The sequence below is a fragment of the Argentina anserina genome, chromosome 2 (assembly GCF_933775445.1).
Source record: "Argentina anserina chromosome 2, drPotAnse1.1, whole genome shotgun sequence".
Lineage (NCBI taxonomy): Eukaryota > Viridiplantae > Streptophyta > Magnoliopsida > Rosales > Rosaceae > Argentina > Argentina anserina.
Window position 1 is genome coordinate 15,082,993 of NC_065873.1, and position 105,852 is coordinate 15,188,844.

At 39.4% G+C, this 105,852-nt stretch overlaps 9 protein-coding genes, 4 non-coding genes and 1 pseudogene across 15 annotated transcripts; 2 read left to right on the plus strand and 12 right to left on the minus strand.

Annotated features, from left to right (window-relative positions):
- Positions 1-5,755: 5,755 nt before the first annotated feature.
- LOC126782673 (F-box/LRR-repeat protein 10) lies at positions 5,756-8,922 on the minus strand. Its single transcript, XM_050507969.1, has 4 exons — positions 8,713-8,922; positions 8,435-8,640; positions 8,228-8,321; positions 5,756-7,493 (listed from the first exon to the last, which is right to left on the minus strand). The coding sequence occupies exons 1-4, from the start codon at positions 8,863-8,865 to the stop codon at positions 6,045-6,047; spliced, it is 1,902 nt and encodes a 633-aa protein (XP_050363926.1). The 5' UTR covers positions 8,866-8,922; the 3' UTR covers positions 5,756-6,044.
- A 17,858-nt stretch (positions 8,923-26,780) lies between these two features.
- Positions 26,781-38,208, minus strand: LOC126784017 (aspartate--tRNA ligase 2, cytoplasmic-like; annotated as a pseudogene).
- An 854-nt stretch (positions 38,209-39,062) lies between these two features.
- Positions 39,063-40,432, minus strand: LOC126782701 (heterodimeric geranylgeranyl pyrophosphate synthase small subunit, chloroplastic). The gene is made up of 2 exons (XM_050507999.1): positions 40,038-40,432; positions 39,063-39,792 (listed from the first exon to the last, which is right to left on the minus strand). Exons 1-2 carry the CDS (start codon positions 40,371-40,373, stop codon positions 39,139-39,141), a joined length of 990 nt encoding a protein of 329 aa, XP_050363956.1. The 5' UTR covers positions 40,374-40,432; the 3' UTR covers positions 39,063-39,138.
- Positions 40,433-41,225: 793 nt separating this feature from the next.
- On the plus strand, positions 41,226-44,422 carry LOC126782690 (GPI mannosyltransferase 1). Its single transcript, XM_050507988.1, has 4 exons — positions 41,226-41,522; positions 41,611-41,793; positions 43,130-43,674; positions 44,003-44,422. The coding sequence occupies exons 1-4, from the start codon at positions 41,249-41,251 to the stop codon at positions 44,312-44,314; spliced, it is 1,314 nt and encodes a 437-aa protein (XP_050363945.1). The 5' UTR covers positions 41,226-41,248; the 3' UTR covers positions 44,315-44,422.
- Positions 44,423-44,738: 316 nt separating this feature from the next.
- LOC126782681 (tRNA(His) guanylyltransferase 1-like) lies at positions 44,739-46,748 on the minus strand. The gene has a single exon (XM_050507978.1). The coding sequence runs from the start codon at positions 46,365-46,367 to the stop codon at positions 44,799-44,801; it is 1,569 nt and encodes a 522-aa protein (XP_050363935.1). The 5' UTR covers positions 46,368-46,748; the 3' UTR covers positions 44,739-44,798.
- Positions 46,749-47,627: 879 nt separating this feature from the next.
- LOC126782693 (acetylserotonin O-methyltransferase-like) lies at positions 47,628-49,256 on the minus strand. Its single transcript, XM_050507992.1, is given in 3 exon segments — positions 47,628-48,151; positions 48,404-49,219; positions 49,221-49,256. Coding segments are annotated over 3 exon segments (1,155 nt in total). The 3' UTR covers positions 47,628-47,848.
- Positions 49,257-53,324: 4,068 nt separating this feature from the next.
- On the minus strand, positions 53,325-54,101 carry LOC126784018 (acetylserotonin O-methyltransferase-like). Its single transcript, XM_050509529.1, has one exon. It carries the CDS (start codon positions 54,060-54,062, stop codon positions 53,325-53,327), a length of 738 nt encoding a protein of 245 aa, XP_050365486.1. The 5' UTR covers positions 54,063-54,101.
- An 8,420-nt stretch (positions 54,102-62,521) lies between these two features.
- LOC126785546 (U2 spliceosomal RNA) lies at positions 62,522-62,713 on the minus strand. The gene has a single exon (XR_007671076.1). It is a non-coding gene; the product is annotated as a U2 spliceosomal RNA (small nuclear RNA).
- A 1,817-nt stretch (positions 62,714-64,530) lies between these two features.
- On the minus strand, positions 64,531-64,648 carry LOC126785579 (U5 spliceosomal RNA). Its single transcript, XR_007671109.1, has one exon. It is a non-coding gene; the product is annotated as a U5 spliceosomal RNA (small nuclear RNA).
- Positions 64,649-67,275: 2,627 nt separating this feature from the next.
- On the minus strand, positions 67,276-67,473 carry LOC126785557 (U2 spliceosomal RNA). Its single transcript, XR_007671087.1, has one exon. It is a non-coding gene; the product is annotated as a U2 spliceosomal RNA (small nuclear RNA).
- Positions 67,474-78,763: 11,290 nt separating this feature from the next.
- On the minus strand, positions 78,764-78,915 carry LOC126785568 (U4 spliceosomal RNA). The gene has a single exon (XR_007671098.1). It is a non-coding gene; the product is annotated as a U4 spliceosomal RNA (small nuclear RNA).
- A 6-nt stretch (positions 78,916-78,921) lies between these two features.
- LOC126782668 (transcriptional elongation regulator MINIYO) lies at positions 78,922-86,208 on the minus strand. 2 transcript variants are annotated; one of them, XM_050507965.1, is made up of 10 exons: positions 85,961-86,208; positions 85,088-85,859; positions 84,423-84,505; positions 84,018-84,205; positions 83,543-83,648; positions 83,184-83,444; positions 82,434-82,622; positions 80,083-82,326; positions 79,789-79,998; positions 78,922-79,557 (listed from the first exon to the last, which is right to left on the minus strand). In XM_050507965.1, exons 1-10 carry the CDS (start codon positions 86,159-86,161, stop codon positions 79,366-79,368), a joined length of 4,446 nt encoding a protein of 1,481 aa, XP_050363922.1. In that variant the 5' UTR covers positions 86,162-86,208; the 3' UTR covers positions 78,922-79,365. The 2 variants fall into 2 exon arrangements, with proteins under 2 accessions (XP_050363922.1, XP_050363921.1); XM_050507964.1 differs by having other exon boundaries at positions 78,923-79,557; positions 84,423-84,517.
- A 3,527-nt stretch (positions 86,209-89,735) lies between these two features.
- On the plus strand, positions 89,736-92,378 carry LOC126782691 (F-box protein SKIP23). Of its 2 annotated transcripts, none has more exons than XM_050507990.1 (2): positions 89,736-90,952; positions 91,971-92,378. In XM_050507990.1, the coding sequence occupies exons 1-2, from the start codon at positions 89,780-89,782 to the stop codon at positions 91,971-91,973; spliced, it is 1,176 nt and encodes a 391-aa protein (XP_050363947.1). In that variant the 5' UTR covers positions 89,736-89,779; the 3' UTR covers positions 91,974-92,378. The 2 variants fall into 2 exon arrangements, with proteins under 2 accessions (XP_050363947.1, XP_050363946.1); XM_050507989.1 differs by having other exon boundaries at positions 91,974-92,378.
- A 173-nt stretch (positions 92,379-92,551) lies between these two features.
- LOC126782677 (rop guanine nucleotide exchange factor 1) lies at positions 92,552-95,489 on the minus strand. Its single transcript, XM_050507975.1, has 5 exons — positions 94,980-95,489; positions 94,613-94,729; positions 93,967-94,496; positions 93,405-93,758; positions 92,552-93,230 (listed from the first exon to the last, which is right to left on the minus strand). Exons 1-5 carry the CDS (start codon positions 95,254-95,256, stop codon positions 92,796-92,798), a joined length of 1,713 nt encoding a protein of 570 aa, XP_050363932.1. The 5' UTR covers positions 95,257-95,489; the 3' UTR covers positions 92,552-92,795.
- Between the last annotated feature and the right edge of the window lie 10,363 nt (positions 95,490-105,852).

Below are 105,852 nucleotides of genomic sequence, written 5' to 3' on the forward strand. Positions count from 1 at the left end.
GAATTCATGTTTTTGATCTCTACGTAAAATATAAAAAGATAAATTTGTTTGTCTTTTTTTTTATACAGGTTGACAAAGTTAAATTAAAATAGAAAAATCTTTGAGATACATATACAAATTTTGGAGATTCAAATAGAGCCCTCTTTTAAATTATTTGTTACTTCCCCTAAACTCGTGGCATTTCCTAAGTTCTCATATATTCCACATTGACGTATGATTTTGTACAAAAAATCATTTCAATCTTGTACCTCTAAAAAAATTTATTTATTGATCTATTTTTGCTTGAGAGTTTGTACATGTATTAATCCATATGAATCCGTGATGTCGATGCCACCTCGTTGTAGGCCAATAAGACCACCTAGTCTCCACTCACATGATGCCACAGTTTACAAAGCAGCACAAAAGTGGCATATTCCGGGTGCCCACAGCTTTGGATAAGCTTGTTCCAGATAGACGAATCTACCCCCACTCCCAGTCCTATGATCATCGACCTGACTGGTGTGTTACCGCCAACCACCTCAGGGGAAGGCCCAACATTTTGGCTCCTATTTGCTTGGAGAAGGGGACCATCTTTGTTAGAAATAGATATAACCCGCCACCTAGTGTGAGGGAAGAAAGGTAATTCATGAGTTTTTGAGATCGACTCATATGAAAAACGTGAGGGGCAGAGGAATTAAGGGTGAGATTGTTTTGGTTTGATGCAGGGCTCCTGAGGTGGAGAATGAACAGAACGGAGTATATAGCTAGGAACTGTGATAAGAAGCGTGACACTTCAATTACGTGCCTCCACTTTTGCCTTGTTTACTTTACTTACGACATGGACTGAAGTTAGGACGGTGACATTTCTATAGCTTTGTTCATCATCTCTTGCTTTGAAGTAAGAATCTGAGTCCCCATCATCGATGGTTGGTTTTTGGGGGATCATCCTACCACTCGGTGCAGGCTGTTTCACCTGATTGTGTTTGTGTTGGATCATACATTTTTTGTCTGTGTGGTAGTTTGGTTTAACGTACACTATATGTATTGAAATGAACGACTTATTAGGTGTTAGTGGTTTGTATCACGGTGGTTGGATTGATATAATTTTAGTTTGTATCGAGTTTTGTTTAGACATAATCTATATATACATAATATTTTAGTAATTTTTTAAAATTTTATTTTATTGTAATCATGAACAGCTCATTAAATTTTTAATATGTATAAGATAAAACGTCATTGTCCATTCTCAGTAGATACAAAGTGAAACTAAACGCGGTACTTCTCATGGTTTTGAGAGGAAAATGTAGTTGTACTATACATATGGTGTTGATTTTTTTGGGGAGGATACACTTGATCGATGTAACAAGTTGATAATATCTGCGTCCCATAAGCTAAACATGCAAATCGTGGATAGAGATAGATTAGTGTTAAATATAATAGTCAATTTCAAAGACCATAAACGTTGTTAGGTGCATGGTAGCTTCATTGAACCAATGAAACAAAACCCAATCACAACACAATGTCCTCATTTAGCCTAATTAATTTGGATTAGAATTTGAATTAAATCACGTGGAATATGAGGAAACCCGGCCTCGCACTCCCACGTGGCGAGCGAGAGGCAACACGAGGCCGCTGTTGACCAGAGGATCCGCATCCACAGAGGAATAAAACCGGGTTAGGGTTAGCACGGAACCTGATCTGAAGCGAAAGACGTGGAAACCAAAACTGGAAAACTGACCCTTGGAGTTGCCGAAGGGTCAGAAAATGAAGAAAAGGAAGAAGATGAGGATTGGGAAATGGCGAGCAGTCCGCGCGCAACGAAGACTGGGGATCGAAGATTTGATTAAGAAATGTGGGATGAGAGGAAGATCAAAGTCCAACCCATGCTTATGGTGAAGTGTTTATAAAAGCTTATCCGATCTGAGCAACTGTTGGGTGAGTTTGGCTATATGTAAAAGACATTGAGTTCGATCATCGGAATATAAACTGAGGAAGAAGAAGACGATAGGGTTTGGTCAGGGTCATGGTCATGGTGTGGGTCCAAATGTTTGAGCTTGGAGTTGGGAACTGTCTGTATAAAACCCATGGGATATCCTTCTTGTCTAGGTGGGAGATAAGATTGAAAATGGAAACCCTAGCTAGGTTACAGCAATGCAGCATGCATATTTAAGCTGACAGCCTAACCCCAATGCCCTACAAATCATTTCTTATATATAATGCAGGAAATAAAAGCAGATTCGGGTACCTTAAGAGCATCTTCTACGGATGTGTATGTGTTATTTTTATAATTTCGACGACTTATTAGATGAGATTTTTAGTTATTTTTTGACTCAATTGTCTCATATGTGTTTAATAAATATTGATAAATCTTCTATCTATCTTTAATTTTAACGATTTGTTGAACGAATTTTTGAAGTTATTTTTAATTCGTTTCACTCATAATGATAATTTTTTTTAAAATAATTTCAACGACTTACGGACTTAGTTTAGTTAATTTTAACTCGTCTCATATATATATATATTGATAAAATAACCTATTTACTTTCCAGCTAGCATATAAGAACATACGATTTATCAAAGCATAAATGGATCACAATATATATTGACATATCTGTTGGAGCTAATAAATGTTCCGAATGTTTATTATTGATCGAGCACTTGACCACAGAGGCACAGACTGCTAGCTAGCTAGCGTGCTGGAAATAATACCACCTGCTGATCGAATTTTTTTTAGTTTATCTTCGTACGTAGTAATTAAGAAGCTAGATCTGCAACGGTTTAAATAAAATAGCATGTAAACTTGGATTGTAAAGTGAATAATAGTCGTAAAGAGCCAAAAGTTTTGCAAATTGATATTTGGAACAAAATATTTGACTTGAGCAGATGTAATAAGCGACATCAATATTGGCCTACTGACTCACATATGATCGAGCATAAGTGCATAACAACCATATGCATCTTTAGGTACAGAATGTGATCTCGATCTTACGTAAAGAGTCAAATTATGTTAGTGTTGATCATAAAATGTTATAGCTTCTATACAGCATACTAGAAAAGTATATATTGTAACAGACTTGTAACATTACGCATTACTCATTTATGACACACACACATATTTCATATTTGTGCGAGGTTATTATAAACTAACTTTATGCCACACACAAAATGCACGGCTTGCACACTGCAAAATCCCTTGACACTAGCTGTTATGACAGATACAACACACAAATTTTTTCATAAATGACAGTCTTTTAAAACACACAGTAAATGTGTCCCGTACGTAAGATATACATATGTCATGAAAGAACAACTTTAATTTCTTGTACTGATTTAGTCATTGTATATGTAGATGTATGCATGTATTTGATTAAAATTAAGGAGCCCTTCAGAACTAACAAAAAAAAAATACAAACAATGAGATTGTATTTGAACAAAAGAAAAAACAATGAGATTGTATTAATATGTAATCCGTCATTAGTTATATTAAACACATTTTTTTACGAATAGTAGCTATAATTAAGAGGGTTGCGAGATTCAATGAACCTAGACATACAACTTCTAGATTATTCATTGAATCAGGACAACATCTTTAGCTCTGCAGAAAACCGTGTTCGTCACCTTCCCGTGATTTCATCGTTTATCTCTTTAGTTACGTTGCCTAACTCTGGGATTTGCCCGTTCATTTTGTTTAGTGATCGAGTTGAAGACCTACTGAAGCTAACGTGTTTATAGTGCAAGTTGGAATTGTGACATATCGATCATGTTCAATCATGTTAATGTAGATTTATGATCGATCATGAAGATACATCTCAACTTTGTGCCAAACTATATTATCTTCTCTTCATTGTCCTAGCCGGTAGCCGGCCACCATTTGAGTTTAGATTTGTGATCACTCAATTAGTAAATTTCGAATTTAATTTTAATTTCGGGATGTAATTTGAGGGCTATATAACGTTATTAAGTTATATTACGGGTAGCTGATCAATGTACACCTGTAGTAGTGATTGATTTGCATATGCATATGCATCGGTCGACATTTTTACGAACCATAAACCCCAATTTAAGCCCAAATTTGTGCTTTGCATGGGGAATTAATATAAGGGATCGAAGGAGTTGGTAACTGGTACGGTACCCCTTCCAGTTCAGCTATATGGACTGAATGACTGATAGCCCTACCTTCTAGGAAGAGCCCTCCTGGTTGTTCCTCTAAGAAATAGGAAGTGAGAATAGCGTCGTCGGCAGTTAGATAAGGGAAAGGAGGAGAAGCCGTTTGCCAAAAAGCTCACCAAGCTTCCTCATGGTTTCTGAAACGTAGGAAAAATAGGCTACAAAAGAAGTAGCTAGCTGTTGCAATTAGCTTGCAGCCATTTTCATTCGTACCATCCAGCAATGCTATAATAACTATGTTTACAAATGCACGTCTAAAGATGTAGATGAATCATCTCAAATTCTCACCTATGATTCTATGAATGACCTTGGAATATGCCATTTTCATTATCTGAATATGCTGGTGGCATGGGATATATACTTCTTCTCCCTCCATTATATTTTCTTTCTATATTTTCACCATCCTCTTCCAGTCATGAAACTCCCGTGATTAGTTGCTTAATATGTGAAAGATTAAGATGCGATGTGGAATTCCAACAACCTTGTTGTGTGCCTTAAAGTAGCAACTGATTAAACAACTATATATGAGCAGTGAATATGATCATCATCTCATAGTGATATACTAGCTTTTGAAACATGTTTCCTCTAACACTATAGCAGCATTACCAGGTATTGTAACTATTTGTTTATGCGAGTGCAAGAAAAGCGAGATAGTGGGAACTTTTTGAACCGAAAAATTGATCAACCGAAGTCACCGAACTGAACTGAGTCGTCGCCTGTAGCACGGTTCTCAGCTAGAACTGAAAACATAATTAAGCAATTTATATTTAACAAATATGGTTGATTTTTACTGTTGAAGGCCGTCATGTACTTGAATTGTCTTTGAAATTGACTCCTTGATGTTAGCACAAGCATTGGAGCATCTAGATGCAGACCTTTCAAAGCTGGGGGTTTTGATTGATGAGGTTCGAGAGCTGCTTCATAGGCATATGGAGTTTTCGGTGATTTATGTAAGTAATTAGGGCGCCGCGGCTAATATGGTTGTCATTCTCTAGCTAATTAACAAAGTTGTAGGATTGATAACAAGCCAAAGTTGATTTATTATGTCCTTCCATTTGCATTTAGTGGTATAATGACTATAATCGACGTTTCGTGGGAGATTATGAGTTCACGAAATAATAATTGTTAGCATTTGAGTTGCTTATCTTATAGAAAAAATAAAGATGGATGATAGTTGCCGTCTAAAACTGCTCAGCGATGTTCCAAAGGTACACTATGAAATTCCTCTCAAACACCATTCAACTTACATTACTTCAAGTATGTGCTTTGCTGACTCACCCGACTGCTCCAGATTGAATGAATCAATAGGTATCATTATGCACAGATAGCATTTCCAGAATTTTCAAAGAAGTGGTCACCGAATATTTGGAGCCATGATGACATGATCATCCACGTTTTAAAAGCATGACAATGTCACTTTCCTTCAGCACTCAAGGTATCAAATCTCAACTCATTGGGATATTACCCGTGAGAATGAGAACACAAGCAAAACTTGAACTCCTGAAGAGTATAAGTTACTGATATCATAGAGAAACAAGTACAAATGGTGTATCAGAATCTATTTATAGTGATATATAACAATGCCTCCAAATCCAACTTACCCAAATAATCACATGAATTACTTGCCCAAATAACAGATGGAGTTTAGTACAAGTTTTCAGGACACCTTGCTCTACTTTATTACAGATATGCATGTAGTAGTAGTCACTAATTACAGTTACATTTATACAAAACCAAATAAACAATCACAATCATTTAGCATCATACAAAAGTTTTAAATTTTACATTGATTTTATGGAGTACCCATGTATCATGCATCCACCATCTCCATTTCCACTGTTGTAACACATCCATCTCATCATGGTTGTGCGTGCAGAAATCTCATTTTCTGTAGCAAACTAATCCCTTGCTTCTGCAAGGTTCTCTGCCTCCACCATCTCTTCATCACCACTCTCATACTCACCTTCTTGAAGCCACTGCTCCAGCTCGTCCATCTCATCATAGTCGTGCATATAGAAGTCGTCCCCAGTATCCCACTGCTCAGCTCCCAGCTCCTCACCATGGCATGACACATGCAAGAACGGTCTACTACGAGCTAAAGCATCTACTATATCTCTATTTACAGAACCTGTAACTCCCAACCACTTTAGCCTTGGAAAATATGGTTTCTTCAGCCACCGGAATGAAAGTTGGGTAATGCCACCACAGTTAAACAGATCCAACAACCGCAAGCTGTTACCATGCCATCTTTCCTCGTCTACCAGCATTGAAGCTAATACCACTACTGAAGTGTCACCAATGAGTGGGCATTGTCGCATTCGTAGTTCCAATAACGAAATCCTACTTCTTGCGAGTAATAAAACTCCATTGTCAGAGAGATTCGGAAGATTTGATAGGTCCAACTCTTGCAATGCCAATTTAGAGGAGCCATCGAATAGATTAGAGATGCATTTATCAGTCAATTTCTTGCAACCTCTAACAGACAATGTAATTAGTGAACTTATAACCCCTGGTCTTAAATATGACAATCCCAGATCACTGATATCAGAGCCATCCAATAATAAAGTCTTCAACTTACGAAGATTGCCTATGGCTCGGAGGGCTTCATCCCCAAGGTTTCTGCAATCTCTCAAATCAAGAACTTTTAGATCCTTGTTAAGAGTCAGATTAGTGATTGCATGATTGGTTAAAAGAGTACACCGTCTCAAGCTAACGTGTGTTAAAGACAGGGAAGTTGCTGAGATGTCATGAAAAACCAGATCGGTTAACTGAGTCCCATGAGACACCCTAAGCTTGTAAAGCGTGGAGCAAGAATGCAAGATTGTTTTGAAACCTGTGTCTGTAACACGACAGAAGCCACCAAGAAATATGCTTTCCAAGTTTGCACACTTATCTGCCAATAAAAGGAGCCCAAGATCATTGACTCGTTTGAAATAGGTGAAGAGAAACTCCTGGCTCCGAACCAATGATAGATGCTTCAACTTTCCATGCTGATTTATCAGTTGAAGGCCAAAATTGGTGAGATCGAATGTAACTGTTGGTTCAATGAGGGGTGCATCTCGAAGATCCAAATGGGTCAAGGAGGTGAGACCTTTAGATATGGTACCAACCATTGTATCAGTGATGTAGTCAACAGAAAGGCACAATTTATGAATGCTGGGCAATATGGAAGGCCGAATACGATTTGTTGACTGTGGGAACTCGAAATTTGGGCTAAGTAGTTCAGTAACCATTACAGATGAAATGTAGCCGATCTCAAGAGAAGTGAGTTTCTCTGAGGCCAAAGCCCATACTCGAGCAGAGTCAGGACGTGTTGAAAAGGAGACATCAAACATCAAGACCAAAGCCTAATAAGATAATCCAGACACACATTAGATGAAAGACATCAACAGATCATGAGATACCATACACATACGATATTGAGACATTGTAAAAGAAAAAACATGAATAAAGCATGTAATGCTATTCCGTTAAAGATGCATGCCAGATTGTAGACCACACACTAATGTATCTAGATGACTATGGAGGAACCAAACCACATTAATAAACTCAACCATTTTGATAACCCCATTAGTTCTTATAAAAACCAACTGCTCAAGACAATTTAAGTAACAATTTGTATATGCAAAAGATAGTTATATTCTTAATGAATTTGAATAGAAAGATTAAAACTTTGCCTTTCATTTCAGAAAAACCTATTCGAAATAAGGAACCATTATAATATAACCACAATGCCAGGCTAAACTAAATAGGTCACCAAGATCAACCAAGCACAACCAGTTTTTAAGTAACCTCTGCTACTCAACATTTTTCTTAATAGGTTATGTTCCCACTTCTCAGTGAAGTTGAATAGAAAGATTATAAAATTCACCACAACCATATTCTTTGCATAGTTCAGCATAATTGCCAAGTTTAGAAGAAACTTCACCTTTCATTTAAGAACTATCAAAATATAACCAATTTCGAATCACAATGCGAGGCTAAACAAAGAGAGGGTTACGAAAATCAACCATATTTTATGTAAACCTCTGTTACTCAACATTTTTCTTAAATGGATTATTATGATTCAATTAATCCTTACTTCTAAATGAGGGCAACCACTGAGCAACTCCTCCAAATCAGAAATATGAATAGCTCGCCCTCTTTTCTCAGCCACAGATCCCAAGCACAGAGACCTGAATAATACCCCAAAAAAACCAATAACAACAAAAAACTCTTCACCTTTTCACCTTTCACAATCACAACCCACAACAACATAACCAGAATTAAACAAAAAAAAAACACCAACCTTAAATCCCTGCACCGCGCTCCGATCTCCGACAGCAATTTGCCGCTAAAATCCGCGCAATTGAGCAGAGAAAGCTCCTCCAGAGAAGGCTGCAGCAGAATCTCAATTGCCGAATCGTCGAGGCGGCCGCAGTTCACCTTCATCGTCTTCATCCATGGGTTTGGCGGCAACAGCGGCCTCAGCAATTCCATAGTGTGAGCTGTTTCCTGAACCCAACAAAACGAAAAGGGTCAATTCGAGAAGGGCGAAACTGGAAAGAAGAAATGAAGAAAGCGTACGAGGAGGTGGAAGGAGGGGAGGAAGGAGAGGCAGTGGTGGGCGCAGGCGTTGAAGACGGTGCAGGTGGAAGCGACGGAGCAGATGGAGGAGACGTCGAGCTTGGTGAGGATTGTGGCGAGTAGGGCCGGCGGGAGATGGTCGAGGGTCTCCATTGCTCTGGAAATAGGGGAGATCTGGACCCGGAACTGCTGCAGACGCTTTGCGTCTCAGATTAGACAAACGACACGAGGGTCGAGGTAGTTTTTCTAGTTATTACGAGCCGTTTAGAAGAAGAAGAAGAAGAAAGCAAATTACGGCACGTGTGTGTGCCATGGATAAACCACAGGTGACATGAATTTTTACAACGCCCTACACCTTGAAATTACTCTACTTAGTCATTTTTACCTCTACATGAATTAAACGAATGTTTTGTTGGTAAACAAATATGCCTTTCGTTCTCTATCAACTAGTAATAATGCAAGAGAAAAGCTGTGACACTGGCACCCTATTGATATTAATCTGATGAAAATATTCAAAGCAAGAACAAGTATAAAACCAGTTAAAACTTCAAAGTAGATAACATCACCCTAAATGTGAAAATATCAGCATCTTTACTGAATTGTAATTCCAGGAAATTAGAGGCAGCAGAAATCCCATGTAAATAAGAAAACATGGTGATGGTAAGATTTTTAATGGAGAAAAGCAGGTTCTGCTACGTGCATAGACTCTGAAATATAAGTGATAAACTCTCTGCTATGCTGATTTTATCAGAGAAAATGCTGCATCGAATACTCTTATGGAAAAGATACAAGTAGTGACAGATTCTTCAGATAATAATTAGTATATGCTCATAAAGTGTAGATGTAAGAAGTAATTGGATACTGCATGAGTTTGCTATTTGCTAGAAATTTTTTATATCTATGGTTTTGCATGGGTGAGTGTACACATGCTGGATTGAGTTTTTGTTTATCCTTTTTGTGAAATTTATCAGACATAGAAGGTTAGGTTATTTTGTCTCCCTCTTTTGTTAGTTTGATTTCAATAAATTAGGGACAGCTTGCCCTATTAAAAAAAGAAAAAGATATTGCAGACCAAGTAATACACTTACACTTTAGAGTTCAGAGTATGCATGCAGAAAAACAAACTTACACAACAAAGCCCCCTCCTTCCCAATAAATCAATCAGCTCCTGTGCATTAGAAGCATGGCATAATAAAGCAGCATACCCGAATACACCAAGAATTGGCAATCCTTTTTGGTCGGAAATACTTCTCTTCATCAAGAGAACAGCTCCAGCACCATCACTAACTTGACTAGAATTACCTGAAAGCAATACACCCAATGACAATATTAAAACGGATATTACAGAGATAATCCTATATATTACTTAACTTGATTTAATCATGCATGCTCGGTCAGAAAGATACCAGCAGTGCTGCAGTGGTGGTACCATCTTTCTTAAACATAGGCTTCAGCTTTGCTAGGTCCGCCGGGCCAATGTTGTGTTTCGAATCCCATCATCAACAGAGATTGTAACGGGTTTCTCATCACCAGATTTTTGATCAACAATCTATTCGAATTGTAGACACATGAAATTTAATGAAGTAAATTATCTTCGTTAAATAATTAAATCGACCAAGAGCCTGACAAAATTGCACACGTGACCAAAAGTCAACAAAGTTAGTGCGGATCCGAATAAAACTCGTGTCAGCACATAAACGGATGATCGTAATCAAAGCTACGGGATTTCGAAAATTGAATGTCATTGACGATTCGAAATGGTAATCGGACATTTGATTAAATTAATACATTCTTTAACAACAATAATTAAGTCAATTATTTTCTGTTTAATTTAGTTATGAGAATAACTAATTTTAAATTAATCGGAAAATACATATTGATTTAATTATACAATTAAGGAATTTATTATTTTAGTGTCATTAAAATATTCTACAAAATAGAAACCTTGACACTATAAATACACTCCTTTAACATGAGAAGAGGAGGATTTTTTAGACTTGGAGAAGAAGGAGAGAAATCACTTGAGCAAGAATCACTCTCGACAAATCCCGAAATCTCTCAAGTCCACGAAGATAATCAAATCCACGAAGAATCATCAAGCGGCCAAATCGCTCGTTCTTCATCAAATCCAAATCCAACCTCAAATCCACGAAGAATCATCAAGCGGTCAAATCGCTCGTTCTTCATCAAATCCAAATCAAACCTCAAGTCCACGAAGAATCATCAAGCGGCTAAATCGCTCGTTCTTCATCAAATCCAAATCCAACCTCAAGTCCACGAAGAATCATCAAGCGGCCAAATCGCTCGTTCTTCATCAAATCCAAATCCAATCCAAACTCAAGTCCACGAAGAATCATCAAGCGGCCAAATCGCTCGTTCTTCATCAAATCAAATCCAAATCAAACTCAAATCCTCAAGATCAAGTGCATGTCACCCTTGAGCCAAATCACATACGGAGATAGAATCAGAGGAGTTCACCAAAGATTGTAACCCCGCGCTTGATATTCAATAAATTACATTTATTTGTATACGTGTCTGCATTCTTGTTTGGTTTTCAGATTCTCATTCTACAAATTGGCACGCCCAGTGGGACCTTTTTGGCCTCTCATCTCCTTCTCCGAAGAAATCAAATCCGTTTGTGCGATGGCTTCCAAGAACAACCAAGTCGTTCAAACGAAGAAATCCAAGTCCACAACCGCGAGGTTAAGCAGAGAGGCCGAGCTGATCAAGAAGTCCAAGCAAACATCCTCCAAATCAAAGAGTGAACCGATTGCCCTTGTCACCCGGAGTGTGGCTAGAGCTCAACCCACGACGTTCATGGCACTTGCTAGTAAGCCTCGTCAACCAGTCATCACCTTGGAGAGCTTGGGAGCAATAGAGCATGCCTCTCAAAGCGGGAAGAAGCAAGTGTCAAAGGAGAAGGAGCCAAGTGAGCAATTTCTTCTACCCGTTCATGGTGATGGCCCCATCTCAGAAGACGTTTTCTTTGATGACAAATCAAGCACGGCATCATACCATAGAAGTCCCAAAGAAGATGGCCCTATCCTAGAAGACGTTTTCTCTGATGACGAATCAAGTACGGCATCATACCATGGAAGTCCCAAAGAAGATGGTGATAAATTTCATTCCATGACACATGAATCCTCTTCTGACAATGCGCAGGTCTTGGTGACGGGGGCATCCACAGTCGAGGAGCAACTCTCCAATCTGTTGGAGATGGTTAAAAAACTCACCCGAATGGTTGAAGAAAAGGATGTGCAAATCGCTGAGCTCTATAGCAAGTTGGAAGATCAAAATGATGAGAACTCCACCAAGGGGTCACTTGGCAGGAGCAAAGTAAATGAAAAGGGAGAAACATCCAAGAACGATGGCGACTCGCTTGGTTCCTTATCACTCCAGCAATTGCAAGACATCATCACCAACTCAATTCGGGCTCAATATGGAGGTCTTTCTCGTGACTCAATCACTTACTCTAAACCTTACACGAAGAGGATGGACAGCTTAAGGATGCCGCGGGGGTATCAGCCACCAAATTTCCAACAATTTGAAGGTAAAGGAAACCCAAAGCAACATGTTGCCCACTTCGTGGAGACTTGCAGTAACGCCGGGACAGAAGGCGATCACCTTGTCAAGCAGTTCGTTCGCTCGTTGAAGGGAAATGCCTTCGAGTGGTATACAGACTTAGAGCCGGAGTATGTTGACAGTTGGGACCAAATGGAGCGCGAGTTCCTTAATCGATTCTATAGTACAAGGCGAACGGTGAGCATGATGGAGCTAACTAACACGAAGCAACGGAAGGATGAACCCGCGATCGGCTACATCAATAGATGGCGCTCACTTAACCTTGATTGCAAGGATCGACTGTCAGAGGTGTTAGCCGTTGAAATGTGCATCCAAGGCATGCACTTTGATTTGTTATACATCTTGCAAGGAATCAAGCCTCGTTCTTTCGAAGAGTTGGCTACTCGAGCCCATGACATGGAGCTAAGCTTGGCAAGCCATAAGGGAAAGAATGAAACCCTGGTCGACCAACGAAAAGACAAAGTCTTCGGAAGCAGATTTGACAAGGTTGTGAAGAAGCCTTCCAAAGAATCAATGGTCATCAATACTGCACCAGTTAAGATCTCTACGCGGGATAAGAAAGAGTTTAATAAGGTGGAACCTCCTCGAACCTACGATAGGAGTAAACGCACGTTAAAAGAGATGGAGCGAAAGACGTACCCGTTCCCAGACTCTGATGTGGCGGGCATGTTAGAGGATCTGCTCGAAAACAAGATAATAGAGCTTCCAGAGTGCAAACGTCCAGAAGAAATGCATCGAGTCAATGATCCGAAGTATTGCAAATATCATAGGCTCGTTAGTCACCCTATTGAGTTGGACGTTGACGACATTGCTGAAGTCAATTACACTACCGTAACATTCGGGTCGTTCGAGCCAGTTTCACTTCATTTTCACCCGATGAAAGCACCGTTTTGTTTCATAAAGGAGGCGCGTGAACATAAGAAGACCAAAGAAGTTAAAGAATGTCCTGCTTCCACGCCTACCCTCCAAGTTGCCTCTAATGCCGATGATGAAGGATGGATATTGGTCACCCGAAGAAGAACTCGCAAAGGTATGATGTTAAATTCACCGATTGCCCAACCAAGCCATAAGAAGTCACCTCCACGACGGGTGGAGAACGGACGAGGACGTTTTTGCCGGAACTTGTCAAAAGAACACTTGCCGACAAAACAACCGAATGTCACTTCAATGGCCACAAGTTGTGAAGTTAGCTCCAAAGAAGACGAGAACCCTGAAGCAAGAGAAATAGGTGCAAGTCAAGTGTTAAAGAAGAATGAGGTGCTGAAACAATTAGAGAGTCTACCTTTCCAACTTAGCCTCTCTGACTTGATGCAATTGCCAAAATCAACGAGATGCGCACTTGTGGAGTTGCTTATCGACGTCGGAAAACACTCAACAAGCATGAAGGAATGTGGCGTGTGTGATGCATATTGTGATACCATTCACTTCACAGATGATGACCTCCAATTGGGCTCTAAGCCACATAATCGGCCTCTTTTTGTGACAGGGTACATGCGAGAGCGGAAGTTGAATCGCATGCTCATAGACGGAGGGTCAGCAGTAAATATCATGCCCAAGTCAACCATGTCTCAACTCGGCATCAACGTTGATGAGTTGTCAAGGAGTCGTCTCATGATCCAAGGTTTCAACCAAGGAGGACAAAGAGCGATAGGGATGATCAGACTAGACATGGACATTGGAGAGCTAAAATCAAACACCTTGTTCCATGTCATCGATGCCAAGACATCATACAACTTGTTGTTGGGACGACCATGGGTACATGAAAATGGCATCGTGCCATCCACTTTGCACAAATGCTTCAAGTTCTATCGCGGAGGTGTGAAAACAGTGGTTAGAGATACCAAACCTTTCACAGAAGCCGAATTATACTTTGCGGATTCTAAATTCTACACAGATGAGGAGTCGATGAAAGAAGTCCTTCCGGTCGGAGTACTCTCCACGGGGAAAGGTGCTAAAGTTAGGGAGAATGATGTCAGATCAAAAGACATTGAGCTTCATGGTGAAGTGTCGCAAAAAGTCTCATCTGAAGTGGCAACATCGTCTGCAGAAAGAAAAGTCAGCAATGCCTTTCCGATCCTTCGTTATGTTCCGAAGTCTAGACGAAGAGAGGGGGAATTTCCATTTGCGGGGACAAAGCCACAAGAGTGCCCAAGAAAATTAGAAGAGGATGATGTGAAATTGTTGAAGGAGGAGTCCACATTGCCATTAATAAAGGTGAGCAACCAAAATCCCACAAAGCAGCCACTAGAGGGGTTTGTCAAACCGATTCAATGTAAGACGGAATATGGATCGCGGCCCAAGAAAAGAACAAGTGAAGGGTTCGATCCTAACGCATACAAGCTGTTAGAAAAGGCTGGATACGACTTTGGTTCATCAAGCAAAAATGACGACCAGGCTGCAGCAAGGATGGCGCATGAGCTCGATGAGTCACAAAAGAAGTTAAGAGAGCAAGGGGCAATAGTTGATTCTTCTAAAGCTGGTCTCGGTTTCACTTCAAGCAAGCCAATCAGAATTTCAGGAAGGAGGAGGGCGGAGCGAGCCAATGTGCAACATATCAGTGTCGACGTAGTTGAAGAGAAGAGTCAAGAGGTTCAGTCAACCCCTCGCATTCGTCCAGGTTCCCGAAGAGCAACATCTGAACGCATTGAAGGATCAATCACAAGGGTGTCGGTTATTGACTGTGTGAACATGACAGCAAGTAGAGGTTCAGTCTTCAATCGCATCGGTAGTACAACCACTCGGCCTTCCGTATTCAAAAGGATGTCAAGTTCAGACAAAGATAAGAAAAAGTCAAACCTCATTCCGCGAAAACCCGCATTGGAAAGTATCCCAGCACCTAAGGAACGACAAATATGCAAGAGGAAAATGACTTGTTGTCAAGCGGAGAGCAAAGAAATCCGAAGTCTTGTCCCGTCACGCATGAAGAGGCATTGTGTGTTGGAAGTGGATTCCACGGATCAACTCAAAGTGAAGCAACATACCATCATATTCACTGGCCAAAAAGGAGATAGCAACGTCGATACTGACGGTGATGATGACATTGTACAAACCTCTTATCATGTCACGGTGGCAGAAGCAGATGCCGTAGAGGAAGACGATCCTGAAGATTTTGAAATTGAAGTAGACGAAGCTCCTCCAGAACTTGAAGACGAGGGGCAAGCCACTATGGACGAACTTAAGGAGATTAACTTGGGAACAGAGGAAGACCCAAGACCTATTTTCGTGAGTGCGTCTTTAAGTTCTGAAGAAGAAAAAGAACATCTTGATCTATTGCTTGAGTACAAAGATGTATTCGCTTGGACGTACAAAGAAATGCCCGGCCTAGATCCAAAAGTAGCAGTTCATCGACTTGCTGTCAAACCAGAGGCTCGGCCAACGAAACAAACATAAAGACGCTTTCGAACAGAACTTATTCCTCAAATTGAAGCAGAAGTTGATAAGTTGATTGCCGCAGGCTTCATTAGAGAGGTTCAGTATCCCAAGTGGATCGCAAACATTGTTCCTGTCAAGAAGAAGAACGGACAAATCCGCGTTTGTGTAGATTTTCGTGATTTAAACGAGGCATGTCCAAAAGATGATTTCCCTCTACCAATCATAAAGCTCATGGTGGATGCGACAACCGGGCATGAGGTTTTGTCATTCATGGACGGATCATCAGGATACAACCAGATAAGGATGGCCTTAGAGGATGAGGAACTCACTGCATTTCGAACTCCCAAAGGAATTTATTGCTATAAGGTCATGTCATTCGGGTTAAAAAATGCCGGTGCAACGTACCAACGCGCTATGCAGAAAATTTTCGGTGACATGCTGCACAAGTATGTAGAATGCTATGTTGATGATTTGGTTGTCAAAACTAAGAAAAGAAGTGATCACCTGCAAAATCTACGAAGAGTGTTCGACAGGTTACGCAAGTACCAGTTAAAAATGAATCCTTTGAAATGTGCATTCGGCGTCAGTTCTGGAAAATTTCTTGGATTCATCGTGAAGCACCGAGGCATCGAGGTAGACCAATCCAAAATTAAAGCCATCCAGGAAATGCCAGAGCCAAGAAATTTGCGAGAGTTGAAAAGCCTCCAAGGACGACTTGCCTTCATCAGACGGTTCATATCGAACCTGGCGGGCCACTGCCAACCATTCAGTCGACTCATGAAGAAAGATGTTCCATTTGTGTGGGATGAAGCTTGTCGCAATGCCTTTGAGAGCATAAAGAAATACCTGGCGAATCCTCCGGTGCTGGGTGCACCTATCACCGGGAAACCTCTTATCCTTTACATCGCAGCTCAAGAGAGATCGCTTGGGGCCCTTCTTGCCCAAGAAAATGAAGCCAAAAAAGAGAAAGCCTTGTACTACTTAAGTCGGACCCTCACCGGACCTGAGCTGAATTATCCGCCGATAGAGAAGATGTGTCTTGCACTCGTCTTCGCCATTCAAAAGTTGAGGCATTACATGCAAGCTTACACGATGCACTTGGTGGCGCAAGCCGATCCAGTTAAGTTCATATTATCTAAACCAGTTCTAACCGGACACATGGCTAAGTGGGCGTTACTATTGAACCAATACGACATCGTATATGTGCCCGCTAAAGCAGTGAAAGGACAGGCGTTGGCCGACTTCTTGGCGGACCACCCTATTCCAGTGGATTGGGAGATCTCAGATGAATTTCCGTATGAGGAAGTCTTCCTTGCAGAGGTCCTCCCTACTTGGAAGATGTTTTTCGATGGCTCATCCAAGGCAGACGGAGCAGGGGCTGGAGTTATCTTTGTCTCTCCACAAAAACAGATATTGCCTTATTCTTTCACTCTTGGGGAATTGTGCTCCAACAATGTCGCAGAGTACCAAGCCTTGATCATGGGATTGCAAACAGCGTTAGAAATTGAAATCCAAAGTCTCGAAGTGTATGGAGACTCGAAGTTGGTGATTGATCAACTGCTCACTAATTACGAGGTCAAGAAAGAAGATTTGGTACCTTATTTCCAACTCGCCACACAACTCTTGAAGGGCTTTGATAATGTTACACTCATACATGTGCCACGGAAAGAAAATCAAATGGCAGACGCATTGGCAAACTTGGCGGCGACCTTGGCATTGTCTGGAGACGAAATTTTGGACATCCCAATTTGCCAAAGGTGGGTCGTGACAACAAAACCTTCACTCCAGTGTGCCAGTTCTCATGTAGTGTCAGTTCACATCATTGATGTTGAAGACTGGAGGCATCCTTTTATCGACTATCTTGAGCACAACAAGCTTCCCGAAGATTCGAAGCAAAGGTGGAGCATCAAGCGACGAGCACCGCGCTTCCTCTACTACAAAGAAACTTTATATCGAAGGTCGTTTGACGGAGTACTCCTTCGATGCTTGGGAAAGGATGAAGCGGTAAAAGCCATGGAAGAAGTTCATTCTGGAGTGTGTGGAGCACATCAGTCAGGGCCAAAGTTACATTTCCAAGTAAGACGACTAGGGTATTATTGGCCTGCCATGGTCAAGGATTGTATGGAGTATGCACAAAAATGCCAAGCTTGTCAGTTTCATGCCAACTTCATTCATCAACCACCTGAGCTATTGCATCCGACAATTGCTTCGCACCCGTTCGATGTCTGGGGAATGGATGCAATCGGACCCATCACTCCGAAATCATCGGCTGGTCATATGTACATTCTGGCAGCTACAGATTCCTTCTCAAAGTGGGCAGAAGCGATACCGCTGAAAGAAATAAAGAAAGAAAATGTTGTGGACTTCATTACTGGAAGCATCATACAACGCTATGGTATACCGCGATGCATCATCACGGACAACGCCAAGTACTTCTCGAATACCGCAACAGAAAATTTGAGCAAGAAATTTCACTTCAGGCTTCACTTCTCTTCGATGTATAACGCTCCGGCAAATGGATTGGCAGAAGCATTCAATAAAACGCTATGTAACATTTTGAAGAAAACTGTCAGCAAGAAGCAAAGGGATTGACATGAGAAATTAGGCGAAGCTCTCTGGGCCTACAGAACGACGTATCGGACAACCACAAATGCTACACCTTATTCTCTCGTCTATGGTGTCGAAGCCGTGTTACCATTAGAGAAAGAAATCCCATCATTGAGAATCGCTTTGCAAGAAGGTCTCAGAAATGAAGAAAATGTCAAGTTGCGTATGCAAGAGTTAGAAGCTTTGGACGAGAAGAGGCTTGACGCACAACAACACCTGGAATGCTACCAAGCTCGGATGTCACACGCCTTCAACAAAGGTGTTCGACCACGGTCATTTCAAGTTGATGATTTAGTCCTTGTTGTTCGAAGTCCCATCATTATGACGCACAAGTCTGGCTCCAAATTCAAGCCAAAGTGGGATGGTCCTTACGTCGTCAGAGAAGTTTACACCAATGGAGCTTACAAAATTGTGGCGGAAGACGGTTTGAGGATCGGTCCCATCAAAGGCAAGTTCTTGAAGAAGTATTATGCTTGAAAACAAAAAAAATGCTCCAAGTCTGCACGAGCTTAAATTGCGCAAGACACACAAAAAAAACAAAAAAAAAACCCTTGAACTACGTGATGACTTGATTCCTTCTTTAAAAGGATACGTAGGCAGCTTGAGAATAACATTCTTAAGTTCAGTCACATCAAAATAAAAAATAAAAAAGGGAGTTTTGTCTGCCAATCATAAATCAAATTCTTATTTCACCGACAATAAGTTGAATTGCAAAATCGATTGATTACAAAATGATTGAAAAAAAGGTGCAAGTTCTGATCATTCAAGTCAGTTATCATATCCAGGTCAAACCCTTGAAGCTCCTACGATGTTCTTCAAAATTGGCTCGCAACTTCTTTGCCTCTTCAATCTCTGCTGCAGTCAGTTCTGGAATCTCTCGGATTTGACTCTTCTTCTGTTTTAGATCAGCAAGTCTTGCATCATAAAGAAAAATGTCTGCATCTTGCGAGTCCAGCGTCTGCTCCAGCTTCTGTTGTTCTTTCTTTAAGTTCTCAAGTGTAGACTGACGCTGATCAAAACTATTTTGTCGAATTTCTTGGGCTGTCGTGATTTCAGATTCTGTCTCCACCAATTTTTGGGCGCTCATGGCACATTTGTGAGCACATGCAAGCCTTACCGAGTCATATAGGGTAGCGCTTGTCATCAACTGCTCCAATTTGTTTTTTATTGCTGATGGGTCGACTCCATATTTTCCAAGTTCATTCGTCAACATATCAAGCTCATTCCTCCCCTCAATAATCATTTTCAGAGAATACGTCGCTATCACGCCTTCTATCTTTGCACAAACTTCCGCAGCTGCTCACATGCGGATATCGCGGAGCCATTGACTTGTGTCCACTACCTCAACATCGCACACAGAAGCTTCAGGAAATATTGCTTTTTCTGAAGGCTTTGTACTTCCCGCCGCCATAGAAAAATCTGTGTATATGAGTGTGAAAATAAGCATAAATTATTAAAGAAATATGGGAAAATAATATATGAATAAATTCGCGTGCACCTCTTTGTTCAACTGGTTGTGGTTCACTCTCCTTTCGGCGTACGTCCTTTTTTGGCAAAATGTTAACTGCACACTCCTCAAAAGGAAATCGAACGTCGTCACCGGAGCAGACTTCATCGAAAAAACCGATATCTTCGAGCTGGGAGGAACAAAATTGGATCGAGTTAGCAATAAGTGAACTGTTGAATATGATACATAGCTAAAAAGGACGAGCACAAAAGCAAATATAACAAATTGAATACCTCAACATGCGCAGGCACGAGTTTTGAAGGACCAGGAACATCCCCAAGAAAGTTACCGCCAAGATCAAAGTCGGCATTAGGATTGAAGTAAATAGGTCCGAGATCATCGTCACCCCTCTTTCGACGTTTGAAGTGCACGTCACTATGGGCACTACTGCTACTTCTACTATGCCTTCTGGATGTAGCAACCTTCTCCTTCGACTTGGGACGGAAATCTGCTGAATCTCCGATTCCTTCCAAAACTGGAGGAGGTGGAACTGATAGTTATCAACTGGGGGCAAAGCTTCGGCGGAAACCAAAATTTGGAGAGGAGTTGTCGCACGGTTATCTCCTTTAGCTTTTGGAGGCTCTTGTTGTGGCAAATTTACAATGGTTATCTTCGTAGGTCTCTTCGATGCAGAGTGATGAACTTTGGACCACCATTCGATGTAGTCTTGAGTAACCATAAACTTGGTGATGTCACTTTTCATAGGCAAAATTGCCTCACCTTTTGTGCCAAGCTTCGTCAAGCTATCCCAAAGCGAGTATGTCTGAGTCAAAGGTATGGGTCGACTATCTCTTTGGAAATCTCCGGGGACACCCTGAACATATCCGAATTGTCGACTGAATCGCTGAGGGTTATAGGGTTCGACTACTCGCCAACTATCTTGCCGTAGAGACACAAATCCGGAGCGAAGGCTAATGAGATAGATGGAATCTGAAGGAAGGGCTCCGTGGGTGTCAACGATCAGTTTGCGCACACTTGAAACTTTGGCAAATCGTCCCATTCGAACATTATCACAAGCGGTAAACAAGGCACGGGCCCGTTCGTCATCAAAATTTTTTGCCGACAATTCCCCTGAAATATGAACCATTAAAGGCCTGAAGTTTTCTGGATGTCGAGAGAAGAAATGAGTGCTGAAATACTCCCCCAACCACCCATATAAGTAATGAAAAGGGAGTACAGTTGGACAGCTTCACGGATCACTCGACGCGGATATGACATTTAAACCCTGGTATATATTCGCCAATACGGGAACTGCTAGACAGTAGCGTTGACCTCGCGCCATTCTGTGAGCAATCTTGAAAACTCCCGGACGAATAAGACCTGGATCACTCTTCGGGAATACGAATAAACAAAGCCAGCACACATAAAAGGTAGAGAGATAAACAGATTCTATGCTTGCTTCTTCTACGCCTAAGTCCTCGAATGGTAAAAGATCTTCCGGAGCTCGCCGGCGAATCCCCGGAATGACGCACGATGGATCATGAGTATTAGTAGGCGCGTCCCTCTTATTTCGGGTACTCTTGGTAACAGGCCTCTTTTATCTCATCTCGCCTTTGTACCAATACCGTATCCACGTAGCTATCTTCACATTTCCACGCTCCCTCTTGCGCAACCTATGGTAAGCAAGAAACAAATAACGATAGCTCTCGGGGATGAGAAGCTCCCCTTATTTACTCTTTGCAGAAAACTCGCCAATGGGTGGAACAACTTCGTCATAAAACCTCACAAGGATAGGCAAGCCTGCAATATGCTCAAGGTCCAAAAGAGATATAGACATCTCCCCTTGCGATGTGTGCAGAGTATTTGTAGCAGGGCACCAATACTCACAAAAAGCTCGCACAACAGGAGGAAAACGATCGTAGCTGAACAATGGCGCAAAGACTGCTCGATAGAGGCCTGTTTTCTTGTTGAGGTCTTTGTTTCGGCTTAAAACGTCATCCACCCACTCCCAGTAGCACTCTGTGTAGGTAAAACCGCCGGTAGTTCGAAAGGTACCCCATCGCGCAGAGTTGTTGGATATAGAGTCGTTGAGAAGTTTGAATGACATCGTGGGAGCCTCTTCGTCACAGCGTGCAGACTTCAACATTAAAACGTCTGAACTTAACTCCTCATTGCCTGACTTAGACGGTCGAAAGCTGGCTACTTGACAGTTCACCGCGTGAGTCCACTGCAAGATGGGAGTGGAACTGCCATAGAATAGAGGTTTAAGAGCGAATGGCCCAGTAAGAGAGGGATATACGGTTATAGTGGTGCCTTCTTGTTGCTCATCTTCAACATCGTCAAGGATAGTGATCGTCCCGTCCTTGAAACTCTTGAAAGCCACCATGGTGAATATGATGCGTAAAGCCTAAACCACTTTTGTTGACTGCCATCAAGTCTATGAAATGAGAGCAGTCAAGCAATTAGGTCGTTTACGTTCTTCAAATCAGTCGGTTGGTTAGATCGGCCGCGACTCTCAAATTTGTTGTCAAAATCTTACAAAAAAAAAAGTCAATATCAGTTCATGAAAAAAAAAATTCAAAAATCAAAATCAGTCCAAAAAAAATTCAAAATCGGTCAAAAAACAAAATCAGACAAAAAAAAAAATTTTGTTGCTATGACACTACTGCCTGATTATGCTTATTGATGATGGGCTGTACAGGGTAATTGATATATACCTGAAGGGCAGTTGATATATACTTGAAGGTACATGCAATGCCAAAAAGCTCTGCAAGTTCATAGACTGTCAGAAGCTCTCTTGTTTGCCCTCTCCACTCTTCTACACATGTCTCCGTCAAAAATATTTTGAAGATTGTTGCATCAGACCAAATTATCCTTGCGCTCGGGAATGAAGAAGCTACTGGTCCTAACTTGGGAAAGAAGGAAGTACCCCGGTTCCTTGATCCAAGCAGTGAATGTAGCACTAGAAATGGAATGGCGTTAGCGATTGCTAGTACTCTTCATGGAACAGAAGAAAATGAGATGACGAGGCCAATCCTGGTCGCAATCAGGAAGAGTCAAGCTACAGACCTGAATATATCTCTAACATTAATGAGTTCCAATGCCAATCCAACTCATTGGCAAATCAAAGGGAGGGGCTGGAAATTCAAGTGCATCCACAAATCTCATCATCCATAATTTGTATTGAGAAAGGTAGTCCAAGTAGTAACGTTGAAGGCTGCGTCACCAAGAATTTCCTCCATAGCGAACCATCTACGACCACATTGCAAAGTATGGATGATGCATGTGCAGACAAGTCACCAACTATTTCTGAAACAAGACAGCAGAAAGTTAAGGAAGTGGAGTACAAAGAACCGATGACTCGAAGTTTGAAGTTGGAAGTATAGAAGAGCAGCAGTTTATTGCTTACAGTCAGAGGAAAAGCACAAGAAACCGATCACTTGCAAAAAAAAAGCATGGGAAGCCCTTGAAATGAATTCAGCAGTACAAAGAGGTCGAGAAGGTGCTTCAAGTCAAAAGGGCAAAAGCTGGCGCTGAGGCTGAGTACCTTGGAGGAGTTGGTGTTGCATGGCAGAAGCAGGCAATCACAGATGGCTTGTTCTTGCAATTCTTGGTTTTGATCTTAACTTACTACATCCTTATAAACCCCTAGTCTCTACTCAATATTTTATTGGCATACATATTATATGACACTGCTATCATTACCTAACGTGAAGAACCACCGAGCCTAACAAGAAAGCATGCCAAGAAAAAAATGAGGTTATGAGCAAACCTATGCCGAGATGTCAAAAAAAGAGAGAGAAACAAAAGTTATCATCGCACTGGTGAAATTCTTTTTGTGCTGAAGCTGCATATTGAAACTTTTGAGACGACTTGTCTACCTAGAAGTGAGTGTCTTCATCATCTTGTCCCTGCATAGACCTCCATAATATGCATGCTTTTCCTTTGACCAACAAGAATGCAGGCTATAACAAAACCAACATACACTTTAATTGTTCAACGTGCCAAGAATGAAAAAAACCACTGAAAGGTATTTTTGTGTACGGATGTCATAGCAGTGTGAAGGCCACGATTCACACCCCATATCTAATTCAATTTGTTTACTATGGCTACTTTATGAAGTCCAAAATTTTTATGAGAGCTCCACGTTTATCACTCGCTATGATCGTCCTTAGCGAAATTTAGAGCAAGGATAAAATAACCAATGACTGGTCCTGGGAATATTTTCCAGCGCTGAGAGGTTTTCTCAAAGAATTTGATCGTTGTAGAGATACAAGCCTCTTTACTTGTGATTTGGAGGCTCTCACTTTTCCAGAAGATTTCAGAAGGACCTTCTCTTGTACAAAACCACTGCCTAGTCGAACGAAAGTGCAAGTTGTGCACTAACAAATTATGTTCTCACGTCTCATGTTCGTGATTATTTTGGTATTAGATTAATGCAGTCCGTGTACCATTTAAAAATCCATGTGCAGCCAGAACTTTCGATGGAAGAACAATTATACAACTTCAGCATTCCATGTGCAGCCCTCCAGCCAATTTTCAAGTTCCCATAAAGCATCGCATCGATTCTCCATTTATTGGTAGATGGGTAACAATGTCAGTGGGGAACAATACATTGTGCTTAATGTCTGTGACTGTCAGTGGGGAACAAAAAATAAATAAATAAATAAATGCTAAAGATGAAATATTAACACTCAATTCCAAGTTAAATGCTACCAACGAGGAGTTGTCTGGAACTAATGGAAGCACCGGCAAGACCTTGAATTCAACACCTTCCTTTTTTCTTGCTCCAGTACTGATCTCAAGGACAAATGGTGAAATATAATGTTGTGAGCTCATGTGCGTGTATCAACATTCAGTCAAAGAAAAAATTGATTTAACAAGTGGGGGACAACATAAAGCATAAGGGAAACCAAAGTAACTTACGTGCTACCAAAAGTTATAATTGAGGAGATGGTGGAGGTGAACATAAAATAAGAGTTATGATTGCTATCACACTTTGCAAGCATCTATTATTCCAAGCAGAGAAACCGGTATAGCAAACCAATGTTGTCCCTCATACTTTACCATTTCTTTGATATCTAAATTGGTGGAATTCTATTTAGAATTCAAGCGTGCAGTTCAAAATGGAGGTTGCCCCGACCGAGGTAGGGATGAAGCCGAAGAGTTACTCGATGAATATGTCGAAAGACTTTGTCCCTATGTGTGTTTTCTCTGAGGCAAATCACGGCAAGATTGTTGTGGAAGGAAAAGCTGAGCACAAGTTTAACATGAACCCCGTGGTACAAACTTTGAGGAGTATGGGAAGATGTGTCGTGAAAGGACAAATAAGTCCATGATAAAGAATAGACACATACAGGTGATCACAATGGACAAGAGTACATATGAGGCCCATGCCTGATATGATCGGCTTGTTCCTACCAATGCCAAGGATAAGAAGACGCATGTTCCCGTTAAACAATCAGAACCAGAAAATTGTGAAATTGCAATCTTTAAGTCTTTTAAAGCAAAGTCATCTAATAATGGAGTCAAGAAAAATGATTATTGCTACAAAATTTACGTAGCTAGTTTCACAAATTCTCCAATTTAAAGTGCATACTTCAAGCTGCGCTTCCGGCATGTGACGACAATATATCTGCAGCACGACTTGAAGTGGGGGCATTTGTAGACACATGAAATTTAATGAAGTAAATTATCTTCGTTAAATAATTAAATCGACCAAGAGCCTGACAAAATTGCACACGTGGCCAAAAGTCAACAAAGTTAGTGCGGATCCGAATAAAACTCGTGTCAGCACATAAACAGATGATCGTAATCAAAGCTACGAGATTTCGAAAATTGAATGTCATTGACGATTCGAAATGGTAATCGGACATTTGATTAAATTAATACATTCTTTAACGACAATAATTAAGTCAATTATTTTCTGTTTAATTTAGTTATGAGAATAACTAATTTTAAATTAATCGGAAAATACATATTGATTTAATTATACAATTAAGGAATTTATTATTTTAGTATCATTAAAATATTCTACAAAATAGAAACCTTGACACTATAAATACACTCCTTCAACATGAGAAGAGGAGGATTTTTTAGACTTGGAGAAGAAGGAGAGAAATCACTTGAGCAAGAATCACTCTCGACAAATCCCGAAGTCTCTCAAGTCCACGAAGATAATCAAATCCACGAAGAATCATCAAGCGGCCAAATCGCTCGTTCTTCATCAAATCCAAATCCAATCCAAACTCAAGTCCACGAAGAATCATCAAGCGGCCAAATCGCTCGTTTTTCATCAAATCAAATCCAAATCAAACTCAAATCCTCAAGATCAAGTGCATGTCACCCTTGAGCCAAATCACATACGGAGATAGAATCAGAGGAGTTCACCAAAGATTGTAACCCCGCGCTTGATATTCAATAAATTACATTTATTTGTATACGTGTCTGCATTCTTGTTTGGTTTTCAGATTCTCGTTCTACACGAATTCAATGAAATCAGTATTTTAACAATTTTTGATAAACATCACATATTTTGTTCCACAGAATAATTCAAACATTATCTGCAAACAAAATGAAGTGGAATCGATAACTATCTTGGTTACCACAGGGATGATCTCATCTTTGAACCTACCAGCAGCAGTAGCAGCAGCATCTGCCTTTCTATGAGAATCAACCTAACACTTGCAACGGAAAAAAAGAAGTAAATAAGTAAACAAAAGCAAACGAGGCTATAACACCAGGCTAGCAGATTAATCAACTTACTGCAGCCTGATCTTGCTCCTGCCTGGAAACACCAAAACGATGAGCAACATTTTCTGAGGTGATTCCCATAGGAATTAGGAAGAAGGCAGTTCTAGGCTTGTTCAAAGATCTTTACCTGAATACAACACATGTTAGACTGCTAGAATATCATCAAAGTAATCAGTAAGAAAGAGTAGTCACATATACACACACACACGAAAAAAATTATATAAAAGCAGAGGGAGAGAGATTACTTTAGGATTAACATCCCCTTTCCGGACAATTTAAAGACTTTATCAGTGGGAAAGATCATGGTTTATCCCTTAACTGGTTTATCCCTTAACCGGATGTTGTCCAAACTACAGAAGAGCATCACAACACGCTCCAGCCCTGCCCCAAACCCACCATGGCGAGGTACACCATTTCTGAAGGAATCAATGTATGTTTTCAATGTCTTGACATCAATTCCACAGGCTTCAGGACGTTCAACCAAAAGTTCTGGAACATGGATGCGCTGTGCACATGATATAATCTCCTCACCTCGAAGGAAAACATCAAACGAGTTACTGTATTCTGGAGCATCATAGCAAGGCATGGTATAGAAAGGCCTGACAGTCAATGGAAAGCAGTGAAGTATGTAGAACTCAGTGCCATATTTCTCCAAAACTATTTGGCCCAACCTCCTCTCGTTTTCTGTATTCAGATGCCCCATTGGATCAACTTCGACGCCAGCTTCTTTTAGCATCTGAACACCTTCTGCAAAAGTGAGATGTAGAGTCTCAGGCAAGTACTTTAATGGTTCAAAGGGATACTGCCTCCCTACAGCTTCGAGTTCCTTCTCACGGTTTTTGTTCAAATACTCAAACATATTAACAAACAACCTGCTCGCCATATCCATAATCTCAAAATAGCTCCACTCAATCTCCATCTCAACATCGCGGACAGTGAACTCACATAGATTACTATGAGTATGTTGGCATAGGCTTATGTCCGTCATAATCAGCACAACTATCAGCGCACTAAGGTTAATAAATAGCCCAGTCTCGCAATACTAACAATGAGCCAGCTGCACTAGCTATGCAATGGGCCGCCTCGCGACCCAAACCGACTACGGACGCGCCCTCACGCGCATCCGAAGAAAGACTCCAGAGAACCACCCTAATTGGACATTATCCCACACTGGAAAAGGAGTAAATGATCTACATCGACTCAACAATAAAAAGTCAAATCCTTGACCTCATAAGGTAAGTACACTACACCTTCTACTGTTACTCTGCATAAATTACCATCAGCCTAACTTAAGCGTCGGAGAGTTGAAGACCACGCCACCGTAGTCTCCACTTTGACGAGTTGTGCCATTGTGACAGGAAAGGGACAAGGAGTACGACGTACTGCACCCGCAAAGAATGCAACGTATCACATCGGTATAATTCACCACGTTAACATTGGCGCCGTCTGTGGGAAACCGCGACAAAAAGTTACAAAAAATCACATGCAACACTTAGCAAAGCAACTACACTTCGACATGAGTACTGTCAATCCTTTCCCCCCACTCCGGTAGACGGTCATATAGAAGACGTAACAAACTTTAGCCTCAACCATCCCCTACCTTCCGCCAACGACCCTATCATCCTCACCCCTACACCCGGAACGGTCGTCAGCACTAACGCGACTTCGGATCCGGCAACCGCCGCAAAGAATGGAAAACATGGCCAAAGACCTAGCCGAGTGCCAGCAGCGCGAAGAACTTGAGCGCGAGAAGACAGCAGCTCTGCAAGCCGAGCTCAACAGGATGCGAGCGCAGCTCGAGCGGGCTGAACACAATCATCAACACGGCGAATCACAACGCGAAGGCAGTGCGCCAACGAAAGGACGAGAGCAAGTTCACTTGAGCATCAGCTTGACTCATTCCGAACTCGCTAAGAAGCGGCCACTATCACCACGGTATATTCGCAACCGTGAGGAGGGAAGCACGAGCGTCATCTCCCGCTATAGACCCCACACAACTGGTCACAGCACGGATCTCACACTAGCTCTGATATTGCAGCGGCTAACCGCAATAGAGCAATGAGACACTAATCCGCGGTACCAACCAATGTTCGCAGCCAGGCCAGGCCCCTTCACCACGCAAATAATGAACACAGTGCGCCCTTCTCAATCCAAAAGCCCAAAAATTACGCCATACACAGGCGAAGGCGACCCATTCCGGCACATCGATAACTTTAAAAAGGTTACTGGCAGTAGAGAATTCGACGACACCACACTCTGCCACCTATTTAGCGAGACGCTAGACGGGCATGCTATGAATTGGTTCTTCGAACAGCCGGCGAACTCCATAGATTCTTTCGCGCAGTTAACAACGAAATTTCTCAATCGGTTCATCCTCATGGCCGGGGCCACACACACAACTGACAGTCTATTTCAAGTGAAGCAAGAAAGCAGGGAAACGTTGGGAGTCTTTGTCATGCGATGACAGACGGCAGCATCCAAATGCCGAAACCTGAACAAAACGCTTGCATTGGCTGCATTCAAGGAAGGAATGCGGTCAGAGAACTTCTTTTTCCATATCAACGTGGACCCTCGAATGCGCGATGCCACATATGATGACATCATGACTGAGACAGTACGGTATGCTCAGGCAGAATACGTCACATACGGTGAAAAGCGAACCCCGATACCATCAGACAAAAGCACTGTACCGCAGACATCCGTACACACAAACACCATCCTCCTCCAGCGCGAGCTCTTCCCTGGCACATAAGACCATATCAAAGGAATGAAAAGAGAGTGACATCAGACAAATCACTGTGACGTACGCACCCACGATCGACACAGAGGCCGGGATAAGAACATGAGACTTGGCGGCGAGCGTTGTGACAACAGAGATCCTCGCCAAGTTAACGCGATGAGACGCCATAGTGACCATACACCACCGAGGGAAGAAACCCTAAAGGACTTTTTTCACAAACATCAGGGGACGTTGAGAAAGCCAACAAGGCCACTACGCCCTCAAACCGAAGCAGAGACCGGTAAGTGGTGCAGCTTTCATGAAAATGGAAGCTACAACACGAATGATTGCCGAACCCTCTGCACACTAAGAGCCAACGACGACACAGGGATTCGAGCGGCGCAGCCAAAGGCACAGCAGAACGTGGTTACCGTAGTAGAAAACCTGCGCCGAATCAACGTAATAGAGGGAGGAGCCCCAATGACAAACATGTCCAACCGGGCAAAAAAGCGCTTTAGCTGCAGTAACTACTCAAGGCAAGTGTACGCTATCACAGGGGGAAACGCCAAGAGACAGAAGGAAGGATGGAAGCATATCACCTTCACCGAGGAGGAGGAAATCGGCATTTCCTTACCCAATGACGACGCCTTCCTCATTGACGTAGTCTTGAGCGGACAGTGGGACGTAGGGAAGATGATGATCGATACGGGATCCGCGGTCAACGTCTTATTCAAAGGATGCTACGAGAAGATGGAGTGTAGTGGCAAAAAGTTAGTGTAAGACCACGAACCGTTGATCAGCTTCTCTGGCGACGTAACCCAACCTCTAGGCTCAGACTATATGACAGTACGCATTGGGACCGCAACATGCACAATTTGCGTAGTTGACGCCTACAGTTCCTACAACGGGATCATCAGTCGGCCTACACTCAACCGAATGCGAACTTTCATTGCTGGATACATGATGCTCATCAAATTCCCAACTCCGCACGGGACATGACAGGTCTGGGGTTCATAGTTTGTAGCAAAGGATTGCCAAACACGCGCGATCAGGCCCATGCGTAATCGACACGAAATCTTGGAAGTACATGCCACAACAAATTTGACCGACAAGGTTGTCGACGCGCGAGACGGCGAAACACCAAAATGTAAGAACAAGCAAAAAGGCTACGCCTTACGAAGCCAAAACTCCGGCAAATCCCGAATCTTCCTTGAAAAGCATCACACCGTTCCCGCACCACCCAGAGCGAAAGTTCAATGTTGGCACAACTCTTAGCCCCGCAGTTGAGAGGGACTTAACAAGCTTCTTGGGTGACAACATAGAAGTCTTTGCATAGTCCTACGAGGATATGCCCGACATTTCGCCTGACATCATCATGCATAAGCTACACATCAAACCTTCCACACACCCTAGTTAAACAAAAGCGCCAGAGCTTTGATGTTGAAAAAAGTGTGGCAATACGCCAGGAGGTCGACAAACTGACAGGCATGAAGTTCATTCGGGAAGTCCATTACCCTGAGTGGATTTCAAACTGTGTCATGGTCTGAAAAGCGAATGGAAAATGGCGAATGTGTGTGGATTACAAGAACGTAAACAAGGCATGCCCTAAAGACAGTTTCCCCTACCTAGAATCGACCAGTTAATCAATGCAACAGTGGGTCATGAGTTACTAAGCATGATGGACGCCTACTCCGGGTACAATCAGATACGCATGAACCCCGCGAATCAGGAAGCTACGACTTTCGTTACCGACAAAGGCCTTTACTGTTATAATGTCATGCCCTTCGGGTTAAAGAACGCATGAGCTACGTACGTGCGTTGCGTCACACAGATGTTTGACAAACACATCGGTCGCGAGATTGAGGTATACGTGGATGACATGTTAGCCAAGAGTGTCAAGGCCGAAGACCACATAGCCAATCTCCAAACCATCTTCAATGTACTCAAAAAATACAAGATGCGGTTAAATCCGGAAAAATGTTTTTTCGGCGTAACGACAAGTAAGTTCTTGGGCTACATCGTCAATCAGCGCGGCATAGAGGCAAACCCGGAAAAGGTACAAGCCATCCTGGATATGGCGCAGCCGATATTTAAGATGGATGTGGAAGCCCTTCAAGGCAGACTCGTGGCCTTATCTCGATTCATCTCGAGACTGACCGACAAATGTGAGTCATTCTTCAAACTGTTAAGACGCTCTAAGAGCAAACTGATCGAATAGACACCTGACTACCAAGAAGCCTTTTAGGGGTTAAAAGACTATCTAGCCGCGGTACCATTACTGTCAACCTCGCAACCAGAAGAACCTATGTACCTTTACCTCGCAGTATCTACAACCGCGGTCAGCAGCGCCTTAGTTCGCCGCGATGGGACAAAGGAATTGCCAGTCTTCTACGCGGGCAGAGCCATGAACGGCCCGGAAACAAGATACCCAACATTGGAACAGTTAGCCCTCGCGCTTATTGTGGCAGCTAGATGACTGCGCCACTATTTTCAAGCTCACAGTATCCACGTACTTACAAACCAGCCTCTCAAACAAGTACTACAGAATCCAGAACACTCCGGGCGACTCAGCAAGTGGGCTATTGAGCTGACGGAATTCGACATCGAATACAAGCCACGACCCGCCATAAAGGGCTAAGACGTAGCCGATTTTATTGCATAAATGATTCCCCGAGACACGGCGGAAGTAGCCCCAAACGATGCCATAACCCCCACCACAATTTCTCCGTAGAACTTACATGTAGACGGTTTCAGTTGCGCCAAATCTAGTGGAGTGGGAATCATCTTGAGCGGACCGGGGGGACTCGAGCTCGAGTATGCTCTCAAATTCAACTTTGCTGCCTCCAACAATGTGGCGGAGTACGAAGCATTGATTGCAAGACTGCAGTTGGCCCTCAGCACTGGTGCAACTAGTATCAACGTATTTAGCGACTCTCAGCTCGTAGTTAATCAAATCACCGGATCTTTCACTGCCAAAGACGAGCAATTAGCAGCCTATCTGGAATACGCCACGACGCTGTTAAAACGATTCGAATTCTACCACATCACTCAAATCCCGAGGGCCAGTAACGCAAGGGCGGACTCCTTAGCAAGACTCGCCACAGCGCAACCACATCAATGCCATAAGGATACCCGGGTTGAAATTCTCCACAATCCCTCCATCTCCCAGACTTTACAGCAGATATACCAGATAGAGCGAGATCAAGTCTCATGGATGAATGAGATTATAGCACTCAAGCGTGACGACAAGCTACCCGAAGACAAGAATGCCGCAAGGCAACTAAAGAGATGTGCGGTGAGATACCATTTTCGGAACGGCACACTCTACCGCCAAGGTCTACTAAACGCCAGTCTAAAATGCGTTACAACCGAAGAAGGCAAGAAGATCTTGCACGAAATCCACAGCGGCGATTGCGGCAACAACTACGGCAGCCGCACACTAGCTGGTAAAATACTCCGAACGGGATATTATTGGCCCACACTAGCGACCGACGCGCAAGAGCTAGCCAGATCTTGTCATCAATGTTAAATTCACGGGCCCATACCACGCCAACCCTAAGAACCGCTATCCTACATAGTCAGCCCGTGGATCAACTGCCTCTGGGGAATGGATCTGATAGGCCCGCTCTCCGTCGGGAAGTGCCAATTTAAGTGGGTTATTGTGTGCATCGATTATCACTCCAAATGGATCGAGGCTGCGCCCATGACCGCCGTAACAACCGAGAAGGTCCAAAACTTTCTGCAATGCAACATCTTCTACAGCAACGGTACGCCGAAATCTATCATCACAGATAACGGCACACAATTCAACAACGACCACCTCATCACATGGTTTAGAGTAAGAGGGACTACCCTCAAATTCGCATCCGTGGCGCATCCAAAAACTAACGGGCAAGTGGAAGCCGCCAACAAGTTGATCAAGGGTCTCCTTAGAAAAAAACTGGATGAAGCCAAAAGACTTTGGCCCGAGAAACTCGACGAGGTACTATGGGCAATCCGTACCACACCAACAGAAGCTACGGGTGAGACTCCTTTCTGCCTCATGTATGGCACAAAAGCAGTACTTCTCATCGAAGTAATCCAGCCAACACAACGGGTTTCGCTGTTTGACCCCGAGACCAATTCGGAAAATATGCAACTTGATAAAGATCTCTTGTAAGAGAAAAGCATCACAGCGCACCGTCACAACATTCTAAATAAACAGCGCGTGTCACGCTTATATAACTCCAGAGTAAAGAGCAAGACTCTTCAACTCGGCGACTGGGTCCTAAAGAAGGTCCAAACAAAGGTCACTGGGTTACGCCCAAGATGGGACAGACCATACAAAGTCGTCCAAATCGTGGCACCAAACACGTACTGCCTAGAGGACAAGTACAGAGAAAGACTAGTCCACCCTTGGAACATGGAACAGCTTAAGTACTACTATAAGTAAGGGTCCGTGCGTAGTGCAACACATGAGGACTTGGATTGTTTTAAGTACTTATGGCACACTGCCAAAGCTATCTTTGTACAAAATGGCTACGGCCAAGCTATAAATCAAATGAGGAATTTTTCAAACCATTGATCCTTACTACGCCGGTTTGCTAGCATACCACGGCAATTAAGTTCTTTCGACAGACTATTTTTTTTGTGCGCACAACAAAGATAGTAATAAGCATGTAGCCAAAAGTATAAAATAACAATCACATAACGTTGCTACGGCAATAACATAGAAGAAATCACTTGAAGGACCCGAAATGGCTTCTATTCATTAAAGATAAACAAGTTTGGCACAACGCCCATTACAAAAAAGAAAATTGGAAATATACAACGAAATGAAAGGCAGATGATAAAACACTACGGGGACGAGGGATGTCCTTCAGTTACGCTAAGTCTTTATAAACCCCATCCTACTCCTCCCTCGCAGCTTAATACGCTGGCATTCCTTAGGCCACATCACTGGTTCCTGCAACATCTAGTTCCGCCGCTTGCCCCGGTTCGCCTTGCTACGGTTGTGCATCCTGATGCTCTGTGAAGGAGGAGTAGGAGAATGGGTCTCCAGATTAGAATCAGACATGTCATTATCACAAGATAAACCAGAAGAAGAAAAGTCAGAAATTTTCTTTCCATCTTCCCTCCGCAGCAGAAGAATGCTGTGAGAAAGGCGGGATCACTTCGTGCCGCATCGGCGGCGCTTCTAAACCTCTCTCACTTCGCCGAACCTCGTAGTCGGCGGGATCCAGCATCTCTAGCTCCTGGAACTGCGCAATCATATCACCCACGGTCGTGACGTAGTACCCTTCCAGGTATTCAGTCATTTCCGCGGATGCTTTGAAGGCAGCCATTGCACTGGCTGCAGCCTCCTCCGCTACGCGCGCCTTCTAAACCTCCGCCTCTTCTTTCGCTGGCCTCGCAAGCTCCTCGGCCTCAACTAGGGCCGATTGCGCCACATCTCTCTCCATGGCCATTTCTTCGCCAACGACTCGGCCACTTCCTGACGGGCAACCTCATGCCGAAGATCTTCCTGCAGGTTTTCCGCGTTCTCTAACTTGGCCTTGGCGTTGGCCAAGTCGTTTTCCAGAAACAATACCCTTGCTTCGCGGTTGCTATCCCGCTCAGTTACTTCGGCGAGAAGACGCTCAGCTTCAAGGGCATCCCGCACCACGTCAAGCAAGTTGAAAACCATCTTCGCTGCTCTCGTCGCACCAAGGCCGAGCGGGCTACGCAATTCCAGGCCAGACCTCTCAGGCCGCCGTAGCCCTCCGAGCCCGGCACGATGGCTGAGCAAGACCAGCTTCTCGAACTCCGCCGCTCCTAGTTGGCTAAATGGACTACGGTCCAGCGCCGATAGATCCTCATAGACCCGAGTGTCTATGAATGTGATGGGCCCCTTATGCGTAGTCTTCAGCCTTTTAGGCGGCAGAGCTTCTACCATAATATCCTCTGCGTCTTCAGGAGCAACAGAGGACTTCGCTTTCCGCGAAGAGGCACCCGTCTTCTGCACCTTCTTCCTCTTCCTGGCCTCTTGGGACTCCACCGCATCACTCTGGCGAGGCAAGCCCTGCTCATTCGGCATATGGGAGGGAACAAACAGATCCACGACCTGCGGGGAATCCTTAACCCGCTTCGCGGTTGAATTCACAGTCTTAGTGGACGCCGCCACCTCCTTTGACATCACGCGCCGCCGCATGGTTACAACTAGCCCTTCGGTGTCCGGAGATACGTTGGGGTCTTCTTGCTGTAGGAACCTCGCGTAGCTGATACGCTCCGACTTCTCGAAGTTCCTATTCACCGAGAGCGTCGTCGTTGTACATACAATAACAGATCAATACGCTATAAAACAAAGAAAATATACAGAAACTAAAAGCGTAGCGCTTTTACTCACGATGACGGCGAAGTAGTCCTTGCTCGAACAAAAGGTACGGGTTCGTCAACACCTGCAAATCGTGGACTAAATTCTCACCTTGACACATCCAAAGGTATGTCACAAGATTCACGTGATCGACCTCCCACTCCGACAACACCAACCTACTTCCCGCTGCGCAACAAAAAAAACAGTCAGCAAGCAGTTATTTCTTCGCAAACAATTTTAGTAAGACATTAAGACATACAGTTAATGGCTTGAAATCGCAAGGGAATATGCTTATCCGGGAGATACTCTACCCCGTTGATACGCCTGTATTCCCATCCCCCCTCTACTATGAAGCTATTCTTCCTCCAGTTAGCTTATGAGGAGGGCCAGTTCTCCAAGACTTGAAACTCACTACGCTCGTCTCGCCTAACGAACCGCGCCGTTCCTCCGTTACCATTCCGTTGGTTATAATCCAACTTGAAGAAATGGAGCACATCCGCCGCAGTGGGAAACCAACATCCTGACAAGTGGAAGAGCGAACATAGGCCGAGAATAACTCGCCACATGTTGTAGTTGACTTGACCAAAGGCCAAGCCTAACTCAGCCACCAAACACTGCAGACGTGGATCTAATGGCAATTCCAGCCCAAGCCGCAATACAGAGGGACTGACCAACGCGTGTCCATCAGGTAATATCGAACCATACTCATCCAGCCCGATCGACCGCGCAACGATCGTAGCAAGAAGCTTGAATTCTTCGACATAACCAAGCACTGCAGCGGAGTCAGCTCCCTGCGGTTCCTCCACCTCCGACGTTTGCACTCCGCCGTCTAGCCAACGCCTTACAGGCGCTGAACTCAATGTTGGGCCCGAAGTACTAGTCCCCAAAGCGCTCACAATACGCTCACGTACGCCTTGCTCTTGGCTCAGAGTGAGACTCACTTCACTTTCTCCAACCTCCTCATGTCTTGACTCCATGGTGCCTGATGATTCACTAGTTTCCCAATTCGCTAGCACCCTCGCAAAGACAGAAGCACGATCTTCACAACGCGAGTCGTTTCCACCGCTTCGCCGCACCAAGTTCAAATAGTTGGCCTCCAATTCACTCGTCCACGACTCAGAGGATGACAATGCGAACCAACTTCCCTATGCAGGTGCGGAATCGCTGTCAGTTAGTATATTTATCCTAGGCATTACGCCGCAGCAAGCAACACCAAAGTCAAATATGAACAACCTAAAACTAGAAGTCAGTGTGAAGATAAACAAGAGTCCTCAGCTCTGAAAACAGGAACAATCTCATAAACACGACCCATGTCACCACAGATGGCCATTTGCTTGTGGAGCTGCGGTAGCTGGGCAAGGCATGTCGGCTGTCCCTTGTCGTCCAGCTTAAACACTGAAGCTCCACCTTCACTCGAACCAGCGTTCAGTTTTGGCGTGTGGATTTCATAAAACTCTTCGGACGACAAGAACTGCCGGAAGAAATTTCTGAAGTGGTGCTGGATTACGAAAATCGCCCGGTTGGCCTGAGTTCGCAAGTCAATCACTCGGTTGTTCAAGCGACTATCCTGTTCTACACGACCAGCTACACAATCCTCAAGGAGGGGATTGGTAAAACAGTTGCCCTACTATTACAGTACAACTTTCTGACATGCACTTCTACTTTCTGTGAAGTGCCTGTGATTTCCTTACGAGGAATAGAAACGATCCCTTCGATATCAACAAATGACTCCCTCGTCAACTCCTGCACATACTCGACCATCTGAGGGCTCACAATCTTCGGCTTAACCTGCACAACGCACTGAACCGTGAATCCCTTCTTTCTGGCGACAATAAAGACTTGCCTTTTCCCCATAGGTCTAATTGTCTGCATGCGACCGCTTGTCAGAACCTTCTGGCCATTCAACGCCTCAGTTAGAGCTCTAACGTCAGTGTGATTGTTGGCAGGGCCTTCTGGTTTCTCACGAAGTGGTACGTAGCCGTAATTGGCGGCGAGTGGGTCCTCCGGCGGGTAGCGGCGGCCGCTGCTGCTTCTCGCTCCAGGCGGCGTTGGAGCTTCTCGCACTTGAGAGCATCTTTCTTCGCTGCCTTTTTGCTCAGAGGGGTTGGATCCTTGTTCTCTGGCTTGGTGGCTAAGGCTGAGCTCGGTGGCTGCAGGCCGAGCTTCTTCCTTCTCTGACTCTTTGTTCTCAGACCTTGTTGATTCGATCTTCCTGATCGAGCAAGCTCAACCCATGGTAAATTCTGAGAAAACTTTCGTGCTATTCTATTCCCTATTTTACAGTATTTACAGAGATGTCGAGTCCTATACAAAATAGTAAAAAGAAAAAGAAAAAAGAGTCCCATACAAAATAGAATTTTACATTAATTTTGGTATAAATTTTAGAGGCTACATACAGCTTTCTTGGAGATCAAGCAATCCTATGGAAAATATTGATGCAGTCCTAAATATTTTTCTTCGACTTGAAAGAAAAGAAACTGTGACACATATCTGGGAAAAAAGATCGAGGCGTGCATTATTACATTAGGACGGCAAGCATTCTTTACAAAATGATGGCAAACCATGTAAAACTGTAAGCTTAGCAAATACATTCAGCCAATGCCTTTCGGCTATTAAAATGCTTTTCAGTTTGTTATTACTCCTCACAGCTACGTTGATAAATGCCTTTCGGGTTACCTTACTCATGTCCTTAAGCTAAGGGACATGTATTGATCTTCAGTTCGAATAAGCACTTTTGTGAGTCTGTCAAGTGTATGAGACAAATGTATGCATTTCGATTAGGGTCGTATTCTATAGTTACGATTCTACCATATATGTCTTTTTCATTCCGTCGAAAATCGATTTTACGGTATAGACGCTTATGACCTCCCCCTCTATGCCCTGCGGTAATGATTCCTCTGGCAGTCATGGAATAGATGAAATAAATCACAAAATGGATTTTTGTTCAAGAATAAAATTTTATTGGAACTGTCCACTTCATCCTTTGGAACCATATCACATCCCGGATCTGATGAAATAGGATGAATTGAGACGGTATTTTGTAAATACGTAATTATCTTGAATATATTCACTATTTCTTTATTTTCCGATCGCCTGGAAGGGACAAAAGAAACATCTTGTTCTTTCTTCAACAATTTCTGATCTCTAGTGGACCTCTCAGTAGGATTCGAACCCAGATGAAGTTCTGACCATCTGTCAGAGAAAAAAGAACGAAGGGATCTTGTAGGATTCCCAAGAAATTCTTCGATTTCTTCCGGAAGCAGATGCTTATTCATCTGCTTCTCACGTGTAGTCTTGAAGATCCCTTGGCTCTCAAAGTATGTAAGGCTTAAAAGATGACATATAATTGACCAAAAAAAAAATTGACATTTGCACACCTCTAGACATTCTTCATGTTGCGAAGGTTCATTGGAAGACCAATTGATTCTTATTAGTCCGATTTATTGAGTTTCAGGTGTCATTGCAAGCTACAAGTCCCTCCAACCGTCCCACATTGCAAATGCAAGGTTAATACAAAATGTAGGAAAAAGTGTACACAAAACACTGAATCAATTTCATATTAAGGCAATGGTGATGGCTCTGTATATATCATCATAATTCATCCACTTGAATCTTTTAAAGAGTAAAACTACGTTCAACAGCATAATCCACAAAGCTATGAAGTGGTTCCACACCATCACCATACTTCTCAAACCCATCTAATTCCTGCTTAGCTTCGGCTCTAAGCTTCTCAGCTACCTCCATGGCCTTTTCAACCCCATAAACTTTCACATAGCTCTTCCCTTTCTTCTCCTTCTTCTCATTCTCATCCTTACCATTCTTCTTCTCTTCAAGAATGTCATCAACCACTTGATACAAAACCCCAACAGCTCTCCCATACCTCCTCAGTCTCTCTACCTCCTCATCTTCCGCACCAGCTAGCAGTCCTCCACAAACCGCAGAACACTCACCCATTTCCCCAAACTTCTTCTCCTGCACGAACTCAACCACATTAGACCCGCCTTCCAGGTCAAGGAACTGCCCAGCCGCCATCCCGGTCGACCCAACAGTCCTCGCAATCTCAGTGATCACACGCAGAAGCCGACCCTCCGGCACAAGGTTAGAAGGCGTGTTCGACACAATGTGCTGAAATCCCAAAGGAAACAAAGCATCACCCGCAAGAATTGCCATGTCCTCGCCGTAGACTGTGTGATTGGAAGGCTGCCCTCTTCGAGACGGGTCGTCGTCCATGCAGGGAAGATCATCATGTATGAGTGAAGCTGCATGTACCTATCAATTTCGTTCGGACATCACATCAAACACCTTCCATCCACAAAATTGCAAGGACCAAATTCTGGTGCCCACATTTCAAAACTAAGCAAACAATCAATAAGGGCAAACTCTTAAAATAATAACATCCTTCAATTCAGTTCCTTTCTTCAGCTCAAACAACAATTCAATTTCCAAAGCAAGAAATTTCCATTCCATAGAACTTCAACTTAATTAGTTTCTAAAAACAGAAACTTGGTCCTTACCATTTCGAGAGCACAGGCCGTCGGGAACGCGGCGAGGCGGTCACCGCCGAATAGCTCACAGGCGGCGACGCACATGACCGGAGAAGCTCTCTTGGCGCCGTCGGCGAGAACAGAGTAGCGCATGGACTCGTAGATCAATTCCGGGTAGCGAACCGGAACAGCCTCATTGAGCTTGCTGTTGATATCGGCGATCAGCGTCGTCCAGTACGTTTTCAAATCGAACCGGGTCGACTTCGATCGGGTCGAAACCGACGCCGCCGCGCAGCACCGTATCCTGAACGTAAGTTTCTTCGGCAGGTGGAAATGCGCCGGCGTCGATACCACCGAGAACGCCATTACAGATTTTTCTCAAAGCTCTTGGTGGGAAGAAAGAAAGTGAAGCACTGAAGGCCGATATGAGATTAGACAATAGCTGATTGGATAAATCGCACCCATGCCATACTGTCGTCCAACTATTACAATTGGTTGGTTTCATTTTTAAAGTCGATAATACCCATCAAATATATTTACGATATTATTCTCGTATCAATGGAAAAAAAAACAATTAAGAAACAACTCAACAGTAAATAAGAACTAAAATTTATAAACAAAGACTAAATAATAATAAGTTGTCACATGTCATAAAATATTTTATTTTTTTACATCTCTTTGACTAATAATATTTGCTACTATCAATGGAGATGTCATCTGCTACGGTCGACTATAAAAATTAACTGTTACTGTCGAATTAAAAACTAACTGCTACTGTCAATTTGGAATACACATGCTACTGTCAATTTGGAATACACATGCTACTGTCGACTATGAATATAACTGATACTGTCGACTTAGAAGATACCTGCTACTGTCGATTATAAGTATATCTATTATTGTCGATTGAGAAATTAACTACTACTTTATATATTGGCTCACTTCCAAATTACCGGTAGTTTGGTCGGAAAACTTAAATTTACCTGAAAAAAAAAACTAAAAAATGAGGAGAGATAAATTTGTTAGATCTAAGATTGATATTTAGTAATTTTCATAAAAATAAGGATATTTTAAATATTTTTACGTTAATTAATTAATTTTGTTTTTTTATTAGGTTTATGTCGTATAAAACATATAAAAATTGAGTGGTTAGTTAATTTAAATGTGTTATAATACCACTAATTTTCTAAATAAAAATCCTCATTGGTCGCTCGGTTCGATCTTTGTGAGTTTTTGTAGAAATGATGGGGTGGTTGGAGTTCCGTACGGTGGTGGCGGTGTCGGCGGTGTTGAGGGTGGCTCTGATCGTGTACGGGGAGTGGCAGGATACCCACATGGAGGTGAGGTACACGGACATCGATTACACGGTGTTCTCTGACGCGGCTTCACTCGTGGCTGCCGGTAAGTCGCCGTTTGAAAGATCCACCTACAGGTACTCTCCTCTGCTCGCGTTTTTGCTCCTGGCCAATTCGGTTCTGCATCGCTCTTGGGGCAAGTTCATCTTCTCAGCTGCAGGTAGATTTATTTGTTTATTATTATTTTCTGGTTTGATTTTTGGTAATGTAGGATTTGATGGTTTGTGGGGTGGTTTGGAATTGTGTAGATTTGCTTGTGGGGTTGTTTATAAGGAAGATAATGAAGCTTCGTGGGGTGCCGGAGGATTTGTCTATGATTTCTGTGATGGCTTGGCTGTTTAATCCGTTTACGTTTACGATTGGGACTCGTGGGAACTGTGAGCCCATTGTGTGTGCTTTGATCCTGTGGGTCTTTATATGTCTCATGAACGGTGTAAGTTTCTTTCTCTGTACCCAATTCTCCTTTTGCTTTCGGCATTGTTGTTAGTCGTTTAAAAACAATCTATTCAATTAACCATTAACTGTCTTTGAATATTTCTCGGAGTCGAGCCACCTCAGTACAGCTTCTAGGAGTAGAACAACCAGCTACCCTGATAAGAAAAAACTCGGGAAAATATTTCACCTGAGCCTTAGAACATGAACCCCTTAGTCATGCATGTGGTAAGCAATTTGATTCACATTCATGTGAACAAGTAATATTCAATTAAAATTCACTGTAACTGTTGGTGTTAGTAGAGTTGACAATGAGAAATGGGATTTGGCAACTAAAATCAGTAACAAATACCAGTTATTCTATCCAACTAGGTTTATCTTGAGTTTAATTCAATTACTTAAGTAGGATTTTTCATAATGCAGAAAGTGGCATTTTTTTTGCTATATGAGAGTACTTTACTCAATAGACCTGGAAGTGCCCCATTTTCTCAGCTCTTAAATTGTAGGAACAGATTAATTTGCCTGTTTCGTGTTGAATGTCTGTGTTTTTAACTGCTGAATGAAGTATATACCTAAGTTTTCATCCCTCAGAAAGGTAAGCCGTTTTCTCTTACTCATCTCATTCTGTCATGGTGATGCATAACTCCAGTTACTAGCCACATGGATTGTCTTATAAGTGATTTGGAGGTAGCTGCTGGGACAACCAATTATCCATTTGCATTGTATCGATGCCCCTCCAAATGGTACTTCATTTACTTGTATAAGGGTGGTTGTAATGTCAGACCATTCCCTTTTGTAAATAATTGGAAATAAAGATTCTTCTCTTTGCTATATAGCCACACCATGACAGTCATTACTCTGGATATGCAGACAATAATCCAAGAAAATGCTTATTCTACTAGGAAGTTTGGTTTCATTTTTACAATTGCCGAAGTGCCCTGCTTGTCATATGTGTTCTTCTTTTTGGTGCTTGGTGATGAATAATAGTATAATACAGCTTTGTTTGTTATTTTTGGTCCTTTAAGTTTAATTTCCCATAATTTCTTGCCTCCTTTGTTTTGTTACTTATCATTATATAAACTGGGCTTCTCTTTAGATTTATGCATGTGAAACCCCACACATATATCTCCAAACTAGCTACTATTACATGATGTTATTAGAACAGTATCCTCATGTCATTCCTTTTCAAAATGAAAATTATTGTGCATTTAGTGAGTATAGTGAGTACAATCTGCAGTGTGAAACCAGGTAAAATCACTGTTAAGACTTTATTGTTTTTCCTTGTGCCTATCACCCACTTGTGTCTTACTCTATGATTTGTTTTCTTTGTAACAGGACGTGTGTTACAAGCAGCGTTTTGGTATGGACTTGTTGTGCACTTCAGGGTCTACCCCATTATCTATGCACTCCCTATTCTTTTGATTCTTGATCCTCATGTGTTTCGGCCCGGTCAGAAACCTAGCCTTCAACGTTGGGAACATCAACAAGAATCACCTCAAAGCAGCTTTAAGACAAGGATTTCCTATCTACTTCAGCCATGGTTAATTGTGAAAACTGCATTTACACGAGACAGGATACTTTTCTCTCTCATATCTGGGTCCATATTCTTCCTGTTTACTGGTCTTTTTTATCATCTATATGGGTGGGATTTCCTGCACGAGTCACTGCTATATCACCTTACTCGTACTGATCCAAGGCACAATTTTTCCATTTATTTCTATCACATCTACCTTCAATATGAGAATAAAATCTCGGTATTTGAGAAGCTTATCTCATTTTTGCCTCAGTTGATAGTACAGCTTGTTCTCATTTTGAGTTTCGCTCAAGACCTTCCGTTCTGCTGCTTTGTGCAAACAGTGTCATTTGTGGCGTTCAACAAGGTTTTACCCTTAACTTTTCTCTGTTACTAATTTTTCTTTTTTAATTTGCTAGGTCAAGTTAATATAGTTTTATGTATATTATGCAACATTATAATCAGGCTGTGTTGATATGTACTTGTTTAGTGAGTATGCTTTAAATTTGGAATTTGAAAATATCTGTTAAAGTTGAAATTTGGAATTTGAAAGTCCTCACTTGGTCCTAATTAGAAACTCTCCCGTCCATGAAAATTTTCTCTGTGTTTTTTTTCTTTAGTTTTCAACTAAGGGATTGATTAAATTAGAGGATTCTGTCACTGAGGGAAGCTAATACTTATCCCATTGTTGACAGGTAATGACTGCCCAATACTTTGTCTGGTTTTTCTGCCTCTTGCCTCTGTCACTTGCTTGGAGCAATATGAAGCTTAAATGGAAAGGCTTATCTTGCATAGCATTGTGGGTTGGTGGTCAACTTCATTGGTTGTGGTGGGGTTATATGCATGAGTTCAAGGGGCGGAATGTCTTTCTTCAGCTGTGGGCGGCCGGCATTATGTTCCTATCTGCAAACACATATGTTTTGGTTTCACTCATCAATCATCACAGATGTTCTCCTGTATTCACGCGAATGGAGAAAACTTTCAAGGGTGCAAAAAAATTGAAGTGATTAAATAGTAGCTTGATGGTCAGGTTCACATGCTTTTGGCAGTCTAATGCTGTGTTTCTTACAATTGCTTTTTCGCAATCAGATATGCACATATTGGTTGTTTGAATTCTTTCGGTGATTTTCTTTTGTCTTGGATTTGTAATCCCAGTACAAGTTTTGGCAATTAACAAGCCTTATAAGCTGATTATCAGTAACCCATTTGCTCATGGCGTCTTGCATTTAATATTACTTTTAAAGAAAGAAGACATGAATACAAAAATTATATTAGTGAAGATTTTCACATCAAGTAGTTTAGATCAATTGGCCATAAAAGAGCAAGCTTTCCTACAATTGTAGGCAAACTGCTGATGTAACTTTAAATAAGAAGCTTTTCTTCCTGATATCCTAGAACTCATCAATCTATCCATGTCTTAAGAATGCATTACTTGAATAAAAATTTTCAGCGATGATGGTAACAAGTTCTTTTACTTGGTGCTTCACAGCATCATCCATCTAGAATTGATGGGTGTGCACGCCAAAAACTTGGCTCAATAATATTACAATGTTCTACAACTACTTTTTCTGCAGACTTACCAACAGATGCCTCGTTCTTGTTCTTTGTTATAACGTCTCCCTTATCCCAGAAAATGGACGAACCTTGGCGGAACATAACTTGTAACTTGTAGTAGTCAATACCAAATTGCTTAAGCAGTCTATCTTTGTCTCCTGCTTGAGTTCCCTTTAGAAAATTCTGAGCTTCACTTTTGCCTTTCCCTGACTTAACAAGCTCCCAAAAACAAGTGTTGTATTGGTTGTTGATATGGCAATCAACTTGCCTCCATGCCAGATAATCTCGAAGGATATCGGAAGACGGATAGCACACAGCACGGCCATCAAAATAAGGGGGGCACTTCAACTCTTTCTGAGGAAAGAAAGCTTTCCACTTCATCACGTAGGAGGAAGTGAAGAATGACACTATGACAGATACCATCTCACTTGCTTGCCTTTGACAGAATTGAGAATCCTTCTTGAAAACAAAGCTGTATTCATCGCTGATGCCGTAGGAGAAAATTATGTCAGGAAATTCTTCCACCACAGCAACAGCACATGAATTCATAAGGTTGAGAGCTTGCTCATCATTCGGCTTCACAAACTCGTGAACTTCAGTAAACCTGTGAAAGTGGCAACCATCAATTCTGATAACAATCCAGGTTGATGGCATTAATCTGTTCCCAAACTGGAAGGACCTGAGATAATCCGGTTCAACTTTCCCAATGTCCTTTGTAAAACAACCTAGCTCATTCACAAGAATAGTGTGCTTATTCCAGAAACTCCCAGCAGCTATATTCTTCGCCTGTAGTATCCCCAACTTTTTCCTGAGCCTCTTCACAGGAGAACCATTCTCATTGTGCTTCACAATGTCCATCACTTCAGTTTTTAAAATGCAGCTTCCTTGACGGAATATAGCATCCAATTTTTGATAGTTGATGCCAAACCTTTCAAACAGTAGGCTGTTTTTCTCTTCTTTACTAGCTCCCTTCAATAACTCTAACGCTTCGCCTTCGGTCTTCCCATCTTTTACAAGCTCCCACACGCAAGTACCGTGCAGGTTACTTGTGTGACAACTATTCTGCCTCCACAGAAGATACGACTGAAGAACTTCAACTGTAGCGCAAGCTATAACCCTTGAGCGAAACGAAGGAGGGTACCTTAGCACCTTACTAGGGAAGAAATCCCTCCATTTCGAGACGTACACCGAGGTGAAGAAGGACACAACAATGGACTCTACTTTGCTGGCACGCCTCTGGTGGAACTTGGACGTCTTCTTGAGCACAACGCTGAACTCATCACTGAATCCATACGAGAACACTATGTCTGGAAACTCCTCCGACACCAAAACTGCACATGAGTTCATCAAGTTGAGTGCGGCCTCATCATTTGGTTGCTCAAACTCATGCGCTTGAGAAAACGTCCGAAAATCACGACTGTCGATGCGAAGAACGATCAAGTTTGGCACGAAAACCTCATCTTCAATCTCGTAGGACTTGACATACTCGTATTTGCTGTTTGCCATCTTCTCCACTAGGACAAACAGACGCTTAGAGGCTTCCTTGGATCACAAGTCTCAGAGGACTTTTATCAAACACCTCATGTGCATAACAAGACAAATGAATGTTGTGCTCCCTCGCCACAAATTCTACAACTCCCGCAGCTATTCTACCCAATACAAGGTCCAATGAGACTAGCTGATTCCCAAGGTGGGTTCTAGTTTTACTCGTTTCGAAATACGAACAATGGGTATAGGTGTACGTAGAGTTGTAGGATATTCTGTTGTTGAAAAGTATCTGTGGGGTTTAGCAATTTGTTCTTCGGCGTAAGTGGACTCGACCTTTCTTCCTTTATCGATGTGGGAGAAACCTCGACACTTCTATAGGCATTGTTATGATCAGGGAAGTTTTCAACCCGCAATTAAGTGGCTTTGTTGCTTCGAAAAATTTCATAGCTAGTGTAAATGGTGACTTTTCCAATCACTCTCCCAAGCAATAGACACAATTTGAGGAAGATCAAAGTTGATGCCTCTACTATAACCCTTTGACAGGTTCTAAACCAGAAGGAGCTTAAACTAGTTCTTTCTCAACTACCCTATAATATTCAAGATTAAGATTCGTAATCCATAAATGACCTCTAGTACAATTTTCAGTCACTGCAATTCTTCATAACAAGTCTTTGCTTCATTAGAAAGCTTGCTACAGAGAGAAAGATTGGCCAAAGCAACAGGTGATATTGATGAAAAACAAGTTTCTTTATGAATATAAATCTCAAGTGATCGGGGTTTCATTATGTTCTAAATGGTGATTTATGGATCTTGGTCATTTGCTATTCTACAAATATCTTCCAGAAGTCTCTGTAGGGTTTATAGCGATAATTGGATGACATTAACCCACCCTTCAATAAATTCGCTTAATTTCACCGCATAAGGGAGCATACCAAGTTGCCTGCTAGACCTATCTACCGGAGGGGAAGGAGGATCCAGGCAGCTTAATTGTACTATATGATCAATCAAACATGCTATACATGGTTGGCAGCATAGTTAAACACGTTAATCAATTGGCACTGGGACTGTCAAAGATCTCCAAATCCTGTTTATTGTTTAACATATCGATCTGCTCCTATTGATTGTCCTTAAAACCAAACAAGTAGGACATTTATCAGTCAAATTGACATTATCAAGTAGGTAATCAGTTCGTGCTCAAGTTACTGTACTCGTACCTATTTCTCTTGCAATTCTTTCCCTCATTCACAAATTCAGTTCCAATTAATCAGGACCGAGATAGAAAAGATACAAGCACACAGAGTATCTTATTGCCAACCATACAAATACAACATAGAAAGACCACTAGGTAACTTGAAAAGATACAAGCACACAGAGTTTCTTATTGCCAACCATACAAATACAACATAGACAGACCACTACGTAACTTGAACAGAAATCGAATGAAACACGAATTCCACAACTTCAAATTCCACACTTGTTTATTTTATTTGTTTCATACATTACACAAAAGCCTGAATAACAGATGGGGCAGCATCAATTGGTGTGACAGTGTGTCTGCTAAAGCCAGCTTCCCCAAGAACATATTCCCACTCCTTCATTGTCCTCTCTTTGCCAGCATTAGTATGGGCCATCATTACCATGTCTAGCATTAATCTCACATCTGTGAGCTCATCTTCTTCCGTCTTATCTTCTTCAATAATAGCTTCCAGAATTATCACCTTCCCCTTGTCCTTAGGGATCGCTTCCCTACAATTCCTCAGTATACAAATGCACTCCTCGTCGCTCCAGTCATGAAGAACCGACTACGTACAAAACAAATAAGCGATTTAATAAAAATTTACGTGAAGAATGCTGAATGCCTAGATGGATCATGTTTTCTAAACCAATTTAGCAGAACATACAATCATACAGATGTTGTAGCTAGGCAATATATATTAGCAGCGTAAATATCAATATAAAGAACGCATTCCGTGAGCACACAAGAAGTGGTACAAAATCATTAAAAAAATTGAGTACGTATCAAGTATTATCTATGGAGGACAGTATAGACTAACCTTCATAATTGCAGCATCGGCCTTTGGAATACAATCAAACATGTCACCTTCAACATTCACAACTCGGTCACTCTCCTTAGCAACAGATACAACATGAGGAAGATCAAAATTGATCCCACGAGTAATCCAAGGGCAAGCCTCAACCAGCAAGCTTAAACTAGTTCCATCGCCACCACCCACATCTACTATGCTCTCAATCCCTCGAAAAACCTCTATACAACTTGCAATAACTGCAGGCATTACCACCCTTGTATCACAAGCCATGGCTTCATCGATAAGCTTACTGTGACCGGGATTAGCCGCTGCAAAGCTCCAAATATCCTCACCATGTACTGCCTCAAACGCAGGACTACTCATGCCAGTTCCCCGAACTCGAGCACTTAGGCCATGCCACGGCGCTAGCATTACCGGACTACTCTCCAGCAAAATAAGTGCAGCCATGCTTCTTTTACCGGATTTTAGTAGGCAGCGTGACAGAGCCGTTTGTGCATAACTTTTGAGGCCTGATTGGACTTCCTTAAATATTTGGTGATGAACTAGAAACCTCATGATGCGGTAAAGAGTAGAACGATCACACTTGAGCGTTGCGGCTAGCTCTAAGAGTGTCATGGGGCTTCCATGGCTTTCAATAGCATCAGCTATTCCAAGCTCAATGGCACACTTCACCACTGCGACTTTCGAGAATCCCAACGCATATTTCCACACTTCCACCTTGGCTAGTTCATCTTCCTTCTGTTCTAATGCAAGCACCCCATTTTTATGTTCCATGTTTTTCTTGGCAAGTCTCAAGCTCCCAGCTAGCAGGTGATATATATACACCCAATTGGCGCGTACATAATTGGTCGTCCATCATTTTTAGTAAGATTTTACAAGATTCAACTGTTTGGAAATTATTTGGAAATAGGATCATTCCCACTAGCCATTAAAAGTATCGTACCTGTTTATGTTTATTTGTTCACCAATCATGATAAAAATGATTTATCAAGAAAAGCCATGATAAGAATAGCAGCCTGCTTCTCAAAAAAAAGAAAATGCAAGAGTTAGTATTGGTCAGCGTAGGAAATAGGACTGGTGGCCTAGTGAGCTAGGTCAATATGTTTAGTTTTTTCAGGTTACTAGGACTAAATATTTTACGACTATATTTCTTTTTTTATTTTTTTATTACAAAGTAGAGGTAAGAGATCGACAGCAGACTACTGCCACTAGAATGAGGACCAAAATCAAAACCTTCATAAGCCACCATTAGAGAAATATCATGCATGAAACAAATTAATGTATTTAAAAGAGATTGAGGAAGGCTAAATCATCCTCATTATGCAATGAAATGATAAAAGATGGGGTGTATACGTAGTAAATGTTTTTTTTTTGTAATTTTATTTTATTTCATCGAAAAAGAAATGGAACGATAAAAGAAAGAGAAGATTATGGACGCCAAATAAATCTTCCAAAACTCTCCAAAAACATCAACGTACCTTTCCCTTCCCAAGAGATGTAGGATGAGTGAAACGACATTTGAGATTTCTTACACACGTACAGTTGCATTTATAAGCAAATCTACAGCTTTTCAGTTTCTTAAATCATGCGAGATTATTCTTAATTATGTCTAGATTATTATAGGTCAATGCAGATGTTTGCAATCTGCACGCAGTACATATATACATTTATTTAACAGTGAGCTATCTAGTTTGTCTTTGATCTCATATTCTTCAATAACAATAGCTTCCGAAATTACTAGCTTCCCTTCAATTTCATCTCTTGTCGGCAGAGATCAACAGCAGCTGACATATGGACCAATGCCATTCAGAAGCATTATTGGCAGTGGTGGATCCAAGATATAAATCTTGCCTAGGTAGGCTAATAAGTGAGAGTTTGTTTTTTTTTCCAATATCATTTGTAGGATTTTTTTTTAAAATCAAAATCATATATCATTCAAAATGATAAATTTAAAATCCAGGAATAGGAATATATATAGTAGTCATCACTAAACCCAATTTCTTTATGATGGAGAAAATGAAGAAAATATGAAAGAACGTAAGAAATACTAACAAAATGAAGAAATGAAAAAGAGAGGAAATAAAACTAAGGAGAAGAAGTAGAGAGGATAAAGGAAAATAGAAATATAATGGCCTAAAAGGAAGAAGCCAAGGATCGAACTTGGGGATTCATGTTATTGGTATTGAGAGACTTAACCAACTAGGAGTGCCGTCCCGTGACCAAATAAGGCCTAAGGCTAGAAATAAATCAGGCTTCCTAAGAAAAAAATGAAAAACACATAAAACTGATTTTCTTAGGTTATTTGCATCAATGATTTTCCATTGGCTAGGATCAAAAATATTTCTGCCAAAATCGTGAAATTCTGGTACCCTTTTCAATATGTTTTGTTTCCACTAGATTTTCCATGTTTTTTGGTTCTACACTCTCATTCAGTTCAATTGCATCTTCTACGCAAACTGTTTCTACATTTGGATTTGCATTTACATCTATATTCATATTAATACTTAATATAACAATAATAACCAAATTGAAACAAAATTCGAAATTGATAAAGACCAACGTAGTCTAATTTATGTTGACCACAAATTTGGCACTCAAGGCCTCAATAGCTTGTATGGATATTAAAAAAAAAACATAATTTAGAATCGATAATCAGAACATAATGGAATTACACTAGAGAGAGAAGATTGCTTTTGGATTTCACCCTATAAGATTGAGGCTATAATAAAATAGAGGAAGATTGGATGCAATCTTTTTCTTTCTAATCCTAAATAGACAAATGCCTCTCAGACGCTTGTTGCCTTGTTGCGAGTCATCTACTCATCATTTAGTCTTACTCAATCTATTTCATACGCACCATTATCGCACATCACTAAAATTACCAAACTGCAGTTGAGAATTTATATATATATATAGACGCACACAAGTGTGCACATAATTGGTGGTCCATCTTTTATGTAAGATTTTATAAGATTCAACTGCTCATTTCTTTAGAAATTATTTGGAAATAGGATCCTTTCCACTAGCCATTAAAAGTATCGCACATGTTTATGTTTATTTGTTCATTGATTTTTAAATAATTTCTTTACATTGACAGTAACTTATTCACCAATCATGATAAAAATGATTTATTAAGAAAAGACATGATAAGAATGGCATCCAATAAATATATATATATATATATATATATGACCCGAATCAGAGTTGAGCCATATGGAAAGTTAGATTGAAATGAGATTTCAGTTTTCACGTGTTGCATGTTTTTATAAATTATTATTAAGTTTAAAAAGAAGATTAGTACGTAATCCAATTACTGGCTAGGTAACTGTCCGTAGTATCAAACACCCAGGGGCGGCCCGGAGGGTGTGCCGACCGTGCGGCTCCACATAGTCTCCGATTTTCAGGGGCCTCAGATATTTTTTTTTGGTATATACATTTACTAAATCAATATATATAATTAATTTTAGTTTACTCTCTCTAAATTTTACACCCAAATTAATTCAGCTCTTAAACTTTTATTTTAATCAGTTCACCACTTATATTTTCAAATGACATCAAATAATGACAAAATTTAGATTTTTTTAGTTAAAATATGATTAAAAAAACTATCAAAAGAAGACTTTAAATCATATATGTAAGACCAAAATAAAATTTCCGATAATTTTACAACAACACTGAAGTTTTAAAATTAGGTCTCATAGCATAATTATCAATATAATCCATATAAAAATATGAATTTTATCCTTCTTTAATGTCATTTGAAAGTTAGGCGTGAACTGATTTTGAGTGTAAAGTTTGGGGGAGGTAAACTGGAATTAATTCATATATATATATATATATATATATCCAGAAATTACAGAGTGAAGTTCCAATTTTGGCACACTTTCAGTTAATGTTTTTCACCATAAGCTATTTTATATTTAGGTATGCTATTCAAGATCATCTCTACAAAATTTCATCTAATTCGGACATCGTTAAGGTATTGAAATTAGATCAAATCAATGAATTAATTAAAACGGTTCAACGTGAACCGTTCGTGTAAATCTCAATTTTAAAAGCTCAAACTATTATCAAATTAGATGAAACTTTGTAGAGATGATCTTGAATAACATACCTAAATATTGAATCGCTTATGGTGAAAAAATTAGACCGAAAAGTGTTCTAAAATTGGAACTTCACTCCGTAATTTCAGAGTGAAGCATCACTTTAGATATGGGCTATATATATATATATATACTAGTGCAATACTTGCACAAATAACTCTCTTTCAATCAGTTGACAATCCCTTAGCTCTTTTAACTCTCTTTGATAAAGTAAGGAGTTCAAACCCGACTATATTTTTTATTTGTATGTATTTTAAGACACCATTTCTTTTCTCTCAACAAAAAAAAAGTAGATAACGTTTCCTTTTTCTTTTTGTGATCAAAATTTTCCCTTTGTATCTCTCCTCCCTATTCTTCTTATTTATTATATCCGTCAATTCTTTTTCAATAATTTTTTGAAATCATTTTGTAATGTATATATACATGGACGATCGAGAGCGGACGCTCGCACTGCACCAAAAGTGCGGATGTCGATCCTTTTTACTGGAATCCGGCTTTCGACAATGAGTATTCTCTTACCAAACGAAACCTCAGATATGATTTGAAGCTTCTACATATCAGTGGAGTTGACGACCGCTGGTTTGCAGTCGACATTGATTGGGCGTGAATTTCCGGTAAGGTTGCTGCTCAAACCTTCGACCTTGACATGTTTGACCCTCATCTTCTTGGTGACGTCGTTGGGGATGATCATACTCTTTGTCTGGCAACATAAGACTCATTGTCGGCGGTCGCCCAAAATTTGAGACAAATTCAAACGACACATTTGAAATTTAAGGCAATTCCCCAAAAAAATTAAGTCTTCTTATCTCTTTATTTACTAACTCTCACCTTATGTCTGATAAGCCCTTACCGGAAACTCGGTCACTCTCCTTAGCAACAGATACAACATGAGGAAGATCAAAATTGATCCCACGAGTAATCCAAGGGCAAGCCTCAACCAGCAAGCTTAAACTAGTTCCATCGCCACCACCCACATCTACTATGCTCTCAATCCCTCGAAAAACCTCTATACAACTTGCAATAACTGCAGGCATTACCACCCTTGTATCACAAGCCATGGCTTCATCGATAAGCTTACTGTGACCGGGATTAGCCGCTGCAAAGCTCCAAATATCCTCACCATGTACTGCCTCAAACGCAGGACTACTCAGGCCAGTTCCCCGAACTCGAGCACTTAGGCCATGCCACGGCGCTAGCATTACCGGACTACTCTCCAGCAAAATAAGTGCAGCCATGCTTCTTTTACCGGATTTTAGTAGGCAGCGTGACAGAGCCGTTTGTGCATAACTTTTGAGGCCTGATTGGACTTCCTTAAATATTTGGTGATGAACTAGAAACCTCATGATGCGGTAAAGAGTAGAACGATCACACTTGAGCGTTGCGGCTAGCTCTAAGAGTGTCATGGGGCTTCCATGGCTTTCAATAGCATCAGCTATTCCAAGCTCAATGGCACACTTCACGACTGCAACTTTCGAGAATCCCAACGCATATTTCCACATTTCCACCTTGGCTAGCTCCTCTTCCTTCTGTTCCAATGCAAGCACCCCATTTTTATGTACCATATTTTTCTTGGTAAGTCTCAAGCTCCCAGCTAGCAGGTGATATACACACACACACACAATTGGCGTGTACATAATTGGTCGTCCATCATTTCTAGTAAGATTTTACAAGATTTAACTGTTTAGAAATTATTTGGAAATAGGATCCTTCCCACTAGCCATTAAAAGTATCGCACATGTTTATGTTTATTTGTTCATTGATTTTTAAATAATTTCTTTACCTTGACAGTAACTTATTCACCAATCATGATAAAAATGATTTATCAAGAAAAGACATGATAAGAATGGCATCCAATATATATATATATATATATATATATATGACCCGAATAAGAGTTGAGCCATATGGAAAGTTAGATTGAAATGAGATTTCAGTTTTCACGTGTTGCATGTTTCTATAAATTATTATTAAGTTTAAAAAAGAAGATTAATATGTAAACCAATTACAGGGTAGGTAACTGTACGTAGTATCAAGCAGCGAGGGGCGGCCCGAAGGGTGTGCCAACCGTGTGGCTGCACATGGTTTCCGATTTACAAGGGGTCTCAGATATTTTTCTATTTTTTTGGTATATACATTTACTAAATCAATATATATATAATTAATTTCAGTTTAACATCCCCTAAATTTTACATCCAAAATCAGTTCTCCTAAACCCTGATATATATATATAAATTTACCTCCCTAATTTTTATACTCAAAATTAGTTCACCCCTTAAACTTGCACAAATAACTCTCCTTAAATCAATCGACAATCCCTTAGCTCTTTTAACTCTCATTGATAAAGTAAGGAGTTCAAACCCCCCACTATCTTTTTTATTTGAATGTATTTTAAGACACTACTTTTTTTTTCTCAAAAAAAAATGTATACACCGTTTCTTTTTTCTTGTTGTAATCAAAATTTTCCCTTTGTATCTCTCCTCCCTATTCTTATTTTTTATTATCTCCGTCAATTCTTTTTCAATAAATTTATGAAATCATTATGTAATATATATATATATATCTATACATAATGGAAACAATACATTCGTTGTGATATTTACATTCCAGACTTTCCTTTAGATCATTTGATGGTCTTTCGTACAATAATGTTCTTAATAAAAGTTAGTTTTATTGGTTTTTTTTCCTTATTATCGTCTCATACTCGAAAATAAATACGCGGAAATGATTTTGGTTTCTTCATAATAAAATTTGGCTGACCCTCTTAAGTATGATTCCTAGCTACGCCTATGTGCAAGAGTTAGTTTTTTTTTTAAATGCAATGTGCAAGAGTTAGTATTCTTCAAAAAAATAATGCAAGGGTTAGTATGGGTCAGTGTAGGAATTAGGACTGGTGAGCTAGGTCGATATGTTTAGTTTTTCCAAGTTACTAGGACTAAATATTTTAAGACGATATTTCTTTTTTAATTTTTTTATTACAAAGTAGAGGTAAGAAATCGACAGCACGCAGCTACTACCACCAGAATGAGGACCAAACTCAAAACCTTCATAAGCCACCATTAGAGCAATGTCATGCATGAAACAAATTAACGTATTTAAAAGAGATTGAGGAAGGCTAAATCAATCATCATTATGCAATGAATTGATAAGAGATGGGGTACAGTAAATGTTTTTCTTCACTATTTTATTGTATTTCATCGAAAAAGAAATGGTATGATAAAAAAAGAAGATTCTGGACGCCAAATAAATCTTCCAAAACTCTCTAAAAACATCAACCTTTCCCTTCCCGAGAGATCGATGTGGGATGAGTAAAAGGACATTTGAGATTTCTTACACAGAGTTGCATTTATAAGAAAATATACAGTTTTTCAGTTTCTTAAATCATGTCTAGATTATTGAAGGTCAATGCAGATCTTTGCAATCTACACGTGGTACATATATACATTTATTTAACAGTCAGCTAGCTAGTTTGTCTTTGATCTGATATTATTCAACAACAACAGCTTCCGGAATTACTAGCTTCCCTTCAATTTCATCTCTTGTCGGCAGAGATTATCAGCAGCAGACAAATCGACTAATGCTATTCAAAAGCATTGTTGGCAGTGGCGGATCCTTGAAAAGAAGATATCTGAATGGATTGATTTTAATTGATACAGAACATAATGGTATCCTTTATACAAGACTGATTACAAGGGAAAGATGATATGATCCTAGAGATTAAGAACTGATTGATAGCTATAGTACAAGAAAGGAAAGCTATTAATAATACACAATTTGTACAAATCGTTCAACATCAATACCAAACAACATCCTCTTGTAAGAGCGTAAAGACTGAGGCCACCATGTCGCCACCGACACTAGCCAAAACACCTGATAGAGTAATCGTTAGGGGTGGCAATGGTATATAAAACCATCACAACCAATTCGTATATCAACCGTACCAAATATGGTAGTATACCAAATACTCGGTACACGGTATATGGTATAGTATACCATACGAACATTAAAAATATGGTAGGTAAGTGGTATAGATTTTCCATATACCATGGTATATCGTACCTACCAACTTATATTATATTAAATTATTTAATTAAATATATATATATATATATCTTTAAATTTCAACCGTAGATTTATTAAAAAATAAATCAAAACCGTATAAATCTACTAACCTTAATCTAATATCTCTGAGTTTCTTTCTTAAGTACACACTTTTTCTTGTCTTCAATTTTTTTATTTAATTATAAATGAATCGATTCAATCGAATTTCCAAGTACAAATGCTTAGACCTATCAGTAGCATCATCACTGCTTACAACATGTCAACATATATCGCATTTAAACTTATCATTTATTTTTTCAATTGTTTTGAGAATTCATAAGTACTTTAACAGTTTAACTATTTGGACTTTGGCTTTCTATTTATGACTTTGTATTTGGTAATTTGGTTGAAGTTATATAAGGCTTTGGAATTCTATTGCTATTTCACTTATTTGTTATTACTTATTTGGATTGGGCCTTTAAATTTTAGGGTCTTAAATATGTTGGTACAAGCTCATTACCAACCGTACCACTTAATTGGTATACCAACGTTATTGGTTGGTATAAATTGTGGATTTTTCATACCAAATATATATTGGTTGGTATATGGTATTAGAAAATTAAGACTGGTATACCAACCAATCCAGCCCTAGTGATCGTCAGATTTATTGTCATATAAAGAATCCAGCTAAACAGAACACCAAGAGCCAAGAGACCCCCATAGATCCAACTTCATAGCCCATAAAAGGGTCTTGTGTCACAACCATGCAATCACCAACAATATAGATGCTTGATGACATCATAACCAAAGTAAAAAAGAAAAAGAAATATGAGGTATGGAAGTCCAACTCTGACAACGGTGCTCAGACCCGATAAGATAAACGACAACTCATTTTTGCCATTAACCGGATGAAGAGAGACAAACTCTTTCACCACAACCAAAGAAAACAAAAAAAAGTAGAATGGAGGGAGAAAGCCGAGCAGAGCTAGTAAAAGCGTGCTGCGACATACAGAGAAACATGGCTTATCAATAATTAGGATACCGTTTGTTGAATTCATCCTTACTAATATATTGTCTTTCTATTATTCTTAACCTGCAATGGTACACTTTTACAGTACTCCTTTCCAGGCTGCGGAACAAGAATTCCCTTTCTTAGCATCAAAAAAGTTCTCCTCCCTCAAGTATTTCTGCCTAAAAATCTGCACCCACCAATTATTATTGTAAGTTAAGATTTTCCATGCGCTAACATAACATGGCATTATTAAAATGTTCAGTAGGCCGACCTTATTTTCTTGTTACCCTCGCAACTACTGTCGGAAAATGTTTTATTAAGAGAAGTAAACGTAAAAGGTGAGCTTTAGATATGTATTTATGAGGGCTGTGATAAGCATTCTTAGATCATCTAGGCAGGGTACCGTGAGCCGTGAGGTCTTCAACCTAAGCCATACGCATTGTATCTCTTGCTGTCTTTGTTTTGAAATGCGGAAGAATGAACTGTAGAATAAAAATCGAAATAACTCACGACCACAAACGGAAAATAAAAATGATAGAGAACAGATTCATGCTCAATGTTGGCATGCTCATCAACGCATTTTTCTTTATTTGCCAAACAAATCAGCCACCTACCATCCTAAGGTTGTAGCTTTGTTTCTTACCTTCAACAAAGGCTATTCCAAGTTTCAATAAAATCAGCTCCATCAATTAATGGATCACCAAAGCAATAGATTTGCTTGATTTACTCATGTGAACATCACATAGTTTTCTCACCTTCATTAAAGAGGGACTTACCCTATCAGTCTTCTCTTAATTTCTTTGTAATAACCCTATTTTTTTTCGAAACAGTAATTGGTTTTGATTTGAATTCTATGAGGTTGTGAAATTCAATTAGAATGAATTTGATTTTTTTTTTTCGACTTTACGAAATGAAAACGGAAACGTTCTCGGAATGTTTAATTAGAAAAACGTTACGTTTCCAAACGTATATATCGACTTTTATTCCGTCGCTCGGTTGCGAAAACATCCTTCACGAAAGTTGAAGAGCTCGTCGATACGAGTTTGTAAATAAGTGACGCATTCTAATCGGACGTTGTATGTAAAAGTTATTAATGATAGAAGTTGTTTTCGATTTTAGAAACTTGTATAAATAGATAAGTGGTGGAGCTAGGGTTTCCATTTCTGGAAACCCTTACCTCGCGCCTCCCTCCACCTTCTCTCTCTTCTCTCTCGCCCTCTCCCCGATTTTCTCCCCTCCCTCAGAAATTTCGCCGGCGATCTCGCCGACCCGTTGTCCGTGTCACACACCGCCCCTCTCAAAAGCCTCGCACGGCCCTCCTCGTCAAACCCTGAGAAGATCGTGCCCTCCCTCGTCGTCGTTCGTCACGTCGACGCACCCCCGTCCCCTGCTACGAATCACCGCCGTTCAAGCTCTTCTCCGATGGAGCTAGGGTGCAGCGCAGGTGCGCCTCCATCACTCCTCAACCCCTGCAACACCTACGATCGAAGGAGGGGACGCGATGACACCTTCTCGAGGAATCGACACGATCGGTGACTCATCTCACTCCGACGACAAAATCGGCGGTTCAAAGCTTCGATTGAGGTGAGGGTTTGTATATTGAGATTGTTGTGATGCTTGGTGTAAAATTTTGGATGATTTTGAGTTGAGATTGTGGAGATCGGAAAGGGAGGAGGAAGGAGAGGGTACCGCCGCCCTAGGCGGCGCGTGTAGGTGCGTGGAGGGGGTAGGAGGCGGCGTGAGGCCGTAGGGAGGAGAGGGGAGGAAAGGAGAAGGGTTTTGGCGTGGCGGTGGCGTGCTACGAGCCGACCCTAGGCTCAGCGCGTGTGCTCCACGCGTTGCCACATTGAGTGGCGCGTGAACAGTGAATTCAAACAGTAAATTGTAAAGTTTATTTTTTACGACGGTGAATGTAAAAATGTGATTTACGTACGGTAAATGTAAATGTAAATTACTTTCAGTAAATATAAAAAGTAATTTTGGAAGGGTAATTAAGTAATTATTATTTACTGAGACAGTATGTACATTTGAATAGTATTTATATGTACAGAAATACGTAAACCGTATGTACTCGTACATGAATACGTAATAGTTGTGTATTTGTACAGTAATACATGAATAGTAAATATGTGAATAGTATATAGTGAATAGTACTCATTAAACAGTTAATTCGTAAAAACCAGAAATTGCTAAACAGTAACGGATTATTACTGTTTCGGCATTTAAAGGTTTACGAAACGTTTCTAAATTCTTTTCTTATCTTTTCAAGGTGAACAATAAATCAAGGAAATAAATTATCTTCGGAAATTGTGGAATTACGCTCGAGTTGATAAGGTGAGTAAAATCTCACATATTTACAAATCTACCATTGCGGAGATTCAAGATTTTGCAATAGTTTTAAATATTGAAATACGACATGTATGTGATATAGTGGAATATATATATATTTGTATAAATGGTAAATAAGTACATATATATATAGTTTGTTATATTATATACTGTTATGAATTCATTGTAAATATGTCATTTTGATGACGAGATTTATATACCGAGCATGTGATTTAATGTGTACAATATGAGGTGTGATTATTGTACGTGGTTTTAACATGTGTTTGTTAAAACGTTTTGTCTTCGGACGTATTTATGAAATATGACATGTATATGATATAGCGGATTATATATATATTGTATAAATGGTAAATAGGTACATATATATATAGTTTGCTATATAATATACTGTTATGATTTTATCGTGATGATGTCATTTTGATGATGAGATTTATATACCGAGCATGTGATTTAATTTGTACAATATGAGGTGTGATTATTGTACGTTGTTTTAACATGGAGTTAAAACATTTTGTCTTCGGACGTGTTTGGCATGTCGGAACCTAGCCTTTGGCCGGGCGAAAGTTACGATACAGTTAGAGCTGTAGTCTGTCTGTCAGAGTACTGCATGTGAGGTAACAGATGGGTTATCGGCTCATGAGTACTCATATTTTTGGATGTTGGGTAGCAGGAGGTTGCCCAATATCGGCGGTGTACTACGTGAGGGGTAACAGATGTGTACCAGCGTTCATTAGTACCCGTATTATAAATGTATTTGGGTAGCCAGAAGGGTTGCCCGATTTCTCATGAGCACTTTCATTTCATATATTTTTGGGACAACCAGATGGGCCGTCCATTGACTCATGAGTGCATTTATATTTGTTGAATTTGTGGATTTTCGTATATATTGTTATGCGAGTTATATTTTCATTTTATTCATACGAGCTATAAGCTTACCGGGTTTGTGTTTACAATCCCGGTGCACCAATTTGATGGTGTAGGGGATAATTACGCAGGTGTTGATTAGAGGAAATTGGGGGACGACTCCGAAGACTCGAAGTTGTTCATTATCCTGCTTGTGGTGAGGTTTCTATTGTGGATTTGTGTGTGAGAACTTGTGAGGATTTATTTGTAGGTTTTGTGAGAGATTACGAGGATTATTACATTTCCATTTTTATGTAATGTCAAATTATAATTTGGTTTGTAATAATTGGTTGTATGAGTTGTATTGTGAACTCAGTAATGATCCGCTGTGCATTTAAAATGATTTCGACTCGTTGAGATTGTTTTGGTGTTTCACGACTTTAATATTTTGAGCTTTTATGTTCAAAATTTTGGGGTCGTTACATTCTTATTGTCTCTTCTTTTCGTTTTCTTTGTTTTTTATCAAATTATTGTCTCTTCTTATAAAAAAAAAACCTAAGGCCATAACCATTTTTGATAGCCCATTGATCCAGGTGAAACTTGTTTAATGCCTTCACCGTTGACATACCTATATACATAATTCCTACACATTTTTTTTAAAAAACATTTTTTCTTGTTATTTTCAACACGCCTGCAGGTATAGTATTCAGCACAATGTTTTTGTATTAATTTGACAAGCTAAAGAAAAATGCAGTATTCTCAGATTATAATTATAACTCAACGTCATCTTAAATTAAATAAGATTATACACGATATATATTGATGATAAAACGGAAAATGCTCTTCTTTACTCCTAGGTTTAGGGATAGGTGGCGGAACCAGAAATGAGAATTGAGGAGAATTAAAATTGTAAACAATGTGGATCGGTCTACAAAAAGAACAGCACATATTTTATCAGCCTCCGAAGCAGAATCAAGTATAGCCTTTGGTTCACAGTAGACGCCTTGGATACACTAGAGTAATACTACAAGGACAGATTATCCAAAAAGTAAAAAGTTCATAGTTAGCAGTTCTGTCAGCACAAGTTATACATTAACAGTGAAGCACAAATTAGTGTCAGTAAAGCTTCCACAAACTACGAAGGAAGACAAGTAGTACTTAAGTAGTTGAAGTAGAAAATAAGAAAACTATCACCTGTGTGTTTGGCAATGTACACCAACATCATGTTGTCTTCTTCATCAATAATAATTGCATCCGTGTTTATCGTGTTCACTATGTTTTGGCAATAGCTTCCCTGCAGTTCTCTAGAAAGCACCGAGTGTGACGATTACTTTGCAATGAGCAGTTAGAGAGATCACAATAGCGTAGTGAATTCAGAGCTGATTGTGTTATAACTGAACATCAGCTATATCATCAGTATCAACAATCATGCATGATTAGGTCATTTAGGTGACTGAAATATTAATTATATATTTGAAGACGTGAAGTTTCATGATATGTATATCTTCTGCCGGCATCACTGAAACACAAATGTGATCGCACCTCAGCTAATATCAGTAGTAAATAACTCCTATATATGTACATATATCACAAGGAAGATCAAAACTGATGATGCTTCAAAAATTATACGACTTTAATTTTTAAGTCCTCTATATATCACCATTGGCATTCATTAACACAGGCAGCTACAAAAACGAAGAGAGGGTCTCACGATTTTAGGGCAGAGCCATTATATTTACTTCCACTACACGAAGGGAACAACTTTGAAAACTACAGTTGGTAGGGTGCGCCAGCCCGAAGCAGTAGTGCAACGCTGGGGGGACACGCGTAAGCCCCGGTAGCAAGCTACCAGAATGCCTACCCCTTAAAAATTAATTTAATATCGTGTGATCCATTGGACCACATATCAGATATTAAACTGATAAGAACAGATACTACACTTGATCTTAGCCAAAAGGCCGAGAAAGGTATGCTTTTTAACATCTCATGCATCCGTTTTTATAGTCTCATTGGCTTCCACACTTGTTCATATCAGTGATGTGGGACACTGAGCTATTATAATGTACCTTAGAAACAACCGATCCGTATAAAGATAAGATGGTCTTCTACACCACCTTGGCTTCATCTCGAAATTAAAGAGAACTCAGGGCTCTCATCTGCATCAACAGAAAATAGAAGATGAACGCATCATATTGAAAAGTGAGAATCCCACATACAGATGGAGCTGTGGATATTTGTTTGAATTCATCAGTAAGAATGGCAGCTTTCTAACAAGCTTATATATGCGTTACTGTGTATAATCCATTTCTCTGATGGTATGCAATAATAGACTAAGTCATGACTCATGACTCATGAGGGCGGAGTTCATTGTTCGTTTTTCTTCTTCTTTTTTTTTAAATATGGGAGTTCATTGTTTGTTAGTTATACTGTAGTTGTGAAATTGCCTTACAAGAGCACCACAGACCTCACTCCTTTTTTGCTTGCTTCTCATTTATGGAGTAGGAAAATCACTTTACAGTCCCTTTTTAGTTGCTCACTTGAGAATTTTCTGTGGTATTTCAATTTTTAAGTTACAGCAGCTGCACTCCCATAGAATTGTGCCTGCGCGGGCAGCTAGGTAATGTGCGCGCACATACATTTTATTTTCTTTTTACTTTAGCAGTTGGGAACTTCGTCTCCATATTGATTCTTGGATAACTATATCCACATCATAGCTAGATATCTCGTCTTCTATTATTGACCAGAAAATTTGTACACATTCCATTCTTTTTGTTTAATTGAAGACGTGTGAAAATATGAACGGTTATAGACTTAAAGTAGCAAATAATTTTTAAAGCAAAAAGCAAAAATATAACACATAATTAAGAGCAAGCAGATAAATAATAACTTCACCTACAAAATCAGGTAATCAGATGCAGCAATACTGCAATAGTAATAAATTAATTTAGAACTACTTGAATAACTTCAGCCAAGAAGCTGACATGCAGATTCCGAGCAAAAACAGACCAGCCTCAAGTCCTTGGATATGGGCATATGGCATCCCTTAGACATGAGTCTGCATAATACTTCCTTCAGAGTTATATCAGTCAAACAAAGTTATCTAATATGGCTCAGACACAATGACATAGCAATGTTGTGCTCTAGAAGTATTTGCCATAGATTTCACCACTTACCAATTTCATGCAAACACAGTGGAATATTTCATGCAAATGCATGTTGAAGTCTATGATGAAGATTAGGTGTTTCACTTAACAGCTCCTCAACCTGAGGAAAAAGAATTTCTTAAAGTCTTTGCTTGGATCTGTATGAACACTCGAACTTGAATGCTCACAGCATAAGCGTGCCTTCTTTTAAGACTCACTAGAGATGGCCTGCTTAGCTTAAGATTGTTCCCTGTATCTGTAAATGAACGCCAATCCTATGCAATGTTGCCAAAATACTTCAGTAGGCTCAGGCAAGATCAGCTTTAATGCAGTTAATTTCCACATTAAACCGAGGTAGATGCAAATCAAGAACCACAGTAGTTACATTGACATGTGAAGCTAATAAGGCAATAACTTCAACCATCAATTTTTGAGGATGACACATGTCCAGTGTCTTTACATATCTAAATAACTTGATATCATTGGATAGCCAGAACTGCATTACCAACTAAACAGAATATCTACAGACATGATTCTCCAGAGAATATCAGTACTGTCGTACAAATCAAGGCGATTAACATCTGCTTTATCATTCGAACAGAATCTGCGAGGCAATTACAGATAAGACTTTTATCTAGATTTTAGGGGCACCGACAGAGGTGCACCCTTCCAAAAATAGGCGTATGCCACTTAAAGCGCCGCGCACACGGTATTCTTTAGTAAAAGGCGAAAGAATAGTTCGCTATGTGCTCAACGCATGGCTCCGTGATTCAGTTTGTTGCAAGGATGCTTCATTTTATATCACTCGCACTTAACAGTTCTTCTGTCTGTATGGATGTGGGACAAGCAGACCAATAAGTCCTGCCCTCAGTTTTCCACAGACTACCCAAGTTCAGACTTCAGAGAGGTAGGAGATGGTCTTAGTCATTGATGCAGTAATAACTCATCAACTACATGTAACCATACAAGTACATTACTTTGATCCGAGATCAGTTGATATAATGTAACTTTACTTTTGATTTTCTGAGGGGAATGTTACTTTACTCAATGAGAGGTAGTTACTTGAACTTGAACTTGTTGATAGCCTCCAAGTGTACTACCAGAAAAACTTCAAAATTACATCCCTCACTTAATAATTCACTTCTCTTCAGAATTAGAATTTTCAGAGGTTTATTTTCAGAGAAACCAGAAAGTATAACTTGATAATACAATTGAAATTGAAACAGAAATTCAATTCCAACAAGTTTTCAAAAAAAGCCTCGATAACAAATTGGGTATCACTGATAGGTGTGACTGTATGTTGACTAAAGCCAGCTTCCTCAAGAACATATATATCTCCATTCCTGCAATATCCTCTCTTTTCCTGTGATAGTATGGGACATCATCACCATAGGAAAGTAACTGTGTCAATTACACCAGCATATTTACGATCCATCATTCTAGCGGTCAGGGTTACTGAGATCACTCCAAGTAGTATTGAGAATCATTGACCTGCTTTCATTCCTTTATACTGTATGTTGTTTCTGCCAAATTTTAGTAGGCAGTGGGACTTAGGTGTTTGTGCATAACTTCTGGGGCCTGCTCGGATTTTTTGTTGGACTTCTTTGAATATTTGGTAATGAACTACGAACCTCATGATGCGGCAAAGAAAAGAACGATCACTCTTCAGAGTTGCGGCTAGCTATAAGAGCGTCATGGAGCTTGCATGGCTTTCAATAGCATCAGCTATTCAGCCTATTCCAAGCTCAATAGCACATTTTGATTTTACCACTGCAGCTTTCGATAATCCGAACACATAAATTCATACTTCCACTTTGGCACGTTCCTCGTCTTTCTATTCCAAAGTTGGCTCTCTTGATGTATCTTCCTTCATTTTGTTGTTCGAGTGTGCATTGCTCTATGCTCTTGGCAAGTTATATAAAATTATAAACACAAACACAACTTTTAATGCTCTTGGTATACAGTCCAAGAAATACATCATCTTCATAGGGATTTTACACGATGGAATCACTCATTGTCTAAGAACTATTTCCAATCAATTAAAGTACTTGGATGCATTCTGACTCAACTGATGCATGTTTACAGCAAAAACCACAACATTAAAATTTACGCACATAATTATTATTTTGCATAGTATAGGCCCCCTTATCTGAATAAATTGTACAAATCCGGCCTCAAGGTGATTTTGGATTAAATGATGTGAGATAACCAGCACTACGTGTACATCGCTTGGAACCTCATCAACAGACAACAGCATCCTTGCCCCAAAGTCCACAAGTGACCTCAATTATTATTTCTTGTGTTTTGAGGCAGCAACGAGTAGAACTACGTATCAGTGTATCCCTGAAGGATTGCTGCAATACTACTGTCACTACTGCGATGATGATTCCCTGTATCTCATGGGAGATATGAACAGTAACACACTGCAATATAAGAAATCAATATAACGCGGAGAATGTGGCAGTAAAATCAGCATAACCGCTGTCTAATGTTCTATATAAATTATATATACCAAGATCTGTATGGGATTTGGTAGCGTGTAAGTTGTGGCATAAAATGTTTATAATTAGGGGAATAGCTAGTCTGCCATGAATTTTCGGTGCACAATCACATAACATAAGCCAGTTTACTTCAATGAACAATAATAGCACATTCTTTTAGTTAACTCACTTATCATTCTGGTTGGTCAGGACTCAGAACGTTATCATATTTTCTGATGCGGGATCAGTTTACAAAGAGAACAGCACATCATTGTTCAGCCTCTGAAGCAGAATTGAGTGCAGCCTTGAAACCACAGTACACTCCCTGATCAAAGAGAGTATAAACTGCAAGTACAGAGATTAACCAAAAGGCTTAAAGTAGCTTAGTTCTATTGCCACAAACGACACCAACAATGGGACTGTGAAAGGATTTCTACAAATAACAGCTTGAACAATAACAGCCTGTCTGCTTCTTTAATAATGGCGTCCAGATATTGGATTACCTTTGTTTCTGGGAATAACCTCACTCTAATTCTCTAGAAAGAAGTTTTGCAGCCAAGTAAGAATGTGCACAGTTAAAGAGATCACACCAGCAGTGTATAAGCATCTAATTTTGTACGCATCTGCTATCATGTGATAAAGTGATTTGAACATTAGATGCATACAATTTCAAGATTGATTTAGAAAAATACCAGAATGAAAACATAAGTATTTTACTGTGCAGCTCAGTGAAACACAATCAAACAAGTGCACTAAAGGCGCACAACATAACATGATGAAATATCAAAACTGGCGGTGCCTCTAAAATCCAAGAAGCCTCAATAGTCTGTTCAATGTATCAGAAATCCAGAGATTTTGTAGAATTCGGAGAAGAGCCAACCGGAAAGAAGAATGATTGAAACTAAGGTTGGTAGGGTGCGCCAGCCCGAAGCAGTAGTGCAACGCTAGGGGGACACACACGCGTAAGCCCCGGTAGCAAGCTACCAGAATGCCTACCCCTTTAAAAAATTAATTTAATATCGTGTGATCCATTAGACCACATATCAGATATTAAACTGTTAAGAACAGATACTACACTTGATCTTAGCCAAAAGGCCGAGAAAGGTATGCTTCTTCCTGTTTGGCGCTTCTTATTTTATATGGTTTATTGGCTTCAACTCTTGGGTGCACCAACAATGTGGGACACTAAACTATAAAAATTACCTTTGAAACAACCGCTCTTATTAACACAATCGATCCACATCAAGATAAGATGGCCTTACAGGAGAAAAAAACACAAACAAAAAGATAAGATGGTTTCCTACACTACCTTGGCATCATGAAGAAAATAGAATTCAGGGCTCCCATCTTCTAACAACTAGAAAGAAGAAGATATGTGAAGTTGAGAAGTGATCGATAGGCCCACAGACTCAGTGAGAAGCAAGCTTACTGCTCATGTTATAATCAGAAGACAGCATATCTGTATAAGCGAATCCTTCCTGTGTTTCAAGTATCATAAAGTCTCTTATGCTATTAAGTGATTGCATGACTTTAAACCATCTTTGTCCGTCTGCAAATACCAACCGAAGGAGGAACAATGGAAGAAGGGCGTGTAGCTGTGGATAAATTTAGTGCGCGGCCTTGTTCATATATTTACAAGAGCAGTACACATCCAACAGGCCTTCTTCTGGTCGCTTCTTTCATTTGTGAACTATAAGAATCATTTTATGTAGTCCTTTTTCAGCTTTTCCACTTAGGAATAGTCCTTCTGTGATGCTCCATTTGATAAAGCAGCTGCACATTCCTGTTCAAGAGAGAACCTGCTAGCTAATCCACATTATGCACACAAACTTTAGTTTCTCGACTTAAGCAGTTGTTAACTTTGTCTGCATATTGTTTTTTGGATAACCATATCCTCTTCTAAGAGTATTTGGTCTTCCTATTCTTGACCATACCCCCATACCCATGAAAAATTTTCTGATCAGTACCAAAACTGTATGAGTTAGCAGAGCCAAAATTCAAATGCGTACACCATATGTTTCCTGAACGACAAACTGATGTCAGCTGGTTTAAATTTTAGAACTCTTACTTGTGCATTTAAAATTTGGTTGAGGGAGAGCGAAACTGCAAAACAGTATTTTTTTTCTATACAGATTTGATAAGAAGTTGCGTACGTGAATGATAAATTCAGACAGTTAAAAGGGAACATTATCTTGAAGTTTCTGATAGGGACGTACTGAGAAAGAAAGCACATATATCTTGAGTTCTTTTAAAAGATACTGTAACCAGTTACTATCTTTTGAACTGACTCCATCTACTATGTGAAGTTATTTTGCTATTAGAACAGAAGTAAATTTCAAGCTGACCAGCTCCAAAATTATATGCCAAAAAAATAGTAGATCAGCATATATAAAGCATGAAGGTCTACAGTACTTATAGGAGCTTTTTAACTGCAATTTTCTGCAAGAACACACAATTACGAGGAAGCAGTTAGTCCGATGTAGCTGAAACAATTAATGAACCTAACTTCAGCCAACGAGTTGGTGTCCAGATTTTTAGAAAACAAATAATAAGCACCTATATCTTGGTTCTGGCATCTCTTCGACATGTGTGTGCAACTACTGTATACGTAAGTGGAGATTGGAGAACGGTGCAGATGCAAATCATGCAATGAAATAGTAATTGCATGTAGGCCTGGCAATCAAACCCGAAACCCGTGAACCCGCCTGATACCCGCACGACTAAACACGCACGAAACCCGTCCAATAACAAATCGTGCTGTGCAAACCCGGACCAACTAAAACCCGTTAATTTTCGTGCGTGCCGTGCTTTTTCGTGAAACCCGTTTAGAACCCGTTAACCCACTTAAAATGAATTTCTCTTCATTTTCCAATCTGCAACCCGAAACATAGAAACATTGCAACACACCTCTTCAGTCTTCACCGATCTCTCTCTCCCCATCTGTGTTTTTGTTATTCTGCAACACACACCTCCTACCGATCTCTCTCTCACCACAGTGTTGGAATAATGGTGGCTCGGAGCTTCTGAATACTATAGCAAAATTTGAGGTAATCTCTCATCTTCTTCCTTTTCCTCTTCTGCTTTGTCTTCTTCATTATGGGTAGATCTTTGTCTTCGATGGTGATCTCTCTTAGGCCTGGCAATTGGACGGGCTCGTGCGTGTTTTTGGCGGGCCGGCACGCTAAGAAGCTGTTTATATTAACGGGTTAAGCGGGTTTAGCACGACGGGTTTCCGTGCTACCCGTTGGAACCCGTCAACCCGCGATTTTTTTTTTTTCAAAAATTTGATATGATTTGATTTATTTAATTTTTTTCTTCTTTCTATAATTTTACCCAACTCTTTGAGAATAAAAAATATTTTTAGTCATGATTTTTTTTATTTTGGAGTCCTCAATTTTGTAAAAGTTCATCCCTAATGGTCTCATAGAAACAATCAAAATAACATTATAATTGTGCTACTTATTTGAATTAAGTACCTGTTTTTACGTGCAACATCAAACTAATTGAAAATATGTAAGATACATTGCAATTTATCTTGTTCGAATTCAAGTGCATATTTATAAGTGCAACAACAAACTAATTGAGAATTTCAATTAACCTTGTTCGAATTCAAGTGCCTATTTATAAGTGCAACAACAAATAAATTGAGAACATGGAAAATAAACTACAAACTAATATGTCGTATCCCCGTATTTCACATCAATGCCATGTTTTCTCTCAAGTGAAGCTCTCTTCTTCCTCTATTCGATCATGCATTCTCAAACCCAATATGTCTTCGGAAAAATCATCCACCTCAACCATCTTCTTTTCTAAAATATTATAAATAGAAATTATAAATATAACATAAAGGTCAAACTAGTGAAATCAAACTAAATTATTTTCTATTTACCTTTCTTCTTCCTGAAAATCCAATCCCGAGTACATAACAAAGCTTGTACTGTCTCAGGCAACAAAGAACTCCGATACTCATCTAGAACTCGACCACTAATGCTAAAAGCCGACTCAGATGCAACAGTGGAGACATGAATAATCAACACATCACGACGAGCCATCTGAGATAGGATTGGGTATCGGTGTCGCTCCATCTTCCACCAAGCAAGTACATCCAAGTCTACCAAATTATCGAGTCTTACTTCATCCAAATACTTGTTCAGTTCAGTCTTTAAACTCGAATTATGACCGCTCTTGTAACGGGCATCAAATTCCTGCAATAGAGTAATTTGACGTTTAATACTCTAAGAAAATCATACTAACCAAAAACAGTCTCAAAATAATTAAATTAACTAGTTACCTGAAGTATACAAGGCTTCCCTTGTATTTGAGACGAGCTCTCATGAATATGGTAACTAGAACTTTGGTGAGTGGAGGTTTCTTTGTAGGACCAAACAAAGAACATAGAGTGTCAGCAAAAACCTTCAATTGTGAAGATTCTCGACCATAGAGCTTTTCATAAGCCCATTCAACAAACTTCATCTTAAACCGAGGATCCATCACCACTGCAATCCCCAAAATCAGGCTATAATCTGACCAATATTTCTTAAACTTCAAATCCATCTCTTTTCCCATCCGGCTTAGAAAAGAATCTTCACTGGCAATGGCTTCCTGTATACTGTGTTGAACAACTAACACCTTCGGGAAAAATAAGTTTGATGTAGGGTACTTTGTTCCAGAAAACAACACTGTTACTTCATAAAATTCCCCTAGAAACTTATTTATCTTCTCAATCTTCTCCCACTCCTCATCTGAAGGACACCACTTGAAAGAACTGTCACTTACTGCCAAGTTCATCAATGCACTATGATAGTAGAGAGCACCATCAAGCATCAAATAGGTTGAATTCCACCTTGTTGGCATATCTTGTCTCAATCCCCTTCTGCTTCCTCCCAAACCAACTTGTGAAACACATTGTAGAAACCTTTGTTTTCTAACTTCTGAACCCTTTATATACTTGATGTCTTCTCGTATCTTTGTGACAGATGGGTGAATCTCTTTCAGTCCATCTTGAACTATCAAATTCAAGATGTGTGCACAACATCTGACATGAAAAAATTTGCCATCTACTAAAAGCAAGCCTATGAAATTCAACCTCATCTTTAGCTTCTCAACAAAAGAGTCATTGGTTGTTGCATTATCTAAGGTAATTGAAAACAACTTCTCTTCAATTCCACACTCTCCAATCAAGGTAAATACCTTATCAGCTAATGCAACACCATTGTGAGGAGGAGGCATATGACAAAAATTAATAATTCTTTTTTCTAATCTCCATTCTGAATTCACAAAGTGTGCAGTAATAGTCAAATACCATCAGTAACTACAGAGGTCCACAAATCAGCAGTCAAACTAATTCTTCCTTTAGCTGAACTCAACAAATTCTTAAGCTTCACTTTTTCACTATCATACGTCTTCAAGACATGAGCCTTAACAGTGTTTCTACTAGGGAGTGTAAGTTGAGGAGATATATATTGAAACAAATCTCTAATGCGCTCATACTCAACAAAACTGAATGGCAAATCATATCTAACAATTGCCTCAATCACCAACTCTCTGAATCTATCAATACTAAATGAATCAAAACGTGTGGAAGACTGTGGTGAGACAACATCACTAGTACTACATTTATTATGGTGACGCAACATGCTATCCGTACCTGTTCCTGAGTCACATTTGAGTATAGTTCCGCACTTTTTGCATTTGGCACGTCTCTCTCGATCGGGACCCTCATCAAAATCCTCAAACGTTGTCCAAACCACAGATGTCCTTGCCCTCTTCTTCCTAGCTGCCATACCTCGCACCTCATTACTGCTTGGTAAACTAACTCCTACTTCTTCATTCATGGACAGATTCTGAGATTCATCATTCACACTCATCTACAAATCCAAAGTACATAAAGTTATTAAAAAAGTATATGGGTCTCCCCTTAACCTTTAAGAATTCAACAGGCAAGTTCCCTTCACTATATCAAGAAATTCTACTTCAATTGAAACACATAAACTAAAAAAACAAACTGAAATTTGAAACAACAACTATCATTATATTCAGAAGCAGAAACATAATAAACATGGAATCAAGTTTCATGCAGAAGCAAAGCAAACATATGTATGCATGGTCATGTTGGGCATGAATAATCCATATGTATGCATGTTCAGTAATGTACAGTTTAATTGGTCGGACATCGTTAACATCTGGTGGTAGATTATAGTTGGAGCAAAAGAACTTAGAATCAATTATTATATTTACTAGACTGTTGGTTTGAATTCCCTTTCTGTTTTCTGTCATAAAGGATAAGAGTTGAAGTATGTGATGAAGAGTGTTTGTATGTATTTTATCATAAATTTATGTCATCTGTTTATATTAGTAAAAGTAATAAGTCCTGATACTTTTCAGGTTTTGAAGAGCTATGACCTTATTGATGTTAAGCAAGAAGCCCCTTATGGTGATATTAGTTTGAAGTTGACTCCAACCCTTTCAAAGGCTCAAATCTAAGATGATCTGGAGTTGTTTAATGTGCTTTTTGGCTTTCATATATATAGGTAAAAGAACCTATTGCCTACTCTGGTCTAAAAGACTGAAGTTGACATTTGACAGACTTAATCTAAGCATCTGTATAAACTATTGTAATGAAAATTATGTACATGAAACTTAACTTTGCAAGAGTGAACTATTGGAACATTGACCCACTCTTTAAATTTTACTAATCATCTTTGTTTTCTCCATTTCAGTAAATTGTTTTACTGATACATTAGTGTTAGATTAAGGGTTGGTAACTGTACCAAAGCAATGACTATCAGATGTATGGATATAATGTTGTACTCGGGAGCTTATCTTTTTTTTTTCAATTCACTTTTCTATTTGGCTATGCCGTTGACATGTAATCTACAATTAGTAACTATAAGCAGGCTAAGTTTTCACCATCTGAAGTTCTGCAGGAAGTGTCAGGTCACATAATAAAGAAGTGAGCTTAATGTTGATTTTATACATAAATTGCAAAGAAATTTAAGAAATTTTTGATCTTATAGAAGTTCAGTCCACATGTGTATTTACAAGAGGTTGTGGTAACTTATTCTATTAGTACTCTAGTGATTCCAGTTCACAATGTAAATCTAGTAATTGTTTCTTATCTATTTTATATAACATAGCAAATGTTTTAGGTATTTTCATTGAACTCACAAACTGATCATTGACCACCCATATGCAATTACATTGTTTCCCAAGAATCAATGAAACTGAAACTGACGAAGTAAGATTATTATTATTACTATGATTGTCAAAAGAACATAAATTTCATTTCATAATCAGAAACCAAAGGACAGAGACAAAGAGAAGAATGTGATTTACCTTAAGAGGGATTTGCTGAAGAGTTGGGTTGTTGTTTCAATGCCACACCCCACATTCAGATCTACCCACCATTACAGAGAAAATCAACACAAACACAATTTTACTTCATATATTTTTTCAATTGGTAAACATTCATTAGTGATAATCCTTTAATTACCCAAAACCCAAGCCGTTCCATTTCTCACAATTCCAGTTTTGTTACATTAAAACTATGGCGATTGAATCAAATTAAGAGAAACCCAGTAAGAAAAAGGTGAGAAGAATTAACCTCGAGCGAGGTGGGAGGGAGAGAGACGAGAGAGAATTTGCATGCCATATAATTATTTACTATAGATTTAAGTCATTTTCCCACTTAGCAATTTCATGCAACCGCAGTGGAATAGCTTCCATGAAACTGCCGTCTAGATTTAAATGTATGACTATTCGGTGTTTCACTTGATATATAGCTCCTCAACATTAGTAAAGAACTCCGCAGTGCAGCTCTTCTTTTACAACTCACTAGAGATGGCAATTTGCTTAAGCTTGTAGCCTGTGTGGAAATGAATGCGGTGCCAATCCAATGTTTCCATCAGTAGGCTCAACAATATTAGTTTCAGTGCAGTAATATGCAAATAAAGAAGTTGCTCCAGAAATGATCTTATGTGTGAAAATAAGCACAGAATTGAGTATAAGCCACATTTGAGTATGACCTATGCGGCAATGGCTTTACATATTCAAACTTGATATCCTTAAAAAACACAGAACTGCAGTACACACTCTAAACAAAATATCATGCTTTAGTTATAATACCATGATTAAGCGCCGAAAGAAGTAGGTATGTATTCACTCTTGCTAATCAAATAAATGGTTGAAACACTAAGCTTGGGGAAATATTTAAAAGTAAATAACATTAATGATGTACAGTCATGGACATACGATAACATAAAGGAAACTATTCTAAGCAGATTCAAATATTCATCATTTTTTATAGACATAAATGCCTATTTACATCCCAAATTTGGTTTTAATTGTCAATTTGCACCCCGAACTTGCATTTGAGTCAATTTACCTCCTAAACTTGGTAAAAATTGCCGATTTACACCCTGAACTTGTATTTGAGTCAATTTACCTCCTAAACTTGGTAAAATTGCCGATTTGCACCCTATCCGTTAAATTTAATGTTTTTAATCCAATTTTAAGTCACATGTCATGCATTTAAGGGGTAGTATTGTCATTATATATTTATTCATATTGAATAATGAAATAAATTAATAAAATTACTTAAGATGAACACTTGCTACAATGTTTGTTTTTGCGAAACATGTTATTGATTTATATATTTATTATTTTATGTGATATGGTATGTTAAAAGATATTAGAAAAAATATAAATAAATAAATACATTGAAAATTAAAAATAAATGTCTGTTCCGAGAGAATTATTATTCTACCATTGTGTGTGTTTTAGCCTTATTAGGTTTCCTGTTAGAGATAGATTCGCATCTCTGTAATAGATTAGGACTCCGAATCCTACGGAATTATGGTTATGTAATGCCTATATATTGGCCTTATTATCAATCAATAAACGGTTACGTTATGTTCTATTACGTCGTTATTATTCTCGTTTTGTTCATCCTCCAACAATGTGTACATATAAAAATATATTTATACACAACACACTATATTTGAATGAGTGAGTATATTGAATATATAATTCAAAGTAGGGTTAAGTAGGTAGAAAAAAGATATAAATAAATAATTTGATTAACAAAATAATCCTCATTTTAAAGAATATTTTTATTTGTTTTTAAGAAAAATATAAATAGAAAATGACAACATTACCCCTCATGTGCATGACCACATATGCAAAATTGAATAGAAACAGTTAAATTTAACGGATGGAGCGCAAATCGGTAATTTTTACCAAGTTTAGGATGTAAATTGACTCAAATGCAAGTTCGGGGTGCAAATTGACAATTTCAGCCAAATTTGGAGTGCAAATCGGCATTTATGCCTTTTTTATAAGTGACCAACAGTCCAATACTCCAAACAAAAGCCTAGAAAGTTAATTTTCCACCTGATACAACAAATACTTGCTTCAAATAAAAATTACTTGGACTTCAACGATCATACAGATTGCCGAAAATTTCAACAGCGGCATACTATCTTCAGTAGTCCCTTAAGTTGATAAACAGGTTAATAAGCTCAGTTGCCTAATACCGAAGCATAGGATATCTGAAACGTGAATGCTAACCAAACTTTACCTCAGAGTCTCAGACAGCTGAAAAGAGTTTATAAGTTGTACTAATGATTGGTACTGGAATCTTATAGAAAGTGGAAGTTTTTATTCATATAATTGTTAAAGAAATATAAAAAGCAGCAGTTTATTTGACAATTTCATTCTATACCGCCCCAAGTTCAAAGACAGTTTTAAGTAGTCTTTGTGGATATAATGTATCCAACCACTGAATTGATTACCCTAGCGGCAGAAACATGAACTTTAATTTGACACTCAAAGATCAGTGAACAGTTTATATTAGGTTGCACTAATACATAATAGTAAGAATGAGTCTTTTTATCCATTGGTCTCTGTCAGAAGCTACTTGATTGCAAATTGAGGATTAAAACATTTGACTTATCTGTGAGGGGCAACCACAGAGGTGCACCCTTCTAAAAATAGGCGTAAGAATAGTTCGCTATGTGTTCACGCACAAGATCTGAAAAATCGAAATTATCACCGAAATATCGTCGATAATTTTGTTTTTCTCGGATCAGGATGTATTATTACTATACAGAGTAAGTTTCGCCCGAAATATCACGATATCTGCCGAAATTTGACTTTGACTAGCATGATATATTGCCACGTGGTGCGCACATGTCTCACCTTCATATTAAATTTGAAGCAAAAACTTGCACTGAGGGGACTCACCCAATTCCATCCAAATGAAACTCAAAGACTTAACCAACTCAACTAAGCTTACTTTGTGTTCACTATGGATCTTTATAAAATATATACTTCCATATAAATCAGGAAAACTAAAAATGTAGACATTACCAATCTCAACTAAGTTTACTATATTTTTTCCCTATATTTAATTATTCACCTATAAATCTATTTTTAACTACTTTATAAAAATAAAATTACTATGAATACATCCATTTTGGATGCATTGTTCAATCGTTGCACAATATACTCGGGGCTCTACTCAAGAAGACGACGAAAACAGTAAATATTTTGTACCTCATAGATCTTTTTAAAACAATCATGTAATTTTGTGTTCAATATATTATATGCATAAAAACAAGAGATGTTGAAAGTAATTTTTTTTTAAAATTCTCAACTATTTTATAAAAAATTGCTACTACTTTCTATAGAGTAGTATTTGTGCTAGGTTACCGTATGAAATATAATAGATAATGATTATTTGAATCATCTCTAAAAGTTTAATTTATAATTTCCATGTTTTTCTTCAAGTTTCCACTAATTTTATCATTTTTTTTAAATCGATATTTCCCCGAAATTTCCGTCGAAATTTCTAATTTTCGGACCCTCGATATTTCCGTTCTCGCCGATATTTTAGTCATTGTCAACGCATGGCTCCGTAATTTTTATAACAAACTACTCAAAAGTACCAGACAACAATTTAGTTTATAAATAACTCACTATTTAATTTGATAAAACAAATAAAGACCAAATTTTACAAATAAGGACCAAATGATGGCAAGTTGTCACATGTCATAAAAAATTTTACTTTTTTACCCATCTTTGACCCATAGTGTTTGCTACTGTCAATAGAGAGGTTATTTGCTAGTGTCGATTATAAAAACTAACTGCTATTGTCGACTATAAAAACTAACTGCTATTGTCGAGTTAAAAACTAGCTGCTATTGTCGATTTGGAATGTACCTGCTACTGTCGACTATAAATCTAGCTGCTACTGTCGACTGAGAAACTAACTGTTACTGTGGTTTTTGTTGAGCAAAATTCAAAATTTCAAATTTCTCAAAATATGTAATATGGTACTTAAATGAAAACCCATGACATAAATAATAACTTTATATATTGACACACCTCCAAATTGCCGGTGGTTTGGCCGAAAAACTTAATTTTACCAGAAAAAAAAAACTAAAAAATGATGAGAGAGAAATTTGTTAGATGAGTGGTATTTGGTAATTTTCACGAAATTAAAAGTATTTTGGATATTCTTACATTAATTAATCAAATTTGTTTTAATTATTTTTTGGAGTTAGTTTTATGTACTAATTTATATAAGAAATATGAAAATTGAGTTTTTAGTTAATCCAAATATGGTGAAATACCACTAAATAATTTTCTATAATTTTTACCGCAATCAGGATGCCTCTCTTTTGTACCACTTGCATTTGATAGTTTCCCTCTCTGTTATGGTGTGGGATGCGTATACCCTAAACTATTGTTTCCGCCCTCGATTCTCCACAGACTACCCTCTCCTATTTCAGGGAGGCTAAGAGATGGCATTGGTTATTGATGTAGTGATTACTCAGCAACAACATCTACATGTAATTATGTAATCTGATTCGATACATATAAACAAATGCACGCACGAATACATCATTTTGATCCAAGATCAATTTTACTCGGTGTGATACAAGGAGCAGTAAGTGGCTAGTTTAGAGTTTAGATACTGATTTGCAACTAAAAGGAAAACGTCACAGTATATACTGTACTTGTTTCACAATAATATCGCTCACTTAACAGTTCTCTTCCCGGTAGAATTGGACTACAAAGTAGAACAATTCACTTTTAGCACTTGTATCATTCTCCACAACATAACTTCGATTCAATAAAAAACACGAAATTCAGCGCTTCAAATCCACAAGTTGCAACCATCATGGAAAAGCCTGGATATCAATTATCAAATTGGACAGCATCCATGTGTGGCGGTGTCCAGGCAGATTCGCCCAGGAACAATAGCATGCATTTGCTTCAGCTTCCAGAATTATCCAGATTCAACATGATCAGTATACTGTATATCATTATCAAATAAAAATTACCGTAGTTAGGAATACAGTCTTAAGAGTAAAGTTTGTAACTGAAAATTGTAGGGCTTTACCCCGAAGGGAGCCCTTCCAGAAATTCTCGAGGGCACAAGGCTGAACCCAGGCCCAGGAGGGGGTTTGGAAATAGTTTTCAACCAGCAATAGACGCGCCTCGGTTAGAACCTCATTAGCTGCGTCATTGCCCCAAGCGCAAAGATGATTACAACGGTAGTCTGCTTCCCTTTTTTATTTTTGCTGGACAATGCAGCCTTTGCCTAATATCAATGTGGGATAGCGGCCTGTATCATTCAGTTGCAATATATGGTTGTATAGACGCACATTATCGATCGAAAACAAAAACTGTGTGAACAAGAATCATATTCTAGCACTAATGCTACTCCCTACACAAACCTTTGACGCATTATTATATGTCAGTTCAACATCAGTTGTAAATGTATATAGCAGGGTGGGATACTGTTGGCTTAAAGTTTTATGAGCTATAGGCAACTGTTTGATCTGCGTAAAGTCTCCAATTGCATTCTGCTGATCTTTCCTTGGGTACAGAAGTTACAAACGTTGGTTCTGAAGTTAGAAATATTGTTCATCTATGAAAAACGTTGCAAACCAAGTCTGTCACTCCCTGTGACTGCGTATGTGCAGGCCCATGCTCATAACTGACTAACCTTTAGGGAAGACTTTAGCCTCTTGACGGCATTTAAGAGTGAAGAGCTTCCTTCACAAGCTTCATTTAATAATTCAAGCCTCTTCGCAATGGCAGCCCCTGCCGGTGCTCCATCTTCTTGCTTGAATGTTTGTGATGCAGATGGCTTGTTATATTGGATAAGATTCAACATCATAGCCTGCAATAACGTATTAAAAATCTCATTAGGTACTCCCCAAGTATTGCTTTATGAGAGAAATGAAAAATGCAAGAAACCGTAGCTGAAATATAAGGTTATTCAAATTGGGAACTTAAAGTTTCATCTCATTGTGTATATCATCCGGCTTAATGGTGAAGCAGCATGGAAGGTAGCCCATGATTGTCTGCTTCGAATTAATTTCTCACATGTTACACATGAAGAGTACCATACCTCATGTTGTTGCTTTGAGGAGTAATCTTGCAAGAGGGACCTCGAGAGCTTATTCCGAAGCAATAGTTTATCACCCGTGTATGACTCAAATATGAAACCAGAAAGGTGATGTAGAACAAGTGTATATGCAAGTGATCCTCGACTTGCAGCCCTGCCGAGGGCACCGGAAGTCCACGATTTCACGTACGCCAACAGAATATCAGAATTATCCTGTCAGACACCAGATTTCATCACCATTGCAATAAAGGACCATTTATTTTAAACAGAAAACAGTAAATAATTAGTCAGCAGTACCTCAACAGGTTCAAGGTACCCCTCTGCATTAGTAAAGCAATTCTCTAAACGTGGCAGAAGTTCAAGAACACGAAAATTAGTTAGTGTATTCCAGGCAGCAAGTCGAACGGGAGCTTCAACACAACGGTGAAGATATACTGCAACTTGGCGGCCATAAATCAGATCACCATAGGATACAGCAGAAAACTGTTCCACAAGAGTCTCAATAAATGTAGAGTACGTCCCATGAATCTCTGATTCAAATGCCAAAAAGTCCAAGTTATTTGCATTTACTGAGTCTGTATATAAGGTACATGATCTTGTTTGATGAAGAAGATTCCCATAGAGATCCTGCAAAGCTTCATACGTAACCCGGCTCTTCTCCTCCTCAAGCACACCCATCCCAACAAGTAAGAGTACAGACAGAGAATGCAATTTCCAAACTAATGGTACACTCTTAACGGGGGAGTGGATACCGGCAGGTAGGAAACTGGACATTGCTTCAATACCCAAAAGGAAGAAAAGTCCAGCTCTAGCAACTACAAGAAAATCACTTGGGTCCTGCATGAGATCTTGTAACTTGGAAGATTTTTTAAGACCAGCGATCTTGCTATCACAAAGGGTTGAGACTGGACTGAGAAACCAGCTAATGGGTAGTGGAAGTCTCTGGTGAGCCCACTCCGCTACCAAATCTTGACTAATTATACATGATGTGTCAATGTCCTCATATATGGTGTCGAGGGAACTTATATCCTTCTGAAGTGGTTCAGATTTATTCTTGCTGTCACTACCTTTGAGCTTTTTCTTTACAGATAACCATCTGTTACTGAAATGAGATGCTAATGTTCTACTCAAGAGCAGGTAATCCTCTTCATCATCCCATTTGAACAGCTTAGCTCCTCCACTCGAGAGAAAACGACGAATACAGATATCGAGATACTTCAAAACAGAGACATCAAGCAAATTATTTATTGCCTTTTCCACATAAGTACCATCCGTTGGCCCAGCAGTTACACAGACTCCTAAAGATGAATTAATTGCCAGTATGACAATCATTTCTTCTTCTGAGTGGATATCAAAATCAGCGACAATTTTCAAAGTTTCAAGCAGGTCAGTGAGAAACCTCGCATCTGCCTGGGCCAACAAAACAGTACCAGACCAATATCCTCCACCAGAGGCACCCCAGCCAACTCCCACCCCAGGAGCAGGACCTCCCCTACCAAATTTTTCTATGGATTGCACAAGGTGCCACTCCGAAGCAACTAACTTCATAAAAATATTCTTCACACTTTTTAATTCAACCAACGACCCCTTAAGTATACCATCCTTCAGAATATTCTCTTCTCTTGATGAATTAATATTTTGGGGAAGCGTTTGTGCACTTGCCTTTGCTAACGTTATCAACTTATCGATGTTAATAATAATCCCCAGTAACCCATGTAGGCAACATACAGTAGCCAATGACATTCCATAATCACCTTGCTGTCTCAAGTTACACAACTTTTCAATGAAGGAGCAAGATGCATTAGAATTTGTTCCAACAAACCCATTCTTAATAATTTCAAGGCCAACTTTAGGAACGAACTCTGGAAGCCATGGCAGAAGACTATTACTTTCTTGCATGTGAAGAGTATCATCTGGGATAACTCTTGAAAGCACTCTTGAAAGCATATGCATAACAGCTGAATAGACCCACAACAAGGAAGTCAATGATAGATCTTGGCTAACAAGATGACCAGACTTTCCTTGATCGCTGACAAACAAACTGCCTACACTGGGATTATTCTTCCATACTATCCACTTTAGAGCTATATCAACCATTGGACCAACATGGCTCCAAGACCAGAAATCAGTGTCACAACCAGAATCCTCTGACTTATGATTCCTGTGATGCCTCTGCGCGAACAAATTTGGAAGTCTTCTAGCCAAAGCCTCCAATACAAGGTAGGCCTCTTTAGAGATGGAAGCAAACTCGCAAACAACACCATTCTCTGAGAGTTTTACAAGCATAGGTGGATTCAGCCACAGGCACAAGCAAGGAAATATTTCTGAGAAGTATGATAGACAATATCCATGCTGAATGCAGACCTTCCAAAACCGCAGTTGTTCAACCATCAGAGCTGATGAAAGCCTACACTTCTCCTTTCCAGATTTTACCCAATTGTCAAGGAAGGATGTAGGTTGATACAAATGCCATGTCAAAGTTTGAAAGCTCCCATTCTTTATAAATGCAAAACACCTCTCCTGATCAGATTGTGCCAGCACCTGTAGGATTACAAAATTAAAGATGACGGTATAAAGCAGATGCAGCAATAGATCTCCAGTTTTATTGGAACAATTTGAATAGTGATTAATTAACGGAAACCAGTTACCTTCAGAAGTCTAACAGACTTAATTTTAGAAGGCTGAATTTCTATGTTGTCTTTTGCAATGAATCTGCTGACCACTGTTTGGAGAAGCCTTTCACAAATCACGATGGCATTCGCACATTGTGGGGAATGCCTTGCTATGGCAATAAGTATAGAAAGTATATATTCTTCCAGGGCTGCTGTAGGCTCTGACTGAAATCACACAAAACAATACGACTTCAGGTAGCTGCAAACTGTCGTTTTTTTTGTACATAAAAAGTCCCTTCATCAATTTAATCAGATCAGAAAGTCCTCGTCTAAGATTTTCTAGGATTTTACTCTATCATGGTGATTCAGTGTTTTGGCATTTTCAATACAAACCTACATTAACTAACAAGATGAAAGGATGAGAAAGGGTAAAAGAAATGGTTCCTCTACTTGAAGGCATAGAGCTTAGAATAAACTCAGACATATTACATAGAAATGCATGGACATGCGAACATAACACACGCACATAAGACATCTTGTTAACTTTTGGGTATGCAAAATTATGTCTAACACCCAAGTATAGTGATTCTGAATGGATACTTCAAACTCAGAAACATAAAATAACCTCTGTGTATCAACTAATGTAAGAGAAAACATGGTGATGTACAACCAATACAGCAAAAACTGCTACACAATGGAATAAAACGTTAAAGTCCGGTAAAGAGGAAGGCTTTAAGCATCTGAATTTAAACTAGATTGTGGTTCTCTTTCAATAAAAGGACTAACCTCCAAAAGATAGCAAAGTGCTGGAAGGATTCCCATCCGTACCAAACCTGCAGCAAAATCTTGTCCAGCAACAAAAATGTCGTCCTGAATTGTATGCTTCCTTTCAATCTCATCATCAATAATATCCTCATCAAGAGCTAGAACATTAGAAGGCTTAGCATTGTACTTCCAGAACCCACCATGAAGGAAACCAACATCAATCTCTGGTTTGCTCCGGAATACAGGGGCAGTAAAAGTATCCTCATGAAGATTTGCTAATTTCTGGAAGTAACATGTGTTGAGCTTTAAGTAACATAAGTAAGAACATGAAAGATGTATTTAACCAAAATATTGACAATAAAAGAAAAGGAACACTTCACCTCCGAGACATCAAAGAAGTTCTCATTCACATCACAGCTTAATACGTGGTAAATAACTTTGGCACACTGCCGGACCACAGAACTATGGTTATCATCGAGGCACATCCTACAATAATCACAGGTTAAAAGGAACTATTATGAAGTAAAAAAAAAATCAGATTCAAATTAATATGGGAATCTCCATATAAGAAAAATGATGAGCTGAAACAGAAATGATGACATTGAGTGATGTTTAGAAATAGTATTGCTAATTACAAATGGTGAACTGTAAAAAAAAAAATATGCTATAAATTTCTTTTCTGAAACTACCATACATCATGCAGATGCAATAACAGTTAATAATTCAAAAACTTGTTTACGAACAGTCGGTTTAGAAGTTCAAGGCAGGTCATTCTCCAAAAAAAAATAAAAAAATAAAGGCAGACCAACAGGCATACTTCTAACTATAGAATACATGCATCCAAATGTAACTGACCTAAGAGTCAAAACAAGTTCAGGTTCTGGACCGAGTGCATAAGCCCAGACAGCCTCCCAGTCGACAGTTCTGTCAACTTTATTAGCGTCTTGTCTGGTTATATGAACATGGTTTTGGTGAATATTTTGTACCGCCTTATTGAGCACATTCGAAAGAAGAGCCAATGCTAGGTCCCGTTGTCCTGCAATCTAAAGCAACACAAAATGGAAAATATTTATAAAAAAAAAAGCTGAAAAGCAAAAGCCAACACATATGGCTAGATCATGAACATCCTACATTAAAAAACTTGGAAAAAATATAAGAAAGACATCAGCCAATGGGTTGACTAAAATTACAGAAATTAAGAATCATGATTAAACCTGAGGCCTAACAGGAAAATAAAGGTGATAAAAATAATAAACTGACCAAACTCCTAGTGAGTGACACTGCTTCTTTAATAGTATAACCAGCAGCACCAGGATCTCCCTCAGAACGCAGGTAGTCACGCTCTGCAAGGTTAATTGTAACATTGGATCAAGTAAAGAATTAGTAGATATCATAGCTCCAAGAAGTATCTTTTAGTGCAGTTTCCTGTGGACAGATAAAAATTACCGCAGCTAGAGGCTAGTTAAGTCCCACACTATAACATTAGAGACCATAAAACACTAAGAGAGTCAAAAACAACGAAGGAGGGATGCACAATCTAAGAAAAAAGGGACTGAACAAAATCGCTAAAGCAAAAATTAACCACTTCTACAAATAACTTCCTACAGACCATTTCAGACTCTCAATAGTAGGAAATCTCTTGGTCCAGTGGTCTATGATGGTATGCAAATCAAAGTAAAAGTTTCAGCCTTGGACCATAAAAGGAATCAGAATTAAAATAAGTTAACGACCTGCCCTAAAATTCAATGCAAGAAACAATATCAGCATAAAGATGAAGATCTCTTTCATATAGGAATCAGCAGTTCACACAGTTGGAAGTTGGAAGATAAAATGTTTTATTTGGATAACAACAAAAGGCCAGATGATAAAGTAGGAACCATCAAGCAAAAGAAACAACCAGATTAACAAGAATAGTTAATATCTACCTTGGGGCATCTGCTGCAAAGAATTTCCAACAACAGTCCCATCTGGTGAAAATCTCAACCCCCTGACAGCCTCGACTCTCTCACGCCAAGCATTCCACAACTTGCCCTTGGCTTGTCCTGATATCGGCACCAAACCATCACTCCTTGTATGGTTTGAGGTACTCGTAGTGACCACACGAGGCATAGCAGTGTTCAAACTAGGGGAAGACTTCTGGTCCTTGTTATCTGAACCAGGAGTCTTTTGCTTCTTCATTTTCTCCTCACCCCTCCTTTTAAGTACTCGGAGTAATGCAGGGTCCAATCTTCCCATTATCTCATCCTGCGCCTCCGTAATCTCCTCGGTCGACATTCGTTGCAACCGAGCGCGATTCTCTGTATCAATCTCACTCTCAAGCGAAACCGCCACCTCTTCTAATCGAACATCAACAGTTTTAGACTCCCTGGTGGCATCAATTTCCATCGCATTGCTGTCCAACACTGACTCCAGTTCACTCTTCAAGTCAGCTAACCCAGGCTTCAACCGGCAACTCCGTTCATTCGAGCTGTTCTTCCTAACACTAGCTTCCGCAGTTTCGCTAACTGTACTAATCCTACTCTCATCAACCTCCATCTCAACACTATTGCTAAAGTTCATGTCTACTTTCTTCTTCCTCATTATCGGCTTTGCGTAACTCTTCACAGCATCAAAGTCCATCACAGCTTCATCATCCTCACTATCACCCTCACCCTCACCCTCCTGAACACTCACCTTACTATTTACCGGACTCCAATGCTGTAACAAAAATTAACCAAAACCAGTCACCACTAAATTCTTCAATTTTCACCAGACTATTTTACAGCGATGATGAAATTAACTAGTGATTTAGAGCTTACCGGGCCCTCGGAGCGGTGGCGAGCGACAGGGAAGTGGAGAACGCTGGGCCGGGGCGGAGCGACGGGGCCCGATATGGGCTTATCGGAGAAGCCTTTCTCGACGATGCCGCCGACCATGCAGGAGGATTCTACATCGTTTAATTGAAGGGCTGTATTGCCGAATATCTTGTTTTTGAGTGAAGGGGTTTGCTTCTTCTCCATGAGCTTGAGCTTGAGCTTGAATGTGAAAGTAGGGCAAGGAATTTGGGCGCGCTGGTTTTATACTAGGGTCTGAACTCTGAAGTTTACGAACTTGGTCTCTAGACGCCAGCTAGCAAGGCAGAAAGTGTTGAAGCGGCGCCGTTTGATAAACTTCCAAGAGTAAGTTTTTTTGTTTTTTACTTTATATTTATTATTTAATGTTTTTTGAAAGAAAAATGCACTAAAAGGAAAAAGTCCTGAGAACCTCCAGAGTTTACAATAGGGGTGGACATAAACCGAATTAAACAAGTAAAACTGACCGAATCAAACCGAAAATATGGTTCAGATAACTGAACCGAAGAGATGTAGTTTAAAAATAAAGAAAACCGAACCGAAACCGGTTTAAACGGTTTGAAAATGGTTTACGTGATCAAACTAACCGATTTAAAACTAAACCGACCGAATTTAATTTAATGATTTAAAAAATAATAAATAATGGGTATTAGTACAAAAAAAAATAACAAAACTTAACATAGAAGGTTGTCTAGTGCAGTTGGTAGAACGCATTGTTGTTATATTATAGGTCAGGAGTTTGAATCCCAACATTGACATTTTGATGTTTTATTGAAAATCTATCAAAATGAGAAAAATATAATATTTACATAGTTATTAATGAGACGTGCGTGTGATGTACTGATTTGTGACATCATCTTTGGGTAGGAATTTGAGTCTCACCTCTTGAAAAATTAAAAAAAATTACGTATGAGGTGTGAACCGAAACCGAACCGAATTTCGGTAAACCGATTGTTTCGGTTCAGATTAATTTGATTCGGTAAATGATTTGAATTTTTAGAAAACCGAATTTCAGTCTAAACCGAAACCGAACCGATATATGCCCGGCCCTAGTTTACAACGTCCAAGAGCAGAGTTGTCGAACCTTCCCATGGTACTCCCTGAATCCAACAAGCTAGAGAAGAATGTCCAAGTTGAGTAATAGCATCGGATACAAAGTTCACTTCTCTATGAATATGTTCAAAGCTAATACAATCAAAGTGAGAAGCTAAGGATCTAACATCCAGTGGCGGAGCTACCTTATGCACAAGAGGTGCCATGACACCCCCACATCTTTGAAAGCTTCTTAATTAATCTACGTGTTGTACAAAGTGTTTTACATAGGACATGATAGGCTCCCTATTGAAAAAATTTGGCACCCCATAAATTGATGGCACGATGATTCTTTATAGAACAATACTAATTTCCTTCTACATATGGTGACATCAAACACTTCCTATTGATGCAAATTTGTGGAATTCTTGTAGTATCTATCTATCTATCACCTTTGTTATGGATTTACGGAGACTTTTTTGCACTTATTTTTAATTTCTCTTTTTCTCAATGCGTCAAAAGGTGGCTAGCTGTTCAGTCCGGCACTTCTTCTCCTACTTCCGCTTCTCTGATTGATTTTTAGGTAAGCTATTATCGTAAGCCTTTCTCCTCTCAGCTTTATAATTTGTGGCTAGCAGTTGACATGTTTACCTTCATGGCTTTATGGAAGGCTCGTAATAGACTAAGTTTGACAATCGTCGCCCTATTTTTCTAAGTTGTGTTGCTTAATTATGGCTTGGATTCGTCAAATTAATCTCTTTTGCTCCTTGTCATTTTCAAGGTGTTCTTGATGTCCTTTTTATGCATCTCTGGGTGTTGTTCCCAACTGGTGTAAGTCTCTAAAAAATTATCATGTTTTATGGAAGACACCAATCTTTCCTTGGATTAAAGTTAACACTGATGGTTTGGCTAAAGGTAATCCAATTCCTGCAGCCTGTGAGGGTGTTTTCTGTATTTCTTCAGGTGGTTTCTTAGGGGAATTCTGTCAGTCACTTGGATGTAACTCTTCTTTTTATTTTGAGTTATTATGTTGTAATTATGGCAATTGAGATTGCTATTGCTAGAGGTTGGTTCCATTTATGGTTGGAAAGTGACTATGTAAGTGTGGTGGCATGTTTCTCTTTTAAATCTTTCTCTCCTCCATAGAATTTGAGAGTCTGTTGGCACAACTGCTTGTCTAAACTCAGTCTGATGTCCTTTCGATATAATCATATCTTTAGGAAATGAAATTTGGTAGCTGATAGAATGGTCAATTTGGGCCTCACCAATGACACATTTACTTAACATGATAGTCCCCCCCCCCCCTAATGCGCTCGTTCAGTTCATACAAGCTGATTTCTTAGGATTTCTGAATTATCAGTTTTCATAGTAGGTTGATCTACTTTATGTATCTTATTTATTTAAGATTTGGTTTTCTTTTTCTCTTGATAATGTTTTAGTCTAGTCTCCCTTGCTATGCTTTTTTTTTTTAATAAACGGAACCGGGCGTGGGGTTGAGCCTCCCAGATAGGCTGGGTTTAAAACCCTTAAAAATACATATGGTGGCATCTCATATTGCATATGCATGTTTCCAAGTATAATTTTTAATTTTTTTTATCTCTTTACCCTTAAAGAGTAGAAATATACATTAATCAGAGTATGCACGAATGATAAAAATGTATTTATATTACAGTATACGATAATTGATTATCTTTTTATGTCATTTATCTTTCAAAAAATTTCCGATAACATATATTATGTTTGTTTTTCTTGGTGTTTATATTTGGTACCCCACATTCACAATCCTAACTACGCCACTGCTAACATCACCAATAATCTTAAGCAAATTCTGCAGAGTTTCACCGCGTCAATTGCCAATTTTGAATCACCTTCAATTCCACTTTCCGCCAACCTCAATCAGTAATTGCCCAAAGACTATCTTGAAGAACAAGAAACAGCCTCGTCAGTAGGATTATAAGTATTACCAAAGGAGGACGCAACAGCATAAAGGGGTTGACCATCTTCACCACACGTTTCTATTTACTTTAAAAATAAAAAATAAATAAATAAAAGAACTACAACATCATCGAAAATTTGAAAGAACTGAAAAAATAGCGAAATATTTTCCCTTCACTGGTTGAAAGTTCATTTTCAACAAACCTACTGCCGTGGTAGCACTATAGCCACTAGTTTGAGTCAATTGTTGGTTTTGACTAAAAATAAAAAAAATTTAAAACTATGTCGTTTTGAAAAAATAATTTAAAAAAAATGAAAGTTTCGTCGATAACATTCGATGACGAGAGACTTTATGATGAATGATCACCTCTATTTTTATTAATTAATACTATATATGTATTTTAATTGTCAAAACAATCAAATATTTTTTTATGAAGTTTATTTAGTACATTTACTTCTATAAGTTTTAATGTTTCAAGTTTATTTCATATATTTTGATGTATATGTTTATAAATATATTAAATTTAATTAAAAATTAGCAAAAATGATAAATCCGATATATATATCGATATATGATGTTATATCTTTATTTTACAAAACCGATACGATGACGATGACCGCTATTTAAATTATTGATTACACACTATTGGAAGAAATGGAATTGTGATGTTCATATGATGAAGAGAAGAAGCTCCGAAAAAATGGTAAAATTGCAACTGCTAGTCTGCTGCTAGAGGTTAAAATGACAAGTGATGACAAATTATAGTATTTGGGCTTTTGTGGACAAATTATTTGCCGGCAAACTGAACTGAAAATCTCATGATGGCGGACTGGTCTCTACTCCCCAAAGAACTCCTGGAGGAGATCGCCAAACGCCTCGGCAGCCCCTTCTACCTTCTCCGCATCCGATCCGTCTGCTCCTCCTGGCGCTCCTACATCCCTCCCCGACCTCGCCGCCTCCCCGGCCGCTTCCCCTTCCTCACCAACTACGGCATCTCCGACTCCACCCTCGGCTTCCACCTCTCCAAACGCACCGTCTTCCTCATCGCCCTCCCCAGCTCCCCCCACCGCTGGCTCGTCAAGATCGAGGAGGACGTCCCCGGCCGAACGCACCTCCTCAACCCTCTCTCTCGCTTCGCGCCGCGCCGCCTGCCGGAGAGTTTCCCCAAGGTACTGGACTTATCTCGGTTCCGGATTCTCGATTTGGCCGAGGAGTTTGTGCTCCATCACGTGAATTTTAGGCCTCTGGTTAACGCCGCTGCTAATTTGTATATGGAAAAAGTTGTGTTCATGTGTTTGGGAGATGAGAGCAGTGATTACGTGCTGCTGACGATTCATGTGTCTGGAGAATTGGCTTTGTTCAAGTCTGTGGATAAGAAATGGAGTATAATTCATGACATGCCGTCGCCTTATGATGATGTGATCTTGTTTAGGGGGGAGTTTTATGCTGTTGATGGCGCAGGGAGGACGGTGAGGGTTGCATTGGAGGAGATGAGTCCCATTTTGGCTGCCAATCCGGTGTATGGCGGCGACAAGAAGTTTCTGGTGGAGTCGAGTGGGGAGTTGTTGGTGGTGGATATGTACTTGAGCACGGATCAGGAGCTGGATTGGGAGGAGGAAGAGGAGGAGGTGTCTCAGGTGCAGTTGGATGGGTGCATTTACGAGAGGACGGTCAAGTTTAAGGTGTATAAGGTGGATGAGGGAGGGCAGAAGTTGGTGCAGATGAAAAGCTTGGGGGATAGGGTGTTGTTTTTGGGGGATGACTGCACATTTTCTGCCGCAGCGTCCGAGTTGTCGGGTTGTAGAGGGAATTGTATCTATTTTACGGATAATTTCTTCCATACAAGTGGGGAAGAAGAAGGGACGTTCAAGGGTCGGGAGATAGGTGTTTTTGACTTGGATAGTGGTGCTATTACACCCCTATCTGATTATCCAGAGTCTATGAAGCTACTTTGGCCACCCCCTGAGTGGGTTTCACGGACAGCATCTCAAGTAAGTTTACTTTCTCTCAACTTTCGGAAGTATGTTTTGTTTTAGATGCAGGTTTTATGTCTATAAATCTTATGCATTTGTACCATGTACCAACTTTACATCCACGAAAATTGTATCTAACCCTGCCGAGTGTACTTCTTCATATATTGCCTGTTGGCATATTTATGATCAAATCAGTTCCTAACTTCCTATACAGTAGTTATGCGCTTCTTGCGCTACTAACTTTTTTGATTGTATAACCTCTCGCCATATACATACGTGTTAGCTGTCTGGATGCCCTAACTCGGGTTTGAAAACATAATGCCGGAGCTATTGTTCGTGTAAACACATTACTCAAAACAATAATACTGATATTGAACACTTGGATAGAAAGATGGAGATGAACCACGATTGTTACATGAGTTTAATATATCTAATGTCCAAGAAAATAGAAATTGGGTTATCAATGTAATTAGTCTAGTACTCTGGGGTAGAGGCTTAGTTTGATATATTGTTTATGACGAGAGTTAAATGGCTTTTTTGGTGTATTGATGCCTCTTGTGGCTTCTTTATGCAAGTACTAAGCCTACTTGATATGGTGCATCTAAATTGATGTAACAAGAATATATAGAATGTGTAGGGAAGGACCCCATTGCCTTAAGTTTCCAAGTAGAAGCCCTTGTCATTTCTCTCTGCAGTTTGCAAAACCAGCTTCTGGGATATAACCGTTATTCGTTCCTGGAATAGTAATGAGCAGTTATTAAAATGGTCCAAGGGTCATGAGATCATGGCGTGTTTGAGGTTAATGAGTCTTGACAGATATTATCACACTTTTTATGCTTCTGAGAGTCATGAAGAAAATGGGGTGTTTATTTTGATTACATAGTTGTTCCTTCTGGTTTAGCAACCAAGTAATTAGAAGACCTGTTATTAAATTTGTTTGTTTGGACAATGCTAAAAGTTCTACTGTAGTTGCTATTTCTGTCATTTGCATTCTGATTATCATCATCAGTAATTCAATATGTAAATGCTGATTTAGTAGATGCAGCTGGTGCAAACTGATTTCGAAAGACTAGCTTTGTAAAGTTGCGTTGGAATTATAGCTGCTCATGGTAAATCAAGTGCAAGGTGAAGATGGCTTTAACCACACCTTTCCCAACTGTCAGGAACCATTACAGCGTCAGGTTTTTGGCCAGCCATTTACAGTCATTCAAGTGGATCAAAGGTTCCTTACACACGAGGAGCTTTTAAGCTGATGACACCCTAGTTCCTTTTCTATTTAAATTCGTTAAAAATAAGATGCAGAATTGGCAGCACGGCAGCAATACTGCGTTTTGTATCTATTTCATTTTGCTTGTGAATAGGTGAATAAATAGCCAAACTGTTGACCCTCTTGTTCCATACTAATTGTCCTAATCTTTCTGATATTTATAGATTCATATTGAGAGCTAGAGACTCCCAGATACTTACAAGTAGCTTTATGTCCTGGTAATTCTTGCTCTGTCGGATTAATTTTTTTCCAATCATCCTGCCATTCCTGCATGATATTCATGACCCTAAGGCATGAAAAATCAGCTTATCTTTCAACGTTCAAGATTATGGAGCATGGCAAGAAAAAAAAATGCACATTCTGAATCCATTACTTGCCAGAAAGACTCTGACAACAGTGGTGAGTGTGAGACTTACTAAAACCAGCATTGAAATACAATTAGATTTTAGTCCGTTCGTCTAATACTAGATCAAAACTATAGGCCAGCCTGTTATATTGCTAATAAGGAATGTACAATGCTAGACCCAGCCAGCTCAGCAACTTCTTGTGTAATATTGAACTACTTCAACTAAAAGTGACCTAATATGATCTTGCTCAATCGCGCTCAGGAGCATCTCCAGTAGATCTTCTGGAGCTGAGGTTCCCAGCATACGACCACACTTTATCAAATTCAGCGGCGTTAAATTTTTCAAATTTCAAGTCCGGTGCCTCTTTCACGATGTTACGCTTCTTTACGCAAAGAGGTGTCCTACCTGGACTTCCGATAACAGGAGTGGAGGAGCAGAAGGTTGGAGTTGCCAGTGGAGAACCATAAGGAGTCTGTTGAATGGAAAAGGGACTAGGTGCCATCCTTTTCTGGATAGGAACACCACTGAAACCTCCTCTACTGAAGAGAGACGCTGATTCTGCTGCAGCACATCGCTTGGTAGCATCATCTACAAAGAGGACATCATCAATCCTTGCCATTATGTTGAAGGCCAAGCTCTCCATGACCCTTGAGTAGCTTTCGAGAATTGACTGCCCCACATCCTACCAAATAAACACAGAAATTTCTTAGCAACTTCATCCATGAAAGATACCATAGAAGCTACAGGGCTCGTCTTTCACTGTCTCATACAGAACTATTAATGGAGCGACTTGTAACATATATATGTTATGTACTGATTTGCATGGATAAGGAAAAACATATACAAGAAAGTATACCTTGTTATATTGTATTTTGTTCATATCCAGAGAAGTTTGTGGGAGACCAGGGAAACGATGCCTTAGACTTTGAAGAAGTGTCTCTGCTCTTTGAGCTAGAAAATGATTTTTCTCTGTGTCAGAAACAAGACCCTTGACCTTGCCGCCCCAAGATGACCGTTTAGCTTTCACATGATTATGTTGTTTCTTCTGGTCTTTCTGCTTCCAAACATACACAGCTGCCTCAATCCTGTTGACAATTTCCAGAGTTTGATGCTCTGATGACAAGTCCAGGCAATCCAGAAGGCATTCAGGTGAAAACTTGTCAGCAGTTATGTAGCGATAAATGATATCACCCAGGCAATCTTTCCCATTCTGTCATCAATTGGACAAAAGATTATGTCAAGAGAGTTGAAAATAATTTGTATACAAATATGAAGCTAACATACAGTTATTTTCATACCTTTGTAATGATATTTTGCACTAACATGTTATTGAAACCCTCACTACTAAAAGTTGTTATAGACTTTCTTTACCGATTCCTGCTGAGTTCAAATGATGAAATTGATGTAAAGAACAATACCTTAGGCAGTGACTCCATGTAAGCTTTGGGGATTTCCATCTCAGCAAGCACACTACTATTAATTGCCATGGCCGCCTTCAGTATCTGGTTGCAGCAGTCCCTACACTGCTGCAACTTCTTCCTTGCATCACCAGACAACGCATCTGGCGGAACTTTTGGATATGGTAGCCACCATTTCTCCTCCTGCCTAATTGAAGGCCTTCCACTAGGCATAAACCCCTCATTTTCATTTGAATCACCCAGAATTATGCCCCGGTCAACATACCAAAACTCAGTATCACAGAACCCATCCAGCATACTGAGCAGCATTGCATCGAGCTTCTTTATGGCAGGAAGATTTACATACAAGTCAGAGCGCGGCCGCATCGCCATCACTTCATATGTTCCGCCACCAGGAAACTGCTGTATAGAAGGTACAAGCTCAACAATTGAATCACTGACACACAAAAGCCACTCCATTTCTCGGCGCCACATTGCCCTCTTCTGCGGTGCTAGTGGCTCTAACCTCCATAGCTCACCAAACACAGTAGCTGCCAACACAAACAAGTTCAGTTCAGCAAATCCAAAACACACACACACACACACATACTAAAACCTCTGAACAAAAAACACACAAGGGACAAAATCGAAAGCCGGCTTGACTAACCAGAGAGATTGGTGATGGCATTTGAGATAGCAAGGGCGGTACAGACCCCTTTTCCTCCTCCAGACATGTCTTCTCCCAGCAAAAGCTTAGCAAACCTCTCCTTCATCATTTCAACCTCTGCCAAAAAAAATTACAATCAAAATTAATGAAATAGAGCAAAAAAATTTAATAAACCAGACTCAGATCTCCACAATTAAACTGAAATTACTAATTTTAGCATCAACATCTCCATTTCACTTCACTCATTTTTTTCTCCACACCAAATTTAGAAACCTAATCAACCTAAGCCCCACTCAAAGTCAAACACCGACAATTTCCCTAACAACCGAATTCAGCAACAACAAAAAAAATAAAAATAAATAAATACCAGACAAATCAGCGTCTCTTTTATCAGGCTTGTCATCCCAAGCCACCACATCCTTGCCGCCAATCACCGGCAGCATCACCGGCGCCTGAACGCAGAAACTCCCGGCCGCCGGCGGCCTCGGAGATGAAGTCATGGAGCTAGAAGCGCCTTCGGCATCAAATCTCCTGCACGAGAAGCTACTACAGCTCTCGGACTCGCTGACGTCGGCGCTGAGGCTGTAGCTCCCGCACCTGTCGCTCTGCTGGTCGGAGCCGTCGTCCGACGACACGCTCCCCATCTTCGGTTGTCAAATCCAAACACACCTCGCAGATCTCACACGCACATTCGTGGAAGAAGCAACGTCGGCCTGAGAAAGATGAAAGGGAAATGAGAGTAGTGGTGGTGGAGATAGGTAAAGCAAATTCAGGCTTGGGTTACTGAGAGTGTACTCTTTCTCTCTCTCACACACTTTCTTTGTTTCTCTGTAAAAACGGAGATTCCTCTGTTGAGAGAGAAAATGTGATATAAACACTGTCACTGAGGACAGTGTGGGGCTGATGATGATGATGGTGATGAGGCCAAAACATAGATAAAAGCAAAAGTGGGGGACTATTACGACGCCGTTTTGGCGCTGAGCTTACCACCCGGCACGGCCCCTTTTTCTCCGGGACCCACCGCTCCCGCCCTTCTACTGCACTACCCCCAATAATTACAGACTCTTGTCTCCGGGTCCGCGTGACGTGGCGGGGATAGTGAGAATTTGGGAATTTGGAGGGTTTGGGTGGGAAAATACAGGGGGCTTAACCTTAACCGCGGGTTGAATACGGGGGAGACTCGCATCCCCAAGCATTAAAATTGAACATGGTCTTTTGGGTTCATAGTTTTCAGTGTATAAGACCATTCGTTAACATTTAATTTGTGGTTTAATCATTCATTAACCCTATATCTAAGTATTTAACTGCATTAGATCTCATTGAATGCATGCAAAATTACATCTCGAGTAACTTCTACATTCGATTCCGAGCCCGGCCAACTTCGATTTCGACGGTCAATATTACTGTAAATTGTTTGGAGATCATTCTTAAAAAAAGTCATGGACTCACAGCCGGTATTTTACAAGCAACTTTTCCTACATCTGCCTCATATATACAGTATTGAATTTATGAAAGTCATCTATATAAATAAATATAATGGATAATGTTATGTACGATAAGGGCATCTCCAAAAGTAAAGTTATTTTTATATAACTAAAAATGGTTTAAAATGATGGCTAAATATCACTTTTGATAGGTGTATTCCAGTAAAAACTATATTTAACTTTTAAATAATTTTTCTTACTTATCTAGGTAGATTTAGCTAGACTATTTAGCTAAAATTATATTTATAGTTATTCTGTTGGAGTTCTATGGTATCATAAAAATTGTTAAATTTCAAAAACATTTCAAAATGACTAACCTGTTGGAGATGCCCTTACGTTTAATCAACAAACATTTTACTACTCCAAGAAAAGGAGCATATATTATAAGGATAAATTGTAATATCAACCAAAGTATTAGACAATATTCGGACATGCAAATAAGTTTTGGGACCGAATTCGGTGAATTGTATTAATGTACTATAGTGTTTGAGATTAGTCTATGCACAAAATAATGTACTATAGGGTGCCCAATACATATTCAGAGTGTTGACTGATCAAAAAAGTAGTTTCCTACGTATGGATCTCAAGTAGCTAGGTCAATAAATGAATTAAATTATCACAGGCTAAAAACCATAATATTTTGTTGGTGACTTGGTAATTATGAGAGTGAAATGTTCCCTAGAATTCAAAGCACTGAAGACGAGTAAATCTCCTTCGTTTACCCTAAATAGGTCTGAATGTGAGATTTTAACCCAGGGGACTCGCCATAACTTGTTCTCTCGAAACAAGTTTGAGCACATCATGTATTATAGACGTAGGCGGATAAATAGAATAAAGAACTGTCACTGTGTTAACATCACACCTTTTATGGGGTTAAATATCGTAATTATTTGTCATTTTAAGGTTTGATTGGCTCAATAGCGACATGTATCGTTTGCCCACAAAGACACTTTAGTAATTTATATGGTCACACATTATTTGATATATAAATAGATCTATCATCTCCACAAAAAAAGTAAGTCTCTACCTAACGCTACATGTTCATATTTGTAGCCGACTTAGACATTTAAACGTTGAAAGCCGGCCAACTCAATCTTCACCCTATGACGCCGTGTGCTCATGATTTACAAGTAATTAAGTGTTTTCTCAGTTCATCGGAATTCCCCCGCTGATCTCCCAACGTAACACACTGCAACAAGCTCAAAAGCTGCGATGTCCTATATTTCCAAGATACTAATGAACTCACTATACGGTAAATTTGGTATTAGCCCTAAATGTACGACCACTGAGATCTGTGATTTCGAACGATATAACCATTTGGTAAAAAAAAAAACACTGGTTTCATTAGTATGACTCCGGTCGGTATTCGTTTTTAGTTAACGTAGACAAACAACACAGCACTCATACACACGACACATACTACATCAGCCCGCACTCAACACGTGTCGGGTCGTGAATGGGTCGTCCTCCACGAGATGGATATCCATGGGTCATCAAATAATCATATATCAAATCACATGGGCAAAACTGTCCATAGCTTTTGACGAGGGTCAGATGCTGGCGTAGGACCCACTAGGCAAGGCTAGTAACGACGCCGTATTGGCAGAGGACCACCGTGACTCGACATGTAGAGGCCGCAGACAAATACGTCGGCGGGTCGGGTTCGTTTATTTGGTTGGATGGATAAGCCACTTTGCGTGACGGAATGAACAATATATATTATATATATTGTTGTTAACTTGTAATTAAGCGTATGATTGAATAATTTGGGTGGCTCGTGAAGGCATGAAGGTGACACTAGGGAATAATTTTAGTTATTTCAGGAAATTTAATTAGTTTTGTGAATATGATTAGGATAGAACTGCATGGAGCATTTGACCCAAAGGTGCAGATGAAGAATACGGTTCTTCCCAGTAGTACGATAAGGAAGATTATTAAGGACCATTGCATACATGGTACATAATAATTTGCAGTAGGTTCATATGCATGAGGGAGGAATTTAAACAATGGACGTGACACGCACAATCCACTAAATATCTTCTGTATTTATAAAATTTCCTATCAAAATGTTGGCATGTTGCTTATAACCCTAAACTCTAAACTCAATTGCTTGTCCAATGGTGCATCCGTTGATACTATCGTCGAAGAAAAGTTTATTATGGCCAGTGATCTGATCATGTAGACCGGCAATAGTGTAGTAAGATTATAAGAGGCTTTTACGGGGTGCAGGTCTAGAGTTTAGTGGGTCTAAATTGTAATGCGATTTTAGTTCGAGAATGTTTTGTCACCGGTTAAGAGCATTTCAGAGACCTGGAAAGTCGGTGGCATGAGATGGAAAAACCATATCGAAAACAACATGTGTCTCATATGATTTCTAGATCTAGGTTGTGTCTCATGCCCCATTTTGTTGTGTATGCTGCCTCTCTAAGGTGGTCGCAAACAAGGCCAGCCTTGGGCTTGGGCTCATAAGGCAGCCTATAGCCTCCAAGTTTAGGTGTCCAATGGATGTCAATTTTAGTATAAATGAAATGTACACTTACACAATTCCATTGAATGAGATAACTAAACGAATTATACAAGTAAATTATAAACAAACCTAATTCAAGTTTAGTTTTAAACTTCAACGTCTGAGTTCATACCAAGGTGGCTAATAGTCTCCAGCAGCGAGAATTATGAACTGTTGCGACTAAGGGTGGTGTTTTGTTGTCGACGACGGTGTCACCTAGATATGGCGCTGGTGTTCGAGCTATTGTAGATGGCACATGTCCACTGTAAATTTGGCAAATGCGTAGGTTGAGACGGTAATGGGGAGGCCTAAGCGGGTGGCGGTCTTAGCGGGTTGACTGCTAAGGTAGTGGGTTACAACAGGTCAAACCCGTTGGGTTTGCGGGTTACCAGTGGGAACCTGCTATGACCCGTTAATGTTTTTTCCTATTTATTTTTCCGTTAATTTTTTTATTCCAACTTTGATTCCTTTTGCTGAATTCTTTTTGAACATATTATAATCATAATTAACATATCTTCCTCAAGATGTGCTTAGGTTATCTCCCTCGAGATATTTTTGAAGCTCATTTTTCATCACGTTCTAAAATGATCCTAAAGCTGATTTTAGAAAGCAACAACATATTCAACACCAATGTCAAACAGATCATGAATGCATACACCGGGTGATCTTAGATCACTTTTTGATGTCAAGGCAATTCAGTTCATGATGTATGTAGCATTTTGAGCTTAGTTTAATGGAAACTATTATTTAAAAAAAGGAACTTAAGATAAGTCTAATGTCAAACTATTACTAGATCTTAGAGGTAATGGGTGGGTTGTAACGGTTGACGGTCACAACGGGTCACCCCGCTATGACTCGTTCAGGTACCCTACACCCGGAAAATCATTGATGCCATACACTCTGGTAGCTTGTTAAATGCAAGTTACAAGAAGACTAAAGTGTTTGGACTTGAGATCTCTCCACTGAGGGAGTGCCTTCAAAGATCTATGATCCGGTGAACGTTGTAAGTAGCTTAAATGTTAACCCATTCTCTATCCATTTTAATGCTTAATGTCATTCGAAATTTCTAATTTCATTTCGATGTGAATTGTGACTGTAGTGGTCGGACAAGAAGGCATACCAGGATACACTACTGAAGTTGGCTGGCCTATTCAAAATCAATTTTGAGACTTTTACACAAGGACTGAAAAATCGAAATTATCGTCGATAATTTTGTTTTTCTCGTCTAAGGATATATCCTTCATATACCAGTATAATTTCGTCCGATATTTTCGAAATTTTCAGATATATCGCGATATTTTCAAAATTATTGGAAAATATCGCGATATAAGCATGATCAAACCCCTAATCACGTAGTTAGAGACCCAATGATCTTACCATCTCAACCTATGCAATTATTATGATATATACCATCTTACAATTTTTTTTGATAAATTGTCTAATCCCAACTAATGTTACTAGTTTCTTTTTTCATTCCTTATTATTCAACTAAAATTCATTGTTAGCTAATTTTTAATTTCTTTCCTTTGTTAACTTTACTATACTATGAATACATAAAAAGATGTAATGCATTGTTGCACCACTACTATTTCATTTGTTTTTCTTAAAATTTTTCTTTCACTTACATACTGTCATATAAATTGATGATGAATTTATGAGAAAAGCTCAACAATGCATTATTCACTATATTATTTTCAAGTCAATTACATGTTTATACTGTAAAATCAATTTTTACGAATTCTCGATGGTCGTTTCATCTCAAATCACTACAACTCCTTATAGACTAAAAATTATACAATATTTTCTTATGAAATATAGTAGACAATTGATTAAAGAAACATCTCTCAAAATTACATCCAAAACTTCCATATTTTATTTAAATTTCCATCAATTTTCTCAATTATTTTTTAAAATCGATATTTCCCTAATATTTTCGTCGAAATTTCTATTTTTAAACCCTCGATATATCCGTAATTACCGATATTTTAGTCCTTGCTTTTACAAACTACAAGATTGGCGAGGACAACAAGCTGAAGGAAGACACCCTTGCCGCTGGTCCAAATTTCTGATGTTGTGGTGATTGCTGTAGAAAATAAAATTGAGGGGTAGTCATTATATTATACTGTCTCCTTTGGGCTTTGGCCATTTGGATGAAATAATCATGTGTTCAATAGGTGTAATATTATTATTGTTCAGTAAGTGAGCAAAATGTGGAACGATCCCGAAATTTCGAGTATGAAACTCAAATTTCGAAGCCATGAAAAACTCTAAAATAATCTCAATAAATGGAAATCATTTTAATGTCACATTGGATCATTTCTGAGTTCATGGTACAACTCAGTTAAATTGATTATTACAAACCAAATTTATAATTCAAACATTATATCAAATGAAAATGTAAAAATCCTCTCAATCTTCATCACAAGATAAAATAAAACAACTTCAGAGTCTTCAGAGTTGTCCGTCGATTCAGCTAATCCACACCTGCAGAACTATCCCCTACACCATCGAATAGGTGCACCGGGATTGTAAACACAAACCCGATAAGCTTTGCAGCTCATATGAGTAAAACAACAATATAACTCGCAGATAAATACATAAGAAAATACATAAAGCATTTATCATAAATGCACTCATGAGTCATTGGATAGCCAATCTGGTTGTCAAATAATATCAGAAAATATGTGTGCTCATGAGAAATCGGGCAACCCCTTTGTTTACCCAAATACATTTATAATACGGGTACTCATGAGCGCTGGTACACCTCTGTTACCCCTCTGGTTGTCCAATAATATCAGAAATCGGGCAACCCCTCTGTACGCCGCTCGACATTGGGTAACCACTTGCTACCCAATATCTAAAATATGGGTACTCATAAGCCGATAACCATCTGTTACCCCCTCATGCAGTACTATGGCAGACAGACTAGAGCTCTAACTGTATCGTAACTGTCGCCCGACCAAGGCTAGGTTCCGACATGCCAACACGTCCGAAGACAGGTCCACAGACCACAAAAATGTTTTAACATAACTCAAGTTAAAACCACGTACAAACAACCATCACATGTTATTGTACAAATCCAAGAGACATGCTCAAATAAATCAATATCAACGCTATGATGAACTCATTCGCAAATGAAAATTATGACAGTAAATAATATAGCAAACCATATATATGTACCTATTTTACCAATTATACACATACACAATCCACTATATCATATACATATCATAGTTCATTCTTTTTAATTAAGCGTAATTATGAATCTCCGCAAGGGCAGATTCGTCACTGTGAGATTTTTATTCACCTTATAATCCTGAGCGAAATTTCCACGATTTCGCAAGTGAATCCTTTACTTGTTGTGTTGATCACCTAGAATAGATAAGAAGTGAATTTAGAAGGGTTGCGTAAAACCGTAAATGCCGAAACAGTAATAATGTTTTACTGTTCAGCAATTTCTGGTTTTTACGAAATTACTGTTCACGTAATTACTATTCACACATTACAAATACATATTAATTACGTATTTCTGTATGAGTACAAACTATTTACATATTTATGTATGGGTACATACTATTTACGTATTCATGTACAACCATGTACTATTTCATCGTAAATACTGTTTTAGTAAATAATAATTACCGATTTACCATTCAGAAATTATTTTTACAATTATAGTACGTAAAATAATTTTACATTGACCGTACATAAAATAATTTTACAATTACTGTATGTAAATTACTTTTTACATTCACTGTACGTAAACTAATTTTACAAAAATTACTGTGTTGAAAATCATTGTTCACGCACCGCCACGTGCGGCGGCGCGTGGGGTTCACGCGCCACCTTCGGCGATCGCACCTTCCCATAGTGGCAGCGCGTGGAGCTCACGTGCCGCTCGAACCGGCGCGCGTGGCTTGCCCACTGCCACCCAAAACCCCTCATTTCATTCCCCTCCTCCCCTCCACGGCCCAAGGCCGCCTCCTACTCTCCTCACGCTTCCCCACGCGCCGCCTAAGGCGGCGGCATTCTCTCCACCTCCTCCTCCCCGATCCTCCACCAAATTGTCCCAAATTCCATCCACAATCAAACACAACCATCAATTACAACAATTCTTACCTAGATTGCACGTTGGTGCCACCGGAATGTCGTCGGAGAGGGTTAGAGATCCGATCGTGGTCGATTTCTCGAAAAATGGGGAGCGGCGCGATTCCGAGTTCCAAACTCCTCGTAGATGGGTTCGGCGACGAGAATAGGTGATGGTGAAATGGTCTCTGTGCTCCGGTCTCGCCGGTGACTAAGCTTGGACGGTGGAGGAAGACGCAGAAGCTTGGTTGAGGTTGTGATCAATGCCTACTTCTTGGTTTTCCAAGCAATAACTCCTCCTGCTAGCATGTACACGTATCCACAAGTGGCTTTCTTTGAATCAGGGTAATTCCCTACAAAATCAGAATCTGAAAATCCAATAACCTTCAAATCCTTGACTTGTCTGTAAACTAGCATGTGATTCTTTATCTTCTGTAGATACCTCAACACCTTTTTTCCTGCAACCCAGTGTTCATAACCTGGATTAGATTGAAACCTTGATAACATCCCAACTGCAAAAGCTAAATTAGGTCTTGTGCAAACTTGAGCATACATGAGGCTTCCAACTAATCTTGCATAAAGCTTTGACTTCATGTTCTCCTTCTCAGTTTCAGTTTGTGGCTGTTGACCTTTTGTGAGCTTGTCACCTTTAGATATTGGAACTTCTCCTCCAGAGCACTGTTCCATACTAAATCTCTTCAGAACTTTAGAAATGTAATTTTCTTGGGACAATCCCAACAGTTTATGTGCTCTATCTCTTTTAATCTCAATCCCTAGTACATATGATGCTTCACCTAGATCTTTCATGTCAAAATTCTTTGACAGAAAGCTTTTGGTATCTTTTAGCAGTTTTAGATTGATGCTAGCCAAAAGTATATCATCAACATATAGTACTAATAAAATAAATTGATCTCCAACTGTTTTTAAATAAACACACTCATCAACTAGATTTTCAGTGAAGCCAAAAGAGGAAATCACTGAGTCAAATTTCTTGTACCACTGCCTGGAAGCTTGCTTGAGTCCATAAATTGATTTCTTCAGCTTGCAGACCAAATTCACATTACTTGCTTCAATAAATCCTTCTGGTTGTTTCATGTAGATCACTTCATCAAGCTCTCTATTTAAGAAGGCTGTCTTGACATCCATTTGGTGTAGCTCCATATCATAGTGTGCAACTAACGCCATAATAATCCTAAAAGAATCTTTACAAGAAACTGGAGAAAAAGTCTCAGTGTAGTCTATGCCTTCTTTCTGCGTAAATCCTTTTGCAACTAACATTGCCTTGTGTCTTTCAGTGTTTCCTGTTGCATCTTTCTTTGTTTTGTAAACCCACTTGCAGCCAATTGCTTTTTGACTTGGATCAGCTTCAACTAATTCCCAAACTCCATTTTTCTCCATTGACTCATTTTCAGATTGCATAGCTTCTTGCCACTTCTCTGACTCAACACATTCTGTAGCTTGAACAAAATTTGTTGGATCATTGTCTTCTGCACAATCTTCTACTACGTCTGCCTCAGTTAGATAACTGACAATGTAAGGACAATTTCCCCCCCTAAATTTTGCTTTTCTAGCTCTTTCGGATCTTCTAAGCATAGGATTTTGAGGAAGAGCTGGAATTTGATTATTTTGAGGTTGTGGAATTAGATTAGGTTCTGCTACAGGTGCCACTGCAGCAATGGGAGGATTCTGAACAACTATATTGTTTTCTGGATTGTCAATTTGCATTCCTTGATCAATTTCATGATCATCTGCATCTTGATTTTATCTAATGATGTCATCTGCTAATTCATTATCATTATCAAAAGGTAATGCATTTGCTAAATCCTCATCCATCACAAGTTCTTCAAAATCTAAGGATAAATCCTCATAAATTGTATTGTGAATTTTCTCATTTATGAATTTTACTTGATGAGTTTCAAAAATTCTGGGTGAGTGTTTAGCAAAATATAACTTGTAACTTTTAGATTTATCTGGATAACCTATGAAATAGCAGCTAACAGACTTTTCATCAAGCTTGCTCATTTTTGGATTATAAATCCGAGCTTCTGCTTGACAACCCCATACATGACAATGAAAAAGACTTGGTTTTCTACCACACCATAATTCAAAAGAAGTTTTCTCTATGGCTTTACTTGGTGTTCTGTTGCAAATATAATTTTCAGTTTTTAAAGCCTCTCCCCATAAGAATTTTGACAACCCAGTAGTACACATCATACACCTAACCATATTTAGAAGGGTTCTATTCTTTCTCTCTGCAACACCATTTTGTTGGGGATTATAGGGTGTTGTATATTGAGCTTTAATTCCATGTTCTTGCAGATACAAGGCAAAAGGACCCTTTTGTTGACCTTTTTATGTATATTTTCCATAAAATTCCCCACCTCTATCTGATCTTACTGTTTTGATCTTGCTCTCTAGTTGATTCTCTACCTCAGCCTTATAGATTTGAAAGGCTTTAAGTGCCTGTGATTTTTCTAAGAGTAGAGAAACATAACCGTATCTAGAGAAATCATCAATGAATGTAATGAAATACACGTTTCCACAGATAGTTCGGTGTTTAAATGGACCACAGATATCAGTGTGTATGAGTTCCAACAATTCTTTACTTCTTACTGCAGTCTTTTTCCGTTTGTTTGTCATCTTACCCTTAAAACATTCAATACAATCATGAAGGTCTGAAAAGTCTAACTCGTTTAAAATGTTGTTCTTTACTAATAGTTTCAGTCTCTCTTTGGATACATGGCCTAATCTTCTATGCCATAAATATGCAGATTTTCATTGTTCCTGGTTCTCTTAACACCAGTTAAGGTGCTAGTACTTTTAGTGTTATCTGTTTCAACAAAAGAAATATCTTGTTGAGATATTGAACAATTTAACTTTATATGATCATCCAATATCACACCAGAACCAATTTGCTCTTTATTTCGAAAAATAAGAATTCCTTTATTTTCAATCAAAAGACTACATCCAACTTTAACCAATTGAGAAACTGAAACTAAATTCCTTCTCATGGAAGGTACATAATAAACGTTATTCAAAACTAGAAATTTTTCAGATCCTAAATCAAGCCTAAGACATCATGCAGCTTTTACTGCCACCTTCATCCCATTTCCAACACGCAAGCTAACATCCTCACTTCTTGGAGTCCTGGTCTTTTTGAACCC

Coding starts and splice junctions, on each gene's coding strand:
- LOC126782673 (XM_050507969.1), bottom strand. CDS start 8,865: ATGGAGACCCTCGACCATCTCCCGCCGGCCCTACTCGCCACAATCCTC. Junction 8,641..8,712: donor TCCCCTCCTTCCACCTCCTC/GTACGCTTTCTT, acceptor TGTTGGGTTCAG/GAAACAGCTCACACTATGGA. Junction 8,322..8,434: donor GCGCGGTGCAGGGATTTAAG/GTTGGTGTTTTT, acceptor GGTATTATTCAG/GTCTCTGTGCTTGGGATCTG.
- LOC126782701 (XM_050507999.1), bottom strand. CDS start 40,373: ATGGCGTTCTCGGTGGTATCGACGCCGGCGCATTTCCACCTGCCGAAG. Junction 39,793..40,037: donor CGGCCTGTGCTCTCGAAATG/GTAAGGACCAAG, acceptor CGAAATTGATAG/GTACATGCAGCTTCACTCAT.
- LOC126782690 (XM_050507988.1), top strand. CDS start 41,249: ATGATGGGGTGGTTGGAGTTCCGTACGGTGGTGGCGGTGTCGGCGGTG. Junction 41,523..41,610: donor GTTCATCTTCTCAGCTGCAG/GTAGATTTATTT, acceptor GGAATTGTGTAG/ATTTGCTTGTGGGGTTGTTT. Junction 41,794..43,129: donor CTTTATATGTCTCATGAACG/GTGTAAGTTTCT, acceptor TCTTTGTAACAG/GACGTGTGTTACAAGCAGCG.
- LOC126782681 (XM_050507978.1), bottom strand. CDS start 46,367: ATGGCAAACAGCAAATACGAGTATGTCAAGTCCTACGAGATTGAAGAT.
- LOC126784018 (XM_050509529.1), bottom strand. CDS start 54,062: ATGGTACATAAAAATGGGGTGCTTGCATTGGAACAGAAGGAAGAGGAG.
- LOC126782668 (XM_050507964.1), bottom strand. CDS start 86,161: ATGGAGAAGAAGCAAACCCCTTCACTCAAAAACAAGATATTCGGCAAT. Junction 84,206..84,422: donor TGTCACTCACTAGGAGTTTG/GTCAGTTTATTA, acceptor GTGTTGCTTTAG/ATTGCAGGACAACGGGACCT. Junction 82,327..82,433: donor AGTCTGTTAGACTTCTGAAG/GTAACTGGTTTC, acceptor GTAATCCTACAG/GTGCTGGCACAATCTGATCA.
- LOC126782691 (XM_050507989.1), top strand. CDS start 89,780: ATGATGGCGGACTGGTCTCTACTCCCCAAAGAACTCCTGGAGGAGATC. Junction 90,953..91,973: donor TTTCACGGACAGCATCTCAA/GTAAGTTTACTT, acceptor CTGATTTAGTAG/ATGCAGCTGGTGCAAACTGA.
- LOC126782677 (XM_050507975.1), bottom strand. CDS start 95,256: ATGGGGAGCGTGTCGTCGGACGACGGCTCCGACCAGCAGAGCGACAGG. Junction 94,730..94,979: donor AAGAGACGCTGATTTGTCTG/GTATTTATTTAT, acceptor TTTTTTTGGCAG/AGGTTGAAATGATGAAGGAG. Junction 94,497..94,612: donor TGCCATCACCAATCTCTCTG/GTTAGTCAAGCC, acceptor TTGTGTTGGCAG/CTACTGTGTTTGGTGAGCTA.